Genomic DNA, 144,179 nt, shown 5'->3' with positions numbered 1-144,179 from the left:
GAGAGTGATCAAGTGCTATATGGGGCCAGAAAACTGGGCCCAAACATCATATTCATACGGCTCTTAGTCTATGTTGTAATTTCAGGAAAATGGAAAGAAAGAATTCATTCACTATCTGTGGGGCGCACACACTTTTAGAACTTTGGAAGAGTTTTTATTGGTATTTTCCTCAGTTATATAAAAATCAATACAGGGAAATTAAATCTTGATAGTTAGCTTCATACAACAAAACCAAGTATTTCACTGTTCTTGAAACTACAATTTCTGAGAAGGAAAAAGAAATGGCTGAATCCGCTGTCAATATCTTGATAAAGAGCATTGAGTTCCTGCTTAAACATCCGGGATCTGTGATTGGAGGAGTTCGGCACGAGATCTCGCATGTGAAACTTGAGCTAGAGAGCATAGCTTCATTCATCATAGATGCTGAGAAGTGCAAACAGCAGAATGAAAGTCTGAATGTTTGGGTAGTACAGGTTAGGGACGTAGCTTTTGAAGCGGAAGATATCATTGATCAGTTCTTGTATCATGTGGATAGCATGAAAAAGGGTGGTTTTTCAGGGTGCATATTCGGTGTTTTTTACCTTCCAAAGGTACTATGGTTGAGGAACAAAACTGCTCTGGAGTTGAGGAGAATCAGAGGTGAGATTAAAGACATTGCGAAACGAAGCAAGAGGTATGATCTAAGTCACATGGAAGGATCCTCGGGCGTTGGATCAAATTCACATCATTCCGCTGGAAGTGTGCAAAATATTGGAGAGTCTTCACTATTCATTGAGAACGACGAAGTGGTAGGGATCGATGAAGTTAGAGACTCGTTGGTGTCAAGCTTGGAGGGAGAAGAGGCCCACCGTGTTGTCATTTCTGTTGCGGGCATGGGTGGTTCGGGTAAGACAACTTTAGTCGCGAAAGCCTATACTAGCCTGACCGTGAAGAAGAATTTCGACTGTTCTGCTTGGGTTTCCGTCTCACAAAATAACATGATCGAGGACCTGCTCAGAAAGTTGATCTCTGAATTCTTCAATGGAAAAGAAGATATGGTTCCGAAAAACTTGGAGTCAATGGACTACAGGCAGTTGGTGGAGACTCTTGTGAAGTTCTTGCACAAAAAAAGGTATGTTGTTGTATTTGATGATGTATGGAACATTAATTTCTGGAGACAAATAAGCGTTGCTCTTCCGGACGATAAAAACCGGAGCAGGATCATAATTACCACGCGAAATGAGGATATTGCAGCTTTCCCTTATGGTCCAGGTGGCAACCATGTTTTTCGTTTGAAGCCTTTAGCGGATGACTACGCGTGGAGGCTATTTTGTAACAAGGCATTTTCGAGTCAACCGAATTGCCAGTGTCCTCCTGAACTGGAGAATATAGGCAGGGAATTGGTGAAAACATGTGAAGGTCTACCACTAGCAATTGTTGCACTTGGAGGACTAATGGGATCCAAAGATAGGTCAGAATTGAAGTGGAGGGAAGTTTGTGACAGCTTAAGTTGGCATATAAGCAACAATAAGTTACTGGATGAGGTTAAAACAGTAATGTTAATGAGTTTCAACGATTTGCCATATTACCTTAAAAACTGTTTTTTGTATTGTTGTCGTTTTCCAATGAAGGAATGGATTGGAGCAGGTAGGCTCATTAGAATGTGGATGGCTGAAGGTTTTCTGGAAGAAAAAAGCAGTTTGAATCCAGAGGAAGTTGGTAAAATCTATCTCAAAGAGCTGATTTCAAGAAACTTATTACAAGTTGTAAAGCATCAGAGTTTTATAAGGCCGAAGGTTTGCAAGCTACACGATCTGATGTGGGAGCTAGCTCGTTCAATCTCAGAAAGAGAGAATTTCTTGTCTATATGTAGTGCGGAAGAGTTGGAGAAAGACGAGATAAGAGCACGACGATTGTCCGTGCAAAATGTTGATGGAACGTTTAAGATGAACGGTGACCTAACACACATTCGATCTTTCTCTATGTTCAATTTCAAAGGGGAGAAAAGTCTATTGGATGATCTTTTATCTAGGTTTAGACTACTGAGGGTGTTGGAGTTGAATGACGCGAAAGTTGACTCGTTACCTAATGAACTAGGTAAATTGTTCAATTTAAGATACTTAAGTCTGAGTGGTACCGGAATAAAAGAGCTTCCGATGTCTGTGAATCGGCGAGGAACCTACGTACGCTAGATATTAGACGAACAGAAGTGAATTCACTTCCGAATGGAATAACTGAGCTGCGTAATCTTCGACATCTACTTGCCTATGGTAAGAAGATAGCAGAGGATCGTTTTGCATACTTTAAAGGGGTGAAAGTACCAGGCAAGCTGTGGAAGCTGAAGAACTTACAAGTTCTTAATTGCATAGAGGCAAACGCGGATATAGCACGTAAGATTAGGAAAATGGCTAAGCTTAGAAGGATTGAGCTGACATGTGTGAAAGAAGAATATATGAAGGATTTATGTTCGTCCATCGACAAACTTAAATTCCTTCACCATATTCTTACGATGGCGATGGATGAAAATGAAATCCTTAAATTAGACGGTGTATCAGAAACACGGTCGAACATTTTCCGGAAGGTTACTTTGGTTGGGAAATTGAACAACGTTCCTCGTTGGTTTTCTTCGATGCTCAACGTTATGCATTTGCATTTGCATTGGAGCCAATTACCAGAAGATCAGGATTTTATCCCCTGCATCAGTCAGCTGCCCAGTTTGGAGCATCTTGTGTTGGTTAATGCATACAGCAGCAAGAAGCAACTGCTTTTTAAATCAGGATTTCAAAAGCTCGAAGACTTACAAGTTTCGTGTTCACTAGAGTTGGAGGAAATGGTATTCCTTGAAGGAGTTATGCCAAATCTTGTGCGCCTGCATATACATGATTGTCCTAAATTGAAGGAGGTTCCTCAAGGACTTGAACACCTTACCAATTTGGAACTGATGAATCTGAAAGCTGCTTCATCAGAACTCGTAGAAAGTATCCGTAGCAAAGAAAGTAGCAGTCGTTCGAAGGTTAGACGGATTCCATCCATCAAACATTACTATGAGGCTGATGGTGTTCATGCGTATGAAAGCCTGTCCCTAGACTTTGTGTCCTAACAGGTACTTCATTTTCTTATTTCGATTCTTACAGCATTCTGAGAAATTGATCGTTAGAAGAATATTTCAAATAATAGAGTTAAATGAAAGTTTCTGTTGCACATCTAAATACACCAACCTAGTCAAATATTTCTCATTTAAACACACTTTCACCAACTCCACCAATGCATGTCACTCTTGTTCTTCATGATGTAGTTGTATAGCCTCATAGACTGAGACATGTCAGCTCAGACAATTGGGATCTTTACGCAAATAGCCAGTCAGATTTATTGTTTATTTTTCCTTGCTGGCATACAGAGTTATACACATATTATATGTAGATTAAACATATACTATACATATGCTGGCTATTTTTAGTTTAAGCAGTTTGTGGGCAGCTATTTAGGTTAATTCTTCCTGACGGGGCAATTTTATTCAAAATGCAGATAAGTTCGGAAGGTTAACAGAAAATTTGGGACTTAACGTGTGCCTCACGAGGCAGGAAAAACTTCAAAATGTTTCTTTTATGTTACTTGGATAGTTGAGTGGTCAATCCTGCACCAAAGTCTTCAACATCTTTTATGTGAAAGTGCCGTCCTTCCTCTGGTTTTTGATATGCCCTTGTATCTATTTCTCTATCAACAGTTCTGCAAATTTGGTTATTTTAATTTCCCAGTGTGATTTAGGTGAAGTGCAATGGTACTTGTTGGGATCAGCCGTATGAATCCTCACTGTCCATGTCACTTTTCTGTTTGCATTTATATGTAATACTAGTGTGATTTTTAATATGAACAATTGTTACGGAAAGCATGATGAATCGCTTCCATATCCATTCCAAATGCTCTTTCTGGATTCTCTTCAAGGAGTGCTTGTTCCCCTAAATGGTGAAGTTTTAGCATCTTTATCTACCTCGTTCCATTTATAGTGGATGATTTGCAATAATAACCCCTATAAGGGGTGGTCTTGAACTTTTGGCCCCACTTACAAAAATCTTTAAAAAATGACTCGTGTTGGACATCGGCCATAAGTTGTGGGCATAAATTAGTCTTGTCTATGAGGCAAGACTAGCCGAGGGTCAAGCGGAAACAACTTCTCTACCTCACACAAGGTAGGGTTAAGGTCTGCATACACCCTACCCTCACCAGACCCTCCACAATATGGGATCATACTGTGTATGTTGTTGTATGAGGCAGGTATTTCAAGACAATTCAATAAGTCAGAAACAATTAACCTGCCCATATTACAAATTAAACTCCTGTCTGATAGGGAATACACAACACTATCTTCTCTGTGTGTACCTTCTTGGACTGTCTCGATCTCCTGCCTGCTTGCCTCATAGGCAAAATTTACTTATGTGCACACTACAACCAGAACTTATGCCTGATGAACAATTGAGGTCATTTTCTAAAGATTTTATTTAGCGGAGCCAAAAATCAAGATCACCCCTCATTGCTCTTCGTTTTTGTTTTTGGGTGCAGATGCTCGAGGAAATTGACCCCGCACTAACTCTAAGCAGTCTCTTGTGCTATGCAAGGGAATGATTGTCCTAGAGTTTACTCCCGATATAACAGTAAAAGTAAGGCGTGTAGGTGGATCGACTCATCAAGTTGTGACATTTGTTTGTATGAGCTACATGTACTTTTTTATATTACTGTTGCGTTTAGTCCTTGCACTGTGTTGTAGTTGTACTTCAATTTCACTACTCTTTTAAGCAAAATAGATGACTTATAAGACAAGTTTGCCATAAAAAATTAATGTATTTATTCAAGTTAGTTCTTTGGATGAGATGATCTCTCTGTGGGTTCCTTGCTGTGGGAGATTCAACCCATTTTATGCTTGGAAATCATCTCATTAAGTTTGTGGTTAATTTGATGTGTTTAGTTTCACTTGTTCTCTGACTAATCCTATATGCTCAGGGAGGCTCTTTATCTCATTGCATTTCTATACTTGTGTAATTGCTCTTGACACCCAATTTTGACCATCCACATTTTAAATTAACTAACCGAGCTTCTTGAATTTCAAACAGTGAAATACGTATTCATAAAAGTCAAAAAATATTTTCTTAACTAGTTTTGGAGTTATTTTGCCATTTCATTTGGCAAAATATCCCAATATATATATATATATATATATATATATATATATATATATATATATATATTCTATAATGTTAAATATTAACTATGTTCCAAAATAAGTGTTTGATTTAGTACTTATTTCAAAATTGTTAAATTACAGTCATTTACGGGTTAATTAATATAATTACTCTACAAATAAACATATTACTTTGTTAAATTTAAGAGGCTTGATTGATTAATAATTAATTCATCTTAATTTGATTCAATTTGAAAGTGTGTTGTGGTTTTAATTACGAAATCCTATCAAAAACACAAAAGGCTACACTCTAAATTTCCTAACCACTATTTTCTGTTTTTGTATAGATTGTCCTTCAAATGGAGTGGTCTTTAATTTTTGGCCCTCTTATCTCAAGTTTTTATGTTTTATTCTTACACTGTTTTAATGAAAAATAAATTGACCAAAATACCCTCCTAGTTCTTCCATCGGATCAGCAATGTCCTGAATCTTTGTTAATCCTTTTTCCTTCGATGGGAGCACCAGACTTCTTCGCCGGCGGCTATTTGGCTCATGCCGGAGTATTTTATGTCGATTCATTGCTCCATGTTTGATTATGAAGTTTTTTTAAAAAAAAAAAAATTATTGACCTGCTTGGACAGGCTATAATGAATTTTCTTTCAATAGTTTTAAGTGTGCCATTCAACAGGCAAACTCATGTCTCTATTGAAAGTAAATTATTTCGCGTTCTAAAAAAAATATGGGAGTGGAAGAGAGAAAATCACTAGTTCAGAAACTATGCCTTATCCAGCATATTTCTGTCGAGTAAAAAAAAAAAAATTAAACAATTCCGCAAAGTTTTCATAGAAATTATATCTATTCATGCAAAGTTACACACAAACTATGCCTGTAGGCAAAGTTATGCATCTATTATAGGCATAGTTTTATTTGAAATTTTGCGACATAACTTTGTTCAAATGAAGTTATGCCACATAAGGCATAGTTTGTGTAACTTTGCCCGAGTAGGCATCATTTTATGAAACCTTTGCCTTGCGAAATTAGTTAATACACAACTTATGTTAGATAACTTAATTTTTACAAAGTTATGTCGGATAAGGCATAGTTTCTAATGCGAAAGGCATAATTTTACAAACCTTTGCCCAAATAGTTAATAACTTTCTAGAAAACCCTTCCCTTGCGATTTTTTTTTAAATTTTTTTTTTTCAATGTTAAGGGTATTTTAGCCACTTTTTTGTTACTTAAAGTGCTGAAGAGTAAAATTTAAAGACCTGCTATTTGAGGGGCAAGAATTAAAGACCACCCCAAGATAAGGGCAAGCGAATTGCCCAAGATCTTTTAAGCACCGGACCAAATTTGCTGTTAGTTGCTAGCTGCTGCTAAGTTCTTGAAAATGAAGGGTCATTGGCACTTTTGTCTCCTGATCTTTAATTTTTGGCCCTCATAACAAATAATTTTCGCGGGACATAAGTTTATATTTTCGCATCATAATATCTCACCAATTATGTTCTGCGCCCTTAAAAACTTATGCCCTATAGGCAGGTATAAATTCAATTGCTAAGGACAAAATTTACAGACCGCCTATTTGAAGGGGAAAAATTGCTAGCCCGTTTGAAGGGAAAGTGCAATTTACTTCATGTGCTTTTAATAACCATATGTAAAACTAATTCAAAGTTACTGATTTCTAATAGAACGAAATCACCTAAATGTTTTTCACCTAAAATTTGAATCTTCCTTTCTCACAGTGTTCCCTCACTTTGTCGACATTAGACCAGACCTCTTTCAAACTTCTTCTTCGTGGAATTCCAGAAGATATCTCATAATTTGTAAATCAAATACATCAAATATTCTCTATCATGATCAAAGTAAATTATTGTCAATATTACAGCTAAAACTCATCAAGTTTAGAAAAAGACATCTCGGTTAGATTAGTACAATTATTGGTAACATTGTACTGGCAAATTTTACAATAAATTCACATAGTATTTTATCTAGTGTTGGATAAAAATGTATAAGACCGGAGAACAAGATCGGTACCAACATTATTGTATGAAATAACTATACTTCATGAAAATATAACAAATTCATCGGAAAGGCCTAGATGGTTTTTCTAGGACTATAGAGAAGAACACTTCACTATCATCTTTATCTAGCTTAGGAACAACAAGCCGCTTGAGTTGCTTATACCTGAGAATCTCGAATGCTTCTAAATAGTCATTCAACCCTACCTTCAAACAGAAAAGCTATCAACAACAACAAGCCCAGTATAATCCCACCATGTTTTTTCCAGGGAAAGTAGATGTTTTTCTAGGACTATAGAGAAGGTAGGCTATCATCTTTATCGAAAGCTTAGGAACAACAAGAGAGGCTTATAAAAGAGAATCTTCAGAGGAAAACAAGACAAAAACAGAAAAGCTATCGATCCATAAAAGTCCACCAGGCCTCAAGACTCTATCGAAATCCAGCAAGCGATCCATCCATCAAGAAACCTCGTCGTGTGGATCAAATCTAGAGTGTTATTGAAGAATTGTAGCTTCTGATTTATCGTCAAGCAAAGAGGAATTAGCCCTAGAAGAGCAATCATGTCGTTGAATGGTGCACCGAGATTTATTGTTGCAGAAACTATAGTCACATATGTTCCCTCATTCGAGCAACAAATGTCCCCGTTCCAACGATAACAGCCAATCCAATTCTGATCTCTCCGGGCGTAAAATTAAGTACTTCTGTTATCAATATATCAGCTGTCATTTTCGAATTTGAGTCTGGTTAGGAAAGAACAATCCATCTGGGAGATTCATGATGCGTAAGATTGAAGCAATCAGTGTACTTAAAGAAACCTTTGGCATGAATTTGCCTGCCAGATTCTGGGCGGAACTTTAAATTTTTTTAAAAAAAGGAAATAGACTAATTCGAGCTAAGTTTCATGACATGCCAAAGGTTTGCATAATCTGACAGAAGCTGCTATACCTGGATTCTATTAAGTTATGCCTTAAGGCATATGTTGTTTAAGTTTGTATTCTAAATTATGCCTTAAGGCATAAGTTGTTTAAATTTGTATTCTAAAGTTATGCCTTAAGGCATAATTTACAATACAAACTTAAACGAAATATGCCTTTAAGCAAACTTACAAAATATCATACAATACGCCGGAATAGGCATAAGTTCAATGCACAAGTTTTAAGACTGTGCTTCTCGGTATAAATTACATAAACTTACCAAGTTTCATGAGATGCCAAAAGTTTGCATAATCTGGCAGAAATTGCTATACTAGATTCTAAATTTATGCCACAAAGTTATGCCTTGTCTTTAAGGCATAACTTTGTGGCTTTGAGGCATAACTTTGTTTAATTTAGAAAAAAAAAAAAAAAAAAACAGAAAGGAGAAACACAAAACATGATTTGGTTCATATTTTCACTAATTAAGCAAATAAAGTCAATTTAGTCAACGGAGAGGTAAAACGACGCACAAGGAAAGTAGAGACTGTTAGCTGGATCAAGCCGAAGCCTACGCCAAGCCGGTAGCAGTGATCTGGCAACAGAGGTAGCAGACGTGGAAGCACGAGAACCGTTAGATCTAACACCGTTATGATGACTGTGATTCTGAGAGTGAAGATTCTGTGTAGAAGAGGTGCATGAAAAAGTATTACCTGATTGTCACAAAATATAGGGCAGGTTGTGATTGTTGCCTTTGTCAGGAAACTAATTCAGGACGCTGACTCAAAGTACCTAAGGACCAAACTTAAAATATGTAGATGCGAGGGCCAAAAACTAAAGACCAGCCCAAAATAAGGACATTTGTGCCAATGACTCAAAGAATCAGCCTTGGGCAATTTGCGGGATTGGCCTTCGCTGGGGGTGGTCTTTAATTTTTGTCCCTCAAATTGGTGGTCTTTAACTTTTGTCCTTGGCTAAAAAAACTTTGGTTTTGGGTTTGAATCCCCGCTCAGTCAAAAATTTTAAAAAAAACTCGCAAGGTAGAATTTGGATTCGCAAGGCAGAGTTTTGAAGCAAAATTATGCCTTGCATCCAAACATTTGTCCTGCGAATTATTATTTTTTTCGACTGAGTTGGGGTTCGAACCTACAACCTCGGAATATTAGGCGAAGGGAAAAACTTAAAGACCACCCCAAATGAAGGTCAATTCGCACAAAAAATGATCAGCCTTCCCGTTAAACCCAATCCATTCACTACCCAGCCCAAACCAACTCCACAGATACGACTAGTGGTGTACGCAGAATTTTTCATAAACAGTTTCGACATTTAAAGTGGAAAACAAATGAATAAACTCAAGGGAATAATGAGTAATTTTTCAATGTTAAGGTTTTAAGTTTAGTTGTGGAACTACACTGGGTATGTTGTTGTTGTAAGGTTTTAAGTTTAGCGTGGAAAATAATTCACCTAAAACTTTTTTTTCAAAAAATCTAATATCCAAGGCTTATTTGTAAGTGAAGCTTAGGTTGGCTTGTCTTTTTGTTTTCTCAGTAGAAGTCATGTTGCAGATTCACGTTCTCATATATATCATGTCTATAGGATTAATAACTTGTCCAACAAATGAGAATATTGGGCGTTGTTCGTTTATTTTAACAGGCTATTTAATATTTAAGCAAGAGGAGTATCCTATTTTCTGTTTCCGCAATTCCAAAATGAACTCTATGAGAATTGTTGGGGTCGCATTCTAATGACTTTGTTTTGTGTATTTATTATCATATTAAAGTCTGCTTCTTGTTTCTAATCTTTTTTTCTTTTACTTTGTTTCGCATGACAACGCCGGAGTTGAAGAGTTCTCCTGGGGACTCGACGGCATCTTATGACCCGACGATGCCACTACATCGGACCGACTTTCTGCATATCCTCACTCTTTTCCACCTTCGCCCTGTTCAAACAGCGAGATACAGAAGAGATTTGTTGCTCGTGTTGAACCGGAACATGCCCCCTTGATCGTCGAATTTATTTTTGCTTGTTTGCTTACTTGTGTCGTGACTGACCATTATTTATATTATATGCTTGTTGTTATAAGGGTTAGAGTTGTTATATAATGCCTCATCCGTAGTTAGCCATTTAGACTCTCTGTTTTATGACACCTATTTTAGGACCCATAACTCAATGATCCCTCACCTATCATTAGTTTGAGGATAATGCATTCTTATAATTCGTGCAACTTTGGACATTATTTTGGCTTCAAGCTAAGGGTTGTTAACATTCTTTCAAATATTACAAGAATGATTAATCAACCCATTTTTATCTTAAAAAACAACATTTTGGCTTTAGCTTACTTTTAACATTAATTGTTTTCTCACACAAAAAATGTTCTTGGATTCTTTAGCTCACTTAAATCTGAAGCTCTTTTCTCACTTTTCAACCCGTGATTAGAAGCCATTTTGTTAAAGTATCAGTTACTTTAATTAATTTAAGCAGTACAAATTAACACTTCTTTTCCAAATTATTTTAGTTAATCACTTCCTTTCGATGCTTGGCTTTAAACGCACTTTTAGATTTTTTACTTATACTTAGCCTAGTTAATTTAAGTTTGGTCGGTTAACCATTTTTAATTGATCTTAAAGGGTGCTTAATACCTTCCCTTTAGATTACTTGAACCCTTACCTAGAATCATTTGGTTTCGTAGACTTTAAAACGGAGTTGACTTTAGAAAATAACTTTAATGAACTTTAGGTGTCCTAATTCACCATAAATAATTAGGTGACGACTCCTTAACTTTAATTAACCCTGAAATTATCGGAATGTTGTAAACCATTTTGACTCCAGTTAAAATGGAGTATAACATAAGTCATAGAGGTAAGAGGTCTAGTTTCACTTCTTTCTTTCCATGTGATCTGAAGCATATTGAATCTCTTAGGATTTTTAAGTATTAGCACGGCATGGTTTAGTTCTAATTATGGTGGAGTACAGTAGTTGGTTTTCCTCATATGAAAAAACATGGACATATACTGAAGTGCTGGTTCTATATTTTAAACTCTATAGGAATTTAGATCCAGATTATTATGTGATTAGTTTGCCTGCTATTTTCATTCCCCGCCTAAAGGTGTAAAGATGTTAATTTAGGCTTACTTTCAGCTTGTTTTTCCCCCCCTCTCAAGTCTTTTTTGCTAGGTAGTAGAGATCTGATCTCGTCTTGCTTTGAGTAGAATCAACTTGTTATTTCCTAGGCCTGGATTAGATTAAATATCGAGCTATTGCTTTGTTTATGATCTTAGAATAGTCATGGCATGCCAGGCATAACTTAGTGTTAGCTATGTATTAACAGAATAGAGTGATTCGTTAGGGATGTTTGTTACTTTCAAGTTTGGTTGTTCCTGCTTTATTTTCTCACGTTTATGCCTTGGGAATCCTGTGAATGAGTGTTGTACTTAGGTTTATGAAACGCATAAGTTTGTCGATAATTGTTTTGGATAGAAACTGGAACTGATCTTTGTATGTCCCATCTCTTTCTCCATCACCTTAAATGATCATCTTTAAATAACCACAACCCTTACTGTGTTTGAATCTGCTCAGCCTCGTTTGCAAACTATAATGTTGTTTGTTTTGAACCATGTTTAGCCATTACGCTTTGGGAAAAATCTGAGATTGATGACTATTTAAAGAAGTGGTAGTTTGTTCTAAGTTGCTAGCTGTTTACACGATTGATATGTGCTATAACTCTAAGTCAGTTGTGATTTCGATTAACGATGTTTACGTTGTGGTTCGTAAACATCATTAATGATGTTTACGTTGTGTTTAATTAAAAGCTGAATTTATTACCAGTTTCGTGTTTATTTGCTAATTTCCTTTGAGCAATTCGCAGTAATGTCCTTATTTTGGGGTGGTCTTTAATTTTTGCCCATCAAAATGAAAGTTTTTAACTTTTGCCCTTCGCCTAAAATCTCAGGGTTCCGGGTTTGAACCCCTGCTCAGGCAAAAATTTAAAAAACATTCACTAGGCAGAGGTTGCCTACAAACTATGCCCGCCCCATCGGGCATAGTTTGCCTACAAAACTTTCCCTTAAGGCAGAGTTTGCAGACAAATTATGCCTGATGCGGCAGAGTTTGCCTACAAACTATGCCTTAAGGTAGAGTTTTGCAGGCAAACTATGTCTTTGCAAACTTTACCTTGAGGCAGAGTTTTGCCCAAAACTCTGCCTCAGCCAAAATTCTCATTTTTTAAGGCAGAGTTTTGAAGGCAACATTCAGCTTTGCGAATCCAAATCTTTGCTTTGCGAAATTCCTTCTTTTTTTTTTTTTTTTTTTTTTTTTTTACTAAGCTCAGGTTCGAACCCAAAACCTCGGGATTTTAGGCGAAGGGCAAAAATTAAAGACCACCAATTTAAGGGACAAAAATTAAAGATCACCCCAAAAGAAGGACAATCTGCGCAGCAATAGGATTAGTAAGGTAAGGCCTAGCCCCCTTGCTTGTATTTTTCCTTTGTGTTTCGCTTTTAATATATAAATAAAAAACTACGCTTTTAATATATAAATAAAAAACTAACTCTAGGCACCTCGCCTAGTGGATTTGCTTTTAAAAAAAAAATCCGCGCAACAAGAGCATTTCCTTTTCTTATTTTTATGGGGCAATTTGCAGTAATGTCCTTATTTTGGGGTGGTCTTTAATTTTTGCCTATCAAAATCAAAGTATTTAACTTTTGTCCTTCGCCTAAAACCTCAGGATTCCGGGTTCGAACCCCTGCTTAGGTGAAAACTAAAAAAAAAATCGCTACGCAGAGGTTGCCTGCAAAACTCTACCTTAAGGCAAAGTTTGCAGGCAAATTATGCCTGATGGGGCAGAGTTTGCATGCAAAACTCTCCCTTAAGGCAGCGTTTGCGATGTGCAAATTATGCCTGATCGGGCAGAGTTTGCCTACAAACTATGCCTTAGCCAACTCTACATTAACGCAGAGTTTCGCGGGAAAAACGCTGCCTTGCGAATCTAAGTTCTACCTAGCGAATTTTTTTAAAATTTTTGACTGAGTGAGGGTTCAAACCCAGGACCTAGGAATTTTAGGTGAAGGGCCAAAATTAAAGACCAGCAATTTGAGGGGTAAAAATTAAAGACCAGTGCATTTGAAGGGCACTCCGCACAAAAAAAATGATTTTTATGCATGAACTATTCCGGACGAGTCCAATGGACTCATCTCTTCTCCATCACATTCTGTGTTGGGCCCAAGGCCTAACATAATATCAATATCGAGTCAACCCCATCCTTATTCAGCTGAATGAGAAAAGAATTATGGGCCTGCAGCCCATTGAGATCACAGCAGCAACAACAACAAAAAATGATGAGCAGCGGAATGGGCCAAGAAGCCCAATTAGCCAATTCTTTCTTCACTTTACTTTATGTTTGTGTATTTGTGGTTTTCTTAATCTAGTTGAATCCCCGAGCTACGTGACAAAACAGTTGCCTAATCTTTTTAGAAAGCAGCCAGGTGAAATCAAAGAGTTGATTTTTGTTTCCAAAGAGTTAAAAGGCAATTTTCTAGAAATTTGTTTTACACCAAAACGGCTTTTCAAAGTCGAGCAAAAAATGAGTTCTAATCGTGCAAAGGATTTTTCTTACATGGAGATCCTTAAGTTAATCCTCAAACTTTGCTTTAAACTCAGCCACGTTTTCAAAGTATTAATTGATCATTTAGTAGTAACTATAGCTAAATCTTCCCCTCTTTTATTAAAAAAAAAAGAATTCTTGACCTGGTTCAAACGTTTTAAACCCAAACATGGTTAAGTTGAATGGTTTCACCCACTTTTCATATTACATGACAAAGGCAAAAGTCTTGCGAAGTTCTTATCAAAGTTAAAACACCTATTGCCTAAAAACTTAAAGATCACTCATATCTTCGAGTCAAAAGCATTGAGTTCATTAACGGATTAAGAAGTTGAGTTATACTTATAATTCAAAGTCTTAATAAACCGTACACATTTTGTTGAGATTTATTCCTTCATAGTTAGCCCAATTATAGAATTAATTCAATAATTGAATTGAAGATATAATTGAAATGCTAAAAAAGATTTCAAAAACAAAACAGTCCGTAAAACTCATTTTTTCAAAAAAAATATACTTCCTTTTCTAATTAATTAGCCATGAATATGCCTCTTTCAAACTTTATACATATGACCTTAAACACATTTTACAAACAAGTTCTATTTTTTTTAGCCATAAAATGTTAGACCCGTAGGTAAACCGCATTGGACGGATCCTTAATACCGAGGTGCTTGAAACCTTCCTGGGGGAATCACCAGAACCCTTAACTATTCTCTGGATATATTTTAAAGGATTTCGAAAATTAACCTTTAAATTGGTTTCCTAATTCCATTCAATAAATTAGGTGGCGACTCTGTTTGTTAACGCCAAAGAGGCCAAGTTATGAGAACCAGGGCCGGAGCCAAGTGGTGGCCAGAGTGTTCACCTGAACTTCCTTTGGCAAAAAATTACCATGTATACACAAGGTTAATTTTTTTTTTTATGTATGAATAGTAGATGTTGAACCCCCTTGGCTTCCTCGTTTCTTACTTTTTTATATTTTTGAACCCTCTAGTGAAAAATCCTGGCTCCGCCACTGATGAGAACCTTTTATGCGCGAGCGTAAAAGCAAACCGTAACAATTGCTTCCTTCAAAACATGGAGTTTTAGCCATTAAGAAACGAGATTTAAGTTATATACACCGAATGTGTTACACTATCAGTGTATTTAACCAATTATTGCAAGTTAGTTACTATATTAGAATCAAATGGATAACACATGGACTCTTATTACATGCATGTTTTGCATTGCTCTATTCTTGTTGAATCAAATGCATATTGGAGATAGATGGAAAGCAAGTCGAGTTTAAGAAGGTTCAGATTCTAGCGGAAGCAAAAATACTAGGTGATTTCTTGTCTTTTGTCCAAATCTTGGTGGACAGAGTTATTCGATACTTTGGGACAGGTACCTTGTGAAATTAGTCAAGGTGCGTGTAGAATGGATCCGGACATCACGATTATATTCTAACTGTATAGAAACATGAGTTTTAAGTGTAGGATCGTCGATATAGTATACTATTTAGAAGAGGCTAGAGCACACAGGTGTTGGTTGACATGTGGGCTAGCCAATCAAAGGGCCTTTTCGGTATTGCCTCATTTTCATGCCTTAAGTATATTGTACTTAACTGTCTTATGATGTGTACTTTTTCATTCTTGGACATCAAAAGCAGCCCATATTTTACTTTTGACATTTGTGTCCTCCGAAAAAGCTGCACTTCAACTTCCTATGTTATGGGGCCATCTTCTTTTTCTATTTTCATGCCTTTTTGATTTTGGATTTTCTTTAACACCAATGGACCCCACCTATTAATTTTGGATCACAATGCATTTGTCTTTTCAATTTGCCTAACTTTTCCGTAACTTGTTCATTTTAGTGATTCAATTTTTCATATATTTCAATTGTTAATTACTCCACTACTAAGATTTTATTTACACAACATATTAAAGATGAAATAAGGAACTCAAAGATTATAATATTGTTGTTGTTTTTAATAATATTTTTACTAATGTTAGAAATATTTATCCGGTATTAATTTTACGCTTAATGAAATAATTTACTACCACACAAATATATAACGTCTCAAAGCATTTCAAATAATCTGAAAAAATATACTATAACACAAATTATAGAACCCATGCTTCCAAAACTTCCAGCTTTCTACACGTGACTTTCAAAAAACGTCGTCAGATATGTTGAAAATTTCTTAAAATTGCATAGAGATAAAATTGAATTAGTTTTGAAATGTTGATTAATTGTAACAAAGAAACATCGTAGAATATGTTGAAAGATTCTTATAATTACATCGATTAAATTATAAATATATGTTGGCCCCGTCTTTGGCACGAGTTCCAGTATATAGTATATATATATATATATATATATAAAAGGTCGAGTTTAGAGGTTGTCTAACATGGCTTAAAGGATCACGGACTTGGAAGGATATGTATTTGCACATAAACTTCAATTACTTAAGGCAAAAGACATAAATTGACCCTAAACTGTACCCCAAATGTCGATATCACACTTAAACTTTACTAGTGATTTATTACACACCTAATATATGAAAAAGTAATATTATTTACCCCCTGAGAGATGAAAACCAGTCACATGGTGGGAGGTGTTACACACTCTCTCGCCACCCATGTCAACATCACGTCGGAAATCTTTTAATTTTTAATATTTTAATACTAAAATGAAAAATTATAATTAAAAAAAATAGATTTTAAGAAAAACTTTTTTTTTTCATTCCTTCTTCTCCATTTCACCCCCCACCCCACCTTACGCCCCCCCCCCCCCGACCCCCAAACCCTTCTTCTTCATTAGCACAGGCCCAAAACAAGAAACCCAATAATCAAAGCAACCAAAACGTTAACACCCACATGAGTAAACACCTTTTAAGTCATTGAAATCAATAGAGATTTTTGGCTTTGCTGCAATTTGGAGACAACGGGAGGCCCAAGTATTTTGGCCAGAGCTCCTTTCTAACAGTCCACCATTGTTGAAGTTCAAAGCCGCCATTGTTGTTTGGTTGAGAATTGAGGTGTATTGGTTGGATTTACAGCCGCTATTATATGAAGAAGATGAGTTTGATGAGAAAAAAATGGATTGATGAAGAAATTAAGTTGTAGAGAAGTATGATGAGAAAAAAATGAAATAGAAGACGATGGAAGGTGGGCCGTGAAGAAGAAGAAGAAGAGGCGTGGGGTGGGGGGTACTTGTCGGATCTGACAGGGAAAAATGAGGAACAAAGGGACGGCTGGGGGTGGGTGGGGGGTGCTCGTCGGAGCTGCCGAAGGCGAGCTCATCGGAGCTCTGGTGGAGGTGGAAGTGAAGAAGAAAATGAGGGGTGGGGTGAGGGTTACAAAAAATTGAATTTTACAATTAAAAAAAAACGAAAAATAAATAATATATAACCAAAACGCGCCTCCTTTTTTATTATTTTATATATTGTTCCACATAGCTCTCAGCAGGTAAATAATATCACTTTTTCATATATTAGGTGTGTAATAAGTCACTAGTAAAGTTTAAGTGTGATATCGACATTTGGAGTATAGTTTAAGGGTCAATTTATGTCTTTTGCCATTACCTAACTATAGTTTTCTTGAGCCATTAAGGAAAAAATATTCTGCCAACTGTCCTTACAGGAATCATAATGAATTTCACATCTCTGTATTTACCATGTAGTAACAACAAAAATTTAATATTTCTTCTGTCCAATTTATGTGAACCTATTTTCATTTAGGATGAATTAAAATATTGTATATCATTTAGTTTTAGGGATAAGGCATACTATGCTACGACACACCTTACGTTTTTTAACCCCCTAAACTTATTTAAAACGGAATAATTACCGGATGAATTAAAATATTGTATACCATTTAGTTTTAGGGATAAGGCACTATTACCCTCCTGAACCATACTCGAAGTTGCTACGACACACCTTACATTTTTCTGGGTCCTATTACCCCCCCTAAACTTATTTAAAACGGAATAATTACCCCCTAAACTTATTTAAAATCGAATAATTACCCCCCTAAAAGCTGATGTGGCAAGGAGAGTGTGTTTCACTCTCTTTGAGAGAGTGAGAAACATAAAAAATGGGAAAACTTAATTTTTTTCTTAAAAATATGTATTTTCTTAAAATATGAAAATAAATCTAGTTTTAAAAAATGGGTTTTAAAATTTTATAAAAATTCAGTTTTTTCACATTTTGACAAGAAAAACATTTTTTCCGGAATTTATTTGAAAAATAAAAGTGTCCTAAGAAAATGAAATCACGAAAATCAAGATTTTTTAAGACATTTTAAAAAAATAATAAGTTTTCCATATTTTTAACAACTCCATTTTTCCATATTTTAAAAAAATTCATGTTTTCAGTTTTTTTTTTTTTAAACAAACAAACAAACAAACGGGTTTTAAAATAAATCAAATTTTCAATTTTTTTTTAAAAAGGGGTTTTAAAAATCATTTTTTTAAAAGAAAATTCAATTTTTTAATCCATGTTTTCAATTTTTTTTTTTAAATTGACACGTAAGCTGAAAAAAAATTAAAACAAATAAATACACATGTGGCAAGGAGAGTGTATGTCACTCTCCCATATGAGAGCGGGCATCAGCGTTTAGGGGGGTAATTATTCCGTTTTAAATAAGTTTAGAGGGGTAATAGGACCCAAGGAAAGACAAGGTGTGTCGTAGTAACTTCCGGTGTAGTTCAAGGGGGTAATAGTGCCTTATCCCTTTAGTTTTATATACAATTCTCGTAACTTTCATATACTCAAATCCATTAAACTACTAAATTTTAACTCTTGATATGCCGTTTTATTTACTAAACTAACTCTTCAACCATAATCTTAATATTTTCTTTTGCAATCAATGATATAAATATATAAATAAGATTAGTAATTCAAACTTTGTATTCAGCCAAGTATTTTCATCTAAATTGGGATGATGAAAGTATTAGTTTTGCCTTATCTTTACGAGAGGCGGATGTAGCGCTTCGGCACCAAGTTCATTCGAACATAATATTTTTGGCAACTGTATTGTCATTTCGATCTATCACTTAACTATGGTAAGTGAATGTTGCTTGGGATAAACATGAGGTGTAGATAAATTTTTCCCTCTCTATAAGAAAGGGAAAAATAAAAGGCAAACTTACAGGAATAGCTACCATAAGATTGGATGTAACCAACCGTAGCTACTATTCCAATATTACATTTCGTAGCTAATATTATGGAAAAATACGTATTGATTTTGGTGTATTTGGAAGTCTTCAAATACACGGATATGTGGCATGTAACGTGTATGATAAAAACAAATCCACGGATATTAGGCACTAGTCATGCGTTTAATATGGAAGGTGAAATTAAATATTTTACAATCTCTTCCAGCAAATTAGAATCCCATTAATCACACGTTTCTCCTTCTCTCTCTCCTTATTCTTCTTAGTAACGTAAAATCAATCTTCAAAAACATTCAAAACACAGGGAACTTAAAAAACAGAGGTTTTGATGACACAAAAACAAATTTGGAGAAAATCTTTTACAAATCAAACTCACTGTACAAACAGTTGAAGTACCCCTTTTGGTGAGTTATGGTTTTGTGGTATTTGATTTTCGGTTTTATGTTTTATTATCTCCATTGTTATATTTTTATATTTTAGGCAGTGATTTGTTCATCTCTATGTGTAGTGCCGTCAGTTCATCAATGTGATTAAAAATACACAGACAGACGACTTCGTGTATGTTTTTTTGTGAATCAGAGATGATCTACATATTTGTTTGAATGTTTTGTTACAGCTTTGTTTGAATGTTTTGTGAGCTTGTATTTGAACAAATGAAGAACTGATTATCATTACTGTGTATTTGAACAAATGAAGAGCTGATTATCATTAATGTGTATTTGAACAAATGAAGAACTGATTTTCATGTATTTGAACACTTTTGGGTATGTGCTGTTACACCTAGGTGTGTATTTGAACAAAGGAAGAACTGATTTTCATGTATCTGAACACACTTTTTGGTATGTTTTGTTACACCTAACTACATACACCTAACTACATACACAGACAGCCGACTTCGTGTATGTTTTTTTGTGAATCAGAGATGATCTACATATTTGTTTGAACGTTTTGTTACAGCTTTGTTTGAATGTTTTGTGAGCTTGTATTTGAACAAATAAAGAACCGATTATCATTACCGTGTATTTGAACAAATGAAGAGCGATTATCATTAATGTGTATTTGAACAAATGAAGAACCCGATTTTCATGTATTTGAACACTTTTGGGTATGTCTTTGTTACACCCAGGTGTGTATTTGAACAAAGGAAGAAGCGATTTTCATGTATCGAACACTCGGTTTTGTATGTTTTGTTACAACTAACCGTGTATTTGAACAAATGAAGAATCGATTTTCATGTATTTGAACACTTTTGGTATGTCTTTGTTACACCTAGGTGTGTATTTGAACAAAGGAAGAAATCGATTTTCATGTATCCGAACCTAGGCGTGTATTTGAACAAATGAATAAGCGATTATCATGTATTTGAACTCCGGTTTTGTATGTTTTGTTACAACTAATCGTGTATTTTGAACAAATGAAAACCGATTATCATGTATCCGAACACTTTTTTTTGTATGTTTTGTTACACCTAACTATGTATTTAAAAACAAATGCAACTACACATATACTCAAATACATACATGAGTTATATGTATTTAAACAATAGTGTCTATGTATCAATATCAAAATATATTATGTGTATTGAACAAATGCCAATTCGAGCATAAAATCATGAAACTCGATTACACATACATTGCTTTTAATGTTGTTGTTTTTTACCTATATTACATATTTGATACTCATTTATATACAAAGATATGACTTGTGTGTTTGACCCTAAATTCCTTGTTAAATTTCCTCCAACTCATCCTATACGATATGCTCACCGAGATTTAATCGTAAAGAAATATATATTATTTTTGACTCAGACATACACCCAAAAAATACATGATATCTACAAATAATGTTAGATACAAAAAATTTATGTATTTACGATTGACCAACCAATATAATAGATATATCTTCTAACGAGTTGGCATGTGTTTTGACTCATATAAACACCCATAAGTTTTATGTATTTAATAGACCAATTATATGCTTTGATTTCTATTTCTAAAGAGTATTCAACATATATATTGTTCCTTACAAATACGTTACACGTTGCAACACAAATACATAAGTTTACGTCCGATACATAATATTTGAATACATCAAGTATCCGTCTCCATTTGAATGCCATCCCCATGGTCCATGTAGTCGTCCCGATGGTCGGCATCGGAAAGATGATATGGGGGTCGAAGTTTCGCACGGATTTGAAGAACAAAAAGGTGTATTTGATAAATATATTCATGAATTGTGCGGATATACTAAAAAAACAATTGTCGACGTGTTGAATTTTTTTTTTCAAACCTTTTCAGAAGTTTGATGCCCTTTGATAAGGTCAAAAACCTTGTCGAATTTTGCATCCATGGCTTTGCGAAGATCCTTTAATTCAGCATAAACCTATTTTTTCATAAAAAAAAAATCGTTAAAACGCATTGCTTATTAATACATAACTAAAATAACATAAGTAACATCATAAATACTTACATTGTTCTTAAACTCATTAAGTTGATTCACATAGGTCAATTTGATGTCACGGATTTGGTCTAATGTATTTCATTATCAAAGGATGGAGTGTGTATAATGTTATGTATTTATATTGTATAAGTTGATTTATTCAAATTTCCTTTTGTTGATGCCAAAATTGACGCTATGTAGATCGTCCACCCCTAGAATGAGTAACATTACTTGGGATTGGAGTTGATTCGTGTATTTGTACCATTGTGTGTGTGTGTGTGTGGCATCAAGTGTAAAGAAATCGAAATGTTCTTCTTGTGTGGTGGAGATTTTGATGCATCCTTCTTTTGAGGTTGTTTTGCGGCATGCCACAGTGGGGTGGTGTGTTAAACCGAAATCATCATAATCACACACCTAATGACCTCATGTGTGTTGGAAGGACCTTGGCATGATTCTGTGTCTTATATGGACGCAGTGGGCTAAAGAGAAGTCTGAACCTCGAAATGACCGAGCACAATATTATTATATGTAACATGGTATCTATAAAATGGATAACATATGTGAGTTGACCGTTACATATATTTTGTGTACAAATACATTTCTTAGTTAAAATATTATTGAAACTAGTACTTTCATGAATGTGACAGTGAAACTGATTTTGCATGTATTTGAACATAACAAAATACTTATAACTCATATGTTCAAATACATGATAATGATCATATGTTCAAATACATAAAAAATATATATACAAATACATGATAATAAATGGTTCAAAGACTGTGTATTTGTGATAAAAAGGAACAAAGACTGTGTATTTGTGATAAAAAAGAACACCTATGATAATACAGTTCAAAAACACATGTTTGCTAATGTATAAAGCCACTTCAGTTAGGATAGAGACCTACCTCAGATACGTCATCCTTGAACATCCCAGTCATCAGGTGGTTAAATGATGGTGTTGGGTCTACTGTCTTCCAATTTAAGATCCTGGGGATTCGGTCTCCATTTCTTACGGCTAAATCTGGGTCCACATTGGAACAACACTCATATAACCATGCTTGAATAGCAAATGGAAAGCCCCGAAGACAGTAATACTGTTTCGGCTTGTCCATCTTATTGTGAATGCTTTTAATCAAATCAACAAATGCTTCCTTGCCCCATGTGTAGTCTTTGTACCGTCCACTGTCTACCAGGTCAAAATGAAGTCTTGGAATTACGACGTTCCTCTTCTCACCTGAAAGTATGTAGTTATGAATGAAATACAGCACCGCAATCTTTAAAGCGTCTTGATCTGCATCATCATCTACACCCCAATTCTTGTCATTGAAGCACTCATTTAGCTCCATCTTTTTAACGCTTTTTTTGGAACCACCAAAGTATTTTTCCAACAGTCCATTTTTACCCTCGTTAAAAACGATTTCTTCACCATAACACTTTAACCCGGACATTAATGCAAATTCAAATAGAGAAAATGTCAATTCAGTCCCATTAATGTCAATAACAAAAGCATCAGGTGTGCTTTTCTTCAGCTCTCTGACCATTAAACACCGGAACAGCTGCCCTTGGACTTCACAATGTTGCATCTGCAAGTATTTTCCAAATATAGTTTTAGAAAATAGCTGCTGCTGTCTTTCTGTAAGTTTGTCCTCCAAGTCCTTTTTTATATTGTGGTTCATGTACGAAGCATATCGTATAGGATGAGTTGGAGGAAATTTAACAAGGAATTTAGGGTCCTGAAAGAAAGTCATATATAGATAAAAATGAGTATCAAATATGTAATATAGGAAAAAAACAACAACATTACGGCAATGTATGTGTAATCGAGTTTCTGTGTATTTTATGCTCGAATGGGCAGTTCTTCAATACACATAATTGTATTTTGAGTATACATATACAATATTGTTTAAATACATATAACTCATGTATGTATTTGAGTATATGTGTAGTTGCTTGATATTTAAATACATAGTTAGGTGTAACAAAACATACAAAAAAAGTGTTCGTATAAAATATACATGATAATTAGTTTTATAAATTTTGTTCAAATACACGATTAGTTGTAACAAAACATGCAAAAAAAGTGTTCAAATACATGATAATCGGTTATTCATTTGTTCAAATACACATGTATTTGAGTATATGTGTAGTTGCTTGATATTTAAATACATAGTTAGGTGTAACAAACCATACAAAAAAAGGCATGAACGTACAAATTAGTTGTGCAAAAAAAAAAAATATGTGTAACAAAACATTAAAAAAAAGTGCAACAATACATGAAAATCAGTTCTTCATTTTGGTCAAATACACAATTACAGGTATCATGAACGAACAAGTCTGTTCAAATACATATAATTCATATGTTCAAATACATGATATTTAGTTAATCATTTGCTCAAAAACACATTTAGGTGTAACAGAACATATAAATTTTTATCAGAAATACATATGACACGTGTTCAAATACATGATTGTCAGTTAGGTGTAACAAAACATACAAAAAAAGTGAAAAAATACATGAAAATCAGTTCTTCATTTGTTCAAATACACAGTTACTTTTAGCATGAACATGCAAGTCTGTGCAAATACATATAATTCATATGTTCAAATACATGATATTTAGTTACTCATTCCTTCAAATACACATTTATGGTGCAACAGAACATGCAAATTTCTAACAAAAATACATTTAACACGTGTTCAAATACATGATTGTCAGTTCCTCGCTTGTTGAAGAACACATTTATACATGTGCCAAAACACATGATTTGCTAAAAAATATCAAAGTCCCAGGAATTGAACATCAGTAATAGCAGAGATTGAAGTACATTCTAGCTACACATACATTTTAACCAAAAAAACACATATATTTAAAGAAATACCTGTTTCTTCACAGGTAATTGATCTTCTTCTGCTTCAGCCTCTACGACTTGTTTCCCCTTGCTGGCCGGAACAACATCAGTAGTTTTTTTCCTCTTCGTCACTGTAGCCGCATCTATTTTCTTTGACGATTTAGCAATTGGTGGATTTGGAATTCTACGAGGATCATGGATATTCTTGGAACGCCTTTCGGCGCCCATTTTATCGGCGAGAGGCCGCAACAACATTATGTTGTTGTTGAGAAATCCCCAAATCAAACGAAGGAAAAACTATATTTTGAACTGTAAATGGTATACCTCGAGTAACCCTATTAGGTGTTGCTCCGTCTGCCATTAACGGGTGTTTTTAATTGCTCGAAAACCTAAACAAATAGAAGTTGAATACGCTTCAAAATCTGGAAAATATGAAGTAATCATGAACAAAATACACTAATAGAATGTAAAATACTTACCCCAATATAACTTTCCCCAATTTTCGCATAAGCTGATTTGAAGATGAAGAATCTTGAAGGAAGGTATTGGAGAAGAAAAAGGAAAGGATTGGAAGTTGAATACGCTTCAAAATCTTTGAAAATATGAAATTATTGTGAACAAAAATACACCAATAGAATGTAAAAACCTATCCAAATACAACTTCCCCAAATTTCGCAACAATGGTTCGAACGTGGTGAAACGTGAAGGAAGCTAGGGGAGAAAAAAACGGCAAGGATTAAAGTGGCTGGAGAGAGAATCACACTAATTAATTGAATAACCGTTAAACGTGGGATTTGGGGATAGGGGGGAGTGTTTTACGTGTGTATTTGGCCTAGTAACTAGAAGTTGATATCTTTGATAAAAAAGTATTTCATTTGGAAATAGCTATGTGCATATGTGGAAATTCTGGCAAGAAACAAAGAATCAATCATTCACCATTTGCAAAAAAAGTACTTTAGTTACTATTTATAAATAATTTAAAGGGTAGTTATTATTAATAAATATGTCTTAAGATTCACTTTTACGTGGGTGCATAAAAGCTACTAAGAGGTTGTTGGTGCTCTAATTGGATTTTATGTTTTTAGAGTCGCCACCTAATTTTTATAATAGAAATTAGGAAAACCGGGTAAAAAGAGTTTATCAAAACAGAGAAAAAACCTTTTAAACCAGAGTACGAGGTAAGGGTTCTGGTGATCTCCTAGGGAAGGTTTTAAACACCCTAGTATTAAGGATCCGTAGAATACAGTTAACCTACAATGTGTGATTATTGTATTTATTTGCTGAAAAATGTTCCTTTCTAGAAAAAAATTGTCATGCTTATCATCAATCCTATTTTTTGGCAAAAATGTCCCTTTTAAAAAAGGGGTTTGGTTTAAAATGCTTATAAGGGTTCAACTCACTTCATTTCCGGACCAAAACACACTCGAGGTTTCTCCCAAGTAGAGTTGCTACTAATTTGGTCCTAATGATATATGAGTTTAGTTCTTATAAGTTTTTAATACTTATATAGAAAATAACTGAGTATATCTCCTTTATAATAATACCATAGGTATGAAAAAAAGAGTTTATTGTTTTCATTTCCTTAGTCCATTGAAGCTCATATGTTTAACCATATTCCAACACCAAACCCAACTTATCTCAAATTTTGTCCAATGTATTTCCTCTTTTTTTTTTTTTTTTTTTTAGCCTTAAGCTTTGGGTTTTTAGCCCAGAAATGAGAAACTTATTAAGTCCAATTCATTTTTTAGAAGCGTTCAGATTATACTTGTAAAAGAATCTGAGTTTTTGTTTCAAATTTGTACTCTAAATCAGTCGAAGTCTTTTTCAAAACAAAAGCATTTCTAGTCCAAATCTTTTGAAACAGAACAGTCTGTTTTTCTAGTCTTAAAGTGGGCTTATGGCCCAAAAAAAAAAAATCTTTGTTTCTTTCCAGATTCCTTGCCAAGGGCGTGAGGCCCAAATCACTTCAAATTGGATTTCCAAAATCCATTTATATTAACCATATTATCAATTCCAGTTTTAACTTTGAAAAGATTTATAACATATTCAAATTTACCAGTTTCATGCTTGTGATAAGAATTAACCGAGTTTGAAAATCATTTGAGGCGATTGCCTAATGACTATGCGTATTTCCTAAGTTCTAATCATATAGGGTTTCAATATCTACAGTGTATTTACATATACATACAAATTATGCAAATATATATATAAGTAAAGAAAAGGTTAGGCTGGTGGGCGTACCTAAGTCCACCAGTTACCATTTTCACTCATGGTTGGGCCTTCAAACATCTCCATCATCGCACAGATTTGATCAAGAAGAAGAGGCCCAACCGGTTTAAATGGAGGAAAATGGACCAAGTGGCCACGGTATTTTCACATGCATATACCAATTATGTACACAAACATGCAAAAAAGAAAAAAAAACATACTTAAGCAGTTAATATATACAAAGAAATGTCCAGCCCAAAGTATAAATATAAAGGACTTAAACAGGCAGACCCAGTTTTGAAGTAAAATGGCAAGAGATGCGGCCCAAATATAAACCAACTCACAACATATAAACCAGCTCACCAAATATAAACCAACTCACAACATATAAAGGAAAGGCCCAACACAGCAAACAAACAAAGAACCAAGCCCAAATCAATACTATTATGATGCACATGCTGGAAATTCTAAGCCCACATAGATGATATACCATATTTATACAAAATATACAAGTTCATATATACCTATGGTATACAGAGACTGTATATGCCTAGTATATTTAATTATATGATCTGTGTACCTAACTTATTCTTAAGCAGAAATTGACATTCAAACTCAGAGAAACTATTTTATCCCACGTAGCATATTATGACACCATTTAGAGGGACACAAAGACAAATTTCAAATCATTTTAAGCAAGAAAAGCATTCATTCAGAGATACTACATATCTACAGGTGACTGAGGTTAAATTCAGATCCTCATTAACCCTATTTAGACTTATCATACCCCATTTGAAACTTATTTAGCTGAGTGAATCAGATAAGCTTATACTAATGCCAACAATTGTCAAAATTAACTCATAAATCAAACAAGGACCTTGGTGATATCATATTAGGCTAAAATGGACAAACTTTTTTATTTAAAGTTATTAGTTATGCCATTTTACTCAACTAAGCCATGTTTAGGTATGAACTCATATCTAAAGGGTGCAAACAGTATAAACACAAGTTGACATTTTAATTAAAATCAAGTGATGCACACAGACAAGTTCTTATACTTGTTTTAGACATGATGAACTTATGCTAGGTTTAATAAAGAATTTCAAGTAGCAAACTGATATCATATTAACAATAAACCATATAGGCAAACAAAAGGCTGAATGAAATAGCACACTACAAACCAAACTAAACCATTCAGAATGTCACTAACAACATGATTTGATCAATAAGGGCAATACCGGTCCCATTAAACTAAGCAGGATTCAACAATAAGTGAAACGTATGCTATATCAGGCAATTACTAACAAGGCATTAACTAGACAGTAAGCAAAGACACTCTAATCATGTTGAGTCACTATTAACAGGAAATAAACTAAAGCAGCATATGAAAAGCATACTAAACTATACGATGTTAATATCAACAAGTAACTAACCTAAAACAAGTAGCTTAAAACACCTAATCATGCTGAACTACTAACATTCAGAAATTTGTTAATAACAACAACTAATGTCTATTAATCGTGCTTAAGTCATTATTAACAAAAAAAGGTAACTAGAAATAGCAACTAACGCACATTAATTATGCTTAAACTACCATTAACAGGAAATTAAACCAAACAGCAACCAAAGCATACAACAAATTAACTACAACAACTAAGGCATGACAGAAACTAACTACTAAGACTAAATAGGAAGAAAAACAACTAAAGGAAGAAGATTTACCTTTTTTTGGTGCAGCCTGGTCAAGAATGCTTCATATTAATTCTAAAGATAGGTGAATTATTTTCTAAATGATTTATAATATATATTTGGAGATATTTTTCCAAATGACATGGCAAAATATTATCGAAAATTTTTGTAAAATCATTTTGGCTGTCAAAAAAAATTCATATTTCACTCTGTTTGTTATCCAAGAACACTAGGTGATTAAAACAAATTATTGGAGATCAAAACTAAGTGTCAATATATACCATAAGAATTTTGAAAAAAAAAAAAGTGGACTGTGGAAATTAGGGGAAAAGTATATGAAGACAATGGTCTTATCTTCTTTCATTTTCACTCACATGTACATGGTTAAGGAAATATCTAGAAAGAATCTTTCTATTGTTTGGGCAGAACATAGTACCTAGTGGACTTCAAAGTACTTTTGCTCTTATATTTCCTATTCTTACCACTAGACAGTGTTATGCCTTAATAATTTGGCTAGAATTGGTTTTTGCCTTTTCTTGGAGCCGTTTGGACATGATTTGACATCGTGAGATGAAATCATGTTTGGACATGTAATTTGAATTTCTTAAGTTGTATTTTTTCTTATAGACATAAAAATCTAACAAGTTGTGAAAACTATAAAATCTTTTCCAATTCTTATACAATCTTACCAAATGAGGAAGTTATAGTTCATAACAAAATTAATATGTTACTAGAAGGCCTATACAACATTAATTGATTAAACTTTAATTCAATAAAAAGAAAAATTTAACATAAATAATAATGTAACTACTCTTTAATATAATCCTCCTACATGGTACAAACAATCTCTTCACGCCGAGCATGCATTTCTCAATCAGATGGCCGAGAAGATGAACCAACATTGTTAATGTGTTTGGAAACATATAGAACATAAATAAAGGTTGGTAGAAGTTAATGAGATTGGTAAATAGTTGGTGGGAGTAATTGTTAAAAATATCTATCAACTTTATGGTTCTTTTTTATAAAATATAAACTTATGGGTCAAGTTTTATATTTAAAAATTTTGAAATCCCAAATCATGCTTTTTTGGATGATTTGGGATTCCATCCCATGAGATGAAATCGCACGTCCAAATGCTGATTTCATCTCATGGTTTCAAATCGTGACATGAAATCGCATGTCCAAACGCCTACATAGGTGTTTTTTATATTCATCTCCATTATTTGAACAAGCAAAAAAAAGCTAAATTTTGCATTTAAGGGTGTGGCCTAAAGATTAGTGAAATGCATGTTCTTACCTATTACGACGGATTAAAATACATTAATAGTATAAAATTATTTAATCTAATATAAATAAGTTAAATCTTTTTATGCTACAATTTAGGACTTAGGAGGGGATCCGCAATTTTGAAAGAAGATATCTTCTATCAACAATTTTGGCATTGATGCCTTTTTCTATATCTCTTTTCAATTTCCTCAAAATGAATTTGACTTGAGTACATATGAGATATTGGGCAACTCTATCCATCGAGGTTTAAACAAATGGAAAGAAATCACAAAGCATTGTCTCCACTGAAATTTGAATCCAGATCTCTCATAATTTTCACCTACTTCATTGACAGTCAGAAGTACTTTTGAGTATTATGAAGAATATATTCACAATACATCAATCAATCCCTTATTAATATGAGTGATACACAATTTTCATTTAGATGGGTAAACAAAGAGGTACTTTAAAATAAAAATGTATTACTCCCTCCGGATAAAAAAAAGAGTCCACTTAGCCATTTGCACACCCCTTAAGAAAATACTAACTCCTAGACAAAATAGGTAATTTGACTAAATTACCCCTAATTAAATAGGCATTGAGATTTGATCATATAACACTTAATAGGGGCAAATATGAAAAAACAAGGTTAATTCTTTCTTGATTTGCTAAGTGGACTCTTTTTTTTAATCCAAGAAAAAAAGGCTAAGTGGACTCTTTTTTTTATCCGGAGGGAGTACCTGATTTTCTCACAAGGAGAAAGGACCTAATTTTTTCACAGGACTGCATAAAATGTTTTCTGACAGCGGAATTTTGCAGAGTATTCAAGATAATATCGCAAGAAAATATCTAATATGACAATTAAAAATAAATGAAGTAAAGTGAAAAGCATGCTTAATTGATTCCTTAAGTCTTCTTTATGTCATTGTTGTTGCTGTTGTTGGGAGACTCTATGTTTGTCATTCCACTTCTGACTAATATTCTACTCATTCTTTTTGACTGACAATTGGTCTAAGATGACTTGGAGAGTCTGTGTTAAAAAATGATCAAAATTTCCCTTTGAGAAAAAGAATGGGAGGGTATATTTTGTTGCAAATAAAGTGCTATATTTTGTTCAATAGTTTTTGATTGGACAAAGTTTTCCTTTGAACTGATCAGTCGGATTATTTGTTATACATATATCTTAAATTCTTATCTTTATAACACCGGTGTAGGACAACTTGCGCACCGTGAATATTCTACTATATATTTGCTATATCCCACTAGCACAATTATCGGATGACTCTGCCCACCAACATTTAGGTAAAAGAGGAGAAATCATCTAACATTATTTGTCTAGTCTCCTATGTTTTTTCTTATGTTATCGGCCTTTATTTAAGCTATACCTTGGCTTTGTTTGTCGTTTACTACATATTGTGTAAATATTATTCTTTTCGGCTAATTCTGGAATACCCTTCTGGAATATGCGGATGTAGATATCACAGAGAAAAGGTTATCACATTAGTAGTGGAATTTTGTGAGAAACGTTGTTCAGTAGGATCAAGATAAAAAGCATCACACGTCAAAATCATCTTTTTTAATAAAAGAAAGAGGGACCCTTTATTAATTTTTCCACATAAACGTGTACCTTTTAAACATAGAAAGATGAATGCATTGCTTTTTTAATAATTGTAGCAAATCATATATTACTATTACTATATGTAATAACGGACAATCCAATGATTTTGTCGTCCCTGATTACATCTCAACCATTTGGTTGGGTAATTTGCTAACTAAAAGGATTTGCATTTTGCTAGAATTGGAATTTAGCTATGCATTTGTTGTTGTACATTATTTTGTGAAAGTTGGACTATTTATGGAGTTACTGATTGACACACTAATCAAGATGCCTTTTTTGGTTGCAATGGGACAAGAAAAAGTGTCTTCTTATCAAGTCTCTTTCCAGCCTCGATTTACTAAATTATTACCTTAGTTGCCCTCAAACATTTCTGTAAATTTAGACATCACTCATGACATTTTAAACTCCCCAAAAAGGCATAAAAGGTGATGATGCCAGCAAATGTTGTACGTCATCTTTTTTTCTTCTTACAGTATGCACAAAGTTGAATAATTCATGAAAAATTGTATATTTGGAGTCAGTAACTTTGAGAAAATGTTCTTCAAGATCATTTTTGTCAAATCTTATCAAACTTACCTTGATGCTATTTTGTGTTCCTAAGAACATTCTGATTTATTTTAGAAATAAAAATTGAGTTCTTAATCCCAAAAGAATCTTTTAAGCTGAATGACATTAAACAATGAATGAATTTGATGTTGGTATACTCATCTTTGATATTGGATTCCGTTTAAGACAACATTACTACTCTATATATGGGACATAATACCCATTTTGTAGTCTCACGAATTTTCTTTGATGTTACTTACCATTTATCATTTGCTATTTAAACTTTTATTCGCCCGATAAATGTAAAGTATATTTTGTTTTATTTTCTCCTGTAATTTTGTGTCGTACATGCTTGCAAACATTAGTAACTAACAAAGTTTTCACTTAAGATGGGATTAAATTTTAATTTAAAAGAATAAACACAAATAACTTATATCATTGTTAAAATATTTTAAAATGTATCAAAAATGTAAATTATAATCCTCCCGTCTCAATCTAAAACTGAATTCCAAAGTAAGGTTATCTAATTTTATGTGCGCATAATTTCAACATAAAATTTACCTAATAAATGAATATATTAAAAGAGGAACTATAAAACATTGTTTTCATATATGTTCGAAAATATTAGAAAAAAAATTAGTTAAAGAAAATGCAATTTGATCTCCAGACAATCATAATATTAAACAATTGCAAAAAAGTATATCTTTACTTTTTTTTAATATTAAAATACGGGATAGTCAATATTTTATATAATTTAAGATAAAATAGTTAAGTTTAGCATGACAAAATTATTGCAATGTACATTCCATAAAAAAGTTCATTAAATTAAAAAAAAAATTGAAAAAACGTTACGTATTTTTTAACATGCATCTTGGCTTTTCAGTATTTTTTGTATGATTTAATTTGAAAGAACATCTACAAAAGTATCTTGTAATAGCAAGGCTTTTAATTATTTATATTTACTTATAAGTTAACTTTATTGATTTCATCGTACAACAATATTATAGCATTATCTATTTTTGACACTAATTGAATATTGGAAGTTCATTTTGAAAAAATGATTGAGCTAATATTTGCTCAATTCAGAGAAAATTTTACATATTAAATTCTCAATTTCGATCATTGGAGAATATAATCTCAATAAGTTTTAGTAAAATAGAAATTAGAAAAGCTTTCATTTGTTTGATTTTTGTTTTGAAAAGTCTAATATATAAACTAAGAAAATTATTTTCCTTTAACTTTTAGAAACCTTTTTGTACTTTAATATTTTGAAATCTTTTAGAAAGTGTCAAACTAATATTACAAAAACAAAGAAGTAAGAGCCAAAAAAAAAGTTTAAAATAAATCTAAAATTTAATTTTTAACGTCGATTTGGGCTCAGGCTTAGCACGAGCCAGATGACACTAGTTGATATTGATAATTGTTTTGCCAAAAGTCATTTAGGAATTTTGGTAAGTAGTATTTTGTCTTCTAGCTAGTTTAATTAATCATGACTAAAAATAGTTTCATTTTGTTAAGGAGACATTAGGGGTCAAGTAGGATGATGCCCTAGGGCTGGAACCCACTATATTTTGATAATTGTAGTATGTCATTGTTTAAACGGTCACTGAATTATTAAAAATAAGTGAGTAAAGTCATTTTTTATTCAAGTCATTTTTTATTCTGCTAGCAATAATTTTAGATATAAACCGTCGCTATATGAATTTAAGCAACCAAAGATCTATTGTAATTTTGGACCTTTTCGGCGTTTGATTAGCATAAACAACAACACAACAACATACCTAATGTAATTCCACAAGTGGTATCTGGGGAAGGTAGATGTACGTAGACCTCAATCCTACCTTGATGGGGTAGAGAGGTTGCTTCCAATAGACCATCGGTATTAGATTAGCATAAAAAGAGATTTTATGGGTCTGATATTGGTTCGGGTAGGAGGTTTTTGATAAAATGAATTAGGTTTAATGTGTTTTTTTTTTTGGCTTAAAAAATTAGGTGCCACGACAGGAAAAAGTGGTCAGATATATGCTTGAGTGAGTGAAATGACAAAAAATAATTGACTTTTCTGATACAAAAGAAAGATAAGTGACTTTGTACACTTAAACATTTATGTAGAGAAATATAGCAGAAGAAAAGTAAATCGGGAAACCTTCTGCTAGCCCAAGATCGTTAACTAAGATCGGAAGATTCAAGAAAAGGAAAGCTTTTGGAAAGGAGAACTTTGTAATGGAAGAAGACTCTCTTGAATTTGCTTGTATTACTTGGTTAAAAATGATCAAGGCCACTCCTATTTATCTTGTCTCCAAGGATGGTTAGACATTCTTAGATACATCTATAAGAAAAATCTAGCAAACCTTATCTTCTTGCAATATCTAGAAATCTGAAATATTCTTCAAGATACTATCTTGAGGCTATTCTAGAATCATTACTAAATATCTAGGATTTTTTGTAGTTCTAAAAAATCTACTTTATAATTTCACAAGTTCTACACTATTAATATAGTTTAACCGATTATAGCAGATAACTTATTTTATTTTTCATGTATCTATAAAAGTTGGACTCTTTTTTCCATATTGTTATCTTCTACATGGATGTCAATCATCTTGATGAGCTTTTGAAGTCACTTTTAGGAAATTAGTGGAGTACTATCTTCTAGTTTTAAGAATGAATAAAAGAGTTTCATTTTGTTGAGGAAACATTAAGTGTTAAAATGATCAATTTGTGAAGAAAGCTGCTTTTCATTAGTTACAAAGCCATTAGAATAGATTTCAGAGGAACTTGAAGTTCAGATCACAATCTCATCAAGAATCTTATAACATAATGATTGTGACACTATGCCTGCGATCAGTAAATCACACGCAAGTTATTATCATACAAAGAATGTTCTATGTTATAAGCTTTTTCTTTTTTATAATGAAGAAATTTTTGAGGGTTAGTGGCACATTTCGAAGAAATAGCTTCACTAGCCACTTTTCGGCATTGTCTTTTGAAAAATAGTCAAAACTCGATGGATAATGGGCTCGTCTCTCTATCCTTCTCCATTTAAATATGGAACTTTTGGCTGTAATAGTATTTGAACATGTGGCGTGCACTTAAGCAACACATCACACGCTGCACTCTTACCACTTGACCTGAGCCTTGGAGTTCCTATTTCAATTTATCAATAGCGTAATTAGGTTCTTTCATCCCAAATTTTGTCATGATTTTACTCTTTATGAAACAGCTTTCCTATCAAGGGGTTTCTTAGTCCTTGTTGAGCATGAAGGGTCATCGCCGAAAAATGGATGTTATTGCTTGAACTCTTCAAAAATGTTGCACCCATGTTGAAACCTATAAAAATGCACTATTTTTGGAGGATTCGAAACACATACATCAGTATTTTTTAAGAGTTCGAGCAATATAAATGTCACTTGCCTCATCAAGCTGAAGAAATGAGAGTGATCAAGTGATACATGGGGCCAAAAACTGGGCCCTAACATCACATTCATACAGCTGTAAGTCTATGTTGTAATTTCACCAAATGGAAAGAAAGAATTCATTCATTATCTGTGGGGCATATACACTTCTTGAACTTTAGTAGAGTTATTATTGGTATTTTCGTCAATTATATAAAAATCAATACAGGAAAACTAAATATTGATAAGTAGCTTTATACAACAGAACCAAGTATTTCACTGTTCTTGAAACTACAATTTCTGAGAAGGAAAAAGAAATGGCTGAATCTGCTGTCAAAATCTTGATAATGAGCATTGAGTTCCTGCTTGAACATCCGGGATCTGTGATTGGAGGAGTTCGTGACGAGATCTCGCATGTGAAACTTGAGCTAGAGAGCATAGCTTCATTCATCATAGATGCTGAGAAGTGCAAACAGCAGAATGAAAGTGTGTATGTTTGGGTAGTACAGGTTAGGGACGTAGCTTTTGAAGCGGAAGATATCATCGATGAGTTCTTGTATCATGTGGATAGCATGAAAAAGGGTGGTTTTTCAGGGCGCCTATTAGGTGTTTTTTACCTTCCAAAGGTAAAATGGTTGAGGTACAAAACTGCTATGGAGTTGAGGAGAATCAGAGGTGAGATTAAAGACATTGCGAAACGAAGCAAGAGGTATGATCTAAGTCACATGGAAGGATCCTCTTGTGTTGGATCAAATTCACATCATTCCGAGGGACGTGTGCAAAATATTGGAGAGTCTTCACTATTCATTGAGAACGATGAAGTTGTAGGGATCGATGAAGTTAGAGACTCGTTGGTGTCAAGCTTGGAGGGAGAAGAGGCCCACCGTATTGTCATTTCTGTTGCGGGCATGGGTGGTTCGGGTAAGACAACTTTAGTCGCGAAAGCCTACACTAGCCTGACCGTGAAGAAGAATTTCGAGTGTTCTGCTTGGGTTTCCGTCTCACAAAATAACACGATCGAGGACACCTTTCCGAGAAAGTTGATCTCGAATTCTTCAATGGAAAAGAAGATATGGTTCTGAAAAAATTGACGTCAATGGACTACAGGCAGTTGGTGGAGACTCTTGTGAAGTTCTTGCACAAAAAAAGGTATGTTGTTGTATTTGATGATGTATGGAACATTAATTTCTGGAGACAAATAAGCGTTGCTCTCCCGGACGATAAAAACCGGAGCAGGATCATAATAACCACACGAAATGAGGATATTGCAGCTTACCCTTATGGTCCTGGTGTCAGTCATGCTTTTCGTTCGAAGCCTTTAGCGGATGACTACGCGTGGAGGCTATTTTGTAACAAGGCGTTTTCGAGTCAACCGAATTGCCAGTGTCCTCCTGAACTGGAGAAAATAGGCAGGGAATTCGTGAAAACATGTGAAGGTCTACCACTAGCAATTGTTGCGCTTGGAGGACTAATGGGATCCAAAGATAGGTCAGAATTGAAATGGAGGGAAGTTTATGACAGCTTAAGTTGGCATATAAGCAACAATAAGTTACTGGATGAGGTTAAAACAGTAATGTTAATGAGTTTCAACGATTTGCCATATTACCTTAAAAACTGTTTTTTGTATTGTTGTCGTTTTCCAATGGGGGAATTGATTGGAGCAGGTAGGCTCATTAGAATGTGGATGGCTGAAGGTTTTCTGGAACAAAAAAGAAGTTTGAATCCAGAGGAAGTTGGTAAAATCTATCTCAAAGAGCTGATTTCAAGAAACTTATTACAAGTTGTAAAGCATCAGAGTTTTATAAGACCGAAGGTTTGCAAGCTACACGATCTGATGTGGGAGCTAGCTCGTTCGATCTCAGAGAGGGAGAATTTCTTGTCTGTATGTAGTGCGGAAGAGTTGGAGAAAGATGAGATAAGAGCGCGACGATTGTCCGTGCACAATGTTGATGGGACATTTAAGATGAACGGTAACCTAACACACGTTCGATCTTTCTCTATGTTCAATTTCAAAGGGGAAAAAATTCCATTGGATGATCTTTTATCCAGGTTTAGACTACTGAGGGTGTTGGAGTTGAATGACATGAAAGTTGACTCGTTACCTAATGAACTAGGTAAATTGTTCAATTTAAGATACTTAAGTCTGAGTGGTACTGGAATAAAAGAGCTTCCGATGTCTGTGAATCGGCTGAGGAACCTACAGACGCTAGATATTAGACGAACAGAAGTGAATTCACTTCCGAATGGAATAACTGAGCTGCATAATCTTCGACATCTACTTGCCTACAGTAAGAAGATAGCAGCGGAGCATTTTGCATACTTTAATGGGGTGAAAGTACCAGGCAAGCTGTGGAAGCTGAAGAACTTACAAGTTCTTAATTGCATAGAGGCAAACGCCGATATAGCCCGTAAGATTAGGAAAATGGCTAAGCTTAGAAGGATTGAGCTGACATGTGTGAAAGAAGAATATACGAAGGATTTATGTTCGTCCATCGACAAACTTAAATTCCTTCACCATATTCTTCTGATGGCAGTGGATGAAAATGAAATCCTTAAATTAGACGGTCTATCAGAAACACGGTCGAACATTTTCCGGAAGGTTACTTTGGTTGGGAAATTGAACAAAGTTCCTCGTTGGTTTTCTTCGATGCTCAACGTTATGCATTTGCATTTGCATTGGAGCCAATTGCCTGAAGATCAGGATTTTATCCCCTGCATCAGTCAGCTCCCCACTTTGGAGCATCTTGTCTTGGTTAATGCACACGGCAAGAAAACTGCTTTTTTGAATCGGGATTTCAAAAGCTCGAGGACTTACATGTTTCGTGTTCATCAGAGTTGGAGGAAATGGTATTCCTTGAAGGAGTTATGCCAAATCTTGTGCGCCTGCATATACATGATTGTCCTAAATTGAAGGAGGTTCCTCAAGGACTTGAACATCTTGCCAATTTGGAACTGATGAATCTAAAATATGCTTCATCAGAACTTGTTGAGAGTATCCGTAGCAAAGAAAGTAGCGGTCGTTCGAAAGTTGGACGGATTCCATCCATCAAACATTACTATGAGGCTGATGGTGTTCATGTGTATGAAAGCCTGTCCCAAGACTTAAACAGGTACTTTGTTTTCTTATTTCGATTCTTACAGCATTCTGAGAAATTGATCGTTAGAAGAATACTTCAAATAATCTAGTTACATGAAAGTTTCTGTTGCACATACACCAACTTAGTCAAATATTTCTCGTTTAGGCACAATTCCACAAAATCCACCCATGGATACTTTTTATTCATGATGTAGTATTTATAGCCTCATAGATTGAGACATGTTAGCTCAGACAATTGGGAAATAGCCAGTCAGATTTACTGTTTCTTTTTCCTAGCTTGTATATATATATACATTATGCACTGATTATACACATATTATATGCGGATTATACATATATTATACATCTGCTGGCTATTTTTAGTTTAAGAAGTTTGTGGGCGCTATTTAGGTTAATTATTCCTGACGTGGCAATTTGATTCAAAATGCATATTAGTGCGGAAGGTTGAACAAAAGTTTGGGACTTAAAGTGTGCCCTCATGAGGCAGGAAAAACTTCAAAATGTGTCTTTCACGTTACTTCGATAGCTGAGTGGTCAATCCTGCACCAAAGTCTTCAACATCTTTTATGGTGAATGTGCCGTCCTTCCTCTGGTTTTTGATGTGCCCTTCTATCTATTTCTCTAGCAATAATTCTTCAAATTACTTATTTTTCCTGGTGTGATATAGGTGAAGTGCAATGGTGCTTGTTAGGATTGGCCAAATAAATCCTCACTGTCTATGTCTTTTTGTCGCTTTTAGTGAGGATCTGTTTATAGGTGAAATACTAGTGTGAGTTGTATTATGTCGCTTTTTGCACATTTTATATATATGAAATACTAGAGTGAGTTGTATTAAGAACAATTAGTGAGGATCGATCAAATTACTTATTTTTCCTGGTGTAATATAGGTGAAGTGTAATGGTGCTTGTTAGGATCGCCTATAGTAAAAAAAAAAATATATCCTCACTGTCTATGTCTTAGTCAACGAATTTCTAAATGTAAATGTAAAAATATTCTTTGGTAATATTCTAATTTGCATGTATATGTAATACTAGTGTGAGTTGTATTATGAACAATTTGTCACAGAAAACATGATGAAGCACTTGTTGCTGCAATTGCATGTGGTGCCATTTTTCGACAGGTCTCTGCCATAGACACTGGCGTGGCCTGTAAGCGAAAATCTGAAGAACCTTTCATCAACCTGTAACATTCTTGGAATCAAATTTACCTTTCACATTTTGGAATTAGATAACTCTACAAGAAGATGTAATATAATCATTAATCATTGAAGCTTCAACCAAATTCTCAAAGTTTTAATCTTTTCTCTTGTAGTTGTTTCAGTCAACGAGTTTATCAAATTGGACTAATGTTGCCTGCAATGTAACCTAATGATAGTTGTAAGAAAATGCATGCATGGCTGCCGTTATTACATGCCAAATGGAGTAATAAGTTAAAAGCTAACACCATCAGATTGGGTGAGTTCTGAGGATTCGACTGAACCTATTATTTTCAACTCGAACTATGTATACATCTGCTAAAAAATGCGTACATATAATAAGGTCACACTTATTCTGGACTAACTGATTTTAGATACTGAATTCACCTACTTTCTTACCATAAGTATTCGTTGAGCGACTGAGTTGTCAACCCTGAAATTAAAAGTAGGTATCTATCTTTCTCGTACAATGGATTCCGACTCCGCAGACAAAGAGAAAGCTGGAAAGTGAATCCTTTTTTTAAAATTTCTCTTTTGGTGTTTGATATCTACATTGAAGTCCAATTAATTCGGACTTGCACACGCCCACCCTCATTTGTTTTGCACGCAACAATTCAATAAATTTTCCTGGTGAAGAAAACATCAAGTACAATCAAACCTCTCTATAATTGCCATTCGTTATAACAACATTTCACTATAACGGCCTGATTTTCTCTGGAACCAATTTTTCATGTTATATTTTACTTCTCTATAATAGCATTCTGCCTATAACAGCAATGACATCCATTATAGCGGTACACTCTTTGTAAAATTACCTCTCTATAACAGCCATACTCAAATAGCGTGTAATAATATTTTATAAGAAATATATTATGTGACAACAAAAGTATCAATGAAGAGCCTCAACCTACTGCTACTTGGAGATAGAAGAGTCAAATGTTAAGCACTTAGACAGCTTTCAAGGGAAAGCTATTGAATTTCCTTTTGCCGAAAGTTTGGACAAAATTTTTCGTCAGTTCAAGCGTTATATATCACTAAGAGACTAGAATTTTGAAACATCCTACAATTGTAGAGTTCTTACGTCAAACTTGAAATATTTAAATTCTCAATTAATTTAAAATGCATATGTTCCATATATTTTAATTCTTTATCTGTGTGGTACAACTAGTTATGGATTTAGTAGTAATTTATTAGTCTTTTCAATTTTAATTTATGAGATATGAAAATCAATTGAGATTTTAAAATTTATAAGTATATTGTTTTCGTTTATAACATAAAAAATACAAAAAAGTTAATTGTTTGCGTATTTTTATTTATAATAGCTAAATGAGATCTAACTATCGAATGCCAGTATACATGCATAACAACACCTCACTATAGCAGCCATGAAATTTCCAGACAAACGCTGCCACTATAGAGAGGTTTGATTGTATGTCATTTTTTAAAGGGAAAAGGGTCAAAAATACCTCTCTACTTTGAAAAAAGGGCTAAAAATATCCTCCGAACTTATTGTGGGTCAAAAATACCCCTCCCATCCTTAAAGTTTTCAAATATATGCATGTCTTGACGGAAATTATCTCCCAAAATAACCCAAAATTATTTTTTAAACCCGCTCCATTATTTAAACCCAACCCAACTAAATAATAACCTATAAGATTCCCTTATTCCCCCAATACATAGGTTTGAAGTTTGAGGGAATTGGGGGAATAAAGAGATCTTATGGGTTATTGTTTAGTTGGGTCGATTTTTAATGATGGGGCGGATTTAAAAAATGATTTCGGGTTATTTTGGGGGATAATTTCCATCAAGATAGGGGTATATTTGAAAACTTTAACGATGAGAGGGGTATTTTTGACCCAAAATAAGTTCGGAGGATATTTTAGCCCTTTTTCCAAAGTAGAGGGGCATTTTTTACCCTTTTCCCTTTTTTAAAACCTACACTTTTGATGTTATACAATAACTTCAATATGCCTATTATGAATATGCATTATGGATTGCCATTTCAAGTATTTTTCCCTTTGGATTTCTTATGCTGGGATAGGAATCAAATAATAATTCCTTTTTAGGTGGTGTAAGAGCAGCTTCTTAATCAATTAATTATGAAATAACATTGGCCTGTGTTATTAATGTTTCTATATGTGATTCGGAGATCTAAAATTTTGATAAGTCAACCAAGGATGTTTGACTGGGCACGAAGTTTAAAAAGAAAGGAATACTTTTGAAATTTATGGTCTAAAATAAGTCATAGATATTTGTGAGACTGTAAATCATTTCATTAGGATAAAATAGGTATTCAAAGTTAAATTATTACAAAAACAACAGAAGAATACTTACTGCGTACACTCTACCCTCCCCAGACCCCACGTTGTGGTATTTCACTGGGTTGTTGTTGTTGTTATTGTAAACCCGATACTCTTGCTTAACAATAGAAGGATGATACTTGCTGCTAGCCACAAAATTTTAGTGATAGAAAACGAGTCTGTGCAGAGGCAAATCCAGGATTTTGAGGTTCGGGGTGCCACACTATTTTGGGCTTCGATTTGACTCTTTTTTTTAAGCTTGGATTCGAGTTAATTGTCAACTGATTAATATAGACAACCCAATTGCCACACTATTTTGGCTTCCATTTGATTTATTTTGAGTTTTGATTCGGGTTACTCATTTTTTGATTTGCATAGACAAACTGATTGTCATATATTAGGCTTTGACTTGATTTATTTTGAATCTCGGTTCGAACTCGTCTTTCGGTTTATATAAACAAACTTATTGTTACACTATTTTGGGTCTCAACTTGATTTATTTTGAGCTTCGGTTCAGGTCACTCGTCTTTCGATTTACAGTCAAACCTCTCTATAGTGGCAGCGTTTGTCCGGATTTATTTTGCATGTATATTGACATTCGATATCTAGGTTATAAATACAAATAATTAACTTTTTGTACTTCTTATTTATTCGAAAACAATATTTGTAAATTTTAAAATCTCAATCGATTTTCATTTCATAAATTAAAAATTGAAAAGACTAATAAATTACTACTAAATCCATAACTAGTTGTACCACACGGATAAATAATTAAAATATATGGAACATATGCATTTTAAATTAATTGAATTTAAATATTTCAAGTTTCGTAGAACTCTACAATTGTAACATTTCGTATATTAGTCTCTTATATAATATAACACTTGAATTGACGAAAGATTTTGTCCAAACTTTCAGCAAAAGGAAATTCAATACTTGAAGGATGTCTAAGTCTTAACATTTGACTATTTTGGGTTTCGACACTTTTGTTGTCATATAATATATTTCTTACAAAATATTATTACGCTATTTGAGTATGACTGTTATAGAGAGGTAATTTTACGAGTGTACCGCTATAACGGATGTCATTCGTTATAAGCAGCGATCTGCTATTATTAAAATATATGAAAAATCGATTCGGGAGAAAATCGGCCGTTATAGTGAAATGTTATTTATAACAAATGGCAATTATAGAGAGGTTTGACTGTATATAGACAAACTGATTGTCACACTATTGTGGACTTCGGCTTAATTTATTTTGAACTTTAGGTCGGATTATTCCTCTTTTCGGTTTATTTAGACAAATTGATTGAACAAAGTAATTTAATAATTATGACAATATTAAATAAAGCATAAATCTTTAATAGTATTATTAATATCAGCAAACTATTTTATTCATTATAATTGTCCTCGACGAATTTTCATATTCCGGAGCTATAGTCCAACTCAAAAATACTCAAATGGAACTCAGTGTAGATGCATTTTAGATTCTCAAAATAAACTTACTACAAATAAATACTGTGAACAATAAAATTAAACAGAAGCAATGATGAATAAATTTTAAAAATTCAATATGTAACTCATAAGCAAAAAAGAGTCAGCAGGAAATAAAGAAAAGGAAAGGAAGAAACAAGGAAAAGAGGGTAAAGAAGAAGCAAAACAGAAAAAGAAAAGAAAAAAGGAGAGTGAATCTACTGTGTAAGCTTCTTAAATGCAGAAATCAAAATAGTTCTAAAAAGGTGGAGTAGGCGTGATTTGATCCCAGGTGTTGTGGGCAGAAGATTAAGCCCTGTGCCAGTGGCACCAGACAGAGCTTTCTATTTATATGATTTCCTATATACACTCACATATATATATATATATATACAGGGTTTGGATCGAGGTGCAGGAGTGGCGTGGCACTCCCTCCCTCGTTAGTAGATTCGCTCCTGAGTCTGTGCTGTAATTAAAAGTGCACTTGAATGATGCTTCCTTTATCTCAATTTATGTGGGACAGTAGTTAGAATTTTGAGATTCAAACTTCTAAACTTTGATCATAAATTTGAATATAGAAGTTTTAAATTTTTTTAAATAAAATTTATATTTGAAAACTACATAAAAAGTAATTATAAACACAATAATTAACAACTTAAAATACTTAAAAGACCTATAAAGAAACTCCGGTCAAAGAAAAACTTGGTTGACTCTCGAAATTCTAACTGCACTACATAAATTGGAACAGAAAAGAGTAGTACATAGTAGAAAATTCAAATGGAAAATAATATTCTATGTCTAATTGAAGAAAATATTCACCCGAAATTACCCATATTTCTAATATTATCTAAATGATATTATATACTTTTATACAAGGTTGATACATTGTCTACAGTAAGTATGTTATGTTGTATATCGTGTGTATAAACACTATTGCAAACCAAAAAAAAAAAAAAGTTGACTATGCGAATGTAAAGTAAAAACTAATATTCGTTCCCGCGCGATGCGCAGATCGTTTCAAAGAAAAAAGTAGCGGGGAGAAGATAATAGAAACAAATGAATATGAACCATTTGTGATATATGCGACAAACTCAATACTGTACCATTTATGCTTAATAGCACACAAACATGGTGTTGGCAATTTCCAGTTGGTCTGGATTTATTTGCCTTCTCTTTCACCTTAAGCTCCTCCTTTTCTTGATTTTGCTCTGCTTGTGCTTTGGGCTCTCCTGCTATCTTTCCAATCCTTCCCATATCACTGCAGAAATTTCCCCTTCCTTTCGCCCTTTGCTCGTCTAATGCAGCCTGCAAATGAATTCATTTTTGCATTCAACAAATGAATAAACATGTAGCAATTCATTAAATAGAATAGATGATGATAAGAAGAAAAAAAATCAACCTCAATATGCTGTAATTGACACTTTTGCCTTTTCTTCTTCTTCTTAGTTTCCTAGTCAAGTAGAAGTTTGTTGAGCTTCTCACACCTGAAATTTCTCTTGTTAGTTAGAGGGCAAACAATTTTGGTCAAGTATATCATGAGAATCACGACATAATTGCCAGACATATAACTTGTGTGTCTCAATTCTTCAAATGGGAAAATAAACTGGCTAAATTTTGTATGTCTAGAATGAGTGAAAATTTCTCAAGAAGCTGAAGCTGAGAGGAAATAGATGCTCTAAATTGCTCCATCTTATTTCACAAAACCAATATCTAACACGATATTCAATTACCTCACAATTTTAGCTCTCATTTAGAATCTCACATTTCCTTTCAATGCTACTAAAATCTCTTCTCCTGAACTGGAACATTTGACACCATACTTACAACCTACATACCTTGGAATAACAAAAATAATAATACCTTGTTGTAGAGAAGCAGGGACCAAGGAAAGTAAAATGCAAAAAACACTTGAATCTATACAACTTAAAAGGTCATTCATCAGCTGTATCTATTAGCGGCCTTGCAACCAACAAATATTTACCCAAAGATATCTCCTCCAAGCTTACCAAATTTCCGCACTGTATCACAAGGTTGATTTGGACCATCAGAATTCAAGGTGACTTGAAGAACATGTACGCTTATAGAACGGAAGCAAACACAGACTAACCTGGAAATGGCATACACATGGATTAAACACAGGCTAACCTTGAAATGGCTTACACATGTATTAAATTTATCAGAAGCTTCTCATAAAATAACTAATTACATGATTAACCTAAAAAGTACAACCTTAACGGCTTGGGCTGGCCTCAATTTTAGCCATAATCTCTTTGGCAAAGTAATGTAGGCAATGGTGGCTATCTGCTTGCTTACGATCCTAGAGTTTGCACTGCAAAATAATCTGCAAAAACAAACAAACACAATTAATTAATAGACCAAATCATAGATCCTAGCTAGAAGTATAAATAGCAAGAAGTCCTGCCAGGTAAAGGAAATTTGATCTCTTAAATCAGATAGAACATCTATTAAAAGAAGAAAAACTATTAACAATAACCTCTTCCATCTACATAGAAAATAGAGATAAAAACTGATTATGAGAATAAACAAAGCTTATAAAAAACACCATACATTTCTATGAGGCAGAATAGTATATTCGATTGAGAATAAGTCTCGAGCACGAATGAAAAAATCTATAACCTTCCAATATGTAGCTTTGTATATAATATATAGTATAAATATGTACCCAGCTTACTCGAAATTCAACAAAGAGTAGAAAAATAATAAAAACAAAAACTGACCAACTTAAAAAAAGTAAAACCCGTTTTTCTTCAGCTGTAAAAAAAAGAAATGAACGAAATGAACACTTCTTTTTAAACAAAGTACGAAATGAACACTCTTTGCGCATAATTACATACCAAAGATAGCATATATGATATATCCAACCAACCACAAAAGATAGATTTTTGTTTTACGTTACATGATATTTAACCATAAAGGTATTACAAACTGCATATCAAATTCTTGCAAACACCTAAGGGTTGGCTTCATCTCCTCTTGCCTTACCTTTGTAGAGTGATAGGCAGACTCAAGAGGAAGAGATCCGACGATATCGCTCTTAAAGTAGAGAAGTTGTAACCATCTCCAAAACTATAAGTATTAAATTCAAATTTTAAATATGTATCTCTTAAAACTAATTAACCACTCTCAATTCAAAAGTTAATACTAAACAAACATGCAAATGATACAACTATATACATGTGAGATGTAACTGAAGTAGTAGTCCAAGTAAACAGGGCTTACTATCTTCTTTAGACTGACATTATGAAATCTCCACACGTTAATAAAAACCAACTACGCAAGAAAAATTAGATGCAAAAGAAACGTATATAGCACAATGAAATTTACAAACATGGAAACAATAGTACTACACTGATTTGAAAATGTTACCAATATAGTAGTCTTTCATGGTTTCAATTGTAGCAGCAGTTCTATCAATCTGAATCATCTAGCCTATCTTTTCTTCAAGGGTCGTTCGATCAAAGAAGATCTTTAACTCTAACCCCATCTGGTTGTTTTGGCTCCTCCTACTTCATGTACTTCTGTTAGTATTAGTTAATGATTGACGGGGAAGTATTGAGAAGATATTTTGGTGAATATATTTTCCGGTTGTGATTAAAAGGTACCTATTCCGAAAAGGTTTAAGTTAAAAAGTGTCTATTCCTAAGAGATGTATCTGTTGGTTTGAATAGACACTTAGGTATTATAAGTACCAGATTATTTCCAAATATGAATAAGATTTTTTCTTTCTCTTTCACTACAAATTACAACATTCTGTTCTTGTGGGAAATTCGAATTAATTCTTTGGTATTCGAATTTCGGAGGCTTTGTAAAATCCTGGAGGAATTCTGCCACCTTCCCTGCAGCAACGAAGTGAGAGGCTTAAATTCCTTAAGGACAAAGATAACGCTATCAAAGTCAGATTGTTCTTCCCCAAGTATTATTTTCTAACAATAACAAAGGATGGAGAAGGATTACTCTATCAAAGTCGGATTGTTCTTCCCCAAGTATTATTTTCTAACAACTTCTGAGCCATTACATTCTTGTTGATGCAGCTCCACCATAACAGCGGAGCTCCAACCCACCAAACCCAACATTTCCTATCCATTTCGACCTCCTTAACACTATTATGACATATAGAAGATGTGAATTTTTACTATGGTGCTTGGAATTCGATTGAATAACCAGAAAAATACAGGTTGAAGGGTGTAAGAAAATGCACGATCTTGAATGTTTTAGTGAAAGAATGCAGTAGGCAAAGTGTTGGAAAAATAATTATTTTATTATCTCAAAACGAATTATTAGTTTCTAATATTTCTATTTACAATTTCAACAATCAATTGGTACAAAAATTGAATTGCCTTAATGGCATTTATTATGGGAATATTTGATCCGTTGCCAGAAGGTTTTCTTCAAACTATTGATTGTCACATATTGATTTTTAATGAGCAATAAGTTGTCATTTTGTAACATATAATTTGAATTCATTGCAATTCAAATGATAACGTATTTGACCTCTTAAATGGTTATCTTTGGCTTATATTCATTTAAATTAAAATGAGAACGTTGGCAGATCTTCAACAATGGTTTTCAACTACTACCTATATATATAGTTCTATATATCTACTTTAGAAAGGCAACAAAGTAAAAACTTTAGAACACTTTTTCTTCGTTTAGTGCTGGATACAAAAAGATAATCTTTGTCAGTTTCTGTGCTCCTAGTTTATACTAGAAGAGCTTGTTGAATCCTGGGGGATACACCTACACCAGGTGAATTATCCTTAAGGACAGTGTCTTTTGACACGCCTCAAGCTACAAGAGTTTCTGTGATTTCCGTAATATTTCCAACAATCTTAAGGATAATTACTATTTTATTGTCATGGATCACGGAAAAGATCAAAGCCTACCATTACCGATAATACTGATGGTGTTCCCGTTGCACAAACACCTCCTGTTGTTGTTCCTGTTGTGTCTCCACACAACTTTGCTAAACATTTCCCAGATGTTTCAAAGGTGGATGTTTTTGGCGGACAAAATTTTAAGAGATGGCAGGAATGTATTTTTTCTGCTCTTGACATGTATGGTGTGGCGTTTGCACTAACAGATTCAAAACCTGATGAATCTTCTTCTGCGGAACAAAACCAATGGGTTTATGCAAACAAGGTATGTAAGCACACTATACTAAGTACTCTTTCTAACGAGTTGTTCGATGTGTATTGTTCTAATAAAGAAGCAAAGGAAATTTGGGACTCGCTGCATGCTAAGTATACTGTTGAAGATGCTACCAAACAAAAGTTTGTTATTGGTAATTTCTACAAATGGGAGATGACCGAGGACAAAGACGTGAAGATACAAATCAATGAGTTCCACAAACTAGCAGTGAAACCTACTTAGGGGTACATGGGGGTTTGTAACTATATAAGTAGTCTTTTCTTTTGTTATTAGACTACAACGTATTCAATGTCGATGAGTAGTAGAAACGCAGCTTGGTCTTTACTCCTTCCAAAAGAACCAAATAGCAGTGATGATGAGAGTTCAAATCATAGCGATTTTCGAGTGATAATAGTGATTTCAAACTAGGCAGCTAAATCCCACCTTCTATAGAGCGTAATGATGATTTTGCGGTGTGAAATATTGATTCGCCAGAATATTATTGCGGTTTACGCCGAGAATGGTCACATCGGCTTGCGGAATCAGAACGTCTTGTTCGTGACTTGAAAAATCTCAACGCTCTAATCCCAACAAGGTACTCAATAACCATGCCTCGAGTAGGTCCAGAAACTTGCGAGCTTGCCGTAGGTCCAGAAACTTGCAAGCTTGCCGTACAAAGGATTAGAAAAGAAAACAATAGAATGCTGGCAAGACGTTGTAGATTTTACATGCTAAAGTTGGCCGAAGAACAAGCATCATCAACCGGTAGAGAACTGACATCTACTGAAAAAAGATATGTCTTAAGAAACCGCCAATATTTTTCTGACGACGATATTGAGGACTTCTATTCTGATGAAGATTAGGGGTTATTTAAGTTCTTTTAAATTTCTACCTCATGCGGTTAATTTGTATTGTTAGTTTATGATGAAGTCATCAATAAGAAAAAACTTAGTAAGTTTTAAATTTGTTTTGATTGTTTAAGTCTATTATTAATTTCTAGAGTTAATAATCCATAAAAAATTCAATAACAATAACCGCATTCACAAACATCGGGTTCTATAGCAAAGTGTGTTGAAGCGGTGAAAATGGAGGAAATGAAGGAAAAGAGTTTGCTGAAAAATGGCTAAGTGGGGAAGAGAAGGCACTCCATTTTTCTCCATGGAAGTTGGTTTGAACTCTTCAGCCTCTAGGTTAAGTGTTTTTTGGCTGAAATTATTGTTGTCATTGCTAAAATAAGAACAAGAAGAGAAAAAGAAAGAGAATATAATGAACTTTTACAAAATAGATGAAAGGGTGTTGTATGGTATCAAAGGTTTAATTAATATTAATGGCTTTGTTAACTCGTGCTCGAATTTTCTATGTGACACGGATGAATATCTTCAGGTTGTTTTCTCTCCTCCGAGGAACGGCGCATCTAGCTTGACAAAGCCAATACCTATTGGCAAACTAGCTCTAGGTCCTCCTGTTCCTTCGTCCCCTCCTTCGCCCAATGATGATTAATTAGAAGCTTTGTTGCTATATAATTTGAACCAAAATAACACTAACAAGTTTCCAAACAAACAAAACTTACTTCGGGGTACTTTAGAATCCCTAGAACGACGATCCAAACGTTTAGGTGTACTTAATGTAATGAGCCGACATTATTGTACGCAAAAAAAAGATATTAAGTTCTATATAAAATATTGATATTCCGGCGTTTTGAAACATGACTAATCTTTAGTCAAAGTATGGAAAAAAAGGTCAATTTTTAAAAAAATTGGCCAAAGAACAAAGGGGGCAGATTTTGTTGCCCTCTTTCACGCACGAAATTCGTGCGTGAAACCTACTTATGTAATTTTATTTTGGTGTTAGTTTCGTTTTTTTTTTTTTTTTTTTCGTACTAAAAAAATCGCGGGCTCCTTAATTATGGTCGGATCACATAACAATGCATGGAAAGAACGACTATCGTTGAAGATAATCTTTTCATAGTTTGTATATTTACTACTTTTGTCTTTATTTTATATCTCTATTTGGCTTCACAAATGTCAGTCTCCCACTTTTTCCACCATTGTATATTTGTTAATCACCCAATACCAAATAAAATGATCAACTCAATTTATTTAATCACTTAATATCAAATCAAGTGAATAACTCTTAATCACTTTCTCAATTTCAATTTGTTTGTCTTGCTTTACTTTTTGGTCTGTTTAGAAAAGAAAGTCACTTTCTACATTTAGTAACAACTTATATCCAATATCCTACATAACATATTTAAGACCTCAAGATTCAAATGGTATTTTAATACTTACATACATCTTTAATTTAATACTACATGATTCAACTGCCTTCTTTATTTTCTTAAACTTTTTGTCAAGTCAAACTAAAACAAACAAATTGAAACGGGGGAGTATAATTTATCACACTCGTAAGAATATTTTAGTTTTGTGTCTCTAATCATTATTAAGTTGTTTTATTATTTGTCATGGTAGACTCTAAAGGGCCCGACTATAAAAGTATTTAATTTGACCAGGTAAATTCCTTCTCCAACTCGTCTTGATAGTGTAGAGATTTAGGATTATAGTTTTAAAATTGTAGTCAAATAACAATTCTTTACTGGAAATCAAAGTCAAAGACACCTAGTAAAATCCGAATATAATTATGTTTTTTTTTTAAATAAAAAAAATAGTTTTTTAGTTGAGTTCGAAGTCCTAGATATTAAAAAAAATTAATATGACAATTTTATCCAATATGATATTGCTTTCTAGAGAAAGTTTTAACTTAAAGAGGTATAAAAGTAGTTCAATATTTGAAGGATATTTTGGTCAATTAATATTTATATTCATGCTTTTAAAATAATTAGTCTCTACGAATGTGCATTGCACAATTCCCTATCAATTATCACCATAAAGAAATGTTAGGTAATATTACTTGCAATGGCGGAGCCAGGATTTTTCTCTAGGGGTTCAAAAATATAAAAGAGTAAGAAACGAGGAAGCCAAGGGGGTTCAACATCTACTATTTATATATAAAAAATAATTTTAACCTTGTGTATACATGATAATTTTTTGCCGAAGGGGATTCGGGTGAACACCCTGGCGACCACTTGGCTCCGCCCCTGATTACTTGTAATTACATTATAGTTGTTTAATGAGGTACAAAAGTGTTATTAGACAATAATTTTAATAGTGAGGTAAAAGATATTATTAAAAAATTTAACATTCTCAATTTTATACTCTTTTTTTTTGGGTAAAAGGATTATCAATTTACATATTTCCTTCATCCAATTAAATATAAATATATGTCTTACTCCTACAATAGAAAGACTATCACACATTTGCTCAGAGGGAATCAAGTCCTTTTCCATCTAGTAGTATTTACGGAAATATGCTGTATAGTAAGGTTTTGGACCTTAATTAGGTATTGTCTATCTTAGTTGTAATAGGATTAAGTCTAAAAAGAAATGTTGTAACGTTCTTTTAGGTATTTGGTTTAAGAAGTATGTTCAAAAACAGGAGTAGAAATTATTAAGTGTATGTTCAACGAACCCAACCGGTAGTTTAGTAGTATTAGGACACTTCACGGTAGACGAATTACACGCAGATTTGTATTAGGATGAGGCCTAGATATTACAATCTTAATCAATCAATAATTATTTTTCAATAATATATTTTAACTTTTGAAGAGTATAAAAGTCATTCAATATTTGAAGGATATTTTGGCCAACCAATATTTTTATTCATGCTTTTAAAATAATATAGATATAGATAAATAAATATATAGATATAGATATGACTGCATGGATATAAAATTTATCTTTGAATTTGTACTCCCTCTGTTCACTTTTACTTGTCTACTATTCCAAAAATAGATTTTCATTTTTACTTGTTAGTTTTCGCATATTAAGATAAAATAACTTTTTTCTTTCTGTTTTACTCATGGTATTAAATACTCACTTCAAATCATTTTTTCAAATCCAATAAAAATATGCACCAATTAATATGAGTAAATTATGTGCTTCATTTATTAATAGCGTGAAAAGTCTAAAGTGGACAAATAAAAGTGAACGGAGAGAGTATATTATTAACATTATCCCATTTACAAACCCCCCCCCCCCCCCCCACCGACTTAACCAGTATCCTAAACGGTGTCGTATTGGGTGAATGAAGTCTCCCCTATTTAATTCCTTAAAGTTGCCTTCAATTATCCCTCTTTCATTATTTCCAATTGGTTTTCCGATCGTTGCAGCAGAACAGTGTATAATCACCACATTAAGGTAGTTTTCAGATCCCTAAAATTTTACTTTTATATCTTATAAACCCTAGAGATAAAGCTCCATTTTAGGGTTTCATTATTCTTCTTTTAATTGTTTGAATTGTTTATGCAATCACCTATGTTATTGTGTATTGCTTTGAAATTGTTATTGTTGTTGTTGTTGTTGATGATTGTGGTGTAATTTGCACTTTAACTAATAACAACTTATATCTGAAAAAACCCCAGAGAAAAAGCTTGATTTTTTTTATTTTTTTTTTGATTTTAGGGTACGTTATTCTTCGTTAAATTTGTTTGAATTGTTTTATGCAATCACCAATATTATTTAGACCCGCAAGGGTGGCTCAGTTGGTTGAGCGTAGGGCTTTCATAATGGAGGTTTCAGGTTCGAAACCCCCGGGGGATTTGCCTTCTGGGTTGAGCTCGTCGTACGGGGCTTGCCTACTGCGGGTTATCTCTCCTGTGTGGTTTGCGATTTGTGCAACAGGAGATGGGTTTACCGTGTGCGCACCCGAAAGGTAGAGGCTGCGGGTTCCCATGTCATCAAAAAATAAATAAATAAGTATATTATTTAGTATTGGAGTGAATGTTGTGTGGAATGGAATTGATATTGACGATTGATATTGCCAAACAGATTATTTGAGTTATTGTGTAGTGGCTTGATATTAAGGATTCATATAGCCGAACTAAACTAGTTTGAGATTGAGGTGTAATTCATGTAATCTGCACCTTTATTAACCCTAGGAATTATTTGACTTCTTTTATAAAAAAAAAAAAATATATATATATATATATGTACACACACACACTTGTTTTAAGACAAATTATTGAGTGTTGGTTTGATATTGAGGATTCATATAGCCGAACTAAATTAGTTTGAGATTGAGGTGAAATTCGTGTAATCTGCACCTTTATTAACCCTAGCAATTATTTGACTTCTTTTATAAAAAATTATACTTTGGCTTGATATTGTTATTGTTGTTGATGTTGTTGTTATTGATGATTGTGGTGTTATTTGCACTATTTTACATCTGAAAAACCCTAGAGAAAAAAAGAAAAAAAGGCATGATTTTTGTAATTAGTTGTGCAATCACCGTAGCTTGTTATAGGACAAATTTATTGAGTATTTAGGATTCATATAGCCTAACCAAACTAGTTTGAGATTGAGGTGAAATTGTTATTGTTCTTGTTATTTTTGATGATTGTGGTGTAATCTGCACTTTTACATATGTTACTCGGACTCTTCACAAATATCGGCGGGTGCGTGTCAGATCCTCCAAAAGTAGTGTATTTTTGGAGGATCCGACACGGGTGCGGCAACATTTTTGGAGAGTTTGAGCAACTTAGCTTTTACCAACAGTTTATATCTGAGAAAACTAGAGAAAAAGCACGATTTTATGGTTTAATTCTTTTCCCTTTTATTTTTGAAAAAAAAAATGATTGTGCAATTACTGATAGCTTGATTTTAAGAAAAACTATTGAGTATTGGAGTGAGCGGGTCCGAATGGAATGGAATTGATATTGAGGATTCATATAGCCTAACCAAACAAGTTTGAGGTTGAGGTGACATTGTTCAATCTGCACCTTTATTAACTAGGAAATTATTTGAGCTCTTTTTTTTTTTAATTGATTCTGCAATCACCTATAGCTTGATTTAAGGCAAATTATTGAGTATTCTGGATTTCATATAGCCGAACGAAATTAGTTTGAGATTGAGGTGAAATTGTTATTGTTGTTGTTGTTATTGATGATTGTGGGGTAATCTGTACTTTTACTAACAGTTTATATCTGGAAAAAAAAAAAAAAACAGAGAAAAGGTGTTAAGGCACGATTTCATGGTTAAAATCGATTGATTATGCTATTGTCGATAGCTTCTTAAGACAAATTATTGAGTATTCAGGATTCATATAGCTGAACCTAACTAGTTTGAGATTGAGGAGAAATTGTTATTGTTTGTGTTCTTATTGATGGTTGTAGTGTAGTGTATTCTGCACGTTTAGTAACAGCTTATATCTGAAAAACCCCAAGAGAAAAAGCAGACAAGGCACGATTTTATGATTTAATTCTTTGGCTTCTTTAAAAAAAAAAAAAAAAAAAAAAAAAAAAAACTGTTTTTATTGATTGTGCAATCACCCGGTAGCTTGTTTTAAGAGAAATTATTGATTGTTGGCGTGAACGGGTCCAAATTGAATGGAATTGATGTTTAGGATATATAGCCGAACCAAACTAGTTTGTGGTTGAGGTGAAACTGTGTAGTCTACACCTTTAATTAACCCTAGGAATTATTTGAGTTCGCTTACATCAATCATCACATTGAAGGGGCTCTCAAAATTTATAGTTATTTGTCTTTTAGGGAGAAATCAACTACCTTACAACATTTATCTCGTTGGAGCTTTAAAAATTTGTATCTTTTTGTCCTTTGGGAGGCTTTCACCATCTGTCTGTTGGTTTTTGATATTACTCTACCTTAGAAATCTACTACATTGGGTAGTTATAGTTTCATGGAATCAAATGGTTGTTCTCGGTTTAAATATGGAATCTATCTGAATTTGAAAGGTGATCTTGCTTTTTGGTTCAAATTGGGAATTGTTTTAAAAGCTAGGGCTTGTGAGTTTTGACCCTTAACTATTACTCCCTCCATCCCAAATTCCCAATTTATGTTGCACCATTTAAGAAAGAAAAAAAATACTTTTGATATTTGTGGTCCAAAATAGGCCTTAAATATTTGTGTGGCTGTAAATCATATCATAAAGTTAAATTGTTTCTAAATATATAAAGGTGACATATTTGTGTGGCTGTAAATCATATCATAAAGTTAAATTGTTTCTAAATATATAAAGGTGACATTCTTTTTGTGATACTAAAAAGGAAAGTGTGCCACATAAATTGGGACAGAGGGAGTAATTTTTGGTATACATCTTATTACTATTCTGATTTAGATCCGAATTTGAAATTTTGAAAAGTTAGGGTTGGGAATTTTGATGCCTATGTTGTGATTTTCAGTGAAAACAGACTGTTATACTTTTTGGCTATGAATTTGAAACTTTGAAGAGCTGCTAGGGTTCGGAAATTTGATGCTTACGTGTTATAGCTCACAGATTTTTCACTTCTGAATTTAGCACAGAATTTGGAACTTTAAAAAGCTGCTAGGGTTTGGAAATTTGATGCTTACATGTTGATTATTAGTGTATACAGCTTTTTTCACTTCTGATGATTTTAGCTCTGAATTTGGAACTTTGGAAAATATTCTTTTTGAATTTTGATGCTTAAATTGATTTTTTTGGTGTATACAGGTTGTTGGTGAGAAACAGTCAACATGCCAGCCACAGCAGGTAGGGTTCGCATGCCCGCGAACAATAGGGTTCACAGTAGTGCAGCCCTACAGACGCATGGCATCTGGCAAAGTGCTATTGGTTATGACCCATATGCCCCTAGCAAGGATGAGGACAAGAAATCATCTACCCAGAATACATCGTCGGCTGCAGATTCGGAAAATGCTTATGCGAGCTTTCAGGGTTTGCTTGCACTTGCCCGAATCACGGGATCCAATGCTGATGAGACTCGTGGATCATGCAAGACATGTGGGCGGGTAGGCCACCTCACTTTTCAGTGTAGGAATTTCGTGACTGTGAAGGATGATAACAAGGATGCGGAGGCAATTGAAGCTGCCGTGTTGTCTGGATTAGGGAAGATTAAGGGGAACGGGTCTAAGATGAAGGGGAAAGCAGAAAATGAGGAGAGCAGTGAAGAAGAGGAGAGTGAGAGTTCTGATTCAGATTACGATTCCGAAATGGAGAGGGCAATTGCTGAGAAGTTTGGTAAGAAGGTGAGTAGGAAGTTGAAGTCATCATCTAAGAAGCACAAGAAGAAATATTCGGATTATGATGATTCTGATGACGAGTCAGACTCTGGAAAAAGGAAAAAGAGGGGTAGATCAAAGAGGAGGAGGAGTGGGAAGAAGAAGGGACACAGTGATTCGGAGGATGATGATGAAGATAAGGATCGCCGGAAGAGGAGGAGGGAGAAGAGGAGGAAACGGGATGACTCGTCAGATGACGAAGAGGATCGTCGGAGGAGGAGAAAAAGTAGGAAGGAGAAGAGGAGGAGGAGAAGTCACAGACATGCAGACAGTTCTGATGAATCAAGTGATGAATCTCCTCCAAGGCACAAGCGTAGGAGCAGGAGAGCAGCAGCATCTGATTCTGATGCCAGCAACTCTGATGATGCACGAGTTGGCAGGGACAAAAAACGTTCTGAGAAGAGCAGGAGGAAACGTCGTGATGATGAAGAATAGTAATGGACTTGTGAAATGAGATTTATTATCTACTATCTGGAGTGCAGGTTTCGTTCCTTTCCATGGAACTGCTTATCTAGGCACTGTGTGAATCTGTCTTATGTCTATTTTCATTTTTTGCCTCAACAAATACTCAGTCTGCTTGTAATTTTCCCTTAATGGTCTTGAGTATTGTTCCAACTGATGTTGCAGTATTGTCAGTTATTTTAGGATATTGCTATCCCTGTTGAACTTAAATCATGTTATCCTTTTGGAGGTTTGTGGAGTTACTAATTACAATCCGTAACTTGTGCAACTTCATCGGGTATTAGTTGAAGTGATAAATGAGCCTATATTTACAGTATTGATAACATCATGTGTTTAAATTTTTCAAGAAATATGTTACCATAGCCTTTTAAGATTTGATTGTGCAACGCCCTTTTTTGTTTCACATTTCGGGGAATTGTATTTGGATTGTGGTGTACAAGCTAATGTCTGGTTATGCTCAGTATTACTAATGGCCCGAAAACCATAAGTCAGAAGAACGATCTAATCATCGGGTCAAGTTGGCAAAAGTTGCTGGAACTCACCTGCAGTAGAACAGTTCCCTTAACAAACCAAAACCAGAAACAGCTTGATTTGCAAATCTGGGAGTTGCAAAGGAGGAGTAAAGAAGGTGAGAGTTAAGCACGACTTTCTTCTTGTTTTAACTAATATCCTAGTTTTAAGAGAAGAAGAAAGTCTAGCTGGAATAACCTTGAGATGTCTTAACACTTTCACTGTTTCACACACGTCTTCTTTCCTTCCCTGCTTGTAGTGCTTGTCTAGTTTTGGGTCTGTCAATGCTGGCTAGAGTCACACTTACTCTAAGACAAAAACTTGATATACAATGAATGAGATGTATTAGATTTATGACAATAAGGATGTAACCTAGTGGTCTATGAAGTGGGTGCAAACTTTAGAGACCGGGGGTTTAAATTCCAACAAGGACAAAAATGCTTGGTGATTAGTACTTGGAGGAATAGACGAGGTGTGGGTTGGAGCCACCTATTAGGGAGGGGAGGATTCAATTGAACCCTCTTCGTTGAAAAACCTATCGTTTGTAGGGTTAAGACAATATTTTTTTTTTGTGGTTGTATAGATCGCTGAATCCTCTTGATATCATAGGAACTTTTATTTTATTGGTAAGGTGGTTCAGAAATTACTTTACATCTCTAGTGGAGCTGACTCTTCCTACATTTGTAACCTGTGTATCCTCTTGATGCTTTATTATTAATATAACCCTTATTTCTTAAAAAGAGAAATTACTTTCAATCCTAGTTTCAAATCCCAAGTGTGTAAATCTTTTATATTTTCCAATACCCGTGCGAACATGGTGGAGGTTATTCAACTACTAAATCCCATTTGGTTAAGGGACCAGAATCAATATGCTTTCAGAATTTCTGATTTCGCCACTGAGTGTCAGTTCAAGGAGCTTCAAGCACTTGGTCATGTGAGTTGATAGGTGAAGTAAGGCGATGAGTGATTCTTTCTGCCTACTGTAACTTGTAATCTCGTTGTGAATACCCAAAGTAGTACTCCTTCCGTCCCAATTTATTTGATACTTTTCGCTTTTCGAGAGTCAAACGAGTTGTTCTTTGACTGTAATTTTTACACACGTCTTTTAAATATTTTAAATTATTAATTATGGTGACTTATAGTACTTTTTACGTAATTTTCAAATATGTAAATTTTATTTCGAAATTTTTTGAAGTTTGACTCTCGAAAAACGAAAAGTGTCAAACAAATTGGGACAGAGGAAGTATAAACTCTTCTTCAATAGGAGTTTGACTAATTCAGCAAAAGTTAGATGTACATTAACTTCCTTTGTCTGTATAGAATCAGAGATCCTTTCTAAGCATGTGGACACCCTTTCAACCGGTGTGGTACTTAAAACACCTTTGCAACCAATGTGAGACCTAAATATGAAATTTCGTTTATGCTAAACGCATTCAACCAATGATCTATGTGAGATATCAATATGAAATTTTCAAATTTAGGAGACAAACTTAACACCCTAGAACAAATGAATGAGGTATAAGAACATGAAAAGTCTACAAACTTGAGATATTATCTGTTACATTCAAAATTCAAGCTTGGGCATACTAAAAGTAATTGACGATCTCATGTCAGGGGTGGGGCTACATTATTAGTTACATGTTTGGACAGATTTGATAATTTTTGCTTAGACTCTGTAGTTGTATTAAGAAATTCATAAAATATGTACAAATAGCTAATTGCGAACCAAGTAACTTAAACTAGGTATAACTTTAGTGGCAAGTTCAGAAGCCATAAACCTCCAATTTTGACTCTGCTTGTCCCAGTATGAATAGGTTAAACCCAACTAGTTAGTACAAAGTTGATTCGGCCGCCAAACACAGTGGAGTGACTTAGTCGTTAACAGAGTGGATGAAAATCGTGGGAAATCATAATTCAGATCCCAGTAAAGACCGAGAATGCTATGTGATTATTCAATCTGCCTAAGTATTACCAAACAAAATTACTCGATATCTGTGTTAGTGAAAGGTAGCATGTGCAACTGGCCTCGTGATTTAAAAAAAAAAAGAGTTGACTAGGCCTACACCAATTTGAAGAGAAGTATAGTTTGATGATCTGGTTAGTAAGCCCAGTTAATCATGGAGCATATAGACACCAAAAAGCTTACTGGTCGAAACAAAGTAAAAAAAACAGTCTTAAAGTTGGAACAATCTTAACAAGCAAGATCTTAAAATCTAGTAGTTGCTAAAAAACAAAGTGACAAAGAGAGAAAAAAAAAATTAATGGCACCTGGTCTCTTCTTTTAACAATGGGAAGGCTTTTTTTCTTTCATAAAAACAGAAAGAAAACCAGAAAAGAAGCTAAGAATATAATCAAAGTGTATATGAAAGAAACCTTGGAAATGGGGAAAGGAGGACCTGATTGAGAGATGCATCAAAGGGAATCCTTAACTCATCTACTTTACAGTTTGGTGATCAATGAATGGCTTTTCAAATATAAATCACTTTTCCAAACTTTGCATATTGTTTTTGTGTTTGTATTGTTTTTTGGTTGCAGTACTTTGAAGCATTCCTAACGTTAAAAGATGGTCTAATCTGTCTATTCTCCACTTGTTAACCTTTATGTACTTCTTTACAATTTAGGAAAAAGACTTCTGGCTTGTTCAAAATTACTTGTTGATTCTCCCATTTTTTTCTTATTCATTTTGGAGGAAAATTAAGAGGGTTCCCTCCCTATCTTTCCTTTTAAAAAAAAAAATGGTGGGTTCGCGTCAGCTTTACACGGCTCTACTATTTCACCGGGTACCTGCTACCTCTCACTAGTAAAATAATGTGCCCGCCAAAACTTAGGTAGATAGTAGATGGAGCTAGGAATTGGAAGGCTATGGATTCAAGATTCTAGTCCTTCTAAGTTATTTGGTTTAGAACTGATAATTTATACATATTCAATGAATTTTTAAGACAAAAATGGGGTTTCCACCAAAGTTACCAGGTTCGGCCGTACCCCTAATCTGACTCTAGCTATGCCCCTGGTTGATAGGAGGAAATCATCTATTGTTTTTGTTATACTATGTTGCGATTTGAACTCTTGGTCTTCCATAGTTTTGATCACATTTTATTGAATGTTGTGTCATACCCTTGGGTGCATTGATAATCTACTGTTTATATGTGGAAAAATAGCAACATCATGAAAAACTTGATCCTAAAGCAGAAAACTTTGATCAAAATGTTGAGAGGAATAACTAAAAATTGAGGGGGGAAAGGGAGCCAGAATTAATGAAAAACTTGATCAAAATGTTGATACAAAAGCTCTACTGTTTTATACTCCTATTCATGTGCTAGCAGAATGAAATAAAGCTTTAAGAACAAAGAATGTACCCATAATCACGAATAAAAGTTGGAATATAACAATTAAAAAGCACAAATGTACATGTTCCTTGATTTAAAAAGGTCTAATTGACACAAACTATCAGGTTTTTACAAAATATTATAAACGATATAATTCATTTTATTAGGAACTAGTAATTGATGATATTTTAACAAAAGAATTTTTCTAATAAAAAAATGGATAGTTTCAGTTTCAGAGACCTCCTTCTAGATTTGGTTGTGTAACAATAACCTCTGTGTGATTTATGATATTGTGCTTACCTTACTTATTTTGATTTTTCTGTAACATTTTATTAACTTGATTATGATTAATATAAATGAATTATAATATGACTAGTGTGCCATCATATTTTGTAAAAATTTTTTCATAGCGTACGTTCTTTGTATTATCAATATGATCAATTATACAAGTCATATGCTCGTATTTCGAAAATATAGAAATAAATTTTTTTTACTGAACAACCAAAAGAAATAGAATGAACTAGAAATCAGAGATGTAAATGATTCACGGACACATTCTTTGATTAGAAAAGTTCACATCATTAGTTAATGATTGTGTTAATACTACTACTTGATTGCGTTAACAATTGGACAAAAACCTATGTTTGAATTAAAGGCAGTTATTGGCACTTGCAAAAAAGCATAGTATAATATATGGCAAGATCTATTAGGCCCCATTTCCACAAGGCAAAAAGATTACCACTAGGTACCACTAATATATTTGTTTTTACTTTGCCACACATTATTGGTCACACACTTTGCCAAAAAATCTGCACAACGATAAAGATAATGTGAATTTTGAAAATAGTATAAAGCTTTTTTCCTCTCTTCTCATTCAAAAATTGTTGGATTTGAACTAAAAGAGAGACATAATTTAGCAAATTTGACTGAACCCAAAATAGATAGTTTCCAGACAAGGAGTTAAGGATGTCTGAAAGAAATATACTTTGTGACCTTTGACTATGCTTTTCTTCTTGCCTAAAAAGATCTTGTATGAACACTCTCTTTTAGACAAACATAAAGCTTAAAGTGTTCCCATTCATTGCCAGGTGGCAGGTACCCATTTAGTGAATGCAAATACATAATATACTCGTTATATGATGTTTACACTAAGTAAATGAAAATATGACGTGTATTTCACATAAGAAATTTTTTGTCTCCCAATTATTGGTAAACTTTAGATTTGAGCCTAGTGATATATGACTAAAATACAATTAACCTTCAATTAATCGAAATGTGGACGTTTGATCCATAACTAGTGAATATTCACAAATTTATCGGAATTATTCATTGTTCCATTGCTTAATTACTCATGTGATTAAGCTTGTGTTATTACCTCATATTTTACGATAATGCTTTCCTAAAAATAGGTCAAACATAACATAATTCATAAATAAAGGAACTAAAATATTAAATGTGTTTACAAATATCACAATATACCAATCACTGAGGGATTAAAAGTGCTGTATCAAACTTTTAATACCTAATCATAAATAATTAAGTCATACATATTATGTGTATTTGGTTTTTGTTCAATTTTGCATTGTAGATTTTGAAGTCTGGGTAAAGTTATATCAACAATATTTTACTAATTGATTAGGTTAAAAAAAGGCTTTATCGACTACTGTAGTTGACAAAAAGTCATCTTAATAGGATACATTGATCATATATAAAAATAAAATAAGCAGGGCATGAAAAGGTAATTTCACAATAAATATGACAATAAATTATGTTGGAAAAACAAGTAAGGAATTATGAAGAGTGGCATAAATTTCAAAGAAGTTTGGTAGAGAAGTTGGGATGCCAGAGAAGTTATGAGTTAAAGCATCCAAAGAAAAAAAAAGACCATTGTTGAATGTTGATGATGATTGAGAAGGGGTTAATACATAAAAAAATATTCTAAACTATTCACGTTTAGCAACTTTCATACTTAAAACTAAAATATTATTATTATTATTATTTTGTTGAACTATAACATTTCCTATTTAAAATATCTCTAAAGTGTTGAGTGACATAAGAGTAACATCACACTCTGTGTGATATACGAGAGTTAGAATGTAGATAATTAAAAACAGACATGTTGCATTTTTGCATTTTTTTTGAAAAAACTTAATTACCCTTGTTTCTTATTCTTTTTGCTTTCTTCTTAAATGATTTGATAAATTTTCTACTGTCTTTTAGGAGTTGAATCATGGGAAAATTTAAATTCTAGATTTGCTCAATTTTTATTAACTTATTACAAGTCAAAATGGAATTTATCACTTAGAGATTGTTTGATTCACATGTTAGTTATTTGAAATTATAATGTAGGAATTGTGTCTTCGATGATTAATAATAAAGGAATCATTATGCGGCGACTAATAATTAAGAGATTGTTATGCATGAATATTTACTATTCATATATTCTTATTTCACATTTTATTCCGCATAATTAATGCAGATACTATCTAATACCATCAACCAAACGTCACATTAGTTATGTATGCAACATTTACTATTATCTTTTATGGATTTTATTCATGAACCAAACTTTAAATGGCCCCTAAAAAAGGAAACATGACTTCTGATTATATTTGGAGTAGATATATATGAACCCCATTACATATCTTATAAGAATGATAAGGGAAGAATATTGATTTCGAATACAATCACCTACCATTTTGGCAACAATAGGAAAAAAAATACAAAAGTTTACCATCAAATATTGTGATGGATAGTAAGTATCCTTCTAATTTTCTTTCTTAATTAGAAATTTCGAATTTAATTTCTGGATAGAGTTACCATTAATAGGGAACACTTTATTTCTCGATGTGAAATTTTCTTTCGCGACTTTGAATTAGTTGTATCTCAAAATCAGATACCGAATACTGAATTACGAATATAATAAAATTAAAGTAGTTAAATCCACCCTGATGATTGACAAAAAAAAAAATTCGGCCTAATGGTACTAATCCACTCACCTGTCGCCACGTGTCCACATGTTTTAACATTGTTTTACCAAGTAGACAAGTGGGTCCATCTGGTCCACCCCAATCAAGACCACATAAAACCCATTAAGTCCAATAATATCAACTCCACACAACGTCCAACTTCTTCAGCACAACGTACAACAAAACAATGCATAAAATGCTCCCTCATATCCACTATATAAAATACTCACGTTTTCCGTTAGATAACGACACCAGAAAAAATGACGGCGTCACTTCCTTTCCATAAATACAACAACAACAGCAACAACAAATTTTAAAAAATAAGATTAAAAGTAAAGCCAACATAGCAAATAATACGAAATCATTACATAGAGTTTACAAAAGAATGGGACAATAACAATAGCAATATAATGTGATAATCAAAACAAAGAAATAACAGATATTAACAAAAATCGAACGACAAAAAACTATGAGATTAGTACTAATACTACTACTCCCTCCATCCCAAAATACGTGTCGTCCTTACAAAAAATACTTATCGTTTAACCAAGATAAAATTAGCCCTTTTTTCCATTTTACCCTTCTATTAATTTACAACATTTAAGTGGCTCTTATCATTGATAGATTAAATATTTATCGAGGAGAGATGATATGATGAAATATGTTAAGAGGGTTAAATAGTCAAAATAATATCCTTACAAATAGTAATCCCTCTAAATAAAAAAAAAGTGTTCACTTAGCCTTTTTTTATCTTGGATCAAAAAAAGTTTTTTCTTAGAGTGAGTATTTTCTTTAATGGGTGTGCAACTGGTTAAGTGAATTCTTTTTTTGATCCGGAGAGAATATTTTTTCAGGAGGCGCGTAAATGTGAAATGCGACAAATATTTTAAAACGGAGAGAGAGTAGTATGCAAGAGGACAACACTCAACTTGCTTTCTATAAATACCTGAAACATTATCCGGTCTTGTTCTCTCCTTTGTCTCCATTCTATATTTGTTTCCTTCACAAAATCACACACACACGACACCCTCACTATGTGTGTGTATATATAAATTCTCTTCTCATAAAAATATACACAAATATCTGCAGATTCTTAGAATCTGAGATTTTACCTATTTTCAAGGGGCCGTAGAATCTTCAAATATTCGCCGGTGGTGAGATTCAGGCACCGGCGAATATTCCAATTTTGTGCTGAATATTCTTTTTACACTTTAGATATTATTTACGATTTACTTAGGGATTTGGCTTTCCATTAAGAACAGAGCAGAGGAAAATAGCGATTTGGATGCTAAATTCATTGGATTTCAAGTGTGTTTTTAGCTGAATTACAGCTTTGGTGACTATTTCAGGTACGAATTATGTGATTAAATTGTGAAGAATTTGATTAATTTCAAGTTTTTTTTTTTTTTCTGGGTTTGAGCCATTTTTGGAGAAGAGTACAGTTTTTTTATAAGAAATTTTTTAATCTTCTTTTTGTTTTTTTTTTGTTTTATCATTCAAGGTCCTGTTTTTACATTTTGAAGTTGCACATTCATTTGTAAAGCGATTGGTCAATCGTTTTTCAACGCCTACTCTGCTACTCCTACTGTTACTTCTGCAAGTACTGCTGAGTGTGTTATATATATATATATATATATATATATATATATATATATATTTTTTCGTTTTTCTCTCAAATTTTTAAATTTTATTTTCAACAATAATAATCAGGAGAAAATAAAATATATAGAATATCGAGAAAATATCTTGGAATATACGCTGACAAGCTTATCGCTTAAATTTTGTTTTCAATGTCAGTTTGAACTATACTCTTTTTTTTTTTTTTTTTTTTTTTGGATAATGTTTTGATTGAAATTGAAGTTTGAGTTTCTAAAATTGATTTAAAAAGAGTATATAGAAGTTGAAATCATGATTGTGAGTGGAATTTTATTATTTTACTTGAAATATTCATCAAAATCAGTTTTCCAACCTCAAAATTCTCAATCTTAAATTGAAATTGAAAATAATACACAAACTTTCAATATTCTAAAATATTATATTTATGTCCATTGGCAAAACAAAAGTAATTTGATCATGCAATATGCATTAGAAACTTAGGTTCTGGAGTCTGAGAAATGTTTTTTTTTTATTTTAAAAAAAGATTTTGTTGTTGGTTTCTTTATTGCTTTATTTATTGGGTGTGTCTGTATGATTTAAAGCAAAGCACAGTGGAAATTGCTTTGGGATTGGAAAATTCAACAAGTACTTTATTTCATTCTCTTCTCCCAAAAATTCCAACTTCTTTTTTGCCCTTTCACTTTCCTTCTTTTTTATTCTCTTGTTGGGATTACAAATTCTTTATTTCAAATCAAATTTCTTCACGACTCTCTCCGATCCATACTAGTTGTCATGTTTTGCGTTCAAAGGATCGTTTGGTACGAGAGATAAGATAGGATGGGTTATTTGTACCGTGTAATTAAAATTACCCATGTTTAAATGGTGGAATAATTCCTTTGGTATCCCACCGAATCCCTAATATATGGGATTTTACTTATTCGTCTCTATCAAAGTCAATTTATATACGGAACCAATTTATATATTGACTAGCATTTTATAAAATATGTTTATAAAATTAACATGAAAAAAAATTACAATTTATAGTACTTATTGTATAGTTTTTAAATATTTAAATTTTAAATATAAACTATTAAATTAATCTATATTTAGCTTCGGAAATGAGTTAAATTGACTCTAAAAAGGAAACATAACAATTAGTTTGGGACAGAAGAGTACAAGATAAAAGTATATTGCATTGGCTTTGAAAGTTTCCATGCTTTTATTTTCTTTATAGGCGTTTGAACAAGAATTTGGGAATATTTGAATGAAATTAATGTTTAACATTAAACTAAAAAATGGTATTTGAAAATTAAACTTGTGTTTGCTTTTGAAAAGTATAATTTTTGTGACGTATTTCTTTTAAAATTAAAAGACGTTAGGGTCAATTTTTCAAATTTGAAAATCTCAACTTCAAGTTGGAGCGAAAATTGATTATAATGTATAACCAAACAGTTTTCTGAAGAAAAGAAAAGTTGAGAAAAACAAAATTTGGTTGATTTTTTTTTTGTTTTTGTTTTTAAGTTTGTTGAAGTATTTTGTTTTATGGGGTTTTCCCCAAATAATTTATTTTTCCTTTTGTCACGTGCCTTAATACCTATTGATTTAAAAGGTCTAAAAATAATATATTTCTTTCACATCGTTTGTTGGGACTGCCCAAACAGGGGTTGCTGATATCTCAACTGGAATCTGCAAAAATAAATTAAAAAAATAAGAATCTTAGCTTTGGTTTTTGTTTTTATTTTTTGGTTGATAATTTTGCTTATTTGAGACAAAAGGACAATCCTTTTTAAAGTGATATGTGTCGATAGAATAGTGTTAATTTTTCCCTTTATTTCCCCTTATTGATTTGTGGATGGCGACTTACCTTTTGAATTAATTATTGTCTCTATAATATTTGGGGAAATGTATAACAGACATTTAAACCCTTTATACAAGAGGTGTCAGATTCATTTTCACGTTTATTTTGTATGTTAGTGGATTCAAATCTTGATAAATTATGGTTAATTATTTTTGCAGGAATAAAGTAGGAAGAAAAAATAAAAAAATTAAAGGGAGATGCTGACGTGTATAACTTGCAAGCAAAAAATAGATGATGATGGAGGAGAAGAAGGTCCACGTGGAACCCCCAATACTAAAGAATCAGTCAAAAGCTTGACGTCCCAGGTTCTTATCCTGCACCTTCTCTTATTCTGCTCTCTATTTGCAATTTTTTGTAACTATTCAATATTCATAATTCATTGGTCTTGACTACTTTATATTTTTACACGATAATCTTAGTATATGAGGTAAATATGCTATAGATTGAAAAATTCTTTATTTCAAACTTTAAATTCGAAATTCTAATTAAAAAGAACGAATTCTAATTACCCCACCATACCCCTTAAATCTCAATTATAGCAATTTATTCTACTTTATATCACACATTTTAGAAAATGTCACTTTACTATATTTAAAATCAGTTTAGATTTAAAGTTCTTATTTTATTCTCAATTTATAACCACATAAATATGTAAGATTTGATTAGACTACAAACTTCAAATGTCTTTTTTTTTTTTTTTGTTTTTTAAAAAAAAATTGTTGTGTCAAGTTAATATTATTGTATCACATGACATAAATTCAGCCATGTATATTTTGTGGGCGCTTCTCCTATTGGGTTTAGGCTATTTATGGAATTGAATGAAACTTTTTGGCTCCTTAGGGAGTGGGAGAGGACCATATAGAATGTGTTAAGAGCCCAGGGAGTCCAAATATTAATAAAGGCTTTATTTGTGGGCACAATGATATCAAATAAAATGACTTAATTGTCCCTACAACTAGGTCCTACTATTTATTTTTGGGTGGCGGGGGGATAAGAATGTTGAACGGGGTCATATCATATCGTATCATGTTATTTCTTGGATCATGTGTTCTAAGTTTTAAATTTGGTCCCATTGTGTTCCAATTATAAGTGTCTCTGTCTCCTTTATTTAATTTCAGCCACTCTCTCTTTTTCCTTTTCGATTTTTTAGACCATATAATATTCATGACACAAAGTTATTTATCGCCAAAAAGATCTTGGTTGGAAGTATTTAGTCTTGTAAAATGTTCACTACCGTGAATCACTTGGTTCATTACTAATGATATTATAATTATATAATATTCTTTATAGGAAATAAATAGTACAGAAGATTGAGGTCATATAGACTCTTTTAATTCTTCAAATTAAAGTGGTCATGGAAGATTATTTCCTTGTTATCATCGCGAATTGAGCATTTCATACTTTTTATTTATAGGGGAAAATAAAGAAGAAGACTGAAAATTATTTACGGGTCTTAAAATCACTAGGAAAACTGTTTTGAGCATTTCTTTTTAAAAAAATCTAAACAGTCATCATTAGCCTAAAAAGCACAGATATGTTATTTGTGCTTCTAGTGGATGAATGCCGTGTGACAAATTAACAATCAATTGTAACCTGATTGATTGGCCCAGAAGGAAGCATTTTAAGAATTAAATAAAAGTGGAAGTGGAGGTATACCAAATTGTCCCTACACAAATAGTCCTGCAAGACCGCCTCGGGATTAGGTTTATTGACAAAGATTGAGAGACTTGTAGCTTAGATTAGAAATTCGAATTTTATGCTAAACAAATTAAGTTAGGTATTTAAGTTTTGAAAATAAAAATAAAAAACGAGACTTGTAGCTTAAATTAGAAATTCGAATTTTATGCTAAACAAATTAAGTTAGGTATTTAAGTTTTGAAAGAAAAAAAAAAAAAAGTAAAGAGGCCAATCCATCATTCTCGAGTTTGGAAAGTTATCTTTAACCGAAAGGTTAGCTCTAAATCGATTTCTCGATAACAAATAGTCTGACAATATTAGATACTAGTTCACGTAGACCCTTAGAAGCATAGGATATGATGACCCATCTGATTTATCTATAATGGTGATTGTGTTTCCCAGATGTAGACAAAGCATAATGCCATATACGTGTGAAAGTCTAAATCAAAAAAAAAAAGATTGATGGTAGCACATGCTATATGATCTTTTTTTTTTTTTTTTCTTCTTTTCCATGAGAGAATCAAGAATTTAATTTCTTTTTCTTTTTTCAGTCTGAGTTCAAAGTTGTGGATGCAGATTAGTACACTGCCCGACATTGTAAACTGTCCTTTCCTAATGTGTAATTCAATATAAATTTTAGTTAGATTACAATCATCTTTTATGTCATTGTCTCAACAGGCTTTAGAAAATCTTAGTGACAGCCCATCATGACATAATCGCTATAAAAAAATTATATGATGACGTCCTGAATTTTTACCTGTAAAATTTGAAACTCCACGAGAATAACTATTTTTCAATTAGAGGGGCTGAATAATGACTATTTATAAATTTTGACCCATTTAGTTATTCTTTAGTCCATGACAAGTCTGAACATTTTTTAGTCCAAGTCCTAGAATTTGCAAAAGGCAAATGAAGGGAACAGTGGTCTATGATAGTACCACAAAATCCAAAGTAGGGGAGATTCTGAGAAAAGACAACACGCATGTCTAATAAAGACATGTACAATTTTCTTTTATGACCCACCATTGAATTCTTGTCTCCCATCCCACTGTTCTCCAGCCTTCTGCTTACTAAATTTTGCACACTTTTTTCACTGTTAATTGATCAGCACCCATTTAAATTAACACGTGAAAGTAGGTAACTTTATGTATTGTAAGGACAGTAAATCAAATAATATCATTGCTTTTGGACCAATCAGGCTTCACCTCTTTTTTGTCTTTTAACATAATGTCCAATCTAATTTGTGCGTACCTCGACTAGTACACAGATAAATCAGTTCAAAAAAATTTGAACAAATGAGAAAAGATTACCTACTATTTTTATCTTTATTGGGATTTGAACCAGTCTTCATCCCTCCTTTTTGTTTTATTCTCTTTCGCATGATGGTGGTGTCTGAGTTAATTTTTGCACACCTCAATTAAATCATCAGACAATTTGCCCGAATATGTAGAAGTTAACTTTTTAGATTCAGAAGTCCAAAATTCATAAACTTCAAATCCTTCATCCGCCTCTGCAAGCGTGGTATTTTCTTTTATATACAAAAGACAAATCCAATAGCTGAACTGCTTGTTGATCTTGCAGCACTAATGGCTATTGCGGGAAACAAACTGTGTTCACTTCCTATGACTTAAATCACCTGAGCATTTCAATATGTAAATATAATGGACATTTCAATATGTAATTCAGTTGTTAAACCAACATTAAAATGTCTAACTTAGTAGTCATCCTCCTGACTTATTCAATCTAAAATCCTACCATTTACTTCTCATGTAAAGTACCCCTATTCTAGATCTTTTTGTGAATTAGAATCTTTAAATGGGACTTTCTCTGGTGAATAGGGAATCATTTGGTCAATCTTTTACCTTGTCATCTGGGATAGGTCTAGAATTTTTCCTTATGTCTTATTTATAGGTTGCTAACCCCAGAAATCATGAGTAATTACTTTTAGTAGTCTTTTAGAGGCCTGATAGTGTAAAAATTCATTTTACTGTCAGAGCATAGAAGTTAAACTCACTGTAAAGACATTAGCAAATTTAGCTACTGAACTCTGCTCTTATAATCTTAAAATTTAGCTACTGAACTCTTCTCTTATAATCTTGGACATGTACTCCTTTTAAGCTAAGATATTTCTGTTAATCTTCTAACAAAGCATTCATCTTTCTCACTATGTACTTCTTGTAAAACTTATGGATGTACACCTTTGTAGATCAAAGATATTGCATTAAAGGTGTCTGGAAAAAGCAGCAAGTCCAGTACACCAACTAGTAGTTACAGGAGAGGACAAAGAGCATATCCTGATTTTGAAACAATTTCAGAGGAAGTTCCATATCAACCAGGAAGTTCAAGTTCTACTCCTGCTTGGGATTTTACCCGTAATCATCGAACTCCTCGAGCAGATTCAAGATTTGCCGGAGGATATGGTGATGATGAAAAAAGAGAATCTGTCTACTCACAGTCAGGTGATATGGTGCTGCCAGATGAGGAAGGGCCAAAAGAGTGGATAGCTCAGGTGGAGCCTGGTGTTCAGATTACATTTGTCTCTCTTCCAACTGGTGGAAATGATCTCAAACGGATCCGCTTTAGGTATATATATCTACAACCTTTCTATCTTAAAACTTGTTTATGGGAAATATTCGACTTCTTGTCTTTTATAATTGAACTTTCTTTAGAATTTTCATATTTTACACCCTTCAAAATATAGGCGTGACCATCTTCAGTCCCATTCATCAATGAATAACTTCTTCTTTTTTTCTTTTTTTTTTTTTAAGCAAATCCACTAAGCGAGGTGCCTAGGGCTAGTTTTTTATTTATATATAAAAGCGAAACGCAAAGGAAAAGTACAAGCTAGGGGGCTAGGCCTTACCTTACTAATCCTATTGAGGCGTAAAAAGAGTGGATAACTAGTTCTTGAGTGGATAACTAGTTCTTTCTTCTATGTAGAATTAATCAATGCACACCAGTTCTTTTATTTTTTTAGTAAGTAGGAATTTGAGTCGTCATGAATCATTTGATACAGTATTCATTATAAATATGTACATATTTCTAGTTATTCTTGTTCTTTCTGAAGTTTTGATGTAAAGATTTCTCTACGAACGCATTTAACCCATAAGTTAGTCCAAAGTCTTAGTGAGTACATGTTAAACATGGACCCAATAAGAGGTACATATGTATCTTATACGGATGTGCAAGAGTCAAATATGTACACATACATTTTTTGCTAATTTTTGTGAAGTTTGAAATATTTGCACGAAATACGCATATCTTATGTTTCATATTGTCACTATGTCAAGGTGGACGAAAAATCATGTACCATATGATGGTTTTACTTTTGTTTTGTTCTGCTCTTTTCTGGTCAAATTTCTTGCATGTTTACTGTTATACCATTCTTTTATGTTTAATTTATGAATAAGGTAATGTTGACGTGTATGTATGTTATCTGAGTTACTAACCTAGTTGATTGAATGGGCAAATGGCATGTAGCTTTCCAACTGGCTCTTTAAGCTGCAAAAAATTAAAAATATTCTAAGTGTACTGAGCTGTTTGACATGTTAACTTGCAGTCGGGATATGTTCGATAAATGGCAAGCTCAAAGATGGTGGGGTGAGAATTTTGATAGAATTATGGAGCTCTACAATGTCCAGAAATTTAATCAGCAAGCTATGGATACTCCCGGGCGGTCTGAGCTAGGAGTAAGAACGCTGCACCTTTTATTCGTATTTTATATCGTGTAGTACTTATCTCTATCTTGCTGCTGCCTTGATATACAAACCTATTAAACTTCTGCAAATATTAGCAACTGGTATTCATCAACTATTTCAAGTTACTGCTGCAGATTCTGCTTTTTCTAGTACAACTATTTCACGTCTTCTAGTCAAAAGTAAATGGCTGGTGCCAGTACAACTAGGATTGAATTTTGACAATTGAAGTTCTAGTGAGAAATTCAACAGTTTAAACAAAGGGATCAGTTTAAAGTACTCAAAAACCGGTTTGAATGAAACAATTTCTTATGGTAACAACTTGAGAGTGACTTCACTTGCTGTTTATAGCATTTGCTTAATATCCTTTTGTACCTTAGGCCTGACGGACCTAATTAACCGTAAGCATAGTTTCAGCTACTCAAATTTTACAAACTTATGATCTCTGTTAGAAATAGAAGTACCTCCACTGCTGATTCTCCAATTTTTTTAGGGTTTTTTCCATTTGTTCCGTCGGCGAAATTAATTGCAGGCGCTAGCCAAAATATACAAAACATGTGCACTTACTATGAATAATTATGTATATTGTATGTATATTTATGTATACGATATGTATATTTTTACGTACTTATTTTATTTTTTTGGCAATTAAAGCAGCTCGTATTAATTTCATGCTTTTTTCTTTTACCTGCAGAGAGATTCTAATTATTCAAGGCTTGGATCACCTAGGGAAAGCAAGGAGTGGACTCAGAGAAATTATAGACCATCCAGTAGTAGCCAATATAACTATGGAGGACCCAGTTCTTATGCCCCCGGCATGGAACCATCAAGGATGACAACTGACTCAAACGCTTCAGTTTCCATGAGCGTTGCCGGTGATGGGGAGTCAGAATGGATAGCGGAAGATGAGCCTGGGGTATATATAACCATCAGACAACTAGCTGATGGCACTAGAGAGCTACGGCGTGTAAGATTCAGGTATTTCATATTTCTAACTCTTTTCTAGTTCCCTAGTCAGTACATTTACTTTAAGTCCAATGTTTGCTAGGAATCGTTTTAGTCTTGTCAAAGATTTATATATATGTCAAGAAAAATGTAGAGGACTCCTAGTGCTAGAAAACAAGCTTTTCTCTACTATATTGGACTTAGGTGGGTTTATAAGGAGTAACATGAACGGTGATTCATATAGCCCGATCCTAACTTGTTTAGGATCATGGTTATTGTTGTTGTGTTTTTCTAGTTCCCTTGCTCTGGTACGCTGGATTACTTAAGTGGACAAGAGATGGACATTTACTCTGGATTAGATATTCAGTTTACAATAGTCCTTTGGCAAGGTGAGGAGCCACCGTCATAGTTAGGGGTTCGGTAGAACCCAGTAACTTTGGCTCTAACACTGCATTTGTGCGAAATCATTTAATATATGTACAAATAATCAATCAGGAACCCAGTAAGCAAAAAAAATTGTGGTAAAAAACCCATAAACTAAAACTTCTGAATGCATCTCTGCTGCCTTTGGCAAACTAATAAAGATGTGCTTCAAGTAAAGATCAAAAAGACTAGAAGGAAATGTTCTTCTAATGCAGAGAAATAGGTGTCATTTTTGCTTGCTCTTTTGGCTTATATGATGTGATAATGCATCTTTTGCTACTCGCTTTCGTTTGCACCTACTCTGACTTCTGAATTCAAGAACCATAGTAAAGAACAAGAAAATTTGAGCGAATCGAACAAGTTTTGGATTTCACGTTAGATGTTTCAAACTTTCCTGACCTTAAATGCTACTGGTACTCACTTAAAATGACTTCTTCTAACTTCTTTTTCGTCTATGCAGCCGCGAACAATTTGGGGAGGTGAATGCGAAGCAGTGGTGGGAACAGAACAGGGATAGAATACAAGATCAGTACCTTTAAAGCATTTTTTTCTTTCCAGACTAAGTTGCTGGCAATTTCCACAGAATATCAATGTATTCCTTGGGAAATGGAAAATTTGAGATCCAACGTAGATTCAACTTCCGATTCAGGGACCACAACGACTCCTCTCTTCTCGAGAATCCATACTTCCCTTATTAGTGTATGGACGTCTATCTCTCAAGCATGCTTCTTCAAAGTGATTAACTTAAACTCACCTTGCACGATATCGTCGGGCGATTCGAGCACCATTCTTGGCATTAAAAGAGATTACACCACTCATATTGAAGTATATAGTTATTTTTTCCAGTTGGAATTGCTTCATTCTACAAGAGAGCTCCTGGTCACTTTTTTTTTTGTCATGGCATTTTTTGATCTCTAATTATACCTGATTTTTTTTTTTTTTGCAAATTCTTTTTTGGGCTTTATTTTGCCTTCAGTTTTTGGTTGAATGGCTTGGTGGATCTCCTAGCTTTTACTTAGATGTTTCTTTTAATTGTTTTCTTTGTAACACAAACTTTCTAGAAAAGTAAATGAAATCAAAAGCTGATGATGCTTTAAAACATTGTATTTTCGTGGCTAGCATTATTAATCTCTAGATTACACAATCACCAATCATTTTTTTTTTTCATAATGTCAAATATATGAAGAACTGAAGATATGAATAAATCACTACAATGACAAGCAATGTCAATTTTTATAGGGAAAATAGCACTTTTAGTCCTTGTATTATTGCATTATTCCAGCTTTGGTTCTGTAGTGGCCGAAAGTATATTGAAAACGGCACGACAGAAATAGGGTGTAACAATAACAAGAGCTCCGGTGAGCTCACCAATGGAGAAATTAAGGCTTAATGCATATGCAGCCTCCTAAACTTGTCTTTTTTTTCCATTTCCTTTCAACCTCAACTGTGCTTTTCCTAATCAACCCCGAACTCGTCCTCAAAATGCCTATCAAACCCTCTAAATCTGATTTTTATTAGAAGCAAAATTTAAATTGTGGTAATGAAAGTGAAGTAATATTTTATACCTAAAGGATAGCTTACCACACCTTAAATCTGATTTTTATTATTCACTATCACCTTTTATGTCCTCCAACCCATTAATGAGACGTAACTTCTTGGTCTTGAACCAAATTGAACTAAAATTCAGTAATTACAGGAAATAGAGGTCGTTTATTGATGTCAATTCCAAACACTGAAATTACAATGAAAGGAAATAACAACTGAAAGAAAATGACTGAATATCAAATTAACCAGCTCGGTAATAGGACTTATATGAAAGAACTGAGATCATCATATCAATGCATCAGATATGTGAATTGACTGAAGTTTTATTCTCAGCCTTACACCTGCCCCTCTTATTCTTCTTAATTAACAGCTAGTATTAGCTGTATTTGTTGGCCATGCTTATAAGAAGAGTAAAAAGTTGATGGGGTTTAGACATCATGCCCATATGGTCAGAGCCCTGGATCTCTTTCACTTCATCAGGGGGATTCTTTTCAATCATCAACTGTTGAAATTCCTTCTTTAGAACTTTATCTTCAACAACCACAATGAACACTCTCCTAACTGATCCATACCTCTTGCTTGAAAGAACTGTCTCCTTAGAAACATCGTTCGTACGGATAGGTAGTGGCCTTGCTACTTTAGTGGCCCTAACTGATCCATACCTCTTGCTTGAAAGAACTGTCTCCTTAGAAACATCGTTCGTACGGATAGGTAGTGGCCTTGCTACTTTAGTGGCCCTAACTGATCCATACCTCTTGCTTGAAAGAACTGTCTCCTTAGAAACATCGTTCGTACGGATAGGATTCTTGCTACTTTAGTGGCCCTAACTGATCCATACCTCTTGCTTGAAAGAACTGTCTTAGAAACATCGTTCGTACGGATAGGTAATGGCCTTGCTACTTTAGTGGCCCTAACTGATCCATACCTCTTGCTTGAAAGAACTGTCTCTTAGAAACAACAGTGGCCTTGCTACTTTACTAACTGATCCACCTCTTGCTTCTGCTTAGAAACAACGGATAGGTAGTCTTGCTACTTTAGTGGCCCTAACTGATCCATTTCTTGAAAGAACTGTAGAAACATCGTTCGTACGGATAGGTAAACATAACTGATCCATACCTCTTGCTTGAAAGAACTGTCTCCTTAGAAACATCGTTCGTACGGATAGGTATTGGCCTTGCTACTCTAGTGGCCAGCGCAAAATCCTAACATCAAGAAGGAAAAAAAAATGATTTAAATCAGTTCCAAGTTGATGTTGAGATTAGGTAGTTGAATAGATCTGTAATTTGGATAAACTAGTAAAATCTTCCAGTAGGTGATGCCCATTAATAATTTTTGGTGAAAGAAGTCACTTTATGGCCATTTCATGACCATAATAACAGAACTTCCTGGCTATTTTAATTACAGTATATATTTGTATTATGATTTGCATACCTGAATTGGGCTCCTCGGGTAAAAGTTAGTTGCCAAGTACTTCGGACCGAGGATGAGGGTGGTTGGAGGATTTGTAGGTCCATCATCGTATGTAACACGATTATCAAGTTGAGGTATTACTGCATTGAATGTCTATAACGAAGTATATTTAGTTTCAAGCGTTAAAAGTGTAAGCAAAAATAATAGATCATCTCATGCTAAAGTAGAGAAAACCTCGAAATAAAGTGTGGTTGCATTGAGATTTGGACCAGGCATTAGAGCAGCGACAAATACAGCAACTGCAATCTTTTCTGGGAAGGTTTCCATGGCTTTAGCAATGGCGAGTCCACCAATACTATGGCCTACAAGAACCACTTTTTCATGCGCAGGAAGAGAAGCCATGAACTCCATTAGCGGACTAAAGAAATCTGATATATGTCGGACTTCGAGGGCCTGCTTTGGATTGATCCCTGAAGCGCCCAAGTCAAGAGCTGTGACATTATGCCCTGAAGATCTCATCAATGCTATAATCTTATACCAGGACCAGGCTCCATGTCCTGCCGTATGAACGAGCACAAAGTGCTTCTTAGCTTTAGGCCCTGACAAGTTAGCATTTACATATGGCAACAAAAGTATAAGAAAAAGACTTATTAGAAACTTGCTTTTCTCCATATCTATTATTTTCCCTCTTTTGAAGGATGAGCAAATAATATGAACCATTAGGAGGCAGCTTTATAATTCAGGAGTTTGATTTTTTTCTGATTAACTTACTTCCATGCAGAAGCAACCCCACGTTGGCTATTATTAGAGGCATTTGATTTTTAGAGGCAGTGGCGGAGCTAGTAAGAGCCAACGAACCCCCTTCGGCAAAAAATTACACTGTATATACAAGGTGAAAATTATTTTTTATGTATATATAGTAGACATTGAACCCCCTTGGCTTCTTCGTTTGTCTGCTTCTTTATATTTTTGAACCCCCTTTGTTAAAATCCTGGCTCCCCCATTGTTTAGAGGAGTTTGACTTCTGTTAACTTACTTCCATGCAGAAGCAACCCCACGTTAGCTATTATTTGAGGAAGTGGGCAAACAATGTTGTAGGGGCTGGTGCAAGCCTGACTATAGTGGCTTCTCTATTAGTAGCCATGCTTGGCCCAACAGCGTGCCTTCTTGGATAAGTAGTTTTAAACTTTGTGATCATATGATTCTAAAAGTTAAGTTATTACAGAAACAATGAACTGAAATAGATTTTTGAACTGATTATTTCAATATAAAATCTCGGATTAAAATTTTCTAATATATGACAGTGAGTGTTAGCTAAAACCCAATAATATTTATTTCAAAATCTTGAGATTGTCTATCTCATAGTAGAAGATGGGATTATCTATCCTAGAGGATTAAACCTCAGGCATCATATTTTAGCTAAAACCAAAACAAAATTTATATCAAAATCATGAATTGTCTTATAATTATCTGATAGTAGAAGCTGAGATTATCTATCCTCGAGGATTATAATCCACGGATTAACTTATTTTAGACCAAACAACCCTTTAAAGTATCCAATAATTTGCAAGGTATCCTTAAGTGTATTTCAACAACGTTTCTTCCTGCTGTGGCCCTTTTCCACACCCTTCTGGCTTCTCAATAAGGTCTTCCTCATGTGTTATGTGCTTAAACTGAAAGGGCAATTATAAATAGGGACAATGGAAGACAGAAAAGAGAGCAGTCTTAGTTTAGGGGCAACAAAGAAAAATATTTTGCAGAGCAACATAATCATTTTATCTAACTTCATAGTAGGTTCACAACTGGTCTAGGGCTGGCAAATTGGATTAACTGATTAAATTTGTCACAAACTAAAACCAAACAAAAACTTTTTCTTTTTTCCATAATCATCCAAATTATCGCGCACTTTGAACATTACAATTTTCGCATACATGCTTCCTCCAACGCAAGCTGAATAACTTTGTCCGTACTAGACAAATAATAAACGATCACCTAACCTTTTTTTCAATCTATGGTGAGATTGGAATACTCATCTCTCATGATTCCACCACACAGCGCACTGATGCATGCTAAGCTTTAGTAGTACTATATGCAGAGTAATTCATTGCTCGCAAACACTATGCTACAAGATTTACTTGACTGGGAACTTAAGTCTTTAATTTAAGGTATTCGTTAACATGAGAATCTGTGTACATCAGCAAACATAACACAGGAAAAAGTGCATATGCGCGAGTAGTGTTATTAAATCAAATGTCGAATATTGTCTATGCCAGATAAGAACGTGCATAGAAAAAGACTACATCTTAGGAAACTCTACTGTCAAAATATCATGTACTACTAAAAAGACGAAGGCAATGCTAATTTTTTTGAGAAAAAAAGACTATTCCAAACACCATCACACACATATTTATAGTTAGTGAGCTATTTCAAACACAACCACAACATTTACTTAACGAGTACCAACATTTTACTGTGTAACGGAAAGGAAACAAACTGGCAACCTGCATAACCAATACTCCCCAAACAGGCACACAACAATATTACTAGAACACCATAACAAGCCAACAGACTCCAGATACGACATTTATTCATCCAGCGACTTTCCTTGAATAGCTTCTTCCAGGCAGAATATCTAGAGATCGTCCCAGGAACCCTCTACTGCACTTGTTTTCTCCCTCAAATTCTCGATACGAGAACATTACAGTTTTCACATATATATTCCCTTTAAAATGCAAGATATTAGGCCTTAGTATTCTACTAACAATCCAACCGAATGTCATAATCACTCATAACCGACTTACCTGCTCCTTAACTATTCTATTGAGTACATGTTACTTTTTACCGGCACAATTATAACAAATAACACTTACACAATCACTAAAGTGAGTGACAATTTTCATTAGCCAATTTTCCGAAACTCGTTCTGTTTTTGGACTAAAGATAACTTATGAATATCAGTTTCTTCCACTAATATAATCTTTGTTTAAAATTAAGAACATGGAACATCCGCTATGTTAAAAGAGTAAACAAAAACCTCTTCTTCCAACTCCCTTGTCTGCAATCCACGTGATATGCTTTTAAGAGGACTTTTTAGAATATGATACCATTCCACCTATAATGTCAATTATCAACTTTTGGTAACTTTCAGCAATTAAACTTGGCTGATTTCAAGGACGAAAACAAAAATAGAGATAAATAATCACTTAGCTTTATACCACCTCCATCCATGTTTGCTTTGACATACTCCTTAAGAAATCTAAATGTTCGGAAATGAATGGAATTGATCTTTACAGTGCTTCCTCTAGTCCTCTATCTCTATCAATTAAAGCCTTATATCCATAGAAAAAAGTTGCAAGGCATTTTTTTTTTCTTCCTATTTTGAGAGTTTCTCTTATTCGTATTAATAACTATTCTAGGGGAATGTTTTTATGCGGTGCTAACGATTTAATAACCTACTAAATAATAAGAAGAGCAAAATGAGTATAAAATGATAAATTACCTCGTAGTTTTTCAAGCTCAACAAGTAAAATTGAACACCTATGTATATAGAACAATAAAAAGTGATGGAGGAAGTAGTCGTGGTTCAAATGAAGGGTCTTAGGCTGGAAAATGCGGGATTAACTGATTGTTCCTGTCATATCCTACAATTTTACAAAGTTATGTAAGCTCAGCCAGACTCATTGCTTTCAACACAAAATTTGTATAACCTTTTTCTGTAGATCAGCAAGCGCACACAGGAAACAGGGCATCTGCCGACAAACCCCGAGCTGTATTATTAATTTAATAATATAATAATCAAATAAAGTCGCAACCCAAATATTTTCTATGCCAGATAAGAACATACCTTGGCAAAGACTAGATCTCAGGAAACTCAGCTGTCAAAAGATCAATGTACTATTACAAAATACAAAGGCAGTGCTAGTCAAAAAAGACTATTCAAAACACCATCACACCATTTATTTATAGCAAATACTAGTCGGAGAAAACTGTTTCAAACACAACCACAACATTTACTTAACGAGTACCCAACATTTTACGGTGTAACAGAAAGGAAACACAAACTGGCAACGTACATAACCACTACTCTCACCAAACAGGCACACAACAATATTACTAGAGCACCATAACACTAGAAAACACACTCCAGATACGATGTTTCTTTATCCAGCGACTTTCCTTGAATAGCTTCTTCCAGGCAGAATGTCTTGAGATCGTCCCAGGTACAAGTCACGCTGCCCATGTAATCCTCCTGCCTTCATAGGTTGAGGGAATGTTGGCTGCTTTATAGATGATCTACCAGAGCCGATGGTCATGTTGGCAAGCTTCTCAGTAGCATCAGAGACACGAGTCTTCACCGCAGAACCAACCACTGCCACATAAGACAGTCATTAGGAACCGATACAATACATAACACAAAAGTACATTTATCCACAATTCCACATAAACGGGCCAACATAAAAATGCTCAAGAGTTAAAACTCACCAGGGACATTCCTTACAGGAGGACGATATTTTGCTGGTTGTTGTTTAATAGGGCCTTTCAGGAATTTATCATTCCTCGTTACATCCTGGATGACAACAATTTGGGCATTAATAAAATGAAGCGTGACGCCAACAGCTACCTATTTGGCTATGTAAAAGAATAATTCAAAGTTCTTTTCCATGGCAACATACCTGATAATTCATTTGCAACTTCCTTTGGACACCTGTTATACATTATATTGGGAAAAAAACCCATAGATGCATTAGAACAAAGAAAATAAACCATTTGTACAGACTAGAAAGGAAAATGGTGCTTTCATGTTTGGAACTAAAGAACAGACGGGGCTTTTAGAAGCTCTTCGGGAAGAATAATAGCTCACACAATTCTTAGGATCTCTTAATATGTTACCTGGGCTAAATTGCGACTTGACGGGAGAGAAGTTGCTTCTAGGCTTTGGGTTGGTTAAAGTACTTGAAGACCACCTGTTGGTTTTTTGCTCTGTGGCACCCTTCATTCCAGCTGCAACCACCAAAGCTTTGATAAGTACTCCATAAACAAAAAATCCAATTACTTCCAAGGAGAGCTTCAATAATTATAAAAACAAACCAGATGGAGGCGTCCTAGGAACAGCAGTCTTAGAGCGAAGTGATGGAGGTACATAAAAGCAACTCTGTCATATCATACAAACAATATCATTTCCATTAAATCTAAACAAGAGAGAGAAAACTGATATTGAGAACACATGAAACAAGTGGAACAAGTTTGCCACCTGGAAGAAACGATGCTGAAGAACTTCAACCGCTGTTGGTCTCTTGGAAGGATCCCACGAACATAGCGACTGCAGGAAACAAGAAAAAATTAAATGCCTAGTAACAACTTTCCGCAAAGATGTATCAAACAAATTCAGAAAATAAATTCATTTGCTTCATCAAGAATCTTACAGTGATTAGATTAATTGCATCCGCACTGGCAGATGGGAGTAACGAAGAAAGATTTACACCACCAATCTGCTACATCAAACCATAAAGGAAGGGGTCAAACAAAGTTTAACCAAAAACAAAGGTATAACCAATAAGTCAGACATTGTAGTTTCTACCATAGAACCTACAAGTTCACTTATTTGTGGGAAAAAAAAGGAAAAAGAAAAAGCTAGGATTAAAATAAAACTGTCTTATAGGGGAGAGGATGTGTCAAGGAAAACCTTGAGACATCAAGATTTATATCAGTTCATGAGAAACAACAAAAGCTTTCATAAGTAAGGAAAACACATTGGACCTGTGGAAACTGGTAGTTGATAGCACTAGCAAGTTCGTGCCCATGAGCCCATTCACTCTTTGATGGAGTACCAATAACACTGCATATTTTGTAAATCTCATCTGCTTCACTGCACCAAAAAAGAGACATCTTTCAGCAAAAGGAAAACATTTGGCATAATAGTAATTTCCCAAACCCAACCACCCATTATGAAACTAAACATCTACATAAGTTAACAGCAGTACAGAACTGATACAGGAGAGGAACATTACAACCCCAAACCATCCCAACTCTGCCAACCACCCTTATATAAATATCAGTGCACATCTTACACTAAAATTCAACTGTATATAAAAAATATAGAAGAAAAAGCATTAACAAAGGAAAAAGAATCAAAAAGACGAATGCACCTTGAACCCGGGAATAGAGGACGAAGAGATAATAACTCAGCCATTATTGCACCCATTGCCCACATATCTGGATTTAAGAGAGAAAATCAATATATAAACAGAAGAAAAGCAAAAGATTTTCAACTAGATACTTCTAGTTTAATACTCACCGACAGCTGGACCATATATTGGTGATTGTAGAAGAACTTCAGGGGCACGATACCTGCAAGGTTACACGTGATAGCCATCAGAAAAAAAAAGGAAAAAAGAAAGGGTCACCCCCAGTAATTTGCTCCAATAACATAAAACAGCACATGAATGCACTGACCAGCGTGTTGAGACATATTCCGTATATGGGGGCTGAGAATTGATCTCCCGAGCAAGACCGAAATCAGCAATTTTTATTGTATCTTTTGAAACCAACAAGTTCTCTGTTCAGCAGTCGGAAGTACATGTAAATGCTTGTCAGATCAGAATCCAGAAAAAGGTTTTAAAAAAAAAGTCTGATGAAATGCCATAATATGCAGAGTCATAGACTTGAAGTCAGACCCAAAATAAGAAAAAATTAAAAAGAGTTTGAAATTCAACCCTGCAGGGGAAATGCAAAGGGTTTTGGGGGTTTTGTTTTTTGGGGGGGGGGGGGGGGGGGGGGGGGGGGGGCACAGCTTTGGAAATGTTAGTGTTCCACCTTCAGCCTTCACCATCAAAATAGAAAGGAGATCTAGTTTACTTTAACCCTTCAATTTCATGAATGACAAGTTTCTTACAGAAGCTGTGATCAAATTAGGACAAAGGGAATTATCCATTATCACCTGGCTTAAGGTCGCGATGAAAATATCCACGTTGATGCATGTATGCAAGACCTTGAAATATTTGGAAGCACCAATTTCTCACTTCCGATTCTAAGAAAAGCTTAGGCCTATCCTTCATAAGGTGATATAAGTTGCACTCCTGAGAAAAGTCCACATGGAAATAGATAAGTAAATGTAACTAATACATAGAAAATATAGATTGTCAAGAACCACCACATACCATGTATTCGAAAACAAAGTACAAAATGTCAGTCTCCCTAATCACTTCCTTGAGTTTAACGATATTTGGATGGCTCATTTTCCTCAGTGACTGCAAAAGAATTAACTATCAGTTAAAAGTCTGAAAAGGAAAAGACAAGCGTAACCACATTAAGACAGAATATCAGTTTACCTTGACTTCTCTCAAATTAATGCATTCTTCCCATGAATAATACTTCTTCTTCATTTTCTTAATTGCAACCTGTCGCACATAAATAATAGTTTTAGAAGAACTTCCAAAAGCAGCAATACCGGTTATCTATTTCTTGTTTGTAAGACATTTAAACCTACCACTTCACCAGTCTGTTTATTCAGAGCTCGCCACACACTCCCGAATGTACCATTACCAACTTCCTTAATTATCTTGTACCTGCGCCATCATTGGAACATTTTGAGCATAAACTGACAACAAAGAATGCTAATGTAAGGAAAACATGAACTCATCGTACCTCTCCATTTTTCTGCTGTTTCAATAGCACAAAGGACGCCTATTTATTGGAGATTTAGAGACAATAAAAACAACGTGGAGTTGTTCCTCTTCACTAGTCGACTGGAAAAGAGAATTACTAAATAGGAATTAGTAGCCTGGCTGATTCAGCAAAATCAACCGTTAGTGTTCTGCTGCAGCACACACAAGGGCAAAACCAGTAGTGATAAGGTGGATGGGCTTCACAGCCTTATTCATCAAATATACCGCATCAACAAATCCACTATCATAACAAGGCAGAGAAAGCAAGGAAACATAGATGCTGAAGAGCATTTTGATCTCACTTCACAACTAACTGAGACCCGAAACAAGCCCAATTCAACAGGATGAATTATCAGCTCAACATCCAGTTGAAAGTGTTCCTCAGAAGTCACCAGCTCCTTGCTTCAAATATGCTCTAATCTGATACCGATACTTCAGTTAACTGAATCCTGATGAAGGTTCCTAAAGACTACAACAAAAGTGTGTAAAATGCAATCTAACTCTCAACGATGCATGGAAGCATCGGCTGAATTTAGTCCTGCACTTGATCGAAAGAGACAACAAAAATTAGGGCGACAATATTACAAACATAAACAACTGTATAAGCAAACAGAAAACTCATATCAATACCTCAGAGGTAGGTTCCAAAGGATCCCGATTTGGTGTTGTACTGGTGATGAACTAGCAACAGTAGACTTGCCGAGGTAGTTAACAGTACAGTAACAACTGACATCATAACAGGGTGTGCAGCTTACTTGCGGAATTGAACGAAACATCCAACACCTAGCTTATAGAGAATTCGCATTTGGCCTCCTGTACTGATTATTCAATAGAAGCTGTTGACTAAGTGCAATTGACAAAAGAAACAAGAAGAAAATCTCCACGGATGAGGAACCGCCAATCAAGGACTTCCTGAAATGAAAAAGCTCGGCACTCGAAGCGATCTGAACAGAGGTACAATTGCTCCATGTCCTAAGTAATATCAATACCCTGGAATTGGAATCTACCAGATCCTGGAAAAGCACAACCAAGGGGAAAAAAGATTCAGAAACATGATGGTGGAGCATTATTTGACTATCTACAAAAATTCCAAAGAATTAACTTGCGAACACTCAAAAGGGACCTCATCCAATTTCCTTAAGTGCACAATAACCAAGAATAGCCACATTGAGACCTGTTGTCTCCGTGATCATATTTAACATGCATATGTAATCAAATCATTAAATGGTGTTGCAAGTTCTTAGTTCTTACATGTAAAATTCTACACTATGGCGCATCTCACTGCATCTAATAAGCAATTACAACGACACAAAAATCTCTATAGCAGCTATGCACATAAGATCCGCTATTAAATAATTGCACAAATCATATATACGTAAAACTCTGCAGTAAGGTGCACCTCACAGCCATTAACATCTAATAAACAATTACAACGACACAATTAAATATCTTAAACACCAGAGCAAGTGCTTTGAAGACTTATCTAGAAGAGCAATCAATTTTCTAAGCTTCAACAACTTTTAGCAACTTAAAATTTTTACCCTCAAAAGGCAAAAACTAAAGCACACACAAAAAACTAAAGTCAGCACCAAAATCCACAAGTTTCACCGGATTTCACACATTGAGACGGTAAAAGAATACAAAACCAACCCACCAAATCAATCAATCAACTAATAGCCAGTTTGGATGGGCTTATAACTTATGGCTTATAAGCATATCCTAACTTACGACTTTTGGTTTATTTTTGTTATTTTGGCTTAAAAATAAATGCTTAAAAGCACTTTTTTATCTTACGCAAACACTACAAAAGTGCCTAAAAGCTATTTTGGCTTAAAAGCACCTAAAATAAACCAATCCAAACGGGCTCTAAGCCTCAACCCAAAGTAGTAGAATAATCCTCGACATTTATTCAGCTCTATCTAAGCTCATTTCTTTCCAATACTCAATAATTTGAGTAAAACTAGAAATTCTCTAATCTCATAATTACCTTTACAAACTAAAAAACTCCAAAAAAACAGAGATCAACACAAATTTAGCAAGACTACCTAAGCCTCAATACAAAGCAATTTGAAATTACCTAATTAAATAGCCTAATCAATCTTTTAATCACATAAAATAAAACTCATAGATCTAGAGCAAATAAAAGACATAGCTCCACGAACAAATAAAACTCGATCACGCAAATCTAAGCCCAAATTTGACATAAAACACATAAAGTTCCACAAAAAAATCAGGTAATACATTAAATTAAACACCTAATAAATCGGGAATTGCATTAACACATAACGTTCAATTTAAAAAATCAGGTAATACATTAAATTACCAAATAAATCGAGAAATTGTATTAAAACGCCTCTCACTCACTAACAAAAAAGTCCAAATCCAATGCATAGATTCAGAGCAAATAAACTCCGAATAAATACATTCAGATCCAACCTCAAACTCCTATAAAAATCAATATACAACCACAAACTCCTATAAAAATCAACATAAGTCCACAAATCACCCGCAAAAAATAGAGGAAAAATCGTAACAACATCCTTATATAACAGCACCTCATTATAACAGCCAAAAACTCGTATAAAAACCAATATACAACCACAAATCCACAAATTACACGCAAAAAATTTTTTTAAAAAAAAATAATCAAAAGATTCATTAAATTACCTGTATGTATAAAAGGAGAATCCATAGCTTAACTTATACAAAACCCTAAAAAAAACAACAAACTGATTATTTTCGATTTGAATTTGTTTTTCCTTTTTCTTTCTCTCTGTGTATATCTATATCTATATTATATTAAAAGCACGAAATCCCTTAGCTAAATGTCGTTCGCCTTTTTTTAACAACAAATTAAATTACACTCAATAACAAAGGATAATTCAAACCAAACACATAGATCCAGATCAAATAATTTCCATAAAATACATTCAGATCCAACCAAAAATTCCTATAAAAATCAATATACAACCACAAATCCACAAATTACAAGCAAAAAAATAAAATTAAAATCATAAAAACCAATATAAAGCCAAAAATCCACAAATTACACGCAAAAAAAAAATCATAAAAACCAATATACAACCACAAATTACACGCAAAAAATCATAATTATTACCTGTAGGTAAAACGGCATAACCTAGGGAAGAATCCAGAGCTTAACTTATACCAAACCCTAAAAAAAAAAAAACTGATTTTTTTTGTTTTTTGTTTTTTTGTTTTTCTTCTGTGTGTGTGTGTGTGTGTGTTTTGGGGCTGTCTGGAAAATGGCAGTTTCAGCAGGCCATCCGTCTATTTAAGTGTGATGATGATGCCAATCTTCGCTTTGTGGGCAAGAAAACATTAAAATAATAATAGTACTAAAACTATGTTATAAACCGTGTGTGAAATATTTTTTAAAATTTTGTAAACCGTGTGGTATTTAATTTTTGGGTTCGGTGTTGTTTCCTTTTTATGGAAGATGGAAAAGTGAAAGTATTTGGGGAAAATAACACTCTATGACTATTTAGAAAAAATAATTACTCGAAATAGTTCATGTTTGTAGAATTAGTCGAAATGGCCTAATTTGTACCCTCATTTCAAAAGCTTGTTGTATATTTGTACCTTCACTATAATTGAAAAAATATTTGTATATTGTTGCATACAGTTGAATTTTTTTGGATATAAACACCTCTTATACATTATTTTACACTTTTATACAAAGTTGATACAACGTCTACTCCAGATGTATAAAGTTGTATATTGTGAAAAAGTGGCTATGCGGAGTGTAATTTAAAAATATGCTTACACAAATGTAATTTTGTATGATAGATTGTACATTATTGAAATTTTTCCTTTTTTTGTTTTTGTTTTTTGTATAACCGTTAAATGTAAATTTATTGGTCCAACTAATTTTAATTTATGTCTCGTAATTTCTTCTTCTTTAACTCCTATTATCATCTGTTTTTTTAATGCATCAGTTATAGTATTATTTTGTTGTGCATCGGTTATAGTACTATTTCGTTATTGTTACTATTCTTATTTTTTAATGTTATGTACTGTTTTTCATATCGCATTACTTCATTATTGTTCTTTGCTTTCATTTTCGTATTCTATATTTTAAACTGCTATGTGATATTTTACTTGAGTCGAGGGTCTATTAGAAATATTCTCTCTATCTCTATGAGGTAGGGGTAAAATCTGCGTATGCTCTATCCTTTGCAGACTCCACCTGTAAAATTACCCAGAATATGTTTTTGTCGTTGTCTCGTAAGAGCTATTAATATTTAAACGAAGCCGAGCCTAAATAGGAACTGTTTTGTTGTGAAAAGTTTTGCGAACATAAATCCAGTATATGCTACCTGCAATGAATGTGGTGAAATGGTAATTCTATTCATTTTTAAGTTTTAGTTAAAACTATTAAAATCAAAACATTAAAATATTACTCCCTCCATCTCAAAATATTTGTCGCATTTTTCTTTACACGACCATTAAGAAAGCACATATAAGGGTAGCATTTTGACTATTTTATCTTCATAGAATATTTCACCATTCTCTCTCTTCTCAATAAATATTTACTCATTAATGATGAAACCTCTTAAATGTTGGTATGTGAACTCACAAAATTAGCCCATTGATGTAATTAATACAACGGAAAAAGCTACTCAATTTTATCTTGAGTAAATAAAACGACAAATATTTGAGATAAGTATTTTTCGTAAGGACGATAAATATTTTGAGACGGAGGGAGTAGTAGTATATTTAGCCAGAAAAATGAAACACTCTCAAGCCTAATTTGTATAGGCACTTGATTTGTGAGCACTTAATTATGAAAATTACAAATAATAAACAGCTGATGAAATTCAAGGATTTAAAGGAAAACAGGAGCAAATGACATTGTCAACAATATCATTTACTACTAAGGAATATCATTAAGGTTAGCAATACCCATAGTTTAGTGGGAAACTTGTTTAGGAAATGGAAGAACGAAGATTGAATTTTTTGACTATTCAAAATTTTCTAAATGGAGAGTCGAGAGAGAATAATTATATTTCATAAATTGTTCTATTTTTTAAAGAAGAAGTCACACATGCTTACTCCTTCTAGAAGTTTCAAATATTCTCCAACCTACTTAAATTGTTTTTATTCTCTCTTCATGGATTCAGTTTCCACATTTATGTGTTTAGAAATTTTGGTGAAGTGATTCCAAATTCTTTACTTTATTTCTCTAAAAAGTTTATCTATTATCGACGCGGATGTAGTATGATGGATGTGATCCTTTCACGTTTAATTAAGGCATTAGGTCAAGTCTCGAAAATGGGAAAACTCTTAAAAAAATGCCTTCTCCTTCTAATAAGCATTAACGGGGCGAATCCAAATTAATTGGACCAATAATTACCATACACCTCATGATTATATATATATATATATATATATATATATATATATATATATATATATAAGAGAATATTACCATGAGGCCCAAAATTAATCATTTTAAAAGTATTACATTGTATTTATAACGAAATATTTACAAAATACCTACCAAATATATACCTAACTTTGGGATACAAAATTCACATATTGTTCTGTGTAGATTAATAGTATAAACAATGTGATTTAACTGTGCTTAGTGATTATATATCTTCCGCTTATATATGATATATATGAATTGACATATAAAATTATGATGTGCAATTTTTTTAATGATAAATTTCGTAAATAGGTACCATCGGATAATTTTCTTAATCCGCCTGAATTCTTTTAAATGTCCTTATAAAAAACTCAATTAGAAAAATAAAAGGGGATAAGGCATGAAAATTTTAAATTTATTTTATGTGCATTATTTATTTTTATTTATTTGATATTTTGATACTAACCTTTTATTTTGTAATCTTCCAAATAACCAAGTAGTTTTTATATTTAATTTTCGTAAAATAATTACTACTACTACTAAATAATCAATTGGACCATTATTAACAAATTTAGTAATTGGGGCAACTATTTTTGGGGACCATGAAACCTAAGTTAGGTACATTTCAAAATCGAAATCTATTTTACAGACAACGTGACTCTTGGTGTTAGTCCTTAAATTAATTAAAGATTAAGTTACATCTTTGATTACTCGATTTGGCCTTTCACCATATTATCTCTTTTGGGATAGTTTTTTTTTTTTTTTTTTTTTTTTTTACCAATTTATGGACATTTTAGACAACTAAGATCTTTTCGAGCAAACTGAATATTTAATGAAAAAAAGTTAGATCACGATCTAAAAATTTGTAAGTTATTGCAATTGTTGGACAATGGTCTAATGCTTTGAATGTAAGGTTAAACAATATATTAGAAAACATTAGACCCCAGTCTAACGTTATCCCGGAGGATAATTTTTCGAGAGCTTTCTTTGCACAAATTTCAAAAATATGAACGAAATTTAAATAATGGCCTCAAAAGGACAATTCCGTAAATCAGCATTTGTTTTTAAATTTAATTTGAAACTGTCAAATGGACGTAATCTTCATATAAGATTCTTCCAAATTGGGATATATACCTACTATCTTTGTTAATGAATTGACATAAGACGGTGCTTATGATCCCAAAATTCCTAAATATTTGGGAGTAACTATGACGACATGCATTTGCATACTACATTTTAATAAATTGGGATGATAACAATGTTTTTTATATTAAATTACATGGACTCATTAGTCATTAATGATACAGAGAAGTGTGACTCTATTTTGAGCACTAAGTTGTCCCCTTGGAACTTCTTATTTGGGGTTAGCCAAGTGACATAATTACATTTGTATGTCTGTGATATTATTTATTTTTCATTTTTAATCTAGTTTAACTTTTTAGCTAAATTTTTAGAGTACTTCAGAGAAATTTAGTTTAAAATTAGAGTATGTTGTAGATAAGAATATATATTAGTTGTCTTATTTTTTGTCGTGTGTTAACAATTAATGGAAAATTTAATCTCTCATCACACATAGAGTTTCTAAATTCTAATAATCATGAGAGGGGTCTATTTGAAGTCCAAGTAACATATTAGAATTTCATAAAACAATAATTAATAATCGATCTTCATATGTGACTTTTTGTATGTTTATGTATTTTGAAATTAATTATATTCTATTGTTCTTGTTACATTGCTAAAACAAGATCTAATAACTTTACATTCTTAAGAAGCTTCTCTTTGCTTGCGAATAGAATTTTCATAAAAAGTGATGTGCCATTTCACATGAGGATTCTTTGTTACTACTTTTGGTGAATTAAAGCATATTCGATTTAAAGCCTTAACCCTTTTATAAGCAAGTGGAAGGTGTGTCTTATGCATGCCTAAATATAATGATCCATATATCATTTTCTAGTTTACCAATCTTATCTTTAAAGTTTTAGTTTTTGGGCTTGTTTGGTATAAAAGGAAAAATATTTCATGAAAAACGTTTTGTTAGAAAATAAGAAACTTTTGTATTTATTTCTGGCATGTTTGGCAAGTAAGCACAAAATCTTGTCTCATGAATATTAATATACAATTTTAACAAATAGTATGGGGTGTGGTCGTTGTCGCAGTGGGGGAGGTGGTTGAGGTAGATCGAAGCGGAGTGAGGATTAAGGAACTTATATTCATAAAGAATGTTTACCAAAACATCTTACCAACTAAACATGAAAAATTAGAAAATATTTCCTCTACCGAACACACCCTCTATTCGTCTCCCTTTTTACTCTTACTTAGTTTTTCAATTTTTCCCTCTTGAAGTGTGTATATATTCTGCAAAACGAAATTTGTCTGTCAATGTAAAAAGTCTTCGATTCGAAGAATAAAAAGACCGTCATTGGAAAAGAAGGAACTAGTTTAGGCCTTTAGAACAAAATTATTATGTTCATACTTCAGACGATCTGTCTAATTTTATATAATAATAAAAAGTTTTCTTAATATTAAATATAACACGAGTACTGCCAAAAGTTAATTGGATTCGTAAATGATGCGTCGTCTTTGGTATAAGTTTAGGAGCATGGAATTTTTGAAAGAAAAAAAAAAGGTTTCTTGATCAAGGGAGTGATTGACACTAACAAATTTGAATGCACAAGAAAAGAAGTTCTTCAACCTAAGACCAACTTTTTGTTTTATGCAAAACATTTTATTTTGTTTTGCTCTCAAGTTTTACAATCATTGGTAGTTCTCCCATCTTATTCAAAGAGTCAAAAATGATTTTTTGTTTAAACCCTTTCATTTTAATCTTTAAATTTGTCAGTCTGTATGTAAGAAACAAATTAATTGATATTTGAATTTTCATATGAAATAAACAGTTTGAATAGTATTATTAGTGCCGGTTTGTGTTTTCGGTTTAAAATCTACATGATATTAATACAACTTCGAATTACTAATTAAAACACTAGTTTAGTTTTCGTTATAAGGGCTTCATGACTAATTCATACATAATTTTACGTGAAATATGTAGAGATAAAATATGATATAAATTTTTTTGTATTAGTAATAGTGTATATGGTCTCTCTACGTAAAATATGTAGTATTATCCAGAGCATAACAATTAAATATACTAATTTTTCATTGTATAGCAATCACTTTACTATCATAAATGCAATAAGTGAGTAATATTTGAATTTGAAATTTCAAATCTGTCGTTTTCCTTTTTCATTTTAGTTGTATTCTTCCTTCCTTCTTGTTTTATCCTTTCTTCTCTACTAGGAAGAAGAGCCAATCTAGAACAGGTATCAACCCATGTGGCCATAACAAGTTTCTGTTGGCCTGAAATGTCTTATTCTATTTAGGAGCCGTTTGGACATGATTTGAAATTTATGAGATAAAATTATATTTGGACATGTAATTTGGATTTCTTAAGTTATATTTTTTCTTACAGACATAAAAACTCCACAAGTTGTGGAAACCATCAAAACTTTCTCAATTCTTATACAATCTTACCAAATGAGCAAGTCATAATTCATAATAAAATTAATACGCTACTTGAAGGCCTTTCTAAAAAATATAACATCAATTGATCAAACTTTAGTTCAATAAAAAGGAAAATTTAACATGAATAGTAATGTAGCTACTCTTTAATAGTTGGTGGGGGTAATTGTTAAAAATATCCAACCAACGTGCATATTAATATTTGATATAAATGGTTGGCAAATATATATACCAACTTATGGGCTTTTTTTTACAAAATATAAACTTATGGGTAAAGTTTTACATTTTAAAATTTTAAAATCATGATTTGGAATCCCAAATCATGCTTTTTTGGATGATTTGGAATTTCATCTCTGACGCATATCCACATGCTGATTTCATTACCTGAGATGAAATCGTATGTCCAAACGCCTACTTAAATCTTTTTAAAAAATGTCTTTTTCTCGTGCAGTAACCATTAGACCAATTTATGTTTGAGAATTGAGACCACAAGAAATAAGAACTTTACTTGGTTTTTTTTTTTTTTTTTTACCTTTACTTGGTTGAACTTGAAGTTCTACGAATTCGTATAAGTACAAAAAGGAAGGGATAAGGATAAGTTGGTCTGTTGGTGTTACATGATAGAGATAAGGATAAAAAATTAAACACACATTAAGTATCACTATTTATTTAGCTTCAATTAACTGATTAAATGTGTTTTTATACCTAAATCCATCACCATTCAAGTTAAAGAAAAATATTATCCAAATTATCGGGTTGCTCACTTTTCCGCTCAAGCTGAATAAATCGTGGATTGAGTGAAATGAATCGCAGTAGCGTTGAGATGTGTTTTTCTTCAACTAAATACGTGGATAATGGAAACTCTCACAAGTACAAAACTTAAAAAAAGAAAAGGTGATAATTAAGATGTGTTTTTCCCTTAACTCTACGTAATATTTATACTTGATTTGATTTTGTTCCTAATTATGTTTGAGAATTGAGACCACGAGAAAATTAGGGACCCGTTTGCCCATGAGAATTTTTCACTATTTTCCGGAAAATTATTTCACTTTATTTAAAAATCAACGTTTGACCATGAAATTCCAAATAAAACTTAAAGTTGTATTTGAAATTTGAAAAATAACTAAAACCTTGTTTTTATTTTTTTCACTTTCAATACATTCAAACAACCAAATATTCTTTGCAAAAACTATAACCAAATACAGTTTCATCTTCAACTCCAACTTCAAAAGTCCAAATAAAATGAAAAATATGTGATTTTCATGGCCAAATGCCCACTATAACTTTTACTTAGGTTAAAGTTCACGATTTCGTAAAGTGCCCAAAGGGAGGGAAAAGGATAAGTTGGTGTTACGTAATATTCATGTTTGATTTGATTTTGTTCCTAATGACAACCACAATTCTAGTGTGTACAAACTATCAAATTTCAAACTAGTGATATTACAATTCGAATCGTAATCTTTCTTTTGTCATTCAGCTATCTTGCTAATTACTTTTTTGAGGAGGAAGAGAAAAAAATCTTATCAGCATGCACTCGCTGTCTATATCAATATAATGAATGTGAAGCATGTGTACATTCCTAATGGTGGATAAAGCACATAATAATAAAGAGACACATGTATGTGCGAGAGAGATAAATCACTAAATTTTAAGGGGTCGTTTGATAGCTGGTTAGAGTTATGCAGGTATTGTTTATAATATATGGATTAGTTATTAGGGAATTTATGTACTATTTTATGCAAGTATTAGTTATACAGGGTTTAGTTATATATGTATAAGTTATTCATGTATTAGTTATTCCATCTTCTATCCTGCATAAAATAATATATAATTTATTCATGTATTATAGTTATGCAGGTTTTTGAATTGCAAAAAATCTTTGCATTAGTTTTATACATGAATAACTTACCTCCTGATCAGCTAGAAAACGTGATATTACTTATGCAGAACTTAATACATGCATAACTCACCTCCAAACTAGCTACCAAACAACCCCTAACAATATTAAAATTATAAATTCATAATTTTAAATGTGTTAAAAGTTAAGCAATAATAACTTAGAAATTGAACCCATTAAATTAAAATCCTCGAATCGCCTTATTTTACATGTATCGTTATTATTAAACAATAGTTAAATTTTTTTGTTCAACCATCCGGTATCCAATCCTTCAGGGACATTTCAATATTTTTGGAACATAACAGAGAAGATTATAGCATGGTCCTGCGCAAGGATGATACATGCAAACCAAGAAATGGTCCCAATTTTTAAAAGGATAATTTGGTATCCAGGACGATCACTAACTCAATTAATCCAGATTCTTGTCGTATATAGCCCATTATTTAAAAAGAAAGAACTCTCTACTAGAAATTTCATCATTCCAAGGCTCGAACCCGAAAACTTTGATTAAGTAGGTCTTTGGTAAACCAAATATTTTTATTGGAATTTTTGGAGTTGGAGTTTAAGATGCATCTGTTTGATTATAGTTTTTACAAAGAATATTTGATTGTTCGAATGTAAGGATAGTGAAAAAAGTGGAAGAAAGAAGAAGGTGAAAATAAGATTTTAGGTATTTTTCAAATTCAAAATACAACTTCAAATTATATTTTAATTTTCATGGCATAGCCCCGATTTTCAAATAAAGTGAAAAAAAGTTTTTTTTTTTAAAAAAAGAAGTGAATAATTTTCATAGCCAAATGGAAGGATGACAAGATGCCATATCATATACTTCGGTGATTTAAACTATAATTAATTAAAATATACATTCTAGTCACACTTTATTACTTTTCGACAATACTATTAATATAATTTGGTAAAAACAGCATAAGTAAATTTTGATCGAGTAGGAGGAGCATGTAATCAAGTTAGGTCATAAAATATCATTTTGAAATATGTGTTCACAGCCCCAAAAATTCCATATGTTATCCGATTGGCCTTTCTATCAAACAAATAGGTGGCATCTTGTACATAGTAGTTGGCATTTGGCAATTTGGTGGGTGGATGGTGAGGTGTATGAGATTGAATTTTGAGGTGGTGCCACGATTCTAAAACAACTAGTGCAACATGTTAGGAAAAGCTGCCAGATAACTACTTATATTTCTTGTATGTAACTCAATCGTCAAGAAAGGAATATAAAAAAGGAAAATTTACTTGTTATAGCTACTTTTACTACCTATTTAATGTTAATAACTACCTTTTATTAAAATTAATAATAATAGCTAATTAATTTTCTAAATTGCCCATTATAGATACAACAGTAACTTCCACTTATCAGTTCACAAATACACCGTAAATAAAGGGAAACGATTTATCTCATCATTTTTTGAAACGCGCGTAATATACTTTGGTTTATACTCTACAGCTTTCCATTAATTTTAGCCTTTTTTTCTCATCGAATCTATCCATTACCATCAAGCACGATTCTTTCATTTTGTGCCGAGATTCGTGGGTGGGCGTGTATTTGTGTAAGTTTTTCATTTTTTTGTGTATTTTAGTCAACTTAATTCTATATTCTTCGATCGTTTTCAAAAATTATAACTTTCAATGCTTAGGGTTTCCCATTTGAGTAGTGAAAATCATCAATTAATGGCGGATGAAAGCACGTACGGTAGGGTTAAAAGAGGTATCCCACATACTCTTCAAAATTTAGATTCCCCTTCGTTTGATTTGGGTATTCTCAAAGAACAACATGATGTTGATGCGACACGGTGAGAAACTTGTTCTTTGAAAGGAGATCTAAGAAAATCCATGATCCTTCCGGTAATCGAAATCCTTCAACTGTTAATTTGAAAAAAAAAAAATGATTTTGATACCGCCACAAAGAGGAGAAAAAATCCGATGTTGCTTATAGTAGCAAAGGGAAAAATGTTGTAGAGACAGATGTCGGAGAACAACAATTAACGATGAACAAGCGGTATTTTTTCATTTATTATATATATATTTTTGTGAATAAAATTATATTGTACATGTTGCTCAAATTCGGTTAATGATTCATGTATTTTTGACCGCATCCGTAAGTATAGTTGCATGTATTTATTGATCCGAACATTTCATTAATAGAGGGGATAGCATTCGTATGTATTTTTGTATTATTTGAATTAGTTTTGTATATGAAACATACGTAGAACTGTGTCATGTATTTCACTAACCATTTTTTTGTTATCAACATATAAAACTATGTATCATGTATTTGTAATTCCTCGCATTTATGTATATACAGTAATTGATGTGGTCCACTGCGCATATCGCAATGTTGAAACACGGACAAATGTGGCAACCGAAGAGCAAGTATTGATTGAGTATGTTATGGGCCACAGAGCTTATTTCCAATGTCCCGTGGCATACCGTTGACAACGTGCTAATACCGGTGAATATACAAGAAGAAAATCATTGGTTATTGGTACTCCTTTCATTCGAGGACAGTATTTTTAATGATGAATTAAATATTTTATCATTAGTTTTTCATTCATTATTTTACCGCTGAATTCTTCTTCTTTTTTTTTTTTTTTTAAAAAAATGTACGAGCGTCGTATGTTTACAACTCGTATCAATCACCGGGCACAACGCGGTTGTTAGGAATGAAATAAAAAAAGCTTGCTACGTTGCCACATTTCCTACATCTTTGGATTCTATGTAAATCAAAAAAAGCATAGATTTGGTGAAAGACCCAAAGATATGCGGATAAGGGACGATCGATATCCTTGAAGTTGTCCATGTTGATAACTGTCGACAAAGCTCTTTGGTAGCACGTAAGTTATAGACATACATTTTTTAAAATATCATAGAGTATCAAATACATGATATATCATATCAATTTATTATTCTTATAAAATACATGAGTTATTTGAACTTGAGATACCTTGTTTAGAACTTGAAACATATATTTTCTAATAAAAGTTTTTTTTTTTTTTTTTTTTTTTTTTTTTGTGGTGTTTTTGTGGCGGCGTATCCGAGTATTTGACATCGGGTGAAAGGATTCCGGATGTCATTGATGCACACACATGCGCGTATGAGATACGGTGCACTCTTATGGGACTACGGCGAAGGCAAGGTTGCGACAATGCAGAGTGATAATGAAGTTCCACCAAGACCGATCGAGCCACCAATCGATTATGACCGTAGACGCAATTGATGTTTGATAAATACTATTCGTGCATTCCATGTTTTTTGTCCTTTTTTTCATTACGTAAAACAATCTCGATGTTTTTAGATGTATTTTGACTTATGTTGGATAATTATCATTTAACCAAAGTAATCTCGTGGGTTTTATGTTCCATATGTTTGAAGTACTTAGTTCCATATATTGTCAAATAAATGCGAAGTTTTGAAAAAATACGGTAAAATGCGACACCGTGAATCCACAAATACATTTATTCACCGAGTTCACAAAATATGTATGTTTTAATTCCCAGAGTTCACAAAATATGTATGTTGTAGATATTTTTTAGGTTAATAAACACATCTTGCGTATTTGATATGGATATTTCATCGGGATCCCACGGACTATGAAGATTTTATCGTGCCTCTTGTTTTATTGTGACTTTGGACCAACTTGAAAACCCTTTTAATTACAAAGTTATGCGGACCGCATCTTTTGTTAGGTGAATTACAAATTTTATGCTCGGACCGGCATACTCTCATGCTTGTATGGGCGGACTTGGCATAAGTATCTGGGGTCGACATAACTTTGATAATTCCTTCACAAAGTTATCTTGGTCCCGGCATAAAGTTTGCCTTTAAAAGTATGCCCCCTATCGGCATAAACTTGTTAAGGATTTACTAAACTTATCTTAGATGGGGGCATACTTATGCCTTATGGGCAAACTTTGCCTTCAAGATATATATGTATTTTTTCAAGCATATAAACCAAAGTTACATGGAAAAGTATTTGTCGCAACCAAATGTCCATCCCGAGATACAAATTCACACTTTGCCTGGCAATACAAAGTGGTTAGCAATTGTTGATAGACTTCGAAATTTGGCATTCAAGTGCCTTTGCATCTGCATCGCGGTGACTCCAAGAAACATTTTCCCATCTTTATTTTGAATGCTCCATCACAAAAGTGGTGCAGATTGTTGGTATGGCCGGGGTACACTAGAAGAATAGGTGGCAAAATGAAATCAAATGGATCTCGCACATTGCTAGACACAAATCAAAGCACCTTTCCATTACTTCTTTGCATTTTTGGTAGCTAGTGGCATTGGTTTGAGAGAAAGGAACATACTCGGATTTCAAAATACTCGGTTTCTTCTGATAGACTTTGCGGAGAGATTGCACAACATATTCACATCCAAGGCAGAACAACTTCAAATGGCAGAGAGCTCTTGCTGCTATGAATTGCTATCCCTAGCTAAGTGTAGTTGATTGAAACTGGCTGTTTTTTTTTTAATGTAATAGTTGCTCCTAGTTTGACTTATACAAGTTAGTGAGTAGGAATTTTACCATGTACGATTGAAGGTCACTTTAACTTTGTCGTAAAAGTTTTTGGATGGAATAAAATAGACTTTTGACCAAAAAAAAAAAAGTTTGCCTTATAAGGCAAAGTTTAAATTTTGTATGCCCTCCCATGAGACTTTGTCTTGAGGGGACTTTTAGTTATCGGATCCGCATAACTTTAACTTTTTTCTTAAAGATTTTATCTTTGGATCCTAAGCATACACTCCCGATTCGCCTTGCGAAATTATTTTTTTATTTTATGCCGAGCGGGGGTTCGAACCCGTAACTTCATGTATTCGCTCATCTTTCCAAGCAAAGGGCAAATAAATACATAATTTTAAGTTGACATTACCAAGACAACTACGATCCTCCAATCCAACAAAATTCCAAAATAAAAACAACTTTATCATTTTTGCAGTATATAATATGTATGTTAGTTTACCAATTACGCATTATTTTTTGATATTGAAAAAAACACCATACGTATCGTGAAAAAAAAATTCAATTAAGATCATTTTGAATGGGACATTCATTTCATTGCAAAAATTTATATAGTACTACAACAAGTGTCAATGGAATTTTTTGACACGAGTGTTCAAATACCTAAATAACCAATCTATCTTCGGTAAAAAAGTTAAATTGATAGGAACACGAGGAAAATTCACTTCCTCGGAGGCTCAAAACTACATGAACGTACATTGTGCCCAAGTTGTCCACAAGTCTTTGCAAGCATGTCCGCCTCTTTCCAAACAACAATTCACTTAAAGGCTTATCACGCCTCTTCTTTGGCCTACCGGGCGGTCTCTTGTATCTTGGGGGCAAAACAACATCCTCCAAGATGTGGTTGGGAATGTTCCATTCACGCTCGTCGCAGTAGAGGATCCATAGGTATATCATATGTCTTCAACACGGTCGCCGGTTTGAACAAATCATAAATACATAGTTCAGTTTACATTGTTCATAAATACATAGTTTACAAATACATAGTTTAGACAGTGCAAAAATACATAGTTTAGATATTATAAAAATACATAGTAGAGCTACTACTGAATTACATTTGTTCAGAAATACATGGTTTAGATATTGAATTACAGAAAAGAAATACATAGTTTAGATTCAGGAATAAAAAAGATATGAACTGGATCTTCGGAAAGTTATTGATGAAAACTTCGAAAAGTTATTGGAACGTGTAAAAGAGAAAACATATTTCAATATAACATACACATATTGTTACACTTCGAAATACTTAGTTTTAGCTTCGAAAAATAAAAGATATGAACTGGATCCTTTTTTTTTTTTGGATTCCTAACAATTCATGTACATTAACATACTTACAATAAGATTACATTATTATTTTCGAATATCGGTGATGAAAGAAATAAAAAAAAAAAAAAAAAACCAAAATCGAAGAAATAAACAACTTTGACATTATGATCCAAGAAAACAATTGAAATCACCTAAATACAAATTGAATATACGAAATTTGTGAAATCAAAAACGGTCTTTTTGCACGAATTACCCGATGATTGTCGTGTTTGTTTTCGCATTTTCGGATGTGTTGAAGATTTATTTTTGAATTTTGAATTTTTACGTTATTGATTGTTGAACAATGAATGGAAGAAGAGAATCGTTTAAGGTAAGGGGATATTACGGCTAATTATGTGGAAAGGAAGTTAAAAAATATATTGAATTCGCATTTAATATCACCACGTTTAGAGGCTAAAATAAAGGAAAATTTGTTCACTTATTTACCGTATGCTCATGTATTTGCTGACAAGAAATACATCCGAAAACATACACAAATCAGCTGATTTTTAGCTACGAATTGTAATATTAAAAAGGGTAGTTACAAATGGTAGGAAGCTACAATAAGGTAGTCATTTGAGAAATTTTACCTATAAAAAAGGTCCTTTCTCTTTTCCTAGTTTCATTTTTCTTTTTTCTCTTTACAAGTAATTGTTGAAATCTTATGAATAATGTTTGGAAATTGTCGAGGCATGTCAAGGACATCATTCTTAAGGATATTTCAGTCGGTATAAGTGTATCCTCAATATTTAATAAGCTATTCAAAAATTAAAAGCACAGAAATTGACAAAGACTTTACAAAGGTAGATAACCCAAGAGATGATAAAGAAAGGAATAAAGTATTTTTTTTCAGTTATGTATTATTCATCTCTCCCACAAAAGAAAAGAATGTGTGCATAAATAGGTGAAGGGTTAAAACTCTGGCTAAGTATGAGTCAATATCTGGTCAACAGATTAACAAGGCAAAGTAGCAGTTTTTCTGTTGCTTCTAAAAACAGACTTGGGAACCATCAATAGGTTGGAGACTCTCACTATGATGAAATTTGAACCGCTTCCCATTAAGTACCTGGGGTGACATCTCCAAAGTTATCAACTGGCATTTGAAGTTTCTATCCACTGAAGGGAAAGCTGTACTCATCAGACATGTCTTATTAGCCTTGAACATTCACACCTTAGCAGCAGTACACCCCACCAAAGGATCCATTGAAGATATTGAGAGATACCTTGCAAGGTTTTTCTGGTCTGGTCAGGTCAACAACACTAAACACCGTTGTATAGCTTCGAATTCACTTTGTGTAACACCTCAGACCTTTAACTTAAGCTTTGACCATGATTCTAGACTTAGAAAACCAAATAAAGAATGTGGGAATTGGAAATTTCCTTACAGTTGTCAGATGGGGATTTACGCCCCAGAATACGGACCATATTTCAGTATACGGGCCCGTATTTCAAATCGTAATTTGGTACCTAAATCACTGTGCATTCTGGAAATTTTATAGTTAAATATGGACCATATTTTGAAATACGGCCCGTATTTGATGGTCGTATTTGGTAAGGAGTTTGTGCAGTGTTTCTGTCCGTTGAGCATGCTTAATTACGGTCCAGGTTTACGGACCGTAATTCAGAATACGGACCATATTTTGGTCTGTATTTCTTAGCCCGCATCAGAAACTATAAACACCTGGTTTCAGTTCTAATTTTATTTTTATAAGTTCCTAAAACCCTGACACGACTTATTTCTCCTCTCCAACCCCAAGAACTCTAAGGTAAGCAAGTTCTACCCATTCCAATCAAATTCTATCACGTATTTAGATAATCTAAGATAGAATTAATTGTTCTTAACCTAGGGTTTTCATGAAAACCCACAAGTAAGGTTTGAGACACAGGCTTTTGGGTTCTTCTCAGAATTTAGACTTTTGGACTGAGGATTGTGAATCAAATAAGGTATGTGAGGCTAACTATCTATGTTAGAGAATGTTCATGATTCTCCCTACACCTCATTCTTCATACTTATTAGTAAATTGACTCAGAATACAGTTTAGCCCTAGTTTCTTGAATAGTTGTAGAACTGCTATCTTCTAGGCTTATAGTTTCAGAATTCGTTCATGGTGATTAATTTGAATAGCATGAACTCAGTACGTAATCAATATAGAATTGTGAATTGTATCTCATGAGTCTCAGTATGAATACTTAGAATTATTATGAAAAGTTACCAGTTTTATCTTCATAATCGAGAATCGGTATCATGTTATCGGTTATATCTCGTCTCGGTGCTTGTTATTGAATACGTATAGGGCGTCGGCCCTGAGATATGGACCTAAGGTCACGATTATGTATACGTATACTTAGGCATCGTACCAGATTTTGCATGCATATTATTATTATTGGACCTAAGGTCACAGACAGTAAACAGGTTATTCATTATTCAGGACAGGGAGTATCCATATCTTTACTTCTCTGTTTCAGTCCAGTTATCAGCATTTCAGTTCAGTTTCAGTTCAGCTTATTATTTCATTCAGTTGCTTTACATACCAGTACAATTCCAGTGTACTGACGTCCCATTTGCTCGGGGCCTGCATCTCATGATGCAGATACCGATATACAGGGTGCAGACGCAGCTCGCTAGGAGGCTTTCAGATTCAGCTAGTCAGTGGTGAGCCTCAGTCAGGGGCGGATTTAGAGGTATCCGAGGGTGTTCGGGTGAACACCCTCGGCAAAAAATTACAGTGTATATGTAGGGTAGATTTTTTGTGTTTATGTACATATATTAACTTTTGAACACCCTGAATAAATGCAAATGGTTAGCTTAAGTGGTCTAGGGTATTCAAAATAATCTCTAGCATTCTAGGTTTGATTCCCATCAACAACATTATTTTTTATATTTAGCTTTTATTATTTTTTTGGAACCCCTGAGTGAAAATCCTGAATCCGCCACTGGCCTCAGTTCTCCGAGACCCTACCTTTATCTTTATATTCAGTCAGTTAGCAGACAGTATTTCAGTATTAAGGTATGCCGGGGGCCTTGTCCCGGTAGTCAGTCAGTATTTTCTTATTCAGTAGAGGCTTCATAGATTACAGTCAGTCAGATATAGTTCTGGTCAGTCCCATAGTTGGCAAGAAATGTGCAAAATCAAGTTTGAAATTGAACAACATATTCTCTAGAAGTTGGGAAGGGGCAATCTTACTTTTTGGTATGATAGTTGGACTAACTTTGGCCCCTTTGTAGCAACTTTCCTGATGATGTTGTTTATGAAAACACTAGAGTTTGCGAAGTTTTTAGAAATGGTGAATGGGACTGGACAACCCTTATAAACCCACCCCCTGATACAGTCAAGACCTTGGTGAACTCTGTTCGCATTTCCCTCAATCAGGACATAGATGATACACCACTGTGGACTCTTAGTGCTACTAGTAAGTTCTCAGTTTCAATCGCCTGGAACTGTTTGAGACAAAGAAATGAGACCTCAACCTTTGACAAAAATATCTGGCATAAGAATATCCCTTTCAAATGACCTTTATGACATGGAGAGCAGCACACAATAGAGTGGCAACAGCGGACAAAATTGAGAGATTCGGTATTGATTTGAGTGTTACTTGTCGCTGCTGTCCAGAACCTTTCATGACTGCTGGAGAGGAAAATTGTGAACATCTGTTTTATAGGGGTCAATTTGAACAGAGAATGTGGAACATATATACTGGCATGATGGGGATCCCTTTCTATGGATTGAACTTAAGGACTATGCTATCTAAGTGCTGGAAATTTCAAGAACAAAAACTCTATAGCTGCCTTTGTTTGTAGGATCATGGCACCTATAATTGTTTGGGAATTGTGGAGGTTGAGGTGTGCTAGCAAATTTGGTAATGAAAAACCACCGATGGTGAGGTCCAAAAGCTTAATTTCATTCAACATTGTCCAAATTACAAAAACTCATTTTAAGGGGGTGGCAGTTGGGAAGACATTCACAAACTCTTTGAGCTCAAACTGGTTGAAAGGTTCTCCAAAAGTGTGTTGTGGATGAAACCAACTATCTCTTTTGTCAAGATAAACAGTGACGGGAGCTTCATATGTGGTGGAGGAGGGGTGGTGAGGGATCATTCTGGCAAAGCTTTGATGGCATACAGCCTTCCTTTAGGCCAAGGGAATAGCAACTGGGCAGAGGCTGTTGCATTACTGTTTGGAATAGAATGATGCATTGGTCAAGGACTCACATCCATTGTAGGAAAAGCCGTTTCCTTACTATTACTCAAATGCATCCAACGTGACTGGACAGTGCCTTGGATAATTGAAGAAACAGTAGCAAAAATCCAAAGGCTGATACAAGATAGAGGAATCATAATTCAACACTGCTATAGGGAAGCCAATCAAATTGCGGATAAAATGGCGTCATTAAGCCAGTAGCTTTAAGAGACACATATCTATACTTGCTTTGATACTATGCCAAGGCAAATCAAAGGTTTACTTAATATTGATGGATGGCAATTATCATCCTTCCCAGTCAAAAGAAAAAGACCAAGTGTCCTGAACTAGGAACCACCTTGATCTTTTTAGCTTTATTACCACTGTAGGTTCAAAATGATGTTGTTGTTTCCTTTTACCCAAATAGAATGGGTCTGAGTCTTGTTTCAGACCCACAAAGTGTGTTAGAGGGCCAGGCTATCCCCTCTTTCTCCAAAGTGCAATGATTCTAATGAATTGATAATAAAATTGTGACTTGGAATTAAAAAATAAAAAATAATAGGTGAAGGGAAATCAGGAGGTTGCAAAAGGTGACATAATTGTCAAATTGTTTCAATGGTTCAAGGCAATGAATATCATGAGTCTAACACTTCCTTTTGAGATACCACATTCACCATTTCTCTAACGGTAATACTTTCCTTTTTCTCTTTTTCTTATTTTGCCAATATCAAAATTTGATGCAAATTAGTTGAAGAATACTCCTATAACCGATTTTACATGTATTATCTAAACTATATTTAATTTTCTTAAATTATTTAACTTATTGGCATTATTGATAAACTTTTGACCTGCATTGCTTGCTCCGCCTACGCTTCTTCTTAATGAATCGTAATAAATAGCAAATCGTAATCCAAGTTATATTCATTGTGATGCTTTTTTGACGTATTTGTTGTTAAGTTAGGAGTGTAAATTTGTACTTTATACAGACCAACTCATGCACCCTAGGGTGCTGCGAAAGTAATAAAACTAACCATTATTTATCGAAAAGATGTTGTAAAACACTCCTAGGCATGCTAAAATCTCGTTTTTAGATCTATTGCATCTTAATGTATACGTAAAATGTTCATAGAGGCGGGATACTAAAGCCATGTAACTTCAATTGATCTAAGTCAGAGGTGGATTAAGAATTTAAATTCTATGGATACAATCTTAAGATTCTTAGCATTGAACTCATTAAATTTTTAAAGTTATGGGTTTGTGTCTACTATTTATTACTACAATTTTAGTAATTTCTTACACATAAATTTATACTCTGCGTCGAAAGTTATGCGTTCAATTGAACCCGTACCTAAATGCTAGCTAGATACGGCTCTGCTATGAACTTCACACGTGGATTATGTCAGCTTCAAAGTCAGGCTCTGCAGCCTAATTTCAGTCCTGAATATCTAAAGCGGGACTCATTGAACAAAAGTTTAAAATCAGATATATGAGTCTAAAGTTAGGCTTCGACAAGCCAAACTTTAAACTCGTGCGTTTGAAATATCAAACTTCATACCTGAAATTTTCAATTTCAATCCCGTATGTTCTAAAGTTGAATATGAGAGTATTAATCATCAAATAATCTATAATTTTCAATCATATCTTAAATAACGGTCCTTCAAGTGGCTAACTGTGCACTTGCCTCAGAATCCATTCAAGTGAGCCAAAGGTCAAGCTATTAAGCCCGCATCAGTTGACCAAAATTAGCAAAGATTAACTATGTCTGTAATATTCACGGAATATCCCCTTTGAACACCGCTATTTAATTTGTATCCAGTTTTAAAAAATTATTTAACCTGTATTTAGTTTCTGCAAACATCAAACCTGCGGTGTCTGAAATATTATATGGATGAAGTTCAAGCATTTCTGGATAAAATTTAGACAAAAAAGGCATATGGTTGAAGTTCAGAAAAAACACGATTGAACATTGTTAGGAGAAAACAATTGAATATCATTAGAATTAAGCCTAACTTTAGACACCGCAGGTATGAATTTGTTCCAAAGTGGGTCGACGTACAAAAGTTTATAGACTTAGGACATTACTTAAACAGTGCCACCAAAATCAAGTATCTGTGCACTTGTAACACCCCGTATCTTTGACCTAAGCTTTGATCATGATCCTAGACTTAGAGAAGTAGATAAAGGATGTGAGGATTGGAATTTTCCTGTTCAGTTGTAAGATGGGCGTTTACGCCCATGAACAGTGACCGTATTTCAGTTTACGAGTCGTAAATCGAGTCGTAAATCAAGTCGTAAACCGTTACCTGGTTACGGACATTCCGGAATTTTACATTGTTAAATACGGACCGTATTTCAGTATACGACCGTATTTCAAATCGTAAGCGAAACCAAGAATTTCGAACATTACGGAAATTGACATTTTGATGTCACATGGTTAAATACGGCCCGTATTTCGTTTTACGACCCGTATTTCAAAATATATTTGGAATTTGGGAAAACTTCCTTGATGAAAGTTGTAGAGCATTGAAATACCTTTCCAACGGTATATTACGGGGGTCAAACGGACATACGTGCAAGAAGTTATGGCCATTTTACTGAACGTAGAGGCGGTCTTGTCCATATTTCAAAATACGGTCAAGATTTCAAAATACGGCCCGTATTTTGAAATACGCCGATATTTAACTGGGCCGAAAAATTTATTTTTCCGAACAGTATATACTCGTCCATATCGGGTTCAAAACATTATTTTCATTCCTTCAAGACCTAGAACGACCTCCTACCTTCTTCCATCATCAAGAACACCAAGGTAAGCCTACTCTAATTATTCCAAGTCAATTCTAATACATATCCTTGTAATCTAAACAAGAAATCATCATTCCTAAAACTAGGGTTTTCAAGAAAACCCCTCTCAAGGTTCAAGAATTCAAGATTTTGGAAATCTTCTTCAAAGCTCAAGTCTTTAATTCAAGTTTTGGAGCGACTAAGGTATGTAGGGTTACTATCTACGTGTGGGAATATCATTGTTCTTCCCCACGCCTCAAAATTCATAAATTATGATTCTCTACTAAAACTAGGGTTTCTATACCATGCTCATGATAACCCTAGGCCTATGTCCATGATTATATTATGCACGAATTGCTATTATTATTCTATCATTGTGTTCTTAATAACTCCATATGATTATTGAGAATCAGCTCAGTAATCCATGAAAACCCATATCTTATATTCCATGGGTTCTTGCATGCATGTTTTAGCTAAAATGATTATTTCATGAATATCCTACATGTCTACAAGTTTTCATGCAACTATATTATATAATTACTTTCATGCTATGATACAAGATACATAAATGCTAAATACAAGGTATTTCATGAAACCACGTTTACAAGTTATTTCATGATATCCATGTACAAGCAAGTTATATTCATGAAAACCATGGGCAGCAAGTGCCACTTATTTTATATGTTCATGTTTTTGGGAGTTGCATTAATTACCGAGAAGGCTTCAAACTGTACCAAACTACGTAGCCACCGTAGGATGAGGATTGCTCCACCCATGCTTAGGACGATCTCTCATAAATGACCGGATCCTTTCATAATATTATTAAATCTCATGTCCCCGGCAAGGTATGAGTGTTCTCATGGGTAGGACGCAAGCAGTACCGGACCATGTTGTTTGTCTATATTTGTCGCTCTCCCTACTCACGATACTTTACACGTGTTATATATGTATATGTACTCATGCTCATGATCATGTTTCGGCCGGTCTACGTTATGTTATTATCATGTCCCATGTTATTTCTTTCGGTTGCTTTACATACCAAGTACATTCAATGTGCGCGTCCCTTTATTGCCGGGGGCTGCGCATTTCACGATGCGGTATTGATATACGTGACGACACATACGCTCGGTAAGACGACATTCGTATCGACCATTGGTGAGCCCCATCTCATTCGGGGGTTTAGTCAACTTTTGTTTTATGATTTGTTATGCATCTAAGGTATCTTGGGCCTTGTACGATAAGTATGTTTTCCAGTCAGACTCATGATAGAGGTTTCATAGACTAGACAAGTCATTTATGTTATGTCAGACATTCGGAGTCGTATAACCATTTTGGCTCATTCATGTTATTTTCGTACTCAGGTTTAAACAAGTATTTTTATTAAGTATTATGACTTACTACGTTTTATAAAGGCTCAATCATGCATTCACGTTATATTCCGCTCATGTTATGCCTCATGATGATTAAATGAAGCACATGTGGTTCGCTCGGTCGCACACGCAAGAAGGCACCGAGTGCCGTGTTTCGCCCGGTGCCATGGTTCGGGGCGTGACAAAACTTGGTATCAGAGCCTAGGTTCAAGTGTCCTAAGGAGTCTATGAAACCGTGTCTAGTGGGGTCACTTTTATATGTGTGTGCGCGCCACACATATTAACAGTTGGCCACCAAGACATTTAAGATTGTCTCAATTCTTTTAACTCTAGATCGTGCAATAGAGCCATGTTCTCGAAATCACCGAACTCATGTGTTGTTTCCCATTACTACCGAATACGCCTAGTCTCAATGGATGAGGAAGATGTAAAGCTAGTGGTTATCAATGTGTTGCTTTCCGATGGAGGCATCAGGAATTATTCTAACTCGTGTCATGAAGCTTAGAGCAGTAAGTAACATTCTCTTTCCATCGAATTTTGAACGTATAGAATGCGTAAGCAGCGAGAAGGAAAATTCGAGACCCAAGACCTACCAAATAGTGCATGGTGTGTTTATCAGGTGTTAATACCCTTTTTAAAACAAGTTTCGGCATGGCAGTACACGTAGGTTATATACCCTATAGAATAAGTTTATATGGATTATCTGACCATGGAGCTACAGTATAAGGATGATGGTTCAGATTTAAGACCCTACAGAGTAACATGTTATGAAATTAGCTGCAGCAATCATAAATTGTCCATGGTAGTTTTAAGCAGGAAATAGCCTAAGAGCCAACCACCTATAATACTAGAAAGTCTCGACTTTTTCAAGGATATATAGGTATATTTTTGCCATATGAACTATGTATATGACTAAGAAGGGACTGAGTGTGATAAGAAAAACCACGAGCAGACGATATTGAATTTTTAGGTATAGTTTTAAATTATTTAAGCTTATTTAGATCAGACCTAGAGAGTATGACGTGAGTAAGTTACTACAAGAAGCAGATATTACTATGAGATAAAAAGATATGATAACTCCCTCTTAGGTTATGTGAGTAAGTATTTATCCCTGATGTGTATAGTATGTTATAATTTTGAAAGTGTATAGGGAGTTTGGGGTTAGTTGTTCCAATTCCTTGTTTGAGACAGATGAAATTTCCCTAAGTGTGATCCATGTCTATAGTTCCGAAGGATAGTATACAACCCCAGAATAGAGTCAGATAAGGAGGAAAAGTTAGAAATAACCTTATGCTTCACTTTAGCACTCAAAGAAGAATTAGATAATGTAATGCTAGCAAGTGGTTAACAGAAGCATGGTAAGTAAGTTTGAATAGATGCAGTGAATTAGAAATTTTCGGCAGAGTTAGTAGAAGTATGATTTGAGTACGTAGTCAAGTTAGCACTACTAAGTGAGTAACTGTCTGAATACACCGAAGGCGTGTTAGAACCCAAAGGGCTTAAGTTAAATTTGAGGTATAGAAATTGGTGAAAGAAGAAAACCATCTAAGCAGTAAGAGATCAAGCAACAGAAGAAGAGCCTTTAAGAATTATCAGAAAAGAGTTTTCCCCAAGACTGACAAAGTCAAGTTATACCAGTTATGTACATTAGAGACTCGTTCATTTAAGTAATCCAGTTTTCCCGGTAAGTAAGACTTGCTTGAAGTAAGCCGAAAAAAAAAAAATATGAGTCATCAGTATGTTAGAGGAACTTAGCAGAATCAATAGATGACCGCTTATCGCTAACTCAAGGGATCCACAAGCTTTAAACATTAGCTTTTGAACTAAGGGGGAGATTGTGCGATAAGGTGCCGATATAAACTATGTGTTTTGTAAGTTGATAGGTGTTAGGGAGATTATGTCAAAGGATCGCGGCTTTCATGTAGCTAAGATAAAGTGTGTGGAATTCGTCTTTTGTCATGTCGCTGAGATCAAGTTTTAGGGCGAATAAGAGGTTTAAGAGTGTAACGTTTCCAATTTCAGAATAATTCATGCACTATGTAGTACCAATGCCCAAACGTACTCTACACATGCATAGCATACCTATCTTATGCCCTTGTTAAAGCTTTACACTCCATGTTTAAGATACAAGAATTAAGTCTCCATACGATAGTAAGGTATGCGAGGGAATGTTCTTTCATGTTTCTCGGATCGAGGTTGTACCATGACCAGGTTAAAGACCGCATTCATGTCTCACGTATCTATCGTGCTTTTATACCCATGACCACGTTCTAGCTTCTAAGTGCTTTCCAAATATGATGTTGATTTTGATAATGATTGAGGAGAAGGTAACACAATAGTTTAAAGACTAAGAATCCTATGGAATGCCCACCCGGTCCATCGAACAAGGTAAAAATGCCTTAGGTAAATGATTTATTTCAACTCCAAAGATATGCTACCTACGTTCGACGTACCGCCCACGACCGACTTCTTTGAGCATCCACATATGTAGAAATAACATAACAATGGGGTTGGTAGGTAATGATAAGGGTAAGTCAAGATGGATGTCCTACCCACGATTCTACGTAACTCGTGCTTATGTTCTCGCTCTTTGTTTTAAAACAACTCGTAGCTTGGCACAAAGGATGCCATTTTCTTTTCCGAAGTACTTATGCCCTGTTTAAGTTCAAGATGACTTTCTACTTATTCCTTAGGTGCTTGATGAACGAAGCATTTATGCCTATGATCCTTGCTTTCATGAGTCTTATTTTATAATGAGGGTGTCGACTTACAGTAATAAGAGTAAACTATGTTGAACCATGTCCCATTCTGTAAGTATAGCTAAGTTCCAAAAGTGATATCTTATCCATCCCCATGTACGTCTATGAGTACCTAAGAGTGAGCCTACAATTGTACTCCACGCAAATCATGCTTAGGTCTTATTAATAGCTCAATACTCATGAAATTAGGTCCAGACGCCACGATATGCATCCATAATGTACTCATGTAAATGTCAGGTTGCTCATGGTCCCATGCCCCATGTCATGCTATTCACGTTTCATGTCATATGAATCACGTTCCCATGTACGCATGTTCCACGTTACGTCCTCCATGTACAATGCACCATGTCATGTCTGTCTCTAAAGCAACGTACCTCATGTGAATAGTACCAATAATTCCTTTTCTCTTAGTCCTCTATAATTCGCTTATGAGAATGAGCAAGATGAGCTAAGGTATTCATAATCATGATTAACAGCTAACAAGATAATCAGAAGTAAGGTGCATTCCTATATTCATAGATATCTTTAATGTACCCTATGGTACTTATCTCGGGAGTATTCTACTCAGATTCGACGTGTTCATGTCATGCCTATGCTAGAGATTTATGAGCACCTATGTTAGGATCATATTCTTGTTATACGACTCAAGTCTGTCGCATTCACATTGAGTTGCGCTTACATTTAAAGCCTAAGTCATACTCCTATCTCATATTATCATGGTGACATACGAACGTCTGTGATTAAGTCTCTAAGTATCCAAATCCTACCCGCGGTTAGTATTCAACCCTCATGTTATAATCATCATGTTTTCGATATTCAGATCTGATGTTACGATATCCATGTTTACACGTATTCGTATCTCATGACAGTTTAGCACTCATGTATTCATGACATCCAGTCTTCGTGTATTTATGTTCCACGTCATCGCGCATCTCACGCCCAAGTAATCATGTCGTGTTCGTACTATTTCCGGTACTCTCATGTCATTCGTGCCTATGCATTTCTTCCAAACCCTATGTATAGTAATCACGTAATCATTCAGCCAATATCCGTGTGTTCAAGCCAGCTAAGTATTTATGTTAGATACATTCAAGATTCAGTAATCACGTTATGTCACATCATGCGTATTAAGATACCGTGTAAGTTGTGTGTTGGTACTTTAGTTAGTTGTCAGGCGTTTGAGAAATGTCGTGAGGGTCCGAATTATGAAGGAAGTCCTGCCATAAATTTTATAGATTCCAGAGTTAGTAGCGTTTCTTAACCACTAGTCATAAATCGAGGACAAATGTTTCATGATTCTCATTCATGTAAGCGCTACTCAGTTTCATGTTCCCCATGTACATGTTTCTATGTAATCACGTATTCAGCTCTCATGATTCATGACCATGTTCCCACGTGACCATGTCAAGCTCTTACGTTTTACGCCATGTTTCTTTCATGTTCATGTATTCAAGTTTTCATGTCCGCCCATGCTCTTAACCATGACCCATCATTCGAGGACGAATGATCCCAAGGGGGAGATATTGTAACACCCCGTATCTTTGACCTAAGCTTTGATCATGATCCTAGACTTAGAGAAGTAGATAAAGGATGTGAGGATTGGAATTTTCCTGTTCAGTTGTAAGATGGGCGTTTACGCCCATGAACGATAACAGGATCGTATTTCGCCATTTACGAGTCGTAAATCAAGTCGTAAACCGTTACTACATCCGGACATTCCGGAATTTTACATTGTTAAATACGGACCGTATTTCAGTATACGGCCCGTATTTCAAATCGTAAGCGAAACCAAGAATTTTCGAACATTCGGAAATTGACATTTTGATGTCACGTGGTTAAATACGGCCGTATTTCGTTTTACGACCCGTATTTCAAAATATATTTGGAATTTGGGAAAACTTCCTTGATGAAAGTTGTAGAGCATTGAAATACCTTTCCAACGGTATATTACGGGGGTCAAACGGACATCTGTGCAAGAAGTTATGGCCATTTTACTGAACAGAGGCGAGTCTTGTCCATATTTCAAAATACGGCAGTATTTCAAAATACGGCCCGTATTTTGAAATACGGCCATTTAATAGGCCGAAAAATTTATTTTTCCAGAACAGTATATACTCGTCCATATCAGTTCAAAACATTATTTTCATTCCTTCAAGACCTAGAACGACCTCCTACCTTCTTCCATCATCAAGAACACCAAGGTAAGCCTACTCTAATTATTCCAAGTCAATTCTAATACATATCCTTGTAATCTAAACAAGAAATCATCATTCCTAAAACTAGGGTTTTCAAGAAAACCCCTCTCAAGGTTCAAGAATTCAAGATTTTGGAAATCTTCTTCAAAGCTCAAGTCTTTAATTCAAGTTTTGGAGCGACTAAGGTATGTAGGGTTACTATCTACGTGTGGGAATATCATTGTTCTTCCCCACGCCTCAAAATTCATAAATTATGATTCTCTACTAAAACTAGGGTTTCTATACCATGCTCATGATAACCCTAGGCCTATGTCCATGATTATATTATGCACGAATTGCTATTATTCTATCATTGTGTTCTTAATAACTCCATATGATTATTGAGAATCAGTTCGTAATCCATGAAAACCCATATCTTATATTCCATGGGTTCTTGCATGCATGTTTTAGCTAAAATGATTATTTCATGAATATCCTACATGTCTACAAGTTTTCATGCAACTATATTATATAATTACTTTCATGCTATGATACAAGATACATAAATGCTAAATACAAGGTATTTCATGAAACCACGTTTACAAGTTATTTCATGATATCCATGTACAAGCAAGTTATATTCATGAAAACCATGGGCAGCAAGTGCCTTATTTTATATGTTCATGTTTTTGGGAGTTGCATTAATTAGAAGGCTTCAAACGACTCGAAACTACGTAGCCACCGTAGGATGAGGATTGCTCACCCATGCTTAGGACGATCTCTCATAAATGACCGGATCCTTTCATAATATTATTAAATCTCATGTCCACGGCAAGGTATGAGTGTTCATTGGTAGGACGCAAGTACCGGACCATGTTGTCGGTTATATTTCTTTGCTCTCCTACTCACGATACTTTACACATGTTATATATGTATATGTACTCATGCTCATGATCATGTTTCGACTCGATCTCTGTTATGTTATTATCATGTCCCATGTTATTTCTTTCGATTGCTTTACATACCGGTACATTCAATGTCTTTGACGTCCCCTTTATTGCCGGGGCCTCGCATTTCACGATGCGGTATTGATATACGGGACGACACGTACGCTCGTAAGACAACGATTCGTATCGGCTTATTGGTGAGCCCCATCTCATTCGGGGTTTAGTCAACTTTTGTTTTATGATTTGTTATGCATCTAAGGTATCTTTGGGGCCTTGTCCCGATAAGTATGTTTTCCGTCGGACTCATGATAGAGGTTTCATAGACTAGACAAGTCAGTTATGTTATGTCAGACATTCGGAGTCGTATAGCCATTTTGGCTCATTCATGTTATTTTCGTACTCAGGTTTAAACAAGTATTTTTATTAAGTATTATGACTTACTACGTTTTATAAAGGCTCGATCATGCATTCACGTTATATTCCGCTCGTATGTTATGCCTCATGATGATTTAGCAAGCCATGTGGTTCGCTCGGTCACATGCGAAGAAGGCACCGAGTGCCGTGTTTCGCCCGAGCCATGGTTCGGGCGTGATGACTTCCCCAAATACCTCAAGTTTTTATGATATGTAAACATATTTGAGGCTTTTTTTTTATGAAAATAAAAATAAAAATTGAGGCTTCACAAATGGACTCAGCCAAAAACAGACTTGAATTGGTCATTATGTGAGGTGTTGGGTCCATGAACGGAAGTCCAAGGAACTATATACATAGGAAAAAAACATAAGTAGGAAAGAAAGTGTAACAATACAATATAAAGAAATAATTCAAAGTTAATACAACATGAACTAGACTTTACAAGACTGCAACCCCCAAAAATTGATGTCACAAGTTATGGGCTACTGTGAAAGGTACAATATTTGTTAAGAAGACAACAAAGTAAACTGACGTTTTGTTTTAGCATTAAAATAGGGATTGTAATTATCTATTGTGATTTTTTGAAAAAGGTTATGCACCTAATAAAATCTTTTATATGTAATATTATTATTGTAATGCCCCCACCATGTAATAATCCTACTATACATTCCGCAACTAAGAATTGATCAAGCCTGTAATTACATTCACATAATCTGAAATGTGCTCATATATTCAGGTAATTTTTCCAAAGTACCAATCTTTTCAAGTTTATAGTTTTCATTTACAAGTAAAGTTATATATTTGTTTGCCTCCCCCATATGTATTTCACTATACTTATCCGATGTTGTATTCGTTTTTGACAAATGCATGCAGTCTTCAGTAATTATTTAAGTGGTTGGTAGGATATTAGAGAAAATAATATTGGTATTATTTAATCCCTTATTTGGTAGTGCTTTCGACCTCTATATAACTAATATTATACCCTATTTAGTTACTATTCTTACCATAGTAAACCATGAAATTAACAATGACAGTGCTATTCTTATTCTAATACACCCTATTCAGTACCATTAATTTGAAAATTATGCAATGCTTGTTATTTATACAACAAACCAAACAATCGCTAAAAAAAGAATATCAACACATCTCATCATAGCTAATCTCAACATTACTGATACATTCTATTCAATATTATGCTTATACACTCTATTAAATGTCCCCTAATACAACTTATCCCAGCACTATTCTTGTTCAGTTTTAATTAAACTGCCCCATTTTCCTGGCCCGCATAAAATATCTCTTTCACCGTCCTATTTATGATCTCTATTTAAGAGAACGAACCTTTGTTAGGTAGAACGAAATTTGGTCAACACTAAGTCTAAATATATAGCTCAACCAAAATCTAATCCAACTGGATGCAGTAGAAATGGACCAGGAGAGCCCAATCAATTGTATTGGATGCCGCCAAAGGCATTTGTTTGGTCCAAATCCTAAGGTCCTGTCATACTTGGGAGCCGTTTGGACATGATTTCATCTCATGAGATGAATCATGAGATGAAATCACGAGATTAAATTATGTTTGGACATGCAATTTGAATTTTTTAAGTTGCAATTTTTTTATAAACATAAAAACCCCACAAGTTGTGAAAACCATCAAAGTTTTCCTAATTCTTATACAATATTACCAAATGAGTAAATCATAATTCATAATAAAATTAATATACTACTAGAAGGCCTTTCTAAAAAATACAACATCAATTGATGAAACTTTAGTTCAATAAAAAGAAAAATTTAACATGAATAGTAATGTAACTACTTTTTAATATGATTCTCCCACACAGTAAACATGATTGGTATATATAATTTACCAACTTGCAAATTAATATTTAATACAAATAGTTGGTAAACATGATTGGTAAATATATCTACCAACTTATGGGTCTTTTTTTATAAAATATAAACGTATGGGTTAAATTTTACATTTATATTTTTTATATTTTTTGAAATCATGATTTCAAATCCCAAATCATGCCTTTTTGGATGATTTGGGATTTCATCTCATGTCCAGACGCTGATTTCATCTCATGAGATGAAATCGCATGTCCAAACGCCTACTTAAAGTTGTGATCGGATGGACAACTATCACTTCACCTTGAATAAGAGGTCTCGTATTCGAGTCGTGAAAATAAAATAAAATTCTAATAGTGAGCTCATCCATCTTTAATAGATCTTACACGACGCTCATCCTAATTAGTCTAATTCTAAAGCAGATATCGAACACCAGGTGAAAAAAAAATGTCAAAGTCCTCTTTTTTTAAGCAGCTTTGGAACTTGGTTAGCTGTTTGGTGGCTTACAATTTTTTGGCCAATAAATGAACTCAAAGTTGATTTTTGTTCCCTATTCTATCTTAGCAAGAAGAGTAATTATGAAGTGATAACATTCCTGCTTAACTTCCACATTACTCAAACCTCCAACAACTAAAGCAAGTCTCATTTGTCAACATCAATATGTTAAACCTCTTGTTCATAATCATCATTTTTGTCATCTTAAGGTTCAATAATTGCTCAAAGAAGTGAAGAGAATGAGGATAGAGATTAGTGGCTGAGCCACATTGGCAATGATGATCAATTAAAATCCCTTTATTTTGAAAAAAAAAAAATATATATATTGTGATAGATAAAAGAAGAGTTCTTTGATGTATTGGTTGTTGATTCTCATTTATGTAAGTGTACAGATTTTAGTGCAGAAGCAAAGAGAGTTCAAAAAATGTCACAAGCCATGGGTTCCACCAGCCATGGGTTCCACCCTCAACTGTGATATTTTAAAAGGATAATAAGTCACATTTTTTATCCTCCAATTATCGATGAATCCTAGTTGTGGTTCTTGTGATATTTGACTAAGTACGTTTAACTTTTAATCAATTCTAATGTGTGATTTTAATCCCTTTATATTAAAAAAATATCTTATAATTAGACTATTTTTAAAACTAGTTATCCTAAAAATATGAAGTAACAATACAAAATTAACATAACACATGAGTAATTAAATGATTTTATTGTTAACACATTAGTTCATTGAATGCTGTATGTGCTTATCCATATACCATAAGAACCACAATCATAATTTACCAATAACTTCTTTTCTCTTTTCTTTATAACTTCCCTCTATTAAAATATTTTGCACGCACTAATGGAGAGACCAAGGTACATCATTTTGCCCATAAACATTTTCAATCTGCTACTGCAGAAAAAGAAACATTCAAGAAAAATAGCACGTCAAATAAGATACATATATTATTTGATTACTACTTTTCATGAGCGAGAAGCAGTGTGACAAGAAAAATTGAGCTAATAATTCTTACATTCAAGAAGACTTCAAAATTAAAGGAACAAATCTAACTAGATACATATGGAGCTTCAATGTTCTCAAAAATATATATAGTATACAACTGAAGAGCACTACGCTCCTTTTTTAATCACCGAGAAATCCCCGAGGGCCAGCTGGCACACAAGAGCAAAAGCTTTGGGTTCTTACAAAGAATATATTGCATTAAAAAGCCATCAAAATATTAGCATATGGTTATTTTGGCTATTGATTCTTCAATTCAAAATCCCCTTTTTTTTAATGATCTGTAGAAAAATATATATATCTGAGCTGTGTGGACTTAATCTCCTATGGGCTGGTATCTTAAATATATAACTTTTCCTTTCGCTTATCAGCAAATTTTTAATGGTGGGCTGTTCAAGTTCATCATGAATTCTGCTTTGAATACCATAGCTTCTTCTGGCAAATCAAGATCTTCTCCTTCTCTACGCCATATTCCGTTGCTTCCTTACGACAACTCCATCTCGTTCCCTTAGCCATAGTAGCAATAGCGTCTATGAAATAGCTGGATTCTTGGATTATTGCGTATCCGTTGGGTCGCAAAATACGATCCATTTCCAGCAGAACATACTTCATTTCACATCTGCACGATACACGTAACTAATGTCAGGATCAAAAAAACAAGTTCGCTATCCTAGAAGTAGATGCTTAGCCTTTTAGTTGGAACTACAGAGACAGAGTCAGGATTGAAAGCTTATGGGTTCTGGACTCTAATCTTTTTAAGTTACTGGGTTCAAAATTAATAATTTATACATATTCAATGGATTTTTAAGACAAATACAGGGTCTGAACCAAAGCTACTAGGTTTGGCTGAACCAGTAGGTTAAACGACTCACTAAAACATGCACAGGGGTTTAAGGGCAAATGATGAAGGATTAAATGCTTTTACCTGTGACTTTCCGCTGAGAAAAGGCCATCAAGATGCAGGAGATCATACGTCCTGGGATATGTTGAGAAAGCCTCACACCTATAGAACAGCAAACAAAGATTTTTTTTTCTTCAACAAATAAGCAAAGACATCATCGAACATAACGAAAAAGAGAGATGATAGTAATTTAGGCTTAATTTTTTTGCATATAAATCGTAATTACCAGTCATGAATTGTTCCGATTAGACCCCTGTCGTAGACCACGGGAAGTGTATTTGGAGCGTAAGACGAAACCACATTCATGACCCACAACGGATCATCAACCACGGCAGCAGCGAAACCTCCATACAAAGTGTTCATATCCATCACATTTCTAATCTTGTCGGTCCCAATTGCTGGGAGCAACTTCTTGTAGTGCTTCGCCCGGGCCTTCCATTTATCATCATCATGCTTGAAGGCACCAGCACTACCTCGACGAACATCAGAAACACGTTCAGGAGCAACGTGCAACCTTTCCGGCCACTTGGGGAGGGCGTCCAACTTGAGTTTTTTAGCAGATGGATTTGGCACAACGACACAAGGCCGAAGAGGAGTGTACCACGCTGAATCGGGTTCGGTCCCATCATCACATTTTGAGGGATAGTTGTCGGGATTATCGAGCTTTTTGTAGCAGTTATTGTCGGACAACTTCTGCCACACGGCAATGTCGTTCTTCTTGTTGAATAACTTGAAGCACATTGAAGTTAGTAACTCTTGCAACTTGTCGTAATCTGATTTTTGCTCCTCGATGGTGGTATTCCATCCTCTCCATCGACGTTGATAGTTCACCGGAGGGCCAGAGAGGACCCAAAAACCTCCAGGGCGGAGTATACGATGTATCTCAAGAAGGTAAACTCCACCTGAGAATAATGAGGTTGAATTAGTGAAAGTATCACTGCCAATATCTAGCTCGCTCAAGCCTCATGGCTGGCAGGCTTACTTGGGCCAGGCTAAAAAGCCTTATTCTTAAATGGGCTCCCAAAATCTTAGCCCAGCCCTATCAAATCACAGGTTGGGCAGGGCTGGCCCAACGGGCCAAGCCCATACTGATGGCTCTATATATCATACACCTTCTACTTAAGTAGATAACTTACCGAATTCAGTCCATGGAATTAGGCATCTTGAGCAATGAGCCATATCAAACGAATTTGAAGGGAAAGGAAGACGCTGAGTAGAAATGATGCCCAGAATTGCAGGAATTCCACGTTCCAGAGCAAACTGAACCTGAGCCTGGTGATTGTCCCTTGGAGCAAGAGAGACTGTCAAAATTCCACGATCTAGTAAATCACCCCCCCAGCTCGCCACCTAGAGGGAGATGAAGAGGAGCATTAGAACTAGATTTCCTAGGAGAAACATCTGATGTTGTATTTTTTTTTCTCATCTAGTATTTGCCGAACCATGACAAATAACAAACAGTTATAAGCATATCTCTGCCAATGAACAATATACCAAATTCAATAATAAAAAGGATCAATTAATGACCTCAAGCATGAAATAGCACAAGGCAACCAAATACACATTAAGCAGTGATGCATTGGGATAGGGAATTCTTTATTTGGTTGCATATTAGAGACAAGAGGACTGCTGATGAGTTAGTGCTCACTTATCTCAGTTTAACTTCAACAAGGCTATGGAACCCAAAGACTGAGATATAACATAGATATGAATAAAGCGGTTTTCTTTTGCTAGAGTTGAAATGCAAGTACGTAATATAGAAAAAAACTGGAATTAGCTACGAACTTGGTCGGTAATCCGTTGCTAAATTGGTCGTAGCTAACAGAGGTTTTTGATAATCTGTCGCTAATCCGAACGGATTTTGTTGTTTAAACAAAATTTGTCCGTCGCTAATTCCTGTTCTTTTAGTAGTACTCCTAAAAAAAAAATCAAAGTTAAATTGTTGGAAAAGTTGTTCATATTTGGAAACATAATAGAACCAAAAGCTCCATAACAAGGACTAGCAACATAGCCACTCACCCCACATCCAGTATCAATGGCAGTTCGGATTGTCCCATCTTTCATTTGCGGAATCAAATCTTGCATCAAATCAACATAAGCACTAACCCCATTGGGAAACATCGTACCGCCACCGGGAAAGAGGAACTTCACCCCTTCTTTCTTAAGCCAATGTTGATTGGACTTTTGTTTGTTAATCCAATCATATGGAACATTCCTGAACCCAGATCCGACCAGTAACTTCAGTAAGTTTTAATGATCACAAACGAATCGAACAAAGCACTTGACAAGTAAGGTTCCAGAACATGAAGTATTACCTGTACCAACATTCATCTCTGCTCTTTGGCCATCTAATAGGTGATTTATAGCCATCTGGTGGGGGTACCAAGCATTCCTGCCTCTCAAAACTAGGAGGGCAATGGCGTTCCAAGAAAGCAAGACGATGGCGCCCATACTTGTGCCATCTCTGTGATACCAACAATAGATCATAAACACAACAAACTGAACCACACGATAATAACAAATCATACCTCGACGGAAAAAAAATTGAGGATAAAAGACTAGGAATTTGTAAGGGATAATTACATTTTTGGACTGCTGAAAAGAATAATTGCACAGCAACTGTACAGATTTTGTATATTAAGTATAAATATACATATTGTTTACAAAAAAATATGTATATAATATACATATTGATTACACAAAATATACATAAATAGACAGATAATATACACAATCAGTGTATACGTTTTGTCATATTGTGGCTAGCGCCTGTAATTAGTTTCGGCCGACCGGCCAAAAATGAAAAAAGCCCATAACAAATCATATCGATGAAAAAAATTTGAGAATAAAAAGACTAGAAATTATAATACCTTTGGATCTGTGCATGGAGTATAATCCTGATATTCAGCAGCACATTCAGGAAATGAAATGGCTTTGATCTGGACGGGCCGAGTAGCAGTTTCCATGGGAGTGTCAATTGCCTTGCTAATGCCCTCAGTTACATATCTCTCCTTTTCAGAGCAAAAAATTCCTCCAAGGTAAAAAGAAAGTCCACACAGCACTACAACTGTCAATGCAACGGGGACTTTCCATGAACATTTATCCGATTGATACGGTTTTCCATCTTTGTGCTTCATGTTTCGTAATCCTCCTTAGCAGTTTCCTGCATAAGAGCAAAACAACCAGGTAAATTATTCCACCACTTCAATTAGCTAGGTAAAATAATCATGCAAACATCTACTTGGAATTTCCTAAAGTAACACCTCCTTTCAAATGAATTGGTACAAATGAAAGAAAAAAGAAAAAGGAATGACATGACAACAAGATCCTAATCACACAAAACAAAAAGAAAACGGGATATTATCGAGTAATCGGAGAAAGGAGGATAGAATAAATGCTTACTGAAAATCCAATACTTGGATATGTGAATAAACTAGATACAAAATCTTTATCAAAGAATTGCAATCACAATTCTAGTAGTCAGACAAAAACAACAGAACTATTACAGATCTAATGGCCACTAATTACAACTCTTAAAAACCATTAGATCTGTTGATACTACTGAGAATAAGGTACTACGGGGCAAGTTAGAATTTTGCATGTTCACTTTATCTTTATATTTCCACATGATATAGGGCCCAAAATTTTGTCAAATTATGCTGTCCCAATGAGGGCCCTATTGGCCACTAAAGTCAGAATATGGAAGGGGAAAAAAAAAATCAAATCAAAGAATTTTTTGCACCTAATTTGAGAATACAAGGAAGGAAATAACAGTGTAAAAGCTAGTAGAATAAAGATAATTTGAGAATACTTCAATTGTTGACCAAATTAGTTGTACTTTTACTAACCCAAATAGACTTGCCGACAGTGAATACAGATTTAAAAAAAAAAAAAAAAAAAAAAAAAAAAAGACAGTAGAATAAAGAAATTCTTGAAGTAGAGCTCAAAATGAGAAAAAAGATTCAATCTTTATGAAAAATTCATTCATCAAAGATCAAATCTTGCACTATATTAGTGAAGTAGAGTTAAAAAGTGTGAAAAAGATTCAATCTTTATGAACTTACAAGCAAGAAATGCTTGAAGTTGAGTTGAAAGTGAGAAAAAGATTCAATTTTTATGAACAATTCACTCACCCAAGATCAAATCTTGCACTACATAGACATGTAATTCAAGAAAAAAATTGAAAAAAAAAAACAGTAGAAGCAAAAAATGCTTGAAGTGGAGTTGAAAGTGATATAAAGACTCAATCTTTATGAACAATTCACTCACCCAAGATCAAATTTTGCACTATACAGACATGTTAATTAAAGAAAAGAAATGAAACACAGATCTTAGTGACAAAATTAAAGAAAACTCACATGCTGAAAAAACCAGCAAATTAACAGTGATATAAATGAGAAAGAGACAGTAAAGACTCAAATGCAATGATCTGAAAAAAGAACATACACAAAAAATGATACAAACCAAGTACCATTAAAACAGTGTAGAGCCCATTAATACAGCATTCTTGATGAAATACTAAATACATACACCAAACTACACATACAAAAAGTACTCAAAAAAGGAAAACAGTTAAGTACCTGTATGTTTCAAGAAAAATCTTGTTTTCAAGACTGTATTTTTATGTGGAGAAAGATAAAAAAGGAGAGGAAGAGATAGATAGATATATATTTCTTTGTGTATATACTCACATATTTATTATGTTGTGTGTATAGACAGAGAAGAAGGAAGAAAACAAGACAACCTTAAATTAATAAGTATTTTGATAGAAACTATAAAAAGGAAACTGTTTTTATGTCATGTTCTTATCCTTCCCTCTTACAGATTCTTGGTTGGCTTTGTGCCTCTCATTAGCTGTCTTTCTTTTTCTCTTTACTGGGGTTTGGAATTTATTATTACCACCATTATTACCCCCTTTTCACATATGGTAAAAAATTATTTGTATGTGTGTTTATACTGAGTCAATGTATGCATGTCATGTATTTCAATATAAATTTCTTTACTTAATTATAATTAACTAATATATTAATTTTATTTCATAAATGGTCTGATGTGAGTATTTTTTACCATTTTAATAGAGTGGTAATTTTTTTTTTTAATTCATTGATCATAAATTTGGAGTTTGAGCGTTGGATATGGGGTGACCTTTATGAGAAATTGTTATCTTTAACGTGAGATATACCAGCGTGAATCTTTATTTGATCGGGTCCTAATACAAACATCGAATATTTAAGAACCGTAAAACAAGGAAAAGAAAACATATAGTTCCTTTTTTTGTTTTCTCTCACACTATACACAAAACATTAGAAAATCAGAGCTTTTTCACATTATCATATTTGGTGTGAATTTAAATTTAATCAGGCTCTAACATGAATATTGAACTTCGAGCAAAAAAATATAATAAGAAAAAGAAAAAACATATGGTCCCTCTTGTGTCCTCTCACTCTCTCACTATAAAAAAATTGGAGTTCTTTTCACAGAGTCATATATGGGGATTTTTATTTGTCAGACAAAAGGTGAGAAAAGCATGATTTCTACCATTTAAAGCAAATGAATTCTCACGCAAATTTGGGGTGGCTGGGACCTTCTTTTTTTTTTGTCTTTTCCTTGTTTTGGATTATTAGAGAAAAATAAATCAGAGTCCCACATTAGGGGATTTAATATTTGCAATTGATTTCATAAACCCTTCTTTTTCAGTGTGTTTACTAGTTTTTGTTGTAATTACATAATTACCCTTTTTAAAGAATCAATTTCTGAATATTAGTGACCATAATTAGGGTATCATCAGGTGAGTTGATTAGAAATAACTAATAAACATTAAGTATTGAAAAAAATTAAGTATTGAATTGATCTTTTAATAAGAAGGTATATATATGAATAAATGTACTGAAACTGATATACGCGGTTGATGGTTTGGTAAAAATTAATGGTAAGTTGTTCTTTTGTTAAAACGATTAAAATACACTTAAGTTACAACTTAATAAAATTAGCTTAGTAAGCAAAAGGAGGAATGACGGATACCAAATGAGGAAAAAGTTAGAGATTTTATTTTAAAAAAGATATTTTTAGAATTAGAGAAAATATTAATAATAAATAATAATAAAATTGATCAAATTAAAAATATTTATAAGCTGGAAAATCAAAAACTAAAAGTGATCAACTTATTGCTTTTGACTCGATTGAGTAGCATAATAACTGGTCAAACAAGAATTATTACTCCTTAGATTTCTCTAGTTAGATACTTAAAATTCTTTTTGTTAGAAAAAGGAGGAATGACGGATATGGAATGAGGAAAAAGTTAGAGATTTTATTTTGGAAAAGATATTTTGAGAATTAGAAAAAAAAATTAATGATAAATAATAAAACTTTTAACTAAATCAAAAAATATGTATAAGTTGAAAAATCGAAAATTAGAAGTGATCAACTTATTGCTTTTGACTCGATTGAGTAGCATAATAACTGGTCAAACAAAGACTTATTACTCCTTGAATTTCTCTAGTTAGATACCTAAAATTTTACAGTATTAAAGATTGTTTTTTCCATCTTTATTTGTTGATCTGATCAATTCTTGCTACTTATTCTGACCTAATTAATTGATCTAATCAATTATTGCAAATTATTCTGTCTTCATACTATAGGTGAGATGGTTTTTGATACACGGTTTTTATGTAGGTAAAAATTTATATGCATTTAATATTTTAGCTAATCAAATGAACATATAAGACATCTTTATATACATTTTCATCATTAAATTATAGTTATTATAATATTCTCATCTTAATTTATAACATAAAAAATAATGTATTTTAATATTAAAATCGAGTGTGAGTAAAGTTTTATCCTATTTGTATTTACAATCGATTTACATTTCGGTGATAGGGTTTAAGATTACATGCGCAATCATAGGCTTTCCTAGATAGCTTGAGATTAAGTAAAGCTTGATCTTATTTACTTTACTTTGAACTTGAGAAATCTCGCTATATTCAATACAAACTCAAAATTATTCTTTGTCTTGAAACACTTTTTTTTTTAACAATTGACCTGACTAAAACTCGAACACTAAAAGCTCGAGTCGACTCATTTATTATGCCACTCGATCATAAATGTGATAATATCTATTTTTCTTATTTATTAGTATGTTTTCATTTTCAATTTATATGACATCATTTGAATTAACATAAAATTTAAGAAATAAAATTGAAACTTGTGGTCAAAATATGTCATAACATTTGCGTAGTCATAAACTTTTTAAATTTGTGATCTTAATTATGACAATAATTTGTGTGGTAACAAAATTTTCTCATTAAAAATAAAATGGGAAGTGTGAAGTTAATTGTTTCCAAATGTAATAGTGTGTCAGTTTTTTAGACGAATTAAAAAAAATGTTGTCACATTAACTGAAACATGTGAAGTATGTACTTACAAAAAACGAAAAGCATGGCAACATACAAATCTTTTCTAATTAGTGCATATATTCTTACCTTGTTGTACCACATAATTAAGTCAATTAATAATTTACAAACAACGGGCGTGAGCAAGTTTTTTCTTTTTTTCTTTTGTCAATTTCATCATTTCATGGTCCATTTGGAACTTTCAAACTTTATTATCTTTTATTTGGAATTTTCAAGCTTTATTATCTGTTACTTTGTTATTCTGAATCATATGCACATGACTTTTGACTTTTTGCATTTCATATTGTTTGGCCAATACTGTATGAGTGTATGGGTTGCTTTCTTTATTTTATTCATGAACTTTCCTACTTTGCTCAGTCGGTTGTCCCCAGATATTTTATTTCTATTCTCACATAAAGTTAAATAAATGCTAAATGAGTAATTAGCGGGAGATTATTTCTAATTAATTATTCTATAAATGGGGAGTAGTAAATCACACAAGAGTGGAGAAAAGGGCATTAGCAGTCAAATCCGTACATCTTTCTCTTATGCTTTTTGGAGTTTTCATTATTTTGGCCTTCTATATATATTGCTATTGTTTATAAAGGGAATCCAATCAGATTCTTGCTTGTGATAAAAGACAATTTTTATCCACATGTCATGGACCTAATTCTGCATAAAATGCCAAAATATAAATAATTATAATAATTTAATTTTAATAGTTAAAAATAAAGTGAGAATCATAGGCAGTGGCGGAGCCAGGATTCATATTAAGGGGTGTCAAAAAATGTAGAAATGTCGTGACCTAGGTTTGAACCCGTGAGCTTAGAGACTTTTTGCAACCCCTTAACAGCTACGCTAAGCTTTCAACTTGTGTTAAGGGGGTGTCAACACTAGTATACATACTTATAAAACTAAAATTTCACCTATATATACAATGTAATTTTCCGACGAAGGAGTGTCGCACCCCTCAAGCCAAGGTGGCTCCGCCCCTGATCATAGGGTATGAATAAGCTTTTACCATTATATTTGAGAGTTTGAAAGTCCTAAAGCAACGATTATATATATTCCTACCTATCTTTAGTTGTACCTAGAAAAAAAAGGAAAAAAAAAAAAAGAGGCCAACTGATCGATCACCACGCCTATATTGTAAATATGCAGTTACGAATAATTTAGTCAAAGTAATGGAAATTAGACCTAGGGGGTAGGAGAAAAATGATAGTCAAAACTCAAAAGCATTCAAATTTGGAAGAAAAGTATAAAAATATTTCCTAAATTTAGTAATTGAATAAATATGACTATGGCGTGTAGACTATGGTGCAAAATATTTTTCTTGATGAAATCATATTTCAAGTGTTTTATTATCTATTTATGGGCGAATCATTTTCCTTTTTAAGAAGCTAGATTATTACACTATCATTAGTTTCGATTAATATTGAGATATATAATGTTGACATATATACTAAATGCGCATTCAATCTGTGTATACGAAAATGATAGAAGTACATAAACTCGATCATAAACACTATGTAAATTGCGCAAGAGTTGCTAATTAAGGTTTTAACGAAGTTAACATTTTACCTCTAAAGATGGAAATAGCATCCAAAGATCGCCTCCCATCAAAATGGAAGTACAAAGATATATTATTTTGAATAAGATTCTGTGAGCTAAGATTTTTGCTGAACTTGTCATCTATCTCAATTATATAGAGTATTAATTTGAGTGCCACAATTAATCGTTCATTCTAGTTTTGACTCTTATGACCTATTACTCGTTTCTACATTTTGTATAATATAATTCTTGCTAGCTACCAAGTTCATTAGAAAATCAAATACTTTAATTAATCCCGAGGACAAGTAGACCCTCTCAGCTTAAGCATCAAAATGACTTCATCAAGCAAACAAAGACTTAACAATGTTATCTTATTTTGTATCGACGCGTTAAAGAATAGGCCCAAGGTCACATCACAAGTTAAATTCGAAGAATCAATCGTCAGATCAGATTTAGTCAGATCAATCAATGTGCTAACAATGGGTAATATCTTAAATAAATGACGATACAGAGTTAGCTGTTTTGATCAATAAAAATTAATCAAGAAGTTAATTGAAGATCAAATTTGTGAATTGTCACATATCATTATCTCAAACTTTAATCCTTGTTTGCTAATTCTAGTCCAACATGAAAAGGGACCATTAGGCATTGTTTATAATGGTACGACTATGATTTTCTTACTTTCCTTTTTTAAATTAATAAATGGTTAATGGTGTCCTCTAAGCTTAGATAAATTAAGTGAGCTATATAAAAGTAACTATTTATTCAAAGTAAATAAAGGATTAAAAAAATACAAAAAAGGAAATTTGAACACCGACAAATCTGTTTTTGTGTCATCTAGTTTCTTTTTTTATTCTTTGCTTCGTCTATTTATAATACTCTTAACAGCTATCATCAAAAGGTAAAGTCTCTATGGATCCTTTTCAGAAAACTTCCTAAAATCTCTATGTAGATTCTTCAAATTTTGATAACTGTCTTCTTGCTAGTATATAGAAATATTATTGCCCAAGTCTAAAAAAAAAAAAAAAAAATGAAAATGATATCAATGTTGTGCTTTAAAATAAGAGTATTATTTTCTTCTAACACATAAGTGTGAAGAATTTATACATCATTAGATCAAGGTTATATCTTATATCTGGTAATTTAGTTTATTTTAACATTACAAATTTCAGTTTTTTAAGTGTCTTATTTTTCTTTTTGGTCTATTCGAAAAAAAGTGTCTCTTTTTATATCTAGTAAGTTAACAATTCAAACACTATATGACAAGTTTAAAACTACAAGATTAAAGGATATTTTAATACATTACAAAATCTTTAATTTAAGGACCACAAGATTAAAAAGTACTCCTATCCTTTTATTTCTTTAATTCCGGTCAAACTAAGATAGTACTTAAATCGAGACAAAGGGAGTAGAAGATAATTTTTGAGTAATCAACTGATAATGCTTAAACTTGAGTTTAAAATATATGTGTAGTATAAATAATTTTAATCAGTATCATGTAGAGATTCCAAATTACCAAATACTTGTGTGGTATATATATTGTCGGTTGTTGCCGACTCTCTTCCCTATATAATGTCTTTTTGTGTAAACAGTTGTCCAAACGACTATTTTTTTTATATCAAGAACAATATTATTAATTAGTACAATTACGCCTAATATTAGTATGCTTCATGCTTCTACAGTTCTACTATAGTACTAGCGGTGTACAGTAGCGGAGCCAGAATTTCCATTTAGGACTTCAAAACATGAAAAAGTGAACACACGAAGATGTCAAAAGGGTGTTCAACATTTACTATATATACAGAAAAAATAATTTTAACTCCATTAAATTTACCTCAAAATGGGACGGATGGAGTATATTTTAAGAACTTAAAATCCATTAAATTTACCTCAAATTAGTACTATATTCTGTTAATTACTCATTTAGCAATTTGCGGACTTAAATGGAAGTAACCTTTCTAGACTACCATTTTTTAATAAATACAAAAAGGAAAAAGTAAAAGTAGAGATATTACACAGCATCAAATTGAATTGATTAGAGAGCAAAAAGGTAACATGAACTAGTTGTCTACTTTTGACAATACCATGGTCAATAATTCAGTATTTTTCATAGTCAAGTAATAATTGACAGTTATTAAATTCTCAAAACTTTCAACGAGAGATACAATTTAAAAAATTGTTAAGTTTATGTAAATACGTTTAATATTGATGGATATTATATATTTAACATTTATCCCTGTTGATTTTGATGTTCTTGAAAAGTTAAACTGAAATAATATTAATACAATAATTCATCTAAATAATGATTTTCCTTGATATCTGAATTTGAAGCCAACAAAAAGATTATATAAAAATCCAAAATGAGTATTTAAAAGTGTTGGAGTTTCCTGCATGGCTACGTACGTAAATAATAATGCTTTCAATCAATCTCAACTTTGCCTTCATAGGACCACATGTCCCCATCATACATACAATACAAGTATAAATATCTTATGTTTTTTTCTTCTCCTTTTTTTTTTTTTTTTATTCCTTTAAGAATTTAAGTTATATATATTATCAACATAATTTTCTTTTACATGCCAGTCACTCAAAATCAAAAGATATTTGTAGGTAAACCATCTTAAATATCAAATTTATAACTTTCAGTAGCAAATACATATAACATGACAGTATAAAAATTTCTTACACCGTCAATGCATAAAACTTAACTCTTTCTTTATATACTGTTTAGCTTTTTACACCTTTCTTTTCCTTTTTGCTTTTGCGATGGCATAAAGACTCATTTATACAATTTAATTAAAGTTCCTCAACATATCATATTCGTAATGCCCTTTAACATAAAACTTGAATATATAGACCAGTTTATTCTTTAGATTTAATCTTAGTATTTATGTCACTCTTTATTTTGCTTCCACCCGAACAAGAATTTACATTTACACAATTCAAATAAAAAAATTGTCACTTGACAACTATATGTACACATTTTGATGAAGATTATGATTTTTTTGTTAACTATGAAAACATAATTTTCTTATAGCATTTTACTTGTCTAAGAAATATTTAATGCCTCGTAATGACGTGTCATCAGTGATTAAAGTCACGGATTTAAATTGGGTTAAGGGTAAAAAACACACATCAAGTATCACCTTTTTTTGAGTTTCCTACATGAACTATCAGGTGTGAGAGTTTCCTACCTAAACTATCACCAACTAGTTTGCAAAACACACCTCAACTATCAGCTGTTCACTTGCCTATCTGACCCATCACCGATTAGTTTGCAAAACACAACTCAACTATTAGTTTTCAGGTGTGTTTTGCAGACTAGTTAATGATAGTTTAGGTAGGAAAAGTGAACAACTGATAGTTGATGTGTGTTTTGCAAACTAATTGGTGATAGTTTAGGTAGAAAACTCTCACACTAATAGTTCGGATATAAAACTTTAAAAAAAAAGTGACATTTGAGGTGTGTTTTTGACCATTATCTCATTTAAATTACATTGTAATACTATATAGATTTTTCCGCGTTCCATATATAAATTGTAATAAATTACGAGTAGTATGAAAATTCAATGATGGAGTATATATATGATCATTATATATATATGAATTGCAACCCAATCAAAAGAAAAAGAAAAAAGCAAAGATATTTATATTCCCATGCTAATCATAATCAAGAAAGATAGCACCAAAGATATCACATGTAATTCAACATCATACATCACTTCCATTGAAAACACTACAACATAAGGCATCTATAGCTACGAAACACATTGTAGCTAAATATGAAAATTTTTGTGGCTAAACACTTTAGTCACAATATTTTTTTCCGTAGCATCCGTAGCAAAATGAAGCGTAGCTAAAAGTTAGTTACGGACTTTACATGATCCGTGGCTAAGGACTAATACTTATTCTACGAATATTTTTTTGTGTTGTAGCATGAGTGTAACATATTCTTGCCACGTAAAAAATATATTTATAGCAAATAATTATATCCTTTTGCCACGACAAATAAAACTTTTAGCAATATTTATATAGTAGCTACAATGTGTTCTTTTGTGGCAAATTTTTTTTAGTTTATTTGCCATGAAAATACAAATTTGGTGGCTATTTTTGATACTTTAGTCTCGTGGCAATAATATTGTATTTAGCTACAAGTTTAAGAATCTATAGCTATAAATTGAAGTATTTGCCACAAATATTTTTAAATGTAACTAAGAATCCATTTTTTTTGCCATGAAATGTATAAATTATAGCTAAATGTTTTCTTCATATGCCACGAAAAGAAAAAATGTGTGGCCCTAGTTTTGGTGATTATATATATAATAATTAGCTACGAACTAAAAAATTTCATCGCTACAAATTAAAGAATAACCCACAAGCAATGTTAATTAGAAGAATTCTTCTATACAAATGAAAAAAAATTGGATTCCAGAGTAAGTTTCAATTTACATATAGAGTAAGTTTCAATTTACATATAGTTACATATCTAAAATTTCAAACATTCACAATACATAATTCTTCTATGACACCAATTACAATAGTAGTATCTTGCTTGAGACTCAAAGCCGCACAACCTTCGATTTCTCTCCTCCCACGCGGACCTCCAATCTTACTTTGATCAATATCTACCCTCTAGTTTGTCATTGCTTCTTGCTTTATAGTAATTCCATAAATGTACCTGTTAATTTTGATAAAGTAAATTAATATCAGAAACATAAATTAAATGATTATATAAGTATATGTAACAGTCGATCATATATTATGACAAATACATGAATGAACTTCTCATGAAAAATCCTCATGTATTTTCATAATGAAACTCTCACTAATCTTAAAATTGATAGAAAAACTCCAAATATCAGAATACATTTCGATCGTTACCACTTGATAAATTGCGAATATTAAGTAGAAAAATCAATAACCACCTACCTTGGAGAAAGATCAAGACAATTCTATCAAAAGCGATCAATAGCATCTCCTTAATCGCATTTCAGAACCTTCAACCAAAAAAAATATATTATTGGTATACCAATCTTACAAAGGAACATAAAGTTTCAAACTTTTCTCTTCTCTATTAATAACTAAGAGGAAGAATAAAAATGCTTCTACCGAATCCAACAAAAGTTACAAATGAAAGTTGAAGTATACATTAAAAACAATAAAGAGGATGAGAGAAAGTAACCAATAAATAGATCTGCATGAAAAGAAAATAGACAAAGAATCATATTCAAAAAGAAAAAAGACCTGCTTCAAATTTATGATAGACCATTTATGGAGTTCTTTTGATGTAGATTTAATACAGAAGGAACCATCACTTAAAATATAGGCAACACTTTTGCCCCTCCATTCTAAAAAAAAATTGATTAGTCATTTACCCAACTCCATTACATAACACCAGAAAACCCCTTATGATTTTTTGATATGGAATAAGATTTGGGGTGGAATTGACAAAGGGAATAAGGAACCGTAGAGGGTTGTGGCGGCTGGAGGTAAAAAATATGAGGATTAGGTTTTGGATTTTTAGCTTTAGTTAATTGCCATTCTTTTCTTGTTTTATATATGTCTTCTATTTTTTTTACTTCTTTATATGCAAATACGATAATGTAAATAAGATAACAACAATGACAATTAAGTATACCTATAAAAAAACAAAAAGAATCATAACTACATTAAGCAGGACAAAATAAATTAATTATGTGTATGAAAAAAATTATGAAATATATTTGTTGTTTTTTAATGTTCAATTAGATTTATGATAACTAGTAAGTTATTAATATTGCATTTACATCATAAAATCAATAATGTATATGATAATTTAAATTTAATATAATTAGTGATCAATGTAGTTAGATACAAGCACATGGATATTAATTGTGCTATAATTAGATATTCAAAATCAATTAAATAAAATTACATAATTATTTGTTATATTAAAACTTACAAGTAATAATTTATTAAATATAAATTATTATATATTAGTTAGTTTTGATGTACAACCATACGTATAATGACCTGCTAGGCCGTTACGGGGTGACTTAGAAAACTAGACCTCCGTTGGGAATTCTGAGGTCGCGGTTGAGTCTGTAGCGTGTTTTTATGTATCTGTGCATGTTTTGTTTGCGTCTATAGGGCCTTAGATTGGTGTTGGATTTTGGGTGAAAAGGCGGTGCAAAACCCGATACTTGGTCAAAATGGACGCAAAGATGTTGTTTGGTTGCGCAAATGTAATTACACGCTTACTTTAATTTAAAAATAACATTTAATTATGAAAAATTAAAAATCAATATTTGAAACACATGTGCCTTTATAAATGATATTAAATTAGGCATTTTAACAACACATTGTTTCTTTAGGTATTTAACAACACATTGTTTCTTGAAAATATATTAATTAATAATCATATATTTGTAACTGATATTGTAACAAATAATTGATATATATTTTTTAAATTAATAATATTATAAATTTAATTAATTTTAAAAAATTAAAAGCAGACTTTTTTGTGAGAACATCATGGATTGGATGTTTGACAAAAGAAAAAATTAATATTTATAAATATAACTCCTTAACATTATTCAAATGTTTGACCAAAAAAAAAATTATCAATTGTAAGTGAAAAATAAACATCATGGAATGTGAAACAACAAGTCAATACTACTAAAGCAAATAAAGTAAAATTGAAAATATAACCTAAATTCAAAATCCAAAAGAAAAAGCTTAACATAATACTCTTAAGTCAAATTCAACATAACATAAATAAGTTCCAACGTAGAGGGAAAATATAAGTATATTACTTTATTTACGAAAGTTATAACTTTAATAACATAACTCATTATATCAAGTTTGTTAATGATTCATTCCTTCTAATGTTAAGAGGTGTAGTTTCAAAAATTAGAATAATAGCAAAGCAACCCCCCCCCCCCCCCCCTTCGAGAATTGGAGAGTGTAGTTACATCCTCTCAATTATTCCCACCTAACCATGTAATTACTTGGTCAAACCTGTAATTACACCTAATTACACTCAATTCCAATTACCTGGTGGCTTTCTAAACAAGCTCTAGATCTGTCATTTATTGTGCAATTTGTAGATAGTGTAAACGGATATGAAAAGCCAAGAAAGATAAAAATGGGGTGAAAACGTTGTGCAAAATTATTACTATTAATGTGGAAGATAAAAGAAGCGAATAGTGATCCAACTTTCAATTATGTGACTTCCCACTTTTAGTATTATATGATTAATAAACTATTAAAGTAGTAATAGACCAATTTTTTTATGTCTAGATTAAATTAGTAAAGCACCTATAAACATAGTTGTTTAAATTCTTTATAATTTGTTACTTAAATTATTAATTGGATAAAATTTTATTGTTAATTTAATTATAATTGAAACTTATAGATAATACTTATTTAATAAGTATCTTATAATATAATCGTTTTGTTAATGGACTTACATATTCAACCACATTAAATTTTTCATTGTTAGTGTAACTAGGTATAAGAAAACATATTCTTATAGTTTACATAATTAGAAAATTATAGTCTATATGGTGAAAACAATATTGTCTACAAACAATTATTATATATAATATTGTTAGCAACGACATTTATTTTTAAAATATTAGCGTCAAATTAGCGATAGATTTCATAATTAAATTATATTTTTCTTTAAAAACTATTTTCATCTTAAATAATATTGCTAGTTTGTTATATGCTCATTTGTCAATTATATTAAAATTCTTATCTTTTTCGCGCTTTAATTAGATTCTTGAATAACTATCAAGTTATTAAAATAGCATTAACCCATTAATTTGACAACTTTTGTTTATTTAAATTAGATACAACAGTTGATCAACAAAAAATACAAGAACATAGTAGTTTGAATCTAATAACACTTTCTATTGTCCAAATTAAACAAATATAATATGTTATACAATGCAATTATACAAGATTATAGTTGTTTAACCTCTATATGTATTTAGTTATTCACACGTTATTAGATAAGGTTGATGTTTTTTTAATTATAATATTGATATTACCAAAAGCTCGATGTCACCTTAGCTAATGATACTATTGAAGACATCGAATCAAAACTTGGAACTGATGATTATAGCTATTAAGTCAAGTGTTCAACGCTTTATTAGTACTCAAAGCAAAAATATTTATTTAGCTATGATATTTTATTTTAAATAATTTTTTGTGGCTAAAAGTTATTATTGCTACAACAAGTTTCAACTCGTGGTAAAAAATTAATAATTAGCTACGAAGTTTTATTCAACAAGAAAGTTTGTGCCTATATCATTGGACTATTGCCATAATTTTTTATAACTTGAAGCAAAAATACTTATTTAGCTACAATGTTTGTTTCAAATAATTTATCGTGGCTAAAAGGTTACTATAACTATACTAAATTTCAATTCGTGGCAAAAATTAATAATTAGCTACGAAATTTTATTATAGCTAAAGTTTTGCGGCTATATCATTTAACTATTGCCACAATTTCTTATATCTTGAAGCTAAAATATTTATTTAGCTACAACATTTTGTTTCAAATAATTTATGTGGCTAAAAGGTTAACTATTGCTACAGTAAGTTTAAGCTCGTGGAAAAAAGTGATAATTTAGCTACAGAACTTTTTCATAGCAATAAAGTTGTAGCTATTTAGGTGTTTATTGCCACGATTGTTAGCAATTATAGCAAAAATGAGAAATTAGCTTTGTCAATTTAATTTCGTGGCTAAATTTTTTTACGAATTTGTAGATAGCACGAAATTTTAAATTTTGTGGCTATTATTAGGTATTAGCCACAATTTTTAAATTCATAACTAAGATTTCGTAGCTATAGATGCCTTATGTTGTAGTGAAAATTGAGACCTATCATTTTCCATATATGCCTTTTCATCGTTTTATCTAACTGCAAACTAATTTAAGATATTTTGAATGCCTCCTTTAAACATGGCGCAAATGAAAGTGATAATGGGAAAAAAAAATCATAATGGAGCAATTACAATAAAGAGGCAGGTGGAGAATAAATGCATTTTCATTATTACTTTATGTTTTTTGAATACACGTAATTATTATGAGTACAAATAGAATAACTAATAGGGAAAAGGTCTAATTATGCAACCAAACTTTGGGAAATAGCTCAAGCATCCCATCCGTCAATAGTTCGGGCAAAATACGCCCTTACTATGATAAAATTAGTCCAAATACGCCCTTATTCACTATCTTTACAAGATAAAAGGCTCAACTTTTCCCTTGAACTTTGCGAATAATAAGGTCTAATTATGCAACCAAACTTTGGGAAATAGCTCAAGCATCCCATCCGTCAATAGTTAGGGCAAAATACGCCCTTACTATGATAAAATTAGTCCAAATACGTCCTTATTCACTAACAACAGAAGCTTTCGAACACGCGCCTTTTTCCATTTACAAGATAAAAGGCTCAACTTTTCCCTTGAACTTTGCGAATAATCCAAATTTGCCCAGAACATTGCAAAATTGTGCATATGTATTTAGGATCATAAGATTCAAAAAGCAGTTTTGAGACATTATATGTATCTTTAGTTTAATAAACAAAATTCAAAAGTCTTACGGAGTGTCTATTTTCTTAACTTTCGTACCTAATAAATTATAATGGAGGGAACTAATAACTGCTCCCCCTGTTTCAAATTATCTGTCGTTTTTTTTGTTGTTTTACACTCCCCTTAAAAATATTAATTAGGAGGGGTATTTGACTAACTTTACTCTTATCTATGTCTAAGTTATAATCTCTTTCCATTAAATGTTTACTCTATTTATGTGTCAAAATTTTATTAAGAGTAAAATGGGAAAAAAAATAATCCTTAAACTCTTAAAACACAAATAATTTGAGACAAATATTTTTAGTAACACGACAAATAATTTGAGACAGAGAGTAAGATGAACGAACTATTTGAAATGTTGAAATGGGATTGTGCTGAAATCGCCATGGATATGGAAAAATGTTTGATAAGAAGCGCTTTCTTTGAATGGGTCATACGCGGCGCAAATTTAAATATAATCGGAAAAAAAAGGATTGTGCTGAAAAAAAAGGATTGTGCTGAAATTTACGCGTTTATCTTTGTTAGATAGATTTAGAAAGCAGGAGAGCATGGAAGTGAAAGGGACACAAATTTCCCATTGGTTAGTGGAATTTTGCTACTAACGAGCTGTCGCTTACTAAGTGGTCGTTTGATAAGTAGCCAAAATTATTCCGGGATTATAATTTCTGGACTAATTTATTCATATCTCGGGACTATTTTATCCCATCTAAGATGGGATTAAATAATCTCAGGATAAGTGGGATAGGAAGGGATATCTCAGCTTATACCATGAGATGCATTTTATACTTTGTTTGATATAAGGTATAAATTTATACCTTTTATCAAACATGATACAAAAAATTAGTGCTGGGATATGCCAACTTATACGATGCACCAAACGACCCCTAAATGCATTATGCATGGTACTTTACAAACTGACGTCATTGCATGTGCCACCGTCAGATTCATACTCTCGTTGCTTTCCCCAAAATAAATAAACAAATAAATTATATAAACAAATAAATTATAAATTATATATATAAAGTTTCAGAAAAATATGTTTATGTATATAAAGTTTCAGAAAAATATGTTTATGTACACAACACTGACACTACTTTGAAAATAATGTAAAATAAATAATAATTGAGAGACAAAAAGCAAAATCTTAAAATAATTAGTCTCAGACAATCAGACATAACCCCTTAAGTCGGGGATATATTATAAGTTATAACAAGGGTTAAATTTGCCTCTAAATTATGTGAAATGGAATAAATTTGCTCGTCGTTAATAGCTGGGGTCAAATATGCATTCACCGTTACTAGTTTGGGCTAAAAATATCCATGAACTACACGAAATTGAACAAATTTTCACTTATTTGGAAGCTTAGCACTCAGTGATGCCACGTGTCACGCAATTAAGGATTCATTTTTTAATACAGAGGGTAAATTTGAACCATTCACATAGTTCAGGGGCAAATTTGACTCTTTCGCATAATTCAAGGACAAATTGAGCTTCCTCCTACTTTCGAGTTCCCTCCTTTCTCTCTTTCCACCACCACCTCTACCACCAATCACAATTTCTTCCTCCTTATTTCTCCCCACCACCATTATCATCAACACCTCCCAACCATCTTCTCTTCTTTCCTTTCTCTTTCTCTCTCTCTGTCACTCCACTACCACCTACATTACTAGGAGGGAATTGGCTAAACGACTTGAACATGCAATATAAAATACTATTTTAATGCAGGTATATAGCCGCACAGGGGTCAAAGGAGGAAGAAAGGGTGATTGACGGTAGAGATAGTGTCTCGAAGAGAGAAAAGAGGAATATAGGGAATTATGAACTCAAAATTAGGTGGAAGGGTCAAATTTACCCCTGAAATGTGTGAAAGGTTCAAATTTACCATATGTTTTAAAAAAATTAATTCTTAATTGTGTGACATATGGCATCATTGAGTGATAAGCTTCCATCATTTAAAAATAAGGACAAATTTGTTCTATTTCGCTTAGTTCAAGGATAAATTTGACCCAACTAGTAACGACGAAGACATATTTAACCCAGCTATTAACGGAGAGCAAATATATTCCATTTCATACCGTTTAGGAACAAATTTGACCCTTTGCCCTTCTAACAATAAATCAACACCACTTGTATAAAAGTTTGTACACACTACTAACTAGCCTTGATGATCTAAAGTTTTGGCTTGATATATATGTTCGATCTTTTAAATTTTTTAAAATTGGACTCATAGTTAAAGTCCTGTGTGACCCTAAAGTGTGAAAGCTTCTTTGATCACATTCACCTCCCCCAACCTAACTCTCGCATGAATATGTATAAATTTTTGCAAAGAGTTTAATTGAACTCATTATTTTCAAATTGCAATTTGTATGTGTATATAAATTATCATTTTATTTTTGTTATAGATGTTTACCCCGAAATTAGGTAATAAGATGAATTTGTAAATGAGGTATAGGATATGTGGATACTTTAATCTATTTGGATTAATGAGGAATGAATTAAGCAGATTCGTTATAATGACTTATGAATCTACGTGCTAATAGTTTGGATGGACACGTTAATACTATGGATTTGAGCTGGATATATATGTATATTTCAATGCTATATCGATTAATACGGTTAAATGAAGTTAACACTGCAAACCGGACCAAAATTAGAAAGAGAGAGTGATAGAGAGAGAGAGAGGAAGCTTCAATATAAATTCTAATACAATGTTTTTGATCTCAAAAGCTAACCCCTAAAAGTAGGGAAGTGCCGCCTATTTATAGTTTTTCTCTATGGGCCTTTCATACATCATAAAGCCCTTTTTCAATAAAGAAAACCCTAATATGGATAAGGTTGGGTCGTACGGTCTGACACCCGTACGACCGACGTGAATGTGGCAAAACGGTCTTCACACGTGGCAATTGAATAACTGATTAACCGGACCAACGACCACGATCATAACGGCCATGAAGACTGGGACCAACGGCCACGATCATAACGGCCATGTAGAAACCGGTCCAACGGCCACGATCAACTCGGCCATGTAGAAATCGGACTACTGATAAGTAGTTTGCCCCGGGTAAATCGGACCTTACTGTTTTCTTCCGACTTCTTCTGATCGAGCACCACTGATGCAATACACCCGGTTTGAATGCTCGTGCTTGTTTTCTTCCTTTTCTTGGCCCCCGGTCTCACCGGTCAAACATTAATCCGATTTTTACCGTATACGATAGTCCCTACACTTTCCGGACCGAGGCTGCTGCCATAACGGGAAGTAGATAGTCACGCAAATCCCAAGTGGTTCAATAGGCTCGTTCTTATCTTTTCATTTGGCGTGAATGGGGCGTTCGTCACGTCCGCTCGCCACCAGCCACGTGTCACACCCCGACCGGCCAACTTCTGCAACCGCCGTTACGCACGTCTTTTCAAATCACGTCTTATTAATTATGGGACACGTGGCATTCCCCGGTTGGTCGAGATCTGTAACCGCCTCATACCCATGCCTATATAAAACGTTTCACCGCTTCATTTCTTCACTTTTACTTCTTCACTCCTACTTCTTCACTTCTGTTTTTAACCTCAATTCATCATATACCCTTTTTCCTCGTTGATTCAACCGCTCCAACACCCATATTCGTTGCTTATTATTTTGTTTGCAAGAACCTTGTTTAACCTTTCAATTGCTGCTTTTCGATTGAGAGCGGTACTACTCTTCTTGCCATCGTCATTTTCAATTCCCCTTTCAATTGCTGTTTCTCTTTTGTTAACTTGGAGCCTTTCCCTTATCAAATTTTCAATCTCTTTTACCATTTCTTCCGAATGTCTGCCAACACCGAAACCACTTCCCGTGACATTCCTCGCTTCTTCTCGAGGATCCGAGGTATCTCAACCGAAGGGAAAAATCGTAGCCGAGCCTACGCGCTTTAGACATACTACCGTCCAAGCCTAACTTCAACAAAGAATTCAAGTCGAAGCCTTCCTTGGTTGCGGACAGGGGGTACGACGTAAGGCGATATCCCTCGTCCATCACCGAAGATAAACTTGATCAGGTCCGGGCTGATTGTGGATGGGATAACCGTCCGGTGCAAGTGTTCGCCCCCGGTCCTGATGAATCAATTACCGACCATAGAGAAGGCTTCTTGTATGTTTACACCTATCCCTTCACGCTCAAGCTCGAACCCTCAATTGATCTGGTTAGATTGGAGATGTGCCGGACTTACAATGTAACCCTTGCCTCTCCTACTGCTCCGAGGTCGGACAACCTCGATGACATATTTTTGGATATACCTCCCACAACCGGGGAAGCTGCGGGTTTCAGACATCTTCCCAATCCTCGAGCCACGAGGGCGCCTAGTCGGTCCATCCAAATTAGAGCACCGGGAGAGAGTGCGCACGACCTTCCCCCTCTCCAAGTGTGGAACCCGGGGGTGAGGACCGTCCGGCTGTGGTTACCGTTCCCGAGGACTTTCTTTCGTCTCGTCCGTGGGAATAGCGAGCTATTTAAGGCCCCTTGTTTCGAACTCGGACAAGAGGAAGATGGCCGAGTCCTTCGGCGAGCCTAATTAACGAAGCGTACGCACGCGGGCACCTGCAGGTAAGCTTATCCTCGCATAATTCGATGTGAATTTTAGTTTCTCGTTTAACTTCTCCGTTTCTTTTACGCAGTGTGGTGCTTGTTAATGAAGCCTTCATCCGTGCTCGGCAAGAAGGCAGACGACCTTAGAGGCCGCCCGGACGCCCAAGGTCGGGAACGGAGAAGTTCCAAAGCCTGGCAGGTAAGCGAGGATGAACCGAGCGAGGTGGCCCTCACCAACCTTCGGCCCGAGTTTTTGATGCAACGAAGGCCGAGAACCTTCGGGGTGGTGAGCCGGCCGGGATCGCGGAGAGGAACCGATTTTCGAGGAGGAGAAATCGGTCTCAAACAAGCCACAACGCTCGATTTTCTTCCAAGCTTAGCGAGCTCGAAACCATCATTTCCCAACTCGAGGCGTCGACTCGGTCAAGTCCGATGCCGTGAACATGGGCCGAGAGGCATCGAGGGCTTGAACCGAGAGTGCCAAGTACGAAGAGAAAGCGATGGTATTCGACCAAAGGTCGACGATGTGGCCCGAATATGTAATGAGCTAAAAATCACACTCGAGGAGACGGTCGAGGAAAATAATGATCTTTCTCAAAGTCGAGTTTGAGTCGGTACCCGCTCAATCACTGTGAGAATCCTCGATGAAGAGAGAGAGTTAGTGGCTAAGGCGGCCGGCCGAGCCGATTTGGCCGAAGCCCTGAGAAGTGTGGAGGCTGCAGAGGCTTACTCCACGATTGCAGTAAAGCATGAACAGTGGAAGTCTTGGAGGATCACCCTCGAGGAAGCCGAGCGTGGCTTTACTGATCTCACGGCCCTTATACTCGAGGCTAGAAGGACCGAAGAAGAAGCTAGGAGAGCCCTTGATTCAGACTCCGAAGACTCTGAGCGGACAGTGTCCGAACACTCTGGTTCCAGCCATACCGGATAGGCCAGGGCCTGTATTATCCTTCGTTTTGCTTTTTGCCTTTTTATTTTTTCAACTTTGCCAAATTTCAAGTGTAAAAAATTTACATATATGAAAAGCGCATCTTTCTTGTTGACTATTCTTTTGCTTGAATGTTTGTTATGATTTTTGTCCGAACTGCCGGTCCGTTTCGGGGACAGGCAGAGACTTCGGAGTCACTTTTTCGGACTGTGCCTTATACATTGGCTTTTAACTTCACTCGGTATGTTTTGTCTGAGAACTAGATCGAGTGGTTTGCCGCGGGACTTATTTATGCTTTGTGAATTCAGACGTCTCCGAATCACGTTAGGCATTTTTAGGGCCGATATTCTTTGACTATTTGCTTATCTTAGATTAGGTTCAGATACCTGAATCTCGGCCTTACCAATTTCTGA

General features: G+C 33.7%; 7 protein-coding genes, 1 long non-coding RNA gene and 2 pseudogenes across 9 annotated transcripts; 5 read left to right on the top strand and 5 right to left on the bottom strand.

Moving 5' to 3' along the window:
* Nucleotides 1-80: 80 nt before the first annotated feature.
* On the top strand, nucleotides 81-3,890 carry LOC132057980 (disease resistance protein RPM1-like). The gene is given in 3 exon segments (XM_059450557.1): nucleotides 81-2,157; nucleotides 2,160-3,082; nucleotides 3,505-3,890. Coding segments are annotated over 2 exon segments (2,796 nt in total). The 5' UTR covers nucleotides 81-281; the 3' UTR covers nucleotides 3,080-3,082; nucleotides 3,505-3,890.
* A 17,225-nt stretch (nucleotides 3,891-21,115) lies between these two features.
* LOC132066869 (uncharacterized) lies at nucleotides 21,116-24,354 on the bottom strand. Its single transcript, XM_059460070.1, has 3 exons — nucleotides 24,154-24,354; nucleotides 22,180-23,007; nucleotides 21,116-21,214 (listed from the first exon to the last, which is right to left on the bottom strand). The coding sequence occupies exons 1-3, from the start codon at nucleotides 24,349-24,351 to the stop codon at nucleotides 21,116-21,118; spliced, it is 1,125 nt and encodes a 374-aa protein (XP_059316053.1). The 5' UTR covers nucleotides 24,352-24,354.
* A 10,034-nt stretch (nucleotides 24,355-34,388) lies between these two features.
* On the top strand, nucleotides 34,389-38,204 carry LOC132057990 (disease resistance protein RPM1-like; annotated as a pseudogene).
* A 5,744-nt stretch (nucleotides 38,205-43,948) lies between these two features.
* LOC132030871 (uncharacterized) lies at nucleotides 43,949-46,601 on the bottom strand. The gene is made up of 4 exons (XR_009408128.1): nucleotides 45,911-46,601; nucleotides 45,137-45,248; nucleotides 44,307-45,014; nucleotides 43,949-44,212 (listed from the first exon to the last, which is right to left on the bottom strand). It is a non-coding gene; the product is annotated as an uncharacterized LOC132030871 (long non-coding RNA).
* A 5,551-nt stretch (nucleotides 46,602-52,152) lies between these two features.
* On the top strand, nucleotides 52,153-56,947 carry LOC132057971 (CAX-interacting protein 4). The gene is made up of 2 exons (XM_059450548.1): nucleotides 52,153-52,307; nucleotides 55,597-56,947. The coding sequence occupies exon 2, from the start codon at nucleotides 55,620-55,622 to the stop codon at nucleotides 56,595-56,597; it is 978 nt and encodes a 325-aa protein (XP_059306531.1). The 5' UTR covers nucleotides 52,153-52,307; nucleotides 55,597-55,619; the 3' UTR covers nucleotides 56,598-56,947.
* A 7,454-nt stretch (nucleotides 56,948-64,401) lies between these two features.
* Nucleotides 64,402-74,741, top strand: LOC132057963 (protein BREVIS RADIX-like). The gene is made up of 6 exons (XM_059450541.1): nucleotides 64,402-64,778; nucleotides 67,042-67,188; nucleotides 70,767-71,143; nucleotides 72,120-72,249; nucleotides 72,950-73,233; nucleotides 74,084-74,741. The coding sequence occupies exons 2-6, from the start codon at nucleotides 67,081-67,083 to the stop codon at nucleotides 74,160-74,162; spliced, it is 978 nt and encodes a 325-aa protein (XP_059306524.1). The 5' UTR covers nucleotides 64,402-64,778; nucleotides 67,042-67,080; the 3' UTR covers nucleotides 74,163-74,741.
* A 572-nt stretch (nucleotides 74,742-75,313) lies between these two features.
* On the bottom strand, nucleotides 75,314-77,869 carry LOC132030860 (methyl jasmonate esterase 1-like). Its single transcript, XM_059420627.1, has 4 exons — nucleotides 76,813-77,869; nucleotides 76,600-76,731; nucleotides 76,285-76,370; nucleotides 75,314-75,740 (listed from the first exon to the last, which is right to left on the bottom strand). Exons 1-4 carry the CDS (start codon nucleotides 77,296-77,298, stop codon nucleotides 75,545-75,547), a joined length of 900 nt encoding a protein of 299 aa, XP_059276610.1. The 5' UTR covers nucleotides 77,299-77,869; the 3' UTR covers nucleotides 75,314-75,544.
* A 2,573-nt stretch (nucleotides 77,870-80,442) lies between these two features.
* On the bottom strand, nucleotides 80,443-84,780 carry LOC132057949 (cyclin-dependent kinase F-4-like). 2 transcript variants are annotated; one of them, XM_059450526.1, is made up of 16 exons: nucleotides 84,223-84,780; nucleotides 84,065-84,143; nucleotides 83,907-83,975; nucleotides 83,736-83,825; nucleotides 83,516-83,654; nucleotides 83,032-83,134; nucleotides 82,874-82,926; nucleotides 82,725-82,791; nucleotides 82,327-82,444; nucleotides 82,002-82,067; nucleotides 81,830-81,898; nucleotides 81,667-81,730; nucleotides 81,469-81,579; nucleotides 81,252-81,283; nucleotides 81,061-81,145; nucleotides 80,443-80,947 (listed from the first exon to the last, which is right to left on the bottom strand). In XM_059450526.1, the coding sequence occupies exons 1-16, from the start codon at nucleotides 84,228-84,230 to the stop codon at nucleotides 80,739-80,741; spliced, it is 1,362 nt and encodes a 453-aa protein (XP_059306509.1). In that variant the 5' UTR covers nucleotides 84,231-84,780; the 3' UTR covers nucleotides 80,443-80,738. The 2 variants fall into 2 exon arrangements, with proteins under 2 accessions (XP_059306509.1, XP_059306514.1); XM_059450531.1 differs by having other exon boundaries at nucleotides 82,336-82,444.
* A 10,527-nt stretch (nucleotides 84,781-95,307) lies between these two features.
* On the top strand, nucleotides 95,308-95,417 carry LOC132031498 (U6 spliceosomal RNA; annotated as a pseudogene).
* A 23,370-nt stretch (nucleotides 95,418-118,787) lies between these two features.
* On the bottom strand, nucleotides 118,788-123,320 carry LOC132057942 (probable methyltransferase PMT20). Its single transcript, XM_059450519.1, has 8 exons — nucleotides 123,161-123,320; nucleotides 122,629-122,921; nucleotides 122,074-122,222; nucleotides 121,778-121,973; nucleotides 120,898-121,108; nucleotides 119,988-120,663; nucleotides 119,786-119,863; nucleotides 118,788-119,479 (listed from the first exon to the last, which is right to left on the bottom strand). Exons 2-8 carry the CDS (start codon nucleotides 122,893-122,895, stop codon nucleotides 119,263-119,265), a joined length of 1,794 nt encoding a protein of 597 aa, XP_059306502.1. The 5' UTR covers nucleotides 122,896-122,921; nucleotides 123,161-123,320; the 3' UTR covers nucleotides 118,788-119,262.
* Between the last annotated feature and the right edge of the window lie 20,859 nt (nucleotides 123,321-144,179).

Source organism: Lycium ferocissimum, chromosome 1 (genome assembly GCF_029784015.1).
Source record: "Lycium ferocissimum isolate CSIRO_LF1 chromosome 1, AGI_CSIRO_Lferr_CH_V1, whole genome shotgun sequence".
Lineage (NCBI taxonomy): Eukaryota > Viridiplantae > Streptophyta > Magnoliopsida > Solanales > Solanaceae > Lycium > Lycium ferocissimum.
The sequence above is the reverse complement of the archived record's forward strand: the minus strand, read 5'-3'. Positions and strand labels throughout refer to the sequence as shown.

What these genes read in the sequence shown, in the direction of transcription:
- LOC132066869 (XM_059460070.1), bottom strand. Translation starts at nt 24,351, where the DNA reads ATGGGCGCCGAAAGGCGTTCCAAGAATATCCATGATCCTCGTAGAATT. An exon ending in AATTACCTGTGAAGAAACAG is followed by an intron (nt 23,008 to 24,153) that starts GTATTTCTTTAA and finishes ACTTTCTTTCAG; the next exon opens with GACCCTAAATTCCTTGTTAA. An exon ending in TCAAGGATGACGTATCTGAG is followed by an intron (nt 21,215 to 22,179) that starts GTAGGTCTCTAT and finishes ATGAAAAAATAG; the next exon opens with GTTTATGCTGAATTAAAGGA.
- LOC132057971 (XM_059450548.1), top strand. Translation starts at nt 55,620, where the DNA reads ATGCCAGCCACAGCAGGTAGGGTTCGCATGCCCGCGAACAATAGGGTT.
- LOC132057963 (XM_059450541.1), top strand. Translation starts at nt 67,081, where the DNA reads ATGCTGACGTGTATAACTTGCAAGCAAAAAATAGATGATGATGGAGGA. An exon ending in CCGGGCGGTCTGAGCTAGGA is followed by an intron (nt 72,250 to 72,949) that starts GTAAGAACGCTG and finishes TTTTACCTGCAG; the next exon opens with AGAGATTCTAATTATTCAAG. An exon ending in CTACGGCGTGTAAGATTCAG is followed by an intron (nt 73,234 to 74,083) that starts GTATTTCATATT and finishes TCGTCTATGCAG; the next exon opens with CCGCGAACAATTTGGGGAGG.
- LOC132030860 (XM_059420627.1), bottom strand. Translation starts at nt 77,298, where the DNA reads ATGGTTCATATTATTTGCTCATCCTTCAAAAGAGGGAAAATAATAGAT. An exon ending in CAACCACACTTTATTTCGAG is followed by an intron (nt 76,732 to 76,812) that starts GTTTTCTCTACT and finishes ACTTCGTTATAG; the next exon opens with ACATTCAATGCAGTAATACC. An exon ending in ACCCGAGGAGCCCAATTCAG is followed by an intron (nt 76,371 to 76,599) that starts GTATGCAAATCA and finishes TCTTGATGTTAG; the next exon opens with GATTTTGCGCTGGCCACTAG.
- LOC132057949 (XM_059450526.1), bottom strand. An exon ending in ATGCAATTAATCTAATCACT is followed by an intron (nt 81,899 to 82,001) that starts GTAAGATTCTTG and finishes TGTTTCCTGCAG; the next exon opens with TCGCTATGTTCGTGGGATCC. An exon ending in TCCTGTAAGGAATGTCCCTG is followed by an intron (nt 80,948 to 81,060) that starts GTGAGTTTTAAC and finishes CTTATGTGGCAG; the next exon opens with TGGTTGGTTCTGCGGTGAAG.
- LOC132057942 (XM_059450519.1), bottom strand. Translation starts at nt 122,895, where the DNA reads ATGAAGCACAAAGATGGAAAACCGTATCAATCGGATAAATGTTCATGG. An exon ending in AATTCCATGGACTGAATTCG is followed by an intron (nt 120,664 to 120,897) that starts GTAAGTTATCTA and finishes CATTATTCTCAG; the next exon opens with GTGGAGTTTACCTTCTTGAG. An exon ending in TTCTCAGCGGAAAGTCACAG is followed by an intron (nt 119,480 to 119,785) that starts GTAAAAGCATTT and finishes TGTATCGTGCAG; the next exon opens with ATGTGAAATGAAGTATGTTC.